Below are 125,341 nucleotides of genomic sequence, written 5' to 3'. Positions count from 1 at the left end.
ATCAGCCGGGCTGTGGCTCGTACGTTGGTTTGCGTGCAGCCAGCAGCAACAGCCTGGTTGATCAGGCTCTGATCCACCAGGAGGCCTGGTCACAGACAGGGCCGCGGGGGCGTTGACCCCCGGAACTCTCTCCAGGTAAACTCCAGGTATGTGTAGGTGTGAGGTATGGGTTGTGAACGTTACAGCAAGGAGGATGCTGGAGGCAGAGGAGATGTCGTGTTTAAGGGCAATGTGTGTAACGTAAATATTATGCAGAGAACTTGTAGTTTGGAAATTAGGAGGAGGTGCAGTTACTAAAATTATTATCCTGAGGGCTGAAGTGGGAGTTATTGAGGTGGTTTGGTCATTTAGAAAGGATGAAACAACATAAATCTGTAGGGAAGGGAAGGCAGGGTAGGGGCTGTTCTAGGATAGGATGGAGGGGGTAAAGGTGGTTTTGTGTGCAATGGGTTTGGATGTCCAACAGGAATGTGTGAGCATGTTAGATAGAAGTGAAGGCAAATGGTTTTTGGGATGAGCTGTTGGAGCGTGAGCAAGGTAACATATTGTGAAGTCATTCAGGAAAACCAGTTAGTTGAACATTAGTCCACTAATTTGGCCATTTTTACAAATATTTCAAATCATATGCATTATGGAAAATTTTTGAGGGGTTACCTGTATGTACCTCAACATTAAATTCATACACGTTATCTCATTGGGAGGAGACAACCATATATTGTTTACAGTAGTCACCCCGTGTAGACATGTGAGAAAACTTAGCCACCCCTGGTCTCTGCAGGTGGCTCCTTCGACCTCATAGTCTTACCCATATCTATCCGAGACCAGTATGAAGTAAATAGCACCCACAAGTAGGGCGCTATTAATTAATTGTGGACTGTATAGATTATATTGGTTTGATTGAATGAAAGGGGGGAGTAGGTTACACACATATGTATCCATCAGGGAAAAACACTTGTATATAATACCACCACTTACCAGATATTCTCTGGTGGTCACTTGATGTAGCTGGATCACCCACAACCCATCCAGTTACAACATACCTAACTGGCCAGTATCAGTTTGCTGTAACTAGGAGGGTTACTTAACTGTGGGTGATTGATGCTCCTTATTTCCTCCATTCACCATCTCATTTCGATGTCCTGCTACACCGATACGGTTCTTATTTCGCAGGACGAAGTATCTGTTGGTTTGCTCTGGTTTAGAAATCGTGACTCCATAAACTCCATTGTCCTCATCGCTCTCGGGCCGTGTGGACAGGCTGCGCAGTAGCTCCTGATACAACTGGTTTACTGTGCAGTTTTCCTGTTTTGTGCATACAACATGGCAGATCGCATTGGACGCCGGGTGAACACTGTTTGTGTGGAATTGGTGCTTGGCACGCTTACAGGAACAACAATGCAGGTGTTACTGCCTGCTATCATCAGTGAGGTATATGGAATACCAAAAGAAGAATTATATGGAGTAGCAGTAAATGGTGTGTCAAGGATTTTCATTAAGTTTAAAGACGCAGGATTCTACACAAGCATAGTCAACAAATATCAAGAGAAGAGGCTAGCAGTGAACACTATGGTGGAAGTCTGCTTACATGATGTGTCCAGCTATGTGACGTGGGTGAAAGTACGAAACGTGCTTTTTGAGGCGACAGAGCATGATGTGATGGCAGTGTTTAGCAGCTATGGAAAAATCCACTCAGCTGAGATGGGAGTGTGGCAAAATGGTCCTTATGAGGGGCTCCCTAAGGGATCATTTATGCTGAAAATGACGTTGAGGCAGCCAATTCCATCATACGTTCTTCTGGAGGTCTTCCGGACGCAGGTCTACGTGTACTACTCAGGGCAGCGGAAGACTTGCAGATTATGTGGATATTTTGAACATATGGCAGCCCAATGTTATAAAAAAGCTGGATGGAGGGAACAGGTACCAGTGATCTTACATCAGAGGAATGGTATGGGGGCGTTGGAGGAAGGAGTAAGGCCAAACAAGAATCCTTGCCGTTGGCTTGCTGGAGGCAGTACTAAGCTCCCTTTTGCATGACGTTGAGGAGGGACAGGAGGATGAAGGGTGTAACCTCATGCAGGCGACAGTGCAGCAAGATCTGGAGCATAGGAATACTGTGTGCACTAATGTTAATGTGCACAACGTTGTGGCAGAAGTCCATAGGGCGGAAAAGACAGGTGACGAGGTGTGTGGGGAGGGGAGTTCTCGTAAGAGAACTGCAGGAACGTCGGAGATGGACGATGTTCTTACTCCAGGACAAAGAACAGGAGTAAAATCTTGGCGAAAGGAAGTATGTCATAAGTGGAAAGAGGGGAGGGGTAATGAAGGGTTTAATGGTTCTAGAGATAACGGAGGGATAGGGGGGGGTGAATAAGCAAGCTGTCAAGAAAGACGCAATACAGCAGGACGGTATAGGAGGGTGTGTGCCAAGAAGAAAGGGTGAACCACAACTTTTAAAATAATTCACGATAGTAACTGTAAATGTAAATGGATTGAAGAATGAAGTGAAACGAGTATGGATGGAATGGTTTTTGAGGAGATATAATGTGGATGTTTGCTTTATACAAGAACATAATTATAAGATAGGCTGTGCTTTGGCATTAAAAGGTTATAAATTGTATGTAAGTGGGTCTGTTAGGTTAAAAGGGGGAGTGGCAGTGGCTGTGAAGGAAAATAGTCCCTTATGTATTATAAAGTGGGAAGAAGGGGGGGGAGGGTAGTGAGGGTGGATGGTGAGTGGGGAGCATCTCGAGTATGTTTCATTGGGGTTTATATGCCAGTGGAGAATATAATCAAAGTAAAAGAGGAATTTGTGAGAGACGTTTTGGAGTATTTTTAAGGGGTTTACCTCTAGTAACTGTAATTGGGGGGGACTGGAACTGTGTTATAAGGGGGGGGGACGTGGAGCCAAGGGGGGCGGGTTGTGTGATAGGGTCGTTACGCAATGTTTTACAGGATGCAGGAGTGAGGGACGTGGAGGGGAGTGGGGCTTGGAGAGTGGATTTCACTTTTGTTAGGAGAAATTATTCAGCGAGGTTAGATAGGATTTATATAACGGGAGCAGTTAGGGTAGGAGGGGTAAAAACAGTGGCTGTAGGGTTTTCGGATCATAGGGCAGTTTTGGTAGAGCTGGATTGGGAGGGAGTGGTAAAGGTATATTCAAGTTTCTGGAAGTTAAATGCGAGGTTGGTGAGGAGTGAGGTGGTGAACGCAGAGTTTAGAGACTGGTGGAGACAATTGTGGAGGGCAAGGGATGGGGTAGGGAGTATTTTGGATTGGTGGGAAAATAGGGCTAAACCTGGTATTGTGAGGTTTTATAAATATAAAGGAAGAGAGGAGGCGAGGTGAAGGTATGTTTTACAGAATTATTTGTAACAGCAGCTCAATGAGTGTTATGCGGGTGAGGAGGGGAAGTCTTTTGAAGAAATATCAGGGCTAAGAGAGAGATTAAGGGAAATACATAATGAAAGATTTGATGAAATAAGGGTAAGGGTGGGGATGGATGCTGTGCTATGGGGAGATAAGCCATCGGGTAGTGTGTTTAGAAGTTTTCGAATTAGACAACAGGAGTCCACTATAATACTTTTAGAGGTTAGTGACGATTTGGAAGGTTATACTAAGGGGCAAATGCTGGTGACAACTGAGGGGATAAGTAATTATGCAGATTATTGGTTTAAAAGGAAATGGGAAAAGGGTAACGTGGGGATAGTTAATAAAGAAAGAGGAGGGGTGAAGTCCTGGTGGAAAGGTGGGGAGGACAGAGGGGGATTGGATGATGTAATAAGTATGGAAGAAGTGAAAGGCGGTGTTTAATTTAAGTAAGGGGAAAGCACCAGGAATCTATGGGCTTTCCAATGATTTTTATAGAGTGCATTGGGAAACCATAAATGTTTGTTTGGATCAGTTATTGAATAGTATGCTGAAGGAAGGGAAATTGGGAATGTCACAAAGGACGGGTGTGGTCGTGCTTGTAAAGAAAAAGAGGGAGGGGAGAACACTGAGCACGTACAGGGCCATATCTTTAATGTGTACGGATTATAAGATTTTTGCGAAGATTCTAGGGAACAGGATGAAGAGGGTGATAGGCGGTATTTTGCACAAGGGTCAGTTGGGGATTCTGGGTCGTAGTATGAGGGATGGACATAGTCGAATTAGGGAATTTCTGAAGGGTTGTAAGGGGGGTGGAATTTTGGGCATTGATTGGGAGAATGCTTATGACGGTGTGAATAGGGAGTACATGGTTGACACTTTAAGGCTTATGGGTTTTGGGGAGGGAATAGTAAAATGGGTGAAGACCTTGTATGCAGAAGCCATGATTCAGGTACAAATTAATGGTAGGTTGGGTAGCGTGTTGAAAATGGAGAAAGGTTTGAGACAGGGGTGTCCTATGTCTCAAATTCTGTTTGCATGTATGCAACACCCATTTTATGGAATGGTTGAGGAAGCAACAACATTACAGGGAGAGGGGACGGGGTTTACAGAGGTAGTTGGTTATGTAGATGACACAACAATACTGATCAATGATGTCGAAGGTTTGCAAAAGGTGGAGAGAGTAATGAGATTTTTTGAGGAGGCGTCAGGCATGCGTGTCAACAGAGCTAAATCAAAATTATTAGAGATAGGAGATTGGGTGAGAGGTAGAATGGGGTTGGAGTTTGGATGGGATGTGACTGAACAGCTGAAAATTTGTGGGAATATCTATGTGGCAGATGAGCAAGAGGCTAGACGGAGGAATTCGGAATTGGTGGGAGAGAAAGTTGTACAACGGATTAGGAACCTAAGAGCGAAGGATGTTACTCTAATGCAAAGGGCAACAATAATAAATTCATTCATTTATAGTAAAGTGTGGAACATGGCAGTGGTGTATCCTTTACGGGAACAGGAGATACAGAAAAGGGTGCTTCATTATATATGGGGTTTTGGATGGGCATGGCTAAGTAAAGAGGTGGTTATGGGGAATGTGCACAGAGGGGGAATAGGGCTTTTGATGCAAGGGCCGAGGGTAAAGGCCATGTATGTTAAACAGAGGTACGTAAGGGAGGGGGGGTAAAAGCGGTGAGGGTTGGGAGGGTGATGGGGGATGTACGACGATGGTGGGGAGGAAAGGACTTAATGGAATGTGAAAATATGCTAAGGGTTATGTTAGTAATAGGTGAGGCACAAAAGCTCAAGGTGGGAAGGTCAGTAGAGATGAGTAGGAAACCAGAAGTCATGCAAGGAGTGGCGGTATACCCTTTGTATGATTGGGATACGATTTGGCATGATTTCCAGAAGCTTTAATTAATGCCGAGGGTAAGGGAGTTAGTTTATAGGTTTGTAATGGGAATTTTAGCGTCAAAGCAGGCTTTGTGTGTGATGAGTTTGGTAAGAGAAGCGAAATGCGAACATTGTGAGAAATCGGAAACAGCTTTTCATGCCGTATATTTTTGTAGGGAGTTGGGGCAGGTACGGGTGTGGCTGGCTAGAGTCTTCAAGTTAATGGGTGGGGGCAATGTAGAGCTCCTGCATGCCCTAACTTTAGAGGTAAGGGAGGTGTCTGAGGTTGTAAAGAGAGCCATTCTGTACATTGTGACAGATTTCTTGTTTTATTCCTGGGGCTTGAAGGAAAAAAGTGGGGGGGATTAGGGTAAGGGCAATTGCAGCAGGAATTTATCGTACAGTCTGTAGAAATAAAATCATTTATGGTAAAAGGTGGGCAACTGCGTTCCCGGAGGCATATAGAAATATAACAGTAAAGGGACTCAGTAACTTGGCTACTTAAGTACTAAGGGACCATTTTCCTTTTTATAGCACGAATATGACCATACTGAAAGATATGTAAATGTGGTAGGATTGTCATGAGAGTTGTTTGGGAGGGGATGGCATGTCAGATGTGGTGTAATTTGGGAGAGTTTTCTTGTGTGTGAAAGTTTTAGTTTAACCATGTGTTGAAAAACAACAGGTCATTGATGATCATGGATTTAATAAAGTAAATGATCTTTGTAAGTGAGACGACTACAAGAAGGAACAATCAAAGCATTGTTAACATTTTGGTATAAAGGATACAGAGTAATCATGTTTTTCTCAAAATTATTCAATTGCCTTGCTTTTTCCTAATAAAGGATTAAAATATAAGGTTGTAAAAGTCTTATCTATTGTTGTGTTAAAGTGTGTGTATGAGTCCGTGTGGGTATGTGTGATCGAGTATATACGCAAATGTGTATATATATGTAAGAGTATAGGTATGTATGTTACCAATTTTTTAAAAGGCTGCCTTCTGTGTAAGGCGACCTTTTTAGCATGTGCATATAATGTTATTGTGAGATATAAGGCACTCACTGGTTTTAGCTAGTAATATGTAAAATACACCGTGGATTTAGAACCCAACATAGGGGGGGGGGGGGTTAAAGGGGGAAATTGCATGTCAGGAAGTGAAAGATTTATGGGGGATAATTATAAAACATTCGTCTCTCAACCTTTGAGTAGTGAGGACGTGTGCTGCTGCTGCCCCTGGCGTTGATTAGTGGCAGTTATATTTTCACAGCATGGCGCAGGCCACCCGGAGATACATAAACACAGCCTGTGTTGAGCTTATCTGTGGGGCTGTGACAGAAACTTCTATGGACCTGCTACTACCTGCAATCATACGAGATACATATGGTATTCCTAACGAGGACATATGTGGAGTAGCGCTGAATGGCACGACGAGGATCTTTGTCAAGTTTAACTTGGCAAGTGTGTATGAGGCGGTGGTGGACAAGTATCAGGAGGTTACTTTGACAGTTAACTATGCTGTGACCGTGCGACTTCACGACGTTTCTCGCCATTACACATGGGTTAAGATTAGAAATGTGCCTTTCGAGGCGGATGATTCTGACATCCGTCTTGCGGTGGGTAAATATGGTACAGTATATATGGCCCCTGTTGGGAGGTGGGCTACTGGACCATACGCAGGGATACCCGAAGGAACGTATTCTGTGAAGATGACGTTACGTTACCCTATTCCGTCGTACGTAGTGCTGCCAGAATTTTGAACCCAGGTGTTTGTGACATACGCTGGGCAACGCCACACCTGTCGGTTGTGTGAGTCATATGATCACCTAGCGGCTCTGTGTGAAAGGAGGCATGGCAACATGGAACAACGGCAATGACAAAGCAGCAGAGAAGGGTGAGGAGCAAGATTTGCCTTATGTGACTCTGCCTACACAAGGTGGGTCCTGGAGTGAGGAGATCGAGAGAGCAGAGGAGATGGAGTCAGCAGGTGTGATGAGGAGGGACACCCCTTCATTGAATGTAGCTCAGGTGTTGGAAGAGAACACCCCGAATGTGAGTGATAGCGATGTGGAAGACTCATTAGCCATGGCTTTAAATGTGTTATTAGCTGACAAGAGTATTGGGAAGGTTGGGAGTCCAGACCTAGTTCTTGGGCCTGCTGTGGATCAGGGTGTGGAACAGGACATGCGGTCGACACAGTGTGATAAGAATGTCTTGATGCAAGAGGTGGAGGTGGAGGTTCGCTGGGACACTGTAACAGACGACATGATGCAAGCAGAGGGAGCATCACGGAAGCGCGCTGCTGCGCTATCTGACTCCGAGGACGTGCTCACGCCTGCTCAGCGCACTGGCAAAAAGTCCTGGGTGGAGGTTACGCAGAGAGGACACAGCGGCCCTAAGGGGCAGGAGTTGGTTAAGAGCATTTCTAAAGGGGGAGGGGGGAGAGGGATCGAGGTGTCATGAAACGATCTGGTGGCAAGACAGTACCAGGGTCAAGATGGAAAACCACTCTGTAAGCTTCAAGTGCATGACATTGAACATTAATGGATTGAGATCAGAGAGAAAGTGTGTATGGTTTAGTGAATATTTGGTGCATAATAGTGTTGATGTGGTGTTCGTGCAGGAACACAACTACAGACCAGGTTATGAGTTGAAGGTGAATGGGTATAATGTGTATGTGGAGCATGCGATAAGGTTGAAAGGAGGAGTTGCCATCCTGGTAAGGGAAACTAGCCCATTCGTAGTGAGGCATTGTGAGGGTGGGGAGGGGAGGGTGATTCATGTAGATGGGTGGTGGGGTAGGGTACAGATGAGTTTGGTGTGTGTGCATGGTCCGGCAGAGGGAGATGTGCGTATTAAGAATAAATTTGTGAAGGATGTCCTAGTATATTATTTGCGTGCTTTGCCGGGTGTAGCTGTAATTGGTGGTGATTGGAATTGTGTGATAAGGCAGAAGGACGTGGAACCTAGAGGGGCAGGGTATTGTTTGGGGATTTTGGGGGAATTATTAAATGGGGTGGGGTTAATGGACGTTGGGGGGTGGGGTTGTAGAACATACTTTTGTTAGATGTGGATATGCGGCTAGGCTGGATTGCTTGTACGTGCCCCGAACAGTAATAGTGAGCAGAGTGCGTGCGGTGGACGCAGTTTTTTCAGATCACAGAGGAGTACTGGTGGACCTAGAATGGGAGGGATTGCCTAGAAGGGGTCAAGGTTATTGGAAGTTAAATGTGAAGCTTTTGCAGGGTGAGGAATGTCGTCAGTCTTTTGTGCAATTGTGGGAACGGTTGGTGGATGAGGCGCCGGGGGATGATGAACTGGTAAATTGGTGGGATTCGGTGGCTAAAAATCGAATCAGAGAATATTATATTTGTCGTGGGAGGGAATATAATCCGTTAAAGTATGGGTTTCAAAGATATCTTGAAAGGCAGCTGCGTGACTGTATGCACGAGGAGGAGCAAGCTATCCAGTGCAGGACATTGAGGGTTTAAAGGAGAGTATTAGGGTATTGCAAAACGAGCGTTTTGATGGTGCACGAATTATGGGAGGATTAGAAGAAGTGCTATGGGGTGACCGGCCGTCGGCTTGCATGTTAAGGGGCCAGAGAAAGAGGAGAGTGACGATGGAGATGATGGGGTTAAACGTACATGTAGGGATGGAAGGGTATAGAGCGGGTCAAGCATTGGTAACGACAGAGGGTATGAGTGGATATGTAGACGCTTGGTTTAAGTCATATACGCAAAGTGTGGGCATCCGTGAAGTGGCATTGGGGAAAATGGGAGGGTATGTGCAGTGTGAGCTTGATGGTCAAGATCGGGTGGCATTAGGTGGGCCGATTATGGAGTGTGAGATTTGGCAGGTGTTGTCAGGAGTGAGTTTGGGAAAGGCGCCGGGTATAGATGGGCTGCCAAATGATTTCTATGTAAAGAATTGGGGGGTTCTGAGGGTTTTTTTAGTAAGGCTGTTTAATATACTTAAGGCGGCTGAGGTAATGGAAGAGCAGCAACGGACGGCCATTGTGGTGTTGGTACCGAAAGGGGAGCAGTCAACGGTAATGGATTATCGGGCACTTTCGCTTATGTGTGGAGATTATAAGTTGTTCGCGAGAATATTAGGGAACAGAATCAAGAGGGTGATAGGCAAGGTAATTGATAGCTAGCAATATGGGGTGCCAGGAAGGTCAATGTATAAAGGGCATGGCATGATTCGAGAATTTATAGAGAAACAGGGGGAGTTGGGTGATGGAGGTGTATTGGCATTAGATTGGAAGGCTGCTTATGATAGTGTGGAAAGGAAAGTGTTATGGAGGTTCATGCGTTGGCAAGGTTTTGGGGAAGAAATAATATCTTGGGCAAAATTATTGTATCAGGGGGCGTCGATGAGGGTGCAGATTAATGGGAGGCTAGGAGTTAAAATACAGATGCGACGGGGACTGCGCCAAGGTTGCCCGCTATCGCAAATATTGTTTGCGTGTATACAGGATCCATTTTATAGGGCCATTTGGAGGTGTGTTGCGGGAGATGGGGAGGGTAATGACCGGGGGGACGGGGGGCTGGTATCGTAGGTTATGTGGACGACATGACTGTTTTGGTGAGAGGTAATAGGGACTTGCTTAGGGTGGGTAAGGTGGTGGATGTGTTTGGGGAGGCTTCAGGGATGAAATTTAATGTTGAGAAGACTAAGTTTCTAGACCTAAGGGATAGTACACATGGGGATGAGATGGTAGGGGGTGGGTGGAAGGTGGTGGATCAACTATTGATATGTGGGATAATTTATGTGAGAAATACATGGGTGGCTCAAGAGGTGAATTCGGTGCGAATAGTGGATGGAGTATTGAAAAGACTTAGTGGTTTGAGGGTGGCACAACTAATGCTGCATCAAAGAGTAATAGTGACGAACGTGCTATTGTACAACAAGTTATAGCATGTCGTTGTCATGTACCCGCTGATGCAACGTGAGGTGAAACGTTTACAACATGGGGTTTTTAGGTTTATATGGGGATCGGGCTGCAAATGGTTAAGTAGAGTGGTGTTAACACTTCCGGTCAGTTGGGGAGGGCTGGGGCTTATACCTCTGGAAAAAGGATGATGAGCATGTACCTAAAACGAAGTTTTATAAGGGAAGTGGGCGGGAGGGGAGGTGGACTTGTGAGAGTACATAAGGATATGCAACGGTGGTGGGGGGGTAGGGATTTAATAGTTGGTGAGGCCATGTTGAGGATTTTAATGACAGTGAGGGACCCGTCGTGTGTTAAATTGCGGGTCCTCAAAGGAGTGGAAGGTAGGTCATGGTGGCTGCTGTTGAAGGGGCATACCCTATGTATGCGTGGAGCGAAATATGGACGCGTCTAAAACAATTACGTGTAAAACCGGGTGTTTGGGAGGTAATGTTTAGATTTTTACATGGGATTTTGCCGTCTGGGGTTGTCCTATACAACAGGAGGATAAGGGAGGGAGGGGAATGTAGAGCGTGTGGAAGCATGGAGACAATTTTTCATGCGGTATATTTTTGTGACTATAGAAGTTGTGCGAGCCTGGTTAGGAAAGGTGTTTAGGTTAGTGGGTTGGGGAGGGTTGCAGGTGTTGCAGGCCTTAAGTTTGGATATAAGTGGGGTGAGTAAGATGGTGGAGAATGCAGTGGCGTATTTGGTCACGGATTTTATATATACGTCATGGGCCATGAGGGAGGTGGGCGTGGATGAGAGGATAAAGGTGTTAGCTGCGACAATTTACAGAACTAAGTGTCGTAATAGGGAAATTTATGGAGGGAGTTGGGAGACTGCTTTTACTGAGGGCTATCGGAGTTTTAGGTTGAGGGATTTATGGGATTGACGTGTAATGTAAGGGGTCGCGGCGGGCTGGCTTCCTGATGAGGACAGTGTGAAAGGGTTTAGTGTGGAAGAGAATGAATATAATACTGAGACATAAGTGCCTTTGACTGTGTGATGAGCGGGTTGTGTGTTGTGAACGATACAAGTTCTTCAATTTAATTATTAATTATGTAATTGACAAAGGATGACAGATGTCGTAGTGTGAAGGAATATTATATATATGAAAAAAAAATTATTGGTTTGTGTGTAATGTAATGACAACATGTGTGTACTGTGTGAAAGCGAAATCTATATATAAACACGAAGTATTGAGTGTGGTAGGAAGGCATCAGTATTTATGGAAGTGTGAAGATCATGCACTGTTATGTATTATATAAAAGACTTACATCTTGGTAGCGGTTTTAATGATATAATGTAAGGTGTACATTCCGTGGCAGGATGTACAATGTAAGGTGTACATTCCGTGGCAGGATGTACAATGTAAGGTGTACATTCCGTGGCAGGATGTACAATGTAAGGTGTACATTCCGTGGCAGGATGTACAATGTAAGGTGTACATTCCGTGGCAGGATGTACAATGTAAGGTGTACATTCCGTGGCAGGATGTACAATGTAAGGTGTACATTCCGTGGCAGGATGTACAATGTAAGGTGTACATTCCGTGGCAGGATGTACAATGTAAGGTGTACATTCCGTGGCAGGATGTACAATGTAAGGTGTACATTCCGTGGCAGGATGTACAATGTAAGGTGTACATTCCGTGGCAGGATGTACAATGTAAGGTGTACATTCCGTGGCAGGATGTACAATGTAAGGTGTACATTCCGTGGCAGGATGTACAATGTAAGGTGTACATTCCGTGGCAGGATGTACAATGTAAGGTGTACATTCCGTGGCAGGATGTACAATGTAAGGTGTACATTCCGTGGCAGGATGTACAATGTAAGGTGTACATTCCGTGGCAGGATGTACAATGTAAGGTGTACATTCCGTGGCAGGATGTACAATGTAAGGTGTACATTCCGTGGCAGGATGTACAATGTAAGGTGTACATTCCGTGGCAGGATGTACAATGTAAGGTGTACATTCCGTGGCAGGATGTACAATGTAAGGTGTACATTCCGTGGCAGGATGTACAATGTAAGGTGTACATTCCGTGGCAGGATGTACAATGTAAGGTGTACATTCCGTGGCAGGATGTACAATGTAAGGTGTACATTCCGTGGCAGGATGTACAATGTAAGGTGTACATTCCGTGGCAGGATGTACAATGTAAGGTGTACATTCCGTGGCAGGATGTACAATGTAAGGTGTACATTCCGTGGCAGGATGTACAATGTAAGGTGTACATTCCGTGGCAGGATGTACAATGTAAGGTGTACATTCCGTGGCAGGATGTACAATGTAAGGTGTACATTCCGTGGCAGGATGTACAATGTAAGGTGTACATTCCGTGGCAGGATGTACAATGTAAGGTGTACATTCCGTGGCAGGATGTACAATGTAAGGTGTACATTCCGTGGCAGGATGTACAATGTAAGGTGTACATTCCGTGGCAGGATGTACAATGTAAGGTGTACATTCCGTGGCAGGATGTACAATGTAAGGTGTACATTCCGTGGCAGGATGTACAATGTAAGGTGTACATTCCGTGGCAGGATGTACAATGTAAGGTGTACATTCCGTGGCAGGATGTACAATGTAAGGTGTACATTCCGTGGCAGGATGTACAATGTAAGGTGTACATTCCGTGGCAGGATGTACAATGTAAGGTGTACATTCCGTGGCAGGATGTACAATGTAAGGTGTACATTCCGTGGCAGGATGTACAATGTAAGGTGTACATTCCGTGGCAGGATGTACAATGTAAGGTGTACATTCCGTGGCAGGATGTACAATGTAAGGTGTACATTCCGTGGCAGGATGTACAATGTAAGGTGTACATTCCGTGGCAGGATGTACAATGTAAGGTGTACATTCCGTGGCAGGATGTACAATGTAAGGTGTACATTCCGTGGCAGGATGTACAATGTAAGGTGTACATTCCGTGGCAGGATGTACAATGTAAGGTGTACATTCCGTGGCAGGATGTACAATGTAAGGTGTACATTCCGTGGCAGGATGTACAATGTAAGGTGTACATTCCGTGGCAGGATGTACAATGTAAGGTGTACATTCCGTGGCAGGATGTACAATGTAAGGTGTACATTCCGTGGCAGGATGTACAATGTAAGGTGTACATTCCGTGGCAGGATGTACAATGTAAGGTGTACATTCCGTGGCAGGATGTACAATGTAAGGTGTACATTCCGTGGCAGGATGTACAATGTAAGGTGTACATTCCGTGGCAGGATGTACAATGTAAGGTGTACATTCCGTGGCAGGATGTACAATGTAAGGTGTACATTCCGTGGCAGGATGTACAATGTAAGGTGTACATTCCGTGGCAGGATGTACAATGTAAGGTGTACATTCCGTGGCAGGATGTACAATGTAAGGTGTACATTCCGTGGCAGGATGTACAATGTAAGGTGTACATTCCGTGGCAGGATGTACAATGTAAGGTGTACATTCCGTGGCAGGATGTACAATGTAAGGTGTACATTCCGTGGCATGATGTACAATGTAAGGTGTACATTCCGTGGCAGGATGTACAATGTAAGGTGTACATTCCGTGGCAGGATGTACAATGTAAGGTGTACATTCCGTGGCAGGATGTACAATGTAAGGTGTACATTCTGTGGCAGGATGTACAATGTAAGGTGTACATTCCGTGGCAGGATGTACAATGTAAGGTGTACATTCCGTGGCAGGATGTACAATGTAAGGTGTACATTCCGTGGCAGGATGTACAATGTAAGGTGTACATTCCGTGGCAGGATGTACAATGTAAGGTGTACATTCCGTGGCAGGATGTACAATGTAAGGTGTACATTCCGTGGCAGGATGTACAATGTAAGGTGTACATTCCGTGGCAGGATGTACAATGTAAGGTGTACATTCCGTGGCAGGATGTACAATGTAAGGTGTACATTCCGTGGCAGGATGTACAATGTAAGGTGTACATTCCGTGGCAGGATGTACAATGTAAGGTGTACATTCTGTGGCAGGATGTACAATGTAAGGTGTACATTCTGTGGCAGGATGTACAATGTAAGGTGTACATTCCGTGGCAGGATGTACAATGTAAGGTGTACATTCCGTGGCAGGATGTACAATGTAAGGTGTACATTCCGTGGCAGGATGTACAATGTAAGGTGTACATTCCGTGGCAGGATGTACAATGTAAGGTGTACATTCCGTGGCAGGATGTACAATGTAAGGTGTACATTCCGTGGCAGGATGTACAATGTAAGGTGTACATTCCGTGGCAGGATGTACAATGTAAGGTGTACATTCCGTGGCAGGATGTACAATGTAAGGTGTACATTCCGTGGCAGGATGTACAATGTAAGGTGTACATTCCGTGGCAGGATGTACAATGTAAGGTGTACATTCCGTGGCAGGATGTACAATGTAAGGTGTACATTCTGTGGCAGGATGTACAATGTAAGGTGTACATTCTGTGGCAGGATGTACAATGTAAGGTGTACATTCTGTGGCAGGATGTACAATGTATGGTGTACATTCTGTGGCAGGATGTACAATGTATGGTGTACATTCCGTGGCAGGATGTACAATGTAAGGTGTACATTCTGTGGCAGGATGTACAATGTAAGGTGTACATTCCGTGGCAGGATGTACAATGTAAGGTGTACATTCCGTGGCAGGATGTACAATGTAAGGTGTACATTCCGTGGCAGGATGTACAATGTAAGGTGTACATTCCGTGGCAGGATGTACAATGTAAGGTGTACATTCCGTGGCAGGATGTACAATGTAAGGTGTACATTCCGTGGCAGGATGTACAATGTAAGGTGTACATTCCGTGGCAGGATGTACATTCCGTGGCATGTACAATGTAAGGTGTACATTCCGTGGCAGGATGTACAATGTAAGGTGTACATTCCGTGGCAGGATGTACAATGTAAGGTGTATGTGGCAGGATGTACAATGTAAGGTGTACATTCCGTGGCAGGATGTACAATGTAAGGTGTACATTCCGTGGCAGGATGTACAATGTAAGGTGTACATTCCGTGGCAGGATGTACAATGTAAGGTGTACATTCCGTGGCAGGATGTACAATGTAAGGTGTACATTCCGTGGCAGGATGTACAATGTAAGGTGTACATTCCGTGGCAGGATGTACAATGTAAGGTGTACATTCCGTGGCAGGATGTACAATGTAAGGTGTACATTCCGTGGCAGGATGTACAATGTAAGGTGTACATTCCGTGGCAGGATGTACAATGTAAGGTGTACATTCTGTGGCAGGATGTACAATGTAAGGTGTACATTCCGTGGCAGGATGTACAATGTAAGGTGTACATTCCGTGGCAGGATGTACAATGTAAGGTGTACATTCCGTGGCAGGATGTACAATGTAAGGTGTACATTCCGTGGCAGGATGTACAATGTAAGGTGTACATTCCGTGGCAGGATGTACAATGTAAGGTGTACATTCCGTGGCAGGATGTACAATGTAAGGTGTACATTCCGTGGCAGGATGTACAATGTAAGGTGTACATTCCGTGGCAGGATGTACAATGTAAGGTGTACATTCCGTGGCAGGATGTACAATGTAAGGTGTACATTCTGTGGCAGGATGTACAATGTAAGGTGTACATTCCGTGGCAGGATGTACAATGTAAGGTGTACATTCCGTGGCAGGATGTACAATGTAAGGTGTACATTCTGTGGCAGGATGTACAATGTAAGGTGTACATTCTGTGGCAGGATGTACAATGTAAGGTGTACATTCCGTGGCAGGATGTACAATGTAAGGTGTACATTCCGTGGCAGGATGTACAATGTAAGGTGTACATTCTGTGGCAGGATGTACAATATAAGGTGTACATTCCGTGGCAGGATGTACAATGTAAGGTGTACATTCCGTGGCAGGATGTACAATGTAAGGAGTACATTCCGTGGCAGGATGTACAATGTAAGGTGTACATTCCGTGGCAGGATGTACAATGTAAGGTGTACATTCCGTGGCAGGATGTACAATGTAAGGAGTACATTCCGTGGCAGGATGTACAATGTAAGGTGTACATTCTGTGGCAGGATGTACAATGTAAGGTGTACATTCCGTGGCAGGATGTACAATGTAAGGTGTACATTCCGTGGCAGGATGTACAATGTAAGGTGTACATTCTGTGGCAGGATGTACAATGTAAGGTGTACATTCCGTGGCAGGATGTACAATGTAAGGTGTACATTCCGTGGCAGGATGTACAATGTAAGGTGTACATTCCGTGGCAGGATGTACAATGTAAGGTGTACATTCCGTGGCAGGATGTACAATGTAAGGTGTACATTCCGTGGCAGGATGTACAATGTAAGGTGTACATTCCGTGGCAGGATGTACAATGTAAGGTGTACATTCCGTGGCAGGATGTACAATGTAAGGTGTACATTCCGTGGCAGGATGTACAATGTAAGGTGTACATTCCGTGGCAGGATGTACAATGTAAGGTGTACATTCCGTGGCAGGATGTACAATGTAAGGTGTACATTCTGTGGCAGGATGTACAATGTAAGGTGTACATTCCGTGGCAGGATGTACAATGTAAGGTGTACATTCCGTGGCAGGATGTACAATGTAAGGTGTACATTCCGTGGCAGGATGTACAATGTAAGGTGTACATTCCGTGGCAGGATGTACAATGTAAGGTGTACATTCCGTGGCAGGATGTACAATGTAAGGTGTACATTCCGTGGCAGGATGTACAATGTAAGGTGTACATTCCGTGGCAGGATGTACAATGTAAGGTGTACATTCCGTGGCAGGATGTACAATGTAAGGTGTACATTCCGTGGCAGGATGTACAATGTAAGGTGTACATTCCGTGGCAGGATGTACAATGTAAGGTGTACATTCCGTGGCAGGATGTACAATGTAAGGTGTACATTCCGTGGCAGGATGTACAATGTAAGGTGTACATTCCGTGGCAGGATGTACAATGTAAGGTGTACATTCCGTGGCAGGATGTACAATGTAAGGTGTACATTCCGTGGCAGGATGTACAATGTAAGGTGTACATTCCGTGGCAGGATGTACAATGTAAGGTGTACATTCCGTGGCAGGATGTACAATGTAAGGTGTACATTCCGTGGCAGGATGTACAATGTAAGGTGTACATTCTGTGGCAGGATGTACAATGTAAGGTGTACATTCCGTGGCAGGATGTACAATGTAAGGTGTACATTCCGTGGCAGGATGTACAATGTAAGGTGTACATTCCGTGGCAGGATGTACAATGTAAGGTGTACATTCCGTGGCAGGATGTACAATGTAAGGTGTACATTCTGTGGCAGGATGTACAATGTAAGGTGTACATTCCGTGGCAGGATGTACAATGTAAGGTGTACATTCCGTGGCAGGATGTACAATGTAAGGTGTACATTCCGTGGCAGGATGTACAATGTAAGGTGTACATTCCGTGGCAGGATGTACAATGTAAGGTGTACATTCCGTGGCAGGATGTACAATGTAAGGTGTACATTCCGTGGCAGGATGTACAATGTAAGGTGTACATTCCGTGGCAGGATGTACAATGTAAGGTGTACATTCCGTGGCAGGATGTACAATGTAAGGTGTACATTCCGTGGCAGGATGTACAATGTAAGGTGTACATTCCGTGGCAGGATGTACAATGTAAGGTGTACATTCCGTGGCAGGATGTACAATGTAAGGTGTACATTCCGTGGCAGGATGTACAATGTAAGGTGTACATTCCGTGGCAGGATGTACAATGTAAGGTGTACATTCCGTGGCAGGATGTACAATGTAAGGTGTACATTCCGTGGCAGGATGTACAATGTAAGGTGTACATTCCGTGGCAGGATGTACAATGTAAGGTGTACATTCCGTGGCAGGATGTACAATGTAAGGTGTACATTCCGTGGCAGGATGTACAATGTAAGGTGTACATTCCGTGGCAGGATGTACAATGTAAGGTGTACATTCCGTGGCAGGATGTACAATGTAAGGTGTACATTCCGTGGCAGGATGTACAATGTAAGGTGTACATTCCGTGGCAGGATGTACAATGTAAGGTGTACATTCCGTGGCAGGATGTACAATGTAAGGTGTACATTCCGTGGCAGGATGTACAATGTAAGGTGTACATTCCGTGGCAGGATGTACAATGTAAGGTGTACATTCCGTGGCAGGATGTACAATGTAAGGTGTACATTCCGTGGCAGGATGTACAATGTAAGGTGTACATTCCGTGGCAGGATGTACAATGTAAGGTGTACATTCCGTGGCAGGATGTACAATGTAAGGTGTACATTCCGTGGCAGGATGTACAATGTAAGGTGTACATTCCGTGGCAGGATGTACAATGTAAGGTGTACATTCCGTGGCAGGATGTACAATGTAAGGTGTACATTCCGTGGCAGGATGTACAATGTAAGGTGTACATTCCGTGGCAGGATGTACAATGTAAGGTGTACATTCCGTGGCAGGATGTACAATGTAAGGTGTACATTCCGTGGCAGGATGTACAATGTAAGGTGTACATTCCGTGGCAGGATGTACAATGTAAGGTGTACATTCCGTGGCAGGATGTACAATGTAAGGTGTACATTCCGTGGCAGGATGTACAATGTAAGGTGTACATTCCGTGGCAGGATGTACAATGTAAGGTGTACATTCCGTGGCAGGATGTACAATGTAAGGTGTACATTCCGTGGCAGGATGTACAATGTAAGGTGTACATTCCGTGGCAGGATGTACAATGTAAGGTGTACATTCCGTGGCAGGATGTACAATGTAAGGTGTACATTCCGTGGCAGGATGTACAATGTAAGGTGTACATTCCGTGGCAGGATGTACAATGTAAGGTGTACATTCCGTGGCAGGATGTACAATGTAAGGTGTACATTCCGTGGCAGGATGTACAATGTAAGGTGTACATTCCGTGGCAGGATGTACAATGTAAGGTGTACATTCCGTGGCAGGATGTACAATGTAAGGTGTACATTCCGTGGCAGGATGTACAATGTAAGGTGTACATTCCGTGGCAGGATGTACAATGTAAGGTGTACATTCCGTGGCAGGATGTACAATGTAAGGTGTACATTCCGTGGCAGGATGTACAATGTAAGGTGTACATTCCGTGGCAGGATGTACAATGTAAGGTGTACATTCCGTGGCAGGATGTACAATGTAAGGTGTACATTCTGTGGCAGGATGTACAATGTAAGGTGTACATTCCGTGGCAGGATGTACAATGTAAGGTGTACATTCCGTGGCAGGATGTACAATGTAAGGTGTACATTCCGTGGCAGGATGTACAATGTAAGGTGTACATTCCGTGGCAGGATGTACAATGTAAGGTGTACATTCCGTGGCAGGATGTACAATGTAAGGTGTACATTCCGTGGCAGGATGTACAATGTAAGGTGTACATTCCGTGGCAGGATGTACAATGTAAGGTGTACATTCCGTGGCAGGATGTACAATGTAAGGTGTACATTCCGTGGCAGGATGTACAATGTAAGGTGTACATTCCGTGGCAGGATGTACAATGTAAGGTGTACATTCCGTGGCAGGATGTACAATGTAAGGTGTACATTCCGTGGCAGGATGTACAATGTAAGGTGTACATTCCGTGGCAGGATGTACAATGTAAGGTGTACATTCCGTGGCAGGATGTACAATGTAAGGTGTACATTCCGTGGCAGGATGTACAATGTAAGGTGTACATTCCGTGGCAGGATGTACAATGTAAGGTGTACATTCCGTGGCAGGATGTACAATGTAAGGTGTACATTCCGTGGCAGGATGTACAATGTAAGGTGTACATTCCGTGGCAGGATGTACAATGTAAGGTGTACATTCTGTGGCAGGATGTACAATGTAAGGTGTACATTCCGTGGCAGGATGTACAATGTAAGGTGTACATTCCGTGGCAGGATGTACAATGTAAGGTGTACATTCCGTGGCAGGATGTACAATGTAAGGTGTACATTCCGTGGCAGGATGTACAATGTAAGGTGTACATTCCGTGGCAGGATGTACAATGTAAGGTGTACATTCCGTGGCAGGATGTACAATGTAAGGTGTACATTCCGTGGCAGGATGTACAATGTAAGGTGTACATTCCGTGGCAGGATGTACAATGTAAGGTGTACATTCCGTGGCAGGATGTACAATGTAAGGTGTACATTCTGTGGCAGGATGTACAATGTAAGGTGTACATTCCGTGGCAGGATGTACAATGTAAGGTGTACATTCCGTGGCAGGATGTACAATGTAAGGTGTACATTCCGTGGCAGGATGTACAATGTAAGGTGTACATTCCGTGGCAGGATGTACAATGTAAGGTGTACATTCTGTGGCAGGATGTACAATGTAAGGTGTACATTCCGTGGCAGGATGTACAATGTAAGGTGTACATTCCGTGGCAGGATGTACAATGTAAGGTGTACATTCCGTGGCAGGATGTACAATGTAAGGTGTACATTCCGTGGCAGGATGTACAATGTAAGGTGTACATTCCGTGGCAGGATGTACAATGTAAGGTGTACATTCCGTGGCAGGATGTACAATGTAAGGTGTACATTCCGTGGCAGGATGTACAATGTAAGGTGTACATTCCGTGGCAGGATGTACAATGTAAGGTGTACATTCCGTGGCAGGATGTACAATGTAAGGTGTACATTCCGTGGCAGGATGTACAATGTAAGGTGTACATTCCGTGGCAGGATGTACAATGTAAGGTGTACATTCCGTGGCAGGATGTACAATGTAAGGTGTACATTCCGTGGCAGGATGTACAATGTAAGGTGTACATTCCGTGGCAGGATGTACAATGTAAGGTGTACATTCCGTGGCAGGATGTACAATGTAAGGTGTACATTCCGTGGCAGGATGTACAATGTAAGGTGTACATTCTGTGGCAGGATGTACAATGTAAGGTGTACATTCTGTGGCAGGATGTACAATGTAAGGTGTACATTCCGTGGCAGGATGTACAATGTAAGGTGTACATTCCGTGGCAGGATGTACAATGTAAGGTGTACATTCCGTGGCAGGATGTACAATGTAAGGTGTACATTCCGTGGCAGGATGTACAATGTAAGGTGTACATTCCGTGGCAGGATGTACAATGTAAGGTGTACATTCCGTGGCAGGATGTACAATGTAAGGTGTACATTCCGTGGCAGGATGTACAATGTAAGGTGTACATTCCGTGGCAGGATGTACAATGTAAGGTGTACATTCCGTGGCAGGATGTACAATGTAAGGTGTACATTCCGTGGCAGGATGTACAATGTAAGGTGTACATTCCGTGGCAGGATGTACAATGTAAGGTGTACATTCCGTGGCAGGATGTACAATGTAAGGTGTACATTCCGTGGCAGGATGTACAATGTAAGGTGTACATTCCGTGGCAGGATGTACAATGTAAGGTGTACATTCCGTGGCAGGATGTACAATGTAAGGTGTACATTCCGTGGCAGGATGTACAATGTAAGGTGTACATTCCGTGGCAGGATGTACAATGTAAGGTGTACATTCCGTGGCAGGATGTACAATGTAAGGTGTACATTCCGTGGCAGGATGTACAATGTAAGGTGTACATTCCGTGGCAGGATGTACAATGTAAGGTGTACATTCCGTGGCAGGATGTACAATGTAAGGTGTACATTCCGTGGCAGGATGTACAATGTAAGGTGTACATTCCGTGGCAGGATGTACAATGTAAGGTGTACATTCCGTGGCAGGATGTACAATGTAAGGTGTACATTCCGTGGCAGGATGTACAATGTAAGGTGTACATTCCGTGGCAGGATGTACAATGTAAGGTGTACATTCCGTGGCAGGATGTACAATGTAAGGTGTACATTCCGTGGCAGGATGTACAATGTAAGGTGTACATTCCGTGGCAGGATGTACAATGTAAGGTGTACATTCTGTGGCAGGATGTACAATGTAAGGTGTACATTCTGTGGCAGGATGTACAATGTAAGGTGTACATTCCGTGGCAGGATGTACAATGTAAGGTGTACATTCCGTGGCAGGATGTACAATGTAAGGTGTACATTCCGTGGCAGGATGTACAATGTAAGGTGTACATTCTGTGGCAGGATGTACAATGTAAGGTGTACATTCTGTGGCAGGATGTACAATGTATGATGTACAATGTAAGGTGTACATTCTGTGGCAGGATGTACAATGTAAGGTGTACATTCCGTGGCAGGATGTACAATGTAAGGTGTACATTCCGTGGCAGGATGTACAATGTAAGGTGTACATTCCGTGGCAGGATGTACAATGTAAGGTGTACATTCCGTGGCAGGATGTACAATGTAAGGTGTACATTCCGTGGCAGGATGTACAATGTAAGGTGTACATTCCGTGGCAGGATGTACAATGTAAGGTGTACATTCCGTGGCAGGATGTACAATGTAAGGTGTACATTCCGTGGCAGGATGTACAATGTAAGGTGTACATTCCGTGGCAGGATGTACAATGTAAGGTGTACATTCTGTGGCAGGATGTACAATGTAAGGTGTACATTCCGTGGCAGGATGTACAATGTAAGGTGTACATTCCGTGGCAGGATGTACAATGTAAGGTGTACATTCCGTGGCAGGATGTACAATGTAAGGTGTACATTCCGTGGCAGGATGTACAATGTAAGGTGTACATTCCGTGGCAGGATGTACAATGTAAGGTGTACATTCCGTGGCAGGATGTACAATGTAAGGTGTACATTCCGTGGCAGGATGTACAATGTAAGGTGTACATTCCGTGGCAGGATGTACAATGTAAGGTGTACATTCCGTGGCAGGATGTACAATGTAAGGTGTACATTCCGTGGCAGGATGTACAATGTAAGGTGTACATTCTGTGGCAGGATGTACAATGTAAGGTGTACATTCCGTGGCAGGATGTACAATGTAAGGTGTACATTCCGTGGCAGGATGTACAATGTAAGGTGTACATTCCGTGGCAGGATGTACAATGTAAGGTGTACATTCTGTGGCAGGATGTACAATGTAAGGTGTACATTCCGTGGCAGGATGTACAATGTAAGGTGTACATTCCGTGGCAGGATGTACAATGTAAGGTGTACATTCCGTGGCAGGATGTACAATGTAAGGTGTACATTCCGTGGCAGGATGTACAATGTAAGGTGTACATTCCGTGGCAGGATGTACAATGTAAGGTGTACATTCCGTGGCAGGATGTACAATGTAAGGTGTACATTCCGTGGCAGGATGTACAATGTAAGGTGTACATTCCGTGGCAGGATGTACAATGTAAGGTGTACATTCCGTGGCAGGATGTACAATGTAAGGTGTACATTCCGTGGCAGGATGTACAATGTAAGGTGTACATTCCGTGGCAGGATGTACAATGTAAGGTGTACATTCCGTGGCAGGATGTACAATGTAAGGTGTACATTCCGTGGCAGGATGTACAATGTAAGGTGTACATTCCGTGGCAGGATGTACAATGTAAGGTGTACATTCCGTGGCAGGATGTACAATGTAAGGTGTACATTCCGTGGCAGGATGTACAATGTAAGGTGTACATTCCGTGGCAGGATGTACAATGTAAGGTGTACATTCCGTGGCAGGATGTACAATGTAAGGTGTACATTCCGTGGCAGGATGTACAATGTAAGGTGTACATTCCGTGGCAGGATGTACAATGTAAGGTGTACATTCCGTGGCAGGATGTACAATGTAAGGTGTACATTCCGTGGCAGGATGTACAATGTAAGGTGTACATTCCGTGGCAGGATGTACAATGTAAGGTGTACATTCTGTGGCAGGATGTACAATGTAAGGTGTACATTCCGTGGCAGGATGTACAATGTAAGGTGTACATTCCGTGGCAGGATGTACAATGTAAGGTGTACATTCTGTGGCAGGATGTACAATGTAAGGTGTACATTCTGTGGCAGGATGTACAATGTAAGGTGTACATTCTGTGGCAGGATGTACAATGTAAGGTGTACATTCCGTGGCAGGATGTACAATGTAAGGTGTACATTCCGTGGCAGGATGTACAATGTAAGGTGTACATTCCGTGGCAGGATGTACAATGTAAGGTGTACATTCCGTGGCAGGATGTACAATGTAAGGTGTACATTCCGTGGCAGGATGTACAATGTAAGGTGTACATTCCGTGGCAGGATGTACAATGTAAGGTGTACATTCCGTGGCAGGATGTACAATGTAAGGTGTACATTCCGTGGCAGGATGTACAATGTAAGGTGTACATTCCGTGGCAGGATGTACAATGTAAGGTGTACATTCCGTGGCAGGATGTACAATGTAAGGTGTACATTCCGTGGCAGGATGTACAATGTAAGGTGTACATTCCGTGGCAGGATGTACAATGTAAGGTGTACATTCCGTGGCAGGATGTACAATGTAAGGTGTACATTCCGTGGCAGGATGTACAATGTAAGGTGTACATTCCGTGGCAGGATGTACAATGTAAGGTGTACATTCCGTGGCAGGATGTACAATGTAAGGTGTACATTCCGTGGCAGTGATGTACAATGTAAGGTGTACATTCCGTGGCAGGATGTACAATGTAAGGTGTACATTCTGTGGCAGGATGTACAATGTAAGGTGTACATTCCGTGGCAGGATGTACAATGTAAGGTGTACATTCCGTGGCAGGATGTACAATGTAAGGTGTACATTCCGTGGCAGGATGTACAATGTAAGGTGTACATTCCGTGGCAGGATGTACAATGTAAGGTGTACATTCCGTGGCAGGATGTACAATGTAAGGTGTACATTCCGTGGCAGGATGTACAATGTAAGGTGTACATTCTGTGGCAGGATGTACAATGTAAGGTGTACATTCTGTGGCAGGATGTACAATGTAAGGTGTACATTCCGTGGCAGGATGTACAATGTAAGGTGTACATTCCGTGGCAGGATGTACAATGTAAGGTGTACATTCCGTGGCAGGATGTACAATGTAAGGTGTACATTCCGTGGCAGGATGTACAATGTAAGGTGTACATTCCGTGGCAGGATGTACAATGTAAGGTGTACATTCCGTGGCAGGATGTACAATGTAAGGTGTACATTCCGTGGCAGGATGTACAATGTAAGGTGTACATTCCGTGGCAGGATGTACAATGTAAGGTGTACATTCCGTGGCAGGATGTACAATAATTTGTTGTTTACTTTTATGTACTATGCATGTCTTTTAAATAAAATATAAAAAAAAATGGAGTTTTTAAAAGTTCATGTGGATAACCATGGTTGTCCATTTAATAAATTCTGTTAAAAATGTCAGAAGATATATAATATGGGAAGTGGTCATCTTCCCAGATGGTTTTTTCATGGTATAGTTGGAATATATATACGGGATGAAGCAACTGTTTAGAGAATATTTTTTATTGTTTGTATATTAAGAGAAATACGAAATGACACATGTATGAGAGGATCTAGGTCAATGATAACAATGACAACTGTCATCAAATAGTGAGTTTGAATTTTAATTTTAATTTGGAGGTAGAAAACTTTAGTTGATACATGAAATAATGTAATATTCTTAGGTCATACTGTATGTTGTAAGATGGAGGGAATATACCTTTAGGGTTTTTAGGCAATGTTTGAAGGTATAACCGTCCGCAGGAGGACATATGTGTAATGGTTATGGTGTGGAGTTCATTTTTGTATGATTCACAGTTTATATTCTAAATTTTGTATGTAGTTTCGTTTTTAATAAAAATATATAAAAAAAAATCTCATTGGGAGGCGACAACCATATATTGTTTACAGTAGTCACCCCGTGTGGACATGTGAGAAAACTTAGCCACCCCTGGTCTCTGCAGGTGGCTCCTTCGACCTCATAGTCTTACCCATATCTATCCGAGACCAGTATGAAGTAGATAGCACCCACAAGTAGGGTGCTATTAATTAATTGTGGACTGTATAAATTATATTGGTTTGACTGAATGAAAGGGGGGAGTAGGTTACACACATATGTATCCATCAAGGAAAAACACTTGTATATAATACCACCACTTACCAGATATTCTCTGGTGGTCACTTTATGTAGCTGGATCACCCACAACCCATCCAATTACAACATACCTAACTGGCCAGTATCAGTTTGCTATACCTAGAAGGGTTACTTAACTGTGGGTGATTGATGCTCCTTATTTCCTCCATTCACCATCTCATTTCGATGTCCTGCTACACCGATACGAAGGGCGAAGTATCTGTTGGTTTGTCCCGGTTTAGAAATCGTGACTCCATAAACTCCACTATCCTCGGGACAGGAGCCACGAGGTTAACAGATGTTCACTCAGAGAACGGCGACTCATTTCACTTCACACATTCTTGTAACTTAGTGTTATTATCACTGATTACTTCACAGCCCACATACAGTTTAACGTCTCATAACTATTATGCACATTAGAGGTCACTCCATTAAGATCTGAGACCGATGAGTGATGATTAAATCACGAGTGACTAGCTCCCTTAAGGTTTACTATACAAATAGTAGGAGTCTAAGAAACAAGATAGATGAGCTAAGATTACTTGCAAGTGCAGTTATGTTGCGACCCCTGAGTGGGTCACAATGTATATAATGTATATTACCTTCTCATATAATTTTATATTGCTTATATTTGCGATAATAGCTAAATCGTAAATATATTGCTTTATATTATTATTTGACTTAGTTACTTTTATTAGGTAGGATGTAACATATATATATCATTCAGTGCTCATAGTTCAAGTCTTGATTGTCTAACTACTGTAATTATTGCTCATTGCTAGTTTCCCTGCCGGCTTCTCGGTGTTGCAGGGCAGCAACTGTCCATGGAGCAATCAAGTGATCGAGGAGGGTGTTCACACCTCGCCTGGAGTAGTCAGTCTGGGCTAGACTCTCTTGGTGGTTAGACGTATTCCTGACAAGACGTGCCTAACTCTCCCTTATTGGCCCTTGTTGGAAGATCGTCTCTGTCGCTTTCTTGTTGTTGGTTCTATAGAACTCTGTTCACAGAACATTGTCTAGACTTAGTGATTTTCGACGTTGTACTGAGGTTGTGTGTTGCATAGACATTCTGAGCAACTCAGGTCCTGAGCTGTAGCTTCTGACCTAACTTGTACTGGTATCTGTGTACTGTCACAGTCAGGGATTTTCTTATGCTGAACTTAGATTCAGTAGTATGGGAGTTTTGTGACTTTTGTGGAGGATCTGCTGATGGTCCCTACTTAGTATCGTTATATTATCTCCTTGATCCTGATTCTGTGTCGCAGTTGCTTGTTATATTGCTATTGGGCTTAACAGTCGTTTTATTGTTCAAGCAAGCTGTTCTGATTGCCAGGTGGTCAAGAAGTTAGTCGATGTGAGGACTTTGTCAGTCACTGGTTTAAGTCTAGTCGAGTCGTGAGACATAGCAAACTACTTAGAGCACTTACATACACACAAATTTATTTGTGTATATATATATATGTATTATTAAATGTTAATGTACCAGACGGTACTTAAGACATAAATATGTGATATGTGCCTTAAGCGCAATAATACTGTACACGAGAGAAGTGGATATTATTATTTTGTTTACTGTGATTAATTTAATTTAATTTGATAATATACTCCTAGACATTTTTGTTATTAATAAACTTATTAAATTTTAATTTCTCTAGTTAGTAGCCTACCAGTTGTAATCCTGAAGCACTAATAATTCTTATTGAATTCTAATGGATAATTGGACCAGGATACTGACTACTTGTTACAAAACCCCAGTAACAGGCTGGATGCTAGAAGAGCAGTCCTTTCTAGTATTCACTGGAGATCTCTATGCTTATTGACAAATGAACAAGCACCACCTTCTCTTAGCTGGAGACTTCAATATCAACCTTGGCCTACCAGATGATCAGACTGTAACTGATTTCATCAACAATATGAACAACACACTTCTCTTACCAACAATAACTAAACCAACCAGGCTCACTGAGACAAGTGCAACCATAATAGACCACATATGGACCAATATACTAGCCCCCCCCTTAAATCAAGGATAATCACAGACAGCACTACTGACCACTACCCAACCTTCCTATTAACAAATATTAGTAAGCCACCACTCGAATACAACAAAGTTTCATTTAGACTCCATGACAAGGCCTCAATAAGGAATTTCACAGCAGACCTAGAGACTGTTGACTGGCCTACAGAATTCTCCAGTGCCAATGGTATTGACGATTCGACAGACATTTTTCTTAACAAAGTACTTAGACTATACCTGGAGTTTACCTGGAGAGAGTTTCGGGGGTCAACGCCCCCGCGGCCCGGTCTGTGACCAGGCCTCCTGGTGGATCAGCGCCTGATCAACCAGGCTGTTGCTGCTGGCTGCACGCAAACCAACGTACGAGCCACAGCCCGGCTGATCAGGAACTGACTTTAGGTGCTTGTCCAGTGCCAGCTTGAAGACTGCCAGGGGTCTGTTGGTAATCCCCCTTATGTGTGCTGGGAGGCAGTTGAACAGTCTCAGGCCCCTGACACTTATTGTATGGTCTCTTAACGTGCTAGTGACACCCCTGCTTTTCATTGGGGGGATGGTGCATCGTCTGCCAAGTCTTTTGCTTTCATAGTGAGTGATTTTCGTGTGCAAGTTCGGTACTAGTCCCTCTAGGATTTTCCAGGTGTATATAATCATGTATCTCTCCCTCCTGTGTTCCAGGGAATACAGGTTTAGAAACTTCAAGCGCTCCCAGTAATTGAGGTGTTTTATCTCCGTTATGCGCGCCGTGAAAGTTCTCTGTACATTTTCTAGGTCGGCAATTTCACCTGCCTTGAAAGGTGCTGTTAGAGTGCAGCAATATTCCAGCCTAGATAGAACAAGTGACCTGAAGAGTGTCATCATGGGCTTGGCCTCCCTAGTTTTGAAGGTTCTCATTATCCATCCTGTCATTTTTCTAGCAGATGCGATTGATACAATGTTATGGTCCTTGAAGGTGAGATCCTCCGACATAATCACTCCCAGGTCTTTGACGTTGGTGTTTCGCTCTATTTTGTGGCCAGAATTTGTTTTGTACTCTGATGAAGATTTAATTTCCTCATGTTTACCATATCTGAGTAATTGAAATTTCTCATCGTTGAACTTCATATTGTTTTCTGCAGCCCACTGAAAGATTTGGCTGATGTCCGCCTGGAGCCTTGCAGTGTCTGCAATGGAAGACACTGTCATGCAGATTCGGGTGTCATCTGCAAAGGAAGACACGGTGCTGTGGCTGACATCCTTGTCTATGTCGGATATGAGGATGAGGAACAAGATGGGAGCTAGTACTGTGCCTTGTGGAACAGAGCTTTTCACCGTAGCTGCCTCGGACTTTACTCTGTTGACGACTACTCTCTGTGTTCTGTTAGTGAGGAAATTATAGATCCATCGACCGACTTTTCCTGTTATTCCTGAAGCGCGCATTTTGTGCGCTATTACGCCATGGTCACACTTGTCGAAGGCTTTTGCAAAGTCTGTATATATTACATCTGCATTCTTTTTGTCTTCTAGTGCATTTAGGACCTTGTCGTAGTGATCCAGTAGTTGAGACAGACAGGAGCGACCTGTTCTAAACCCATTGTCCTATAAAAACGAAACAGATCACGAATAAACAGCTTGGTTGCCCATGGCTAACCAGCAGCATTCTGAAATCCATTGATAAGAAACACCAATATGAAAAGCAATATATACAGGGCTTAATACACAAAGATATTCTTAAACAATATTCAACAGTTCTCACCAAATTAATAAAGAAAGCCAAACAACTGTACTACTCCAGCAGATTCACTGACACAAGAGGAGATATAAAAAAGACCTGGAAAACACTTTCCCAGATTCTGGGGACCCACAAACTAAAAAAAAAAACAAGAATATTGTTCTAACTAAACCTCATGAAACACCACTGCATCCCACTGATACAGCTAACAGGATAAACGACTTCTTCTCAAACATAGGATCTAATCTCGCCAGTAAAATCCCATGTACCAATGCCTGTGCCGCGGACTACCTAGATGGGAATTTCCCAGATTCCTTCTATCTTGTACCAACTCAGCCCACACAAGTCACCGCGATCATAAAGTCACTTAAAAATAACTCGGGGAATCTGTCTCATGTTCCACCATTATTGTACAAGCGAGCGGCCCATGTCCTTTCGCATGCTATTACATTACTTTTTAACAAGTCACTAAAAACTAGCACTTTCCCGACACTACTCAAGACAGCAAGGGCTACACCAATACATAAAGGTGGTGACCCTACAGACGTCAACAACTATAGGCCAATATCGAACTTACCATTGCCATCCAAGATCTTCGAGAAACTCGTGCACAGGAGACTATATTCATTTATAACGTAACAAAACATACTCAACCCCTGCCAATTTGGATTCAGGAAAAATAAAAGCACTAATGATGCAATTATAAAAATGCTAGACCTGTTTTACACAGCATTGGAAAATAAGGAATATCCACTAGGAATTTTTATTGACCTGAGAAAAGCTTTTGACACAGTAGACCACGGCATCCTACTCCACAAACTTGACCACTATGGTATAAGAGGCCATGCGCTTGTATATTTTAAATCCTACCTTTCTAATAGGTATCAGTATGTCACCATTAAAGACACAGCCTCATCAATACGGCCACTTGATACTGGAGTTCCGCAGGGAAGTGTCCTTGGACCCTTGCTCTTCCTCATTTACATCAATGATCTTCCAAACACATCCCAACACCTGAAACCCATCCTCTTTGCTGACGACACGACTTATGTCATCTCCCACCTTAATCTTGCCACCCTCAACATCATTGTTAACGAGGAGCTGCTCAAAATATCTACTTAGATGACAGCCAATAAACTTACACTTAACACTGGCAAAACCTACTATATTATGTTTGGTAGCAGAGCAGGTGTTGCGCAACTTAACATTAAGATCGACAACACTCTAATTGCCAGACATAATGAGGGCAAATTCCTTGGCCTATACCTCGACAACAACCTAATTTCAGCACCCATATCCAACACATAACAAAAAAAGTATCCAAAACGGTGGGGATCCTCTCCAAGACATGATATTACGTACCGCAAACTGCCCTTCTCACACTATACCATTCACTTATATATCCATACCTCATCTATGCTATCTGTGCTTGGGGTTCAACTGCAGCAACACACCTAAAGCCAATAATAACCCAACAAAAAGCCGCAGTAAGAATAATCATTAAATCCCATCCCTGGCAACACACCCACCCACTCTTCATAGATCAAAACTTACTCCCTGTTCAGAACATCCACACTTACAACTGTGCAATCTATATCTACAGGACCTTAAATTCCAATATTAACCTTGACCTAAAATGCTTTCTTGATAGTTGTGACAGGATCCATAGGCATAACACCAGACACAAACATCTCTATGACATTCCCTGTGTTCGACTAAACCTTTACAAAAATTCAATGTATTTCAAAGGACCTAAAATCTGGAACACCCTACCTGAAAACTCTAGAACTGCAGACACATTCATCACTTTCAAAACTACAGTTAGAAAACATCTTATCTCCCTGATCCACCCCGACAACTAACTACATGATAACCACCTGGTGGTTCACAATTACATTCACTCACCCACTGACTATAAACCCAGAAAATACTAATCTTATTCTTAAAATAATAAATCCTAACTAGTCATAAGCTTGCCTATGATACTCCAATATAGACACTTTGTATTGTGCCAAAACAAAAGCATTCATATTGCTAAACTCACAAATTATGATGTAGTCACTTAGCCTTAATACTATAATCTGTAAGGATTTAATGTTAAGAATTAATCTAAGTCTGCTCGAAATGCCTAGCCATGCTAGGCGTTCTAGTGGCCCCCTATGTAATTAGTATTTTATAACATGTAAACCACACAATACCCAAAACCTGTAAACCCCACATTGTAACCCTTATAGAGAATAAACTTGAATTGAATTGAATTGAATTGAATTGAATTGAATTATTAGAAATCGCGTTTTTTGTAACAAGGTAATATAGATATTATTGGTATAACAGAGACCTGGTTCAACCTGAAAGATAGAGAAATGCCTTCTGAATGCAAAATACAGGGTTATAAACTATTCCACACTGATAGGGTCAAAAGGAAGGGTGGTGGAGTGGCGATGTATGTCAGAGAAAATTTAAATTGTTGTCTTACACATGGTATAACAGAGACCTGGTTCAACCTGAAAGATAGAGAAATGCCTTCTGAATGCAAAATACAGGGTTATAAACTATTCCACACTGATAGGGTCAACAGGAAGGGTGGTGGAGTGGCGATGTATGTCAGAGAAAATTTAAATTGTTGTCTTACACATGATATAAGATTAGAAACATCGAACACAGAATCTGTTTGGCTACAGTTTCTCGAGAGATGTGACAAATTAATTTTGGGTGTGATTTATAGGCCCCCAAACCTTGATAGGGAGTGCAGTAAGCTGTTATGGGACGAAATTCATAAGGCATCTAGATATGAAAATGTTGTGATAATGGAAGATTTTAACTTTAAACAAACTGATTGGAACAGTATGACAGGAAATCTTGAGTCTAGTGACTTTCTTGATACAGTTCAGGATTGCTTTTTACAACAGGTTGTGACAGAACCAACTAGAGGAAACAATCTGCTTGACTTGGTTCTTGCCAACAAAGATTCACTAATTAATAATCTTGAGGTTAATGATGAGCTTGGGGAAAGTGATCACAAATCACTTAGTTTCAATATATCATGGAATTACCCAGATAACTGCAATCAAATCTCTGTCCCAGATTTTCGCTTGGCCGACTTCATGGGACTGAAAAATTACCTGGGTGGGCTAAATTGGGATGTCCTGACTATGGGTCAGGTAGGTGATCTTAGTTGCCAATATGACGTTTTTCAGAGCATAGCTCTAGCTGCCAAGACAACTTTTGTTCCGAGCAGGGAAATTAGATCTAACAAAAATGATCCCAAATGGATGAACAATAGATTAAAACATCTCACTGGTCAAAAGAGAGGCATACATAGGCGTATCAAAAGAGGGAATGGGCAGTTAAGAAATCAATATATTCAATTAAAGAGAGAAATAAAGAAAGGAATAAGAAAAGCAAAAAGGGATTATGAGGCTAAGGTCACAAGGGATTCAAAGACTAACCCAAAAGGGTTCTTTCAGGTATATAGAAGTAAGATTAGGGACAATATTGGCCCACTTAAGAGTAACTCTGGTCAGATCACTGACAGTGATAAGGATATGTGTGAAATTCTCAATACCTACTTCCTCTCAGTTTTCACCCAAGAAAATACTAGCGATATTCCTGATATAACAGATTATGTAGAACAGGACGATAATAAACTATGTACAATTGCGGTAACAAGTGACATGGTCCTCAGACAAATAGAGAAACTAAAACCTAACAAATCCCCAGGTCCTGATGAACCGTTTGCAAGGGTGTTAAAGGGATGTAAAGAGAAACTTAGCATACCTTTGGCTAATCTTTTTAACATAACACTACAAACTGGCGTAGTGCCTGATAAGTGGAAAATGACAAATATAATACCTATTTACAAGGCAGGTGAAAGGTCCTTGGCTTCGAACTATAGACCAATAAGCCTTACCTCCATAGTGGGAAAATTTATGGAATCAATAATTGCCGAAGCAATTCGTAGCCATCTTGACAGGCACAGATTGATTAATGAATCTCAACACGGTTTTACAAAGGGGCGTTCCTGTCTTACGAATTTACTAACTTTTTTCACTAAGGTGTTTGAGGAGGTAGATCATGGTAATGAATATGATATTGTGTATATGGACTTCAGTAAGGCTTTCAATAGAGTTCCACACCAGAGGCTATTGAGGAAACTTAAGGCACACGGAATAGGAGGAGAAATTTTTCCTGGGTAGAGACATGGCTGACAAATAGACAGCAGAGAGTTTGCATAAATGGGGAGAAATCAGAATGGGGGCACGTCACAAGCGGTGTTCCTCAGGGGTCAGTGTTGGGCCCCTTGTTGTTCACAATTTACATAAACGACATAAATGAGGGAATAAATAGTGACATAAGCAAATTTGCTGATGACACCAAAATAGGCCGTCCAATTCATTCTAATGAGGACACTAGAGCACTCCAGGATGATTTGAATAGACTGATGCAATGGTCGGAGAAGTGGCAGATGCAGTTTAATATTGACAAATGCAAAGTTCTAAATGTTGGACAGTTAAATAACCATGCTACATATAAACTAAATAATGTAGATCTTAATACTACTGATTGCGAAAAGGATTTAGGAGTTCTGGTTAGCAGTAATCTAAAACCAAGACAACAGTGCAGTAGTGTTTGCAATAAAGCTAACAGAATTCTTGGCTTCATATCTAGAAGTATAAATAATAGAAGTCCTCAGGTTGTTCTTAAACTCTATATATCCTTGGTTAGGCCTCATTTAGAATATGCTGTTTAGTTCTGGTCACCGTATTACAGAATGTATATAAATGCTCTGGAAAACGTACAGAGGAGGATGACAAAGATGATCCCATGTATCAGAAATCTTCCCTATGAGGATAGACTGAGGCCCTGAATCTGCACTCTCTCGAAAGGCGTAGAATTAGGGGGGGATATGATTGAGGTGAATAAATGGAAAACAAGAATTAATAAAGGGGATGTAAATAGCGTGCTGAAAATTTCCAGCCATGACAGGACTCTCAGCAATGGTTTCAAGTTGGAAAAATTCAGATTCAGGAAGGATATAGGAAAGCACTGGTTTGGTAATAGAGTTGTGGATGAGTGGAACAAACTCCCGAGTATAGTTATTCAGGCTAAAACGTTGTGTAGCTTTAAAAATAGGTTAGATAAATACATGACTGGGTGTGGGTGGGTGTGAGTTGGACCTGACTAGCTTGTGCTTCTGGGTCTGGTGCCGTGCTCCATCCTTGAGTGGAAGTGACCAGACTGGGTGGGTTATTGGGCTAATCCAGGGGGGGTCATTGGGCTAATCCGGGGGGAGGGTCATTGGGCTAATCCGGGGGACACATGGACTTGCTCCGCATGGGTCAGTAGGCCTGTTGCAGTGTTCCTTCTTTCTTATATTCTTATGTTTCTTATTTTTCCCTGAACACACCCCATGGCGTCACACCAGTTCACCCGTGCCTACCTTTATTCACTAACCACTTTATTACGATGGTCCCGTAAATCATGTTCCCTCACTCTTTACCAGGAAGAGTTACAACACTTCCTATTACGAAATGAGGCCTATATTAATCCTTAGGCCGCCATAGACACCAATTTCCTGGTCCCATTTTTTTCCCAGCGTCTTAACTCCACTCAAAACACTCCCGCCTCCCCCGGCTCGTCTCTTCTCCCATCAGCGCAGGCGCAGAAATTCCCTCAGTTCTCTTCTTTAAAATACACTTTAGAGCAATAGTAATGCATTAATCATGTATATTTACTTTATAAAAAATATACAGTATAATTTTGGGAAATTAATTTCCACATGCATTATTTACTTAGTTTAATATTGGTATCACATTGTAAGGCTTCCTCTTGGTGCCCCTTAACGAGGTGTTTGATTGGTGGTGACGCCGCTTGATGCAAATTGGCTGTTACTGAAAAATGTTTGTTCGATGATGTCATAATGAGCCTTTGGTAGCTGGCTTATAGTTTGTTACTAAGACTCCCTCAGTAACACCAAACATGCCTGAGTTTCGTTCTGTACTTGTATAAAACAAGTACACAAAGCTCCTGCTCGCTATTGTTGCTATAAACGTGGTCCAGTTCTGTTGATAAATACCACCAAACAAGCTGTAGCTTCGTTTTGTACTCGTATAAAACACGTCCATAACAACCATTCCAGGTTGGGTCCATGTCTGTGTTGATCGTCTCTAGTTAGTTACGACGTAGACTTTGTTACTTTCTCTTTACCAGGTTGTTGTTTGTTGTGACACATTAGTATTTGTAGGACTATAATGTGTTTTTTGTTTCATTTTCTGAATTGAGATATTTTGATTTTTTCAAGCCTTTTAACGTGACTAAATACAAAAGTGATAATAAAGGTGGAAGAAAATATAAAAAACAAGACTGGGAAGTAAAATATTTCTGGCTGAAATCTTCTGATGGACAAAATGCATATTGCAAGTATTGCAACACTAACTTGTTGCCAAAACCCAGAAACAGGATGAAAATTAAACTGCTGGATACAATTGTAAGAATGTGTTTATTATGAAGTGATAACAATATATGCTGCCAAAACTTTAAATGTTCTCTCAAAATGCTACAAATGTACAACATCAAAATCCTTTATGACTCGACGGCAGAAAAAGAATCAGATATTCAATATCTTGAGGAAGTGTTGTCAGTTTAACAGCTGTGTTTCACTGTAAGTATTTTAAGTTTAATTAAAAGTATTTTGATAATATGTAATCGAATATATAGGCATAATTTATGCACACTTAGTTGTTGGTATGTTAATTCACACAATTCTATCATTTTATATCTTTGGCCATATTTTTGGCCTAATACTTTTCCAAAGTGGCCCATTTTTGGCCATATTTTCTTTAAATTTTGGCCATAGCTGTTGTGTTCATCTGGCAACCCTGGTGGGAAGTACAATGTCTGCACTCTAGAGGAGTGGAGAGATTTGCTGATTGGAGGGACATCTGAATTGTCATATCTACATACCTCTGGCAAGACAGTGATAGTGTGAATGATGGTAATTTTTTTTTCAGGTCACCCTGCTTCAGTGGGAGATGGCCAGCGTGTTAAAAATATATACATGTATATATTTATTGGATTCAAACATTTTGTTCATTTTAATTTATCTAGTTACTGCTTGCACACAAGAAACCCTTCTGCAAATAGAAAAAAAAAACAGAATGAATTTTATGACCTTGATACAATAAGGATAATAGTTATTATTATTATTATAATCAAAGAAAGTGCTAAACCGACAAGGGTCATACAGCACTGCAGGGTAAAAAATGGTGCTGAGGCTATAAACAGCTAAGTGGAGAGGGGATCAAAGGTGAGGGGAGAGAAGGGCTGGAAGGGACGCTAGGGGCTATGTTTCAAAGTTAGTACAGTAAAGCAGTTGCTGACAAAAGGTCAAAAAGTGATTGTCAGTCAAAGGCAGGACCATCTGCAAGATGGGAAGATAAGGTAAGAGTGGTAGGGTGGTGGTGGAGTTGGAGGTAAATCCTGCGAGCTCACTGGTAAACTGGGCAATTGACAAGAAAGTGAGAAACTGAAATAGAGACCCAACAAACCTCACAGAGAGGAACAGTGTTGTTCCATAAGGTGCCCATGGGTAAGGTGAGTATGGCCAATACGGAGCCAGGAAAGAGCAGTCTCCCAAGTACGGCAACAGTGGTAAGAAGATGGCCACAAGCCTAACAGCGGTTTATGGTGCATGTCCGACCACCATTGTTGCCAATGGCTGTGAAGACGGGCCGAGATTACTGGAAAAATAATCTCTGAATGGAATACCTCCACAGGAAACCGGAAGATTATGCACTGCTGACAATGCAGCAGCATCCACTTCTTCATTGCCCTGTACATCAACGTGTCCAGGGACCCAACAGAAAACGATATCTTTGTATTTGCTAGCCGCACAGCGCAACCATAGTTGAATATGAAGGACTAATGGATGAGGGTAATCAAATTATTTAATGGCTTGTAAAGCAATGAGGGAATCTGAAATGATCACAAACGTCGAAGGTGACATATATGTAATACGAAGAAGTGCTATTGAGGAAGGCATACAACTTGGCAGTAAAAATACTAGCCGAGTCTAACAAATGACCTCGGACAACATCGTCAGAGAATACTGCTATGAACCCAACACCAACAGAAGATTTAGAACCATCTGAATAAACAGCGATGGCATGAACATGTGACTGGAAGTGATTGAGAAAAAGAGAGCGAGAAGCAGTCATAGGCAGGTAAGCTTCGGCGCACGGAAGTAGGGGAAAACAGACACAAACTGTCGGAACTTCCCAAGAGGGAAAGGAAAAGGCAGATGCTAAATGAACATACAAGGAAGGCAACTGGAAAGAAGACCAGAGTGGGTGATGATGAAGAGAAAACGGTCAGAGTAGGCAGGGGCGCCAAACAATGGGCTTCTCCTAACGTCTGAGACCAACCTATACGTAGAAGAAACACAAAGGTCATGAACACGGGCAAAGTAATGAAGACAATGAGCATCACGATGATCAGCTAAGGAAGGAACATTCGCCTATGCATAGAGGCTTTCAACAGGGGATGAATGAAAAGCACCAAGGCATAAATGTAGACCTTGATGATGAAGGGGATCTAACTTGGAAAGAGTTGTAGAAGCCGCAGAATAGACTTGGTCGCCATAATCCAGCTTGGACAAGATTAGGGTGGAATGCAAACGGAGGAGAGTTTGGCAAACTACTCCCTATGAACGATGCCCAAGAATTTTAAGGAGATTCAGCTGACCATGGCAGGCTCCCTTCGAAGAGGAAACGTGAGGTTTCCATGTAAACCGGGGATTGAAGAGAAGGCCAAGAAACTTGACCGTAGCACATTCTGGAATACATGAGCCATGTAGATACGTACAGTGGAATATCTGGGATAAGAGGACATCTAGTGAAGGTAATGAAATGGGTTTTCGTACTAGAAAATTTAAAGCCATGAGAAGTGGTCCAATGGGAAACTGTCAATCGCATCCTGAAGGGAGGCTGCTACCAGGCGACAGTCAGCCCCTGAGTTAAGCTGTAGCGAAGCCATCCACATAAAGTGACGGCCAAATATGCGATGGAAGAACTGAAGGTGGGTCATTTATACTTAAGAGAAAAAGGGTAGTGCTAAGGACACAACCTTGTGGGACTCCCTCAGCTTGAACAAAGTCTGAGGAAAGTGAGGCGCCAACACAGACACAAAAATGTTTGCCAGATAAGAAAGCAGCAAGGAAAGTTGGTAGATTGCTGCAGAGGCCTAAGGAGTGGGCTTGGACTAAAATGTTATACAGTGGTCCTTCGTTTTTCGTAATTAATCCGTTCCAGAGAGTGTGACTATTATCGAAACTGACAATCTGAGAAACGATTTTCCCCATAAGAAATAATGTAAATACAATTAATCTGTTCCAGATACCCAAAAGTATTAAAACAAAATCATTTTTTTACATGAAATATAGATGTACATACACAGAAAACAATGAGATATGAAGACTGAATTATTATTATTATAATCAAGGGGGAAGCGCTAAACCCGGAGGATTATACAGCGCCTGGGGGGGATGTGGAAGGCATTCAGGCTTAATTCGGGGAACTGGAGCACAGATCCAATTTCCTAAATCAAGAGCCCCTCACCAACATCAAGGAACCTTCCTTGAGGGGATGAAGACTGAAAAATTAACAGTACAACACTTACCTTTATTGGTGATTCTTCTTAGTGTATGGAAGACTGGAGGATGGAAGAGGTTGGATTAATTACTGTTTGGAAGGGGAATCCCCTTCCATAAAGACTTCATGTACCAAGCCCTTTTCCGGGGTTACTTCCCTTCTTTGTTTTTTAATGCCACTAGGACCAGATTGAGAGTCACTGTACACCTGTGGCATTAAATACTTGTCCAGAGAGCTCTGTTTCTAGCTTCTCTCCAAAGATTTCCCTAAAATGGGACAAGACTTTGTCACTGTACATGTTTCCGACATGGTTTGCAACAGCTTTGTCAGGGTGATGTTTCTCCACAAATCTTTCCATCCTACTCCTTAATTTCTGAAGAAGGCACCTTTGTTCATCTCTTCCCCTCCTCCTCTGAAGCAACGTGCTGAGATGCAGTCTATTGCTGTTGCAGCTGAAGTTCTTGCAGCTCTTCAGCGGTTAGTTCTTTATTGTGGTCCTCCACCAACTCTTCCACATCCTCGCCACTCACATCCAACCCCATGGAACTCCCCAATGCCACAATAGATTCCACAGGGTCCTCAGGGTCAGCCTCAAACCTTTCAAAATCCCTCTTCTGGACACAATCTGGCCACAAATTTCTCCAAGCAGAGTTCAAAGTCCTGGAAGTCACTCCCTCCCAAGCCTTACCTATAAGGCTTATGCAATGGAGGATACTGAAGTGATCTTTCCAAAACTCTCTTAGGGTCAACTGAGTGTCTGAAGTCACATTAAACCACCTTTGAAACATTGCTTTGGTGCAGAGTTTTTTAAAGTTTGAAATGATCTGCTGGTCCATGGGCTGGGGAGGAGTGGTATTAGGGGGCAAGAACTTTACTGTGATGAACCCAAACTCCTCCACAATTAGGTCATCCAAGTTTGGAGGATGAGCAGACGCATTGTCCATTAGTAGGAGGTACTTGAGTTCCAATTTATTTTCCAGGAGGTATTTCTTCACACTGGGACCAAACACTTCATTGAACCACTCGAGGAAAATGTCCCTCATGACCCATGCCTTATTATTAGCTTTCCAAACACAATTTACTCTTCATGACATTCTTTTTCTTAAACACTCTGGGATTTTCAGAGTGATACACTAGTAAAGGCTTCACTTTGAAATCCCCACTAGCATTACTAAAAAACACGAGTTAGCCTGTCTTTCATAGGCTTGTGTCCTGGGAGTGCCTTTTCCTCCTGAGTGATGCAAGTCCTCTTTGGCATTTTCTTCCAAAAGAGGTCTGTTTCGTCACAACTGAACACTTGATGGGGGAGGAATTGTTCAGTCTTTATGTACTCCTTGAATTCTCTTACGAATTTTTCAGTTGCATTTTTGTCAGAACTGGCAGCCTCACCATGCTGTCACACTGTGTATGCCACTATGTTTTTTAAATCTCTCAAACCAGCCTCTGCTCGCCTTAAAATCGCAAATATCAGTATTCGTTGCAGACAATTTCTTTGCGAGATCGTCATGCAACTGCCTTATCACAAATAATCGACTGCTAATTGTTTCTCGGTGATCCACACCAACAATAACTTCTCAACATCTTCGAGTACTTGTGATCTCATTTTTGTGAGCATATTTATCCCCTTTGCAACAGCAGCTTCCTTGATTTCCTTTTTCTTGCCAGTGATGGTTATTATTATTATTATAATCAAAAAGAAGCGCTAAGCCACAAGGGCTATACAGACCAGCGATGGTTGTATGGGGTTTCTTATACATCCTGGCCAGTTGTGCCACATGTACGCCACTTTCATATTGTTCAATGTTGTTTTTCTTGAATTCTAACGTATTTCTCACCTTCTTTACCAAAGGCATGGCACTAGAAGCTTTTTTTGGAGCCATGGTGGCCTATTTAGCAGTTGCAAGCACTAACATGAATGGAATATTATGAAATGTATCATATGAACATGTGAGGTGATGGTCACCCACTGATAAACAATGGCCCGGTGGTCTGGTGGCTAAAGCTCCCGCTTCCCACACGGAGGGCCCGGGTTCAATTCCCGGCGGGTGGAAATTCCGACACGTTTCCTTACACCTATTGTCCTGTTCACCTAGCAGCAAGTAGGTACCTGGGTGTTAGTCGACTGGTGTGGGTCGCATCCTGGGGGACAAGATTAAGGACCCCAATGGAAATAAGTTAGACAGTCCTCGATGACGCACTGACTTTCTTGGGTTATCCTGGGTGGCTAACCCTCCAGGGTTAAAAATCCGAATGAAATCTTATCTTATCTTATCTCACACTGGCTGGGAATGGAGTGTGAGGCTGCTTGGGGCTGTGCGTACACGAATGACTAGTTGCGAGTAAAACGATGATTCGTGAGTCAATGTTTTGATGAATAAAAGTTTTGATTTTCAAAAATTATGACTTTCAGTGCTTACAAAAAACTGGTTACCACTGTACCTCCAAGTGGTGTCATATGCCTTCTCAAGATCAAAAAAGACTGCTAGGACAAAGTGTTTGTCAACAAAGGCCTTTCACACACACGTATCTAAGTGGAGCAAGGGGTCCAAAGTAGAGTGGCCATTGCGAAAGCCATATTGGCGAGTGGAAAGACTCTTGAGAGTTTCCAAAAACAATATCAGACGTCTATTCACCAATCATTCCATCACCTTGCAGACTACACTGGTCAGGGTAGTGGGACGATAGTGAGAGGTATCAAGCCCCAAGGTGCCTGGTTTGCAAAATGGTAGTACAATGGCAGATTTCCATCATTAAGGGGGAACCCCTTGCACCCAAATAAGATTGAAAAGATGCAAAAGGACTGTATGGGCTATAGAATGCAGATGTAGCATGCTGATAAGAATATCATCAGATCCGGTTGCCGATGACTGGAAAACGGTAAGCGTGGACTCTAACTCTAGGAGAGTGAAAGGTACATTATACAGCTCCATTCCATTAGAGGAGAAATCCAAGGGCAATTGCTCCTCGGTAGACTTAAACACAAGAAACGAGGGACAAAGGTGAAGCCCTTGGGAGACACAAACAACATAGGTTCTGATTTCCGTGGCAACTTCAAGAGGTTCCACACCAACAATCCACAAAACAGGAGCTGGGTCCGGAGTGTACTTGCCAAGCAACTTCTGTACCTTCTTCCAAACCGCACACATAGAAGACAAGGAATTGGTAGACACATAGTTTTGCCAACAAGTGCATTTAGTGTCGCGTATGATGCAGCGAGCAACTGCCCTTGGCCGCTTAAAATCCAAAAGACAATCTGAAGCTCAATTATATCGATAACGGCACCATGCAGCACATTTCAAACTCACTGCACGGGCACATGCAGGAGACCACCATGGCACACATGTCTGAGAATGCCTGCCTGAGGTTTGAGGAATAGAATGCGATGCTGCAGTCAAAACTAAGGTCGACAACTGGTGCACCAGTTCATCAACAGAGGATGAAAGAGGGTCCCCACAAAGGTGGTAAGATGAGAGTTGGTAGACAGCAACCACCCAGGGAAGTACTACCGTCCTGCCAGATGACTGTGAAACAGAAACCTGTAACTGTTTTGCATGATGGTAGGATTGCTGGTTTCTTTTTCTGTCTCATAAACACGCTAGATAACAATGATATCTTGCTACTCCTACTTACACTTTGGTCACACTTCACAGACACGCACATGCATATATATAAACATACATCTAGGTTTTTCTCCTTTTTCTAAATATCTCTTGTTCTTCTTTATTTCTTCTATTGTCCATGGGGAAGTGGAAAAGAAATCTTTCCTCCGTAAGCCATGCGTGTCGTATGAGGTGACTAAAATGCCGGGAAAAATGGGCTAGTAACCCCTTCTCCTGTAGACATTTACTAAAAATGAGAAGAAGAAAAACTTTATAAAACTGGGATGCTTAAATGTGCGTGGATGTAGTGCGGATGACAAGAAACAGATGATTGCTGATGTTATGAATGAAAAGAAGTTGGAAGTCCTGGCCCTAAGCGAAACAAAGCTGAAGGGGGTAGGGGAGTTTCGGTGAGGGGAAATAAATGGGATTAAATCTGGAGTATCTGAGAGAGTTAGAGCAAAGGAAGGGGTAGCAGTAATATTGAAGGATCAGTTATGGAAGGAGAAAAGAGAATATGAATGTGTAAATTCAAGAATTATGTGGATTAACGTAGAGGTTGGATGCGAGAAGTGGGTTATAATAAGCGTGTATACACCTGGAGAAGAGAGGAATGCAGAGGAGAGAGAGAGATTTTGGGAGATGTTAAGTGAATGTATAGGACCCTTTGAACCAAGTGAGAGAGTAATTGTGGTAGGGGACCTGAATGCTAAAGTAGGAGAAACTTTTAGAGAGGGTGTGGTAGGTAAGTTTGGGGTGCCAGGTGTAAATGATAATGGGAGCCCTTTGATTGAACTTTGTATAGAAAGGGGTTTATAGGTAATACATATTTTAAGAAAAAGAGGATAAATAAGTATACAAGATATGATGTAGGGTGAAATGATAGTAGTTTGTTGGATTATGTATTGGTAGATAAAAGACTGTTGAGTAGACTTCAGGATGTACATGTTTATAGAGGGGCCACAGACATATCAGATCACTTTCTAGTTGTAGCTACACTGAGAGTAAAAGGTAGATGGGATACAAGGAGAACAGAAGCATCAGGGAAGAGAGAGGTGAAGGTTTATAAATTAAAAGAGGAGGCAGTTAGGGTAAGATATAAACTGCTATTGGAGGATAGATGGGCTAATGAGAGCATAGGCAATGGGGTCGAAGAGGTATGGGGTAGGTTTAAAAATGTAGTGTTAGAGTGTTCAGCAGAAGTTTGTGGTTACAGGAAAGTGGGTGCGGGAGGGAAGAGGAGCGACTGGTGGAATGATGATGTGAAGAGAGTAGTAAGGGAGAAAAAGTTAGCATATGAGAAGTTTTTACAAAGTAGAAGTGATGCAAGGAGGGAAGAGTATATGGAGAAAAAGAGAGAGGTTAAGAGAGTGGTGAAGCAATGTAAAAAGAGAGCAAATGAGAGAGTGGGTGAGATGTTATCAACAAATTTTGTTGAAAATAAGAAAAAGTTTTGGAGTGAGATTAACAAGTTAAGGAAGCCTAGAGAACAAATGGATTTGTCAGTTAAAAATAGGAGAGGAGAGTTATTAAATGGAGAGTTAGAGGTATTGGGAAGATGGAGGGAATATTTTGAGGAATTGTTAAATGTTGATGAAGATAGCGAAGCTGTGATTTCGTGTATAGGGCAAGGAGGAATAACATCTTGTAGGAGTGAGGAAGAGCCAGTTGTGAGTGTGGGGAAAGTTCGTGAGACAGTAGGTAAAATGAAAGGGGGTAAGGCAGCCGGGATTGATGGGATAAAGATAGAAATGTTAAAAGCAGGTGGGGATATAGTTTTGGAGTGGTTGGTGCAATTATTTAATAAATGTATGGAAGAGGGTAAGGTACCTAGGGATTGGCAGAGAGCATGCATAGTTCCTTTGTATAAAGGCAAAGGGGACAAAAGAGAGTGCAAAAATTATAGGGGGATAAGTCTGTTGAGTATACCTGGTAAAGTGTATGGTAGAGTTATTATTGAAAGAATTAAGAGTAAGACGGAGAATAGGATAGCAGATGAACAAGGAGGCTTTAGGAAAGGTAGGGGGTGTGTGGACAAGGTGTTTACAGTGAAATATATAAGTGAACAGTATTTAGATAAGGCTAAAGAGGTCTTTGTGGCATTTATGGATTTGGAAAAGGCATATGACAGGGTGGATAGGGGGGCAATGTGGGAGATGTTGCAGGTGTATGGTGTGGGAGGTAGGTTACTGAAAGCAGTGAAGAATTTTTACGAGGATAGTGAGGCTCAAGTTAAAGTAAGTAGGAAAGAGGGAAATTATTTCCCAGTAAAAGTAGGCCTTAGACAAGGATGTGTGATGTCACCGTAGTTGTTTAATATATTTATAGATGGGGTTGTAAGAGAAGTAAATGCGAGGGTCTTGGCAAGAGGCGTGGAGTTAAAAGATAAAGAATCACACATAAAGTGGGAGTTGTCACAGTTGCTCTTTGCTGATGACACTGTGCTCTTGGGAGATTCTGAAGAGAAGCTGCAGAGATTGGTGGATGAATTTGGTAGGGTGTGTAAAATTAAAAGTGAATACAGGAAAGAGTAAGGTAATGAGGATAACAAAAAGATTAGGTGATGAAAGATTGGATATCAGATTGGAGGGAGAGAGTATGGAGGAGGTGAATGTATTCAGATATTTGGGAGTGGACGTGTCAGCGGATGGGTCTATGAAAGATGAGGTGAATCATAGAATTGATGAGGGGAAAAGGGTGAGTGGTGCACTTAGGAGTCTGTGGAGACAAAGAACTTTGTCCTTGGAGGCAAAGAGGGGAATGTATGAGAGTATAGTTTTACCAACGGTCTTATATGGGTGTGAAGCATGGGTGATGCATGTTGCAGCGAGGAGAAGGCTGGAGGCAGTGGAGATGTCATGTCTGAGGGCAATGTGTGGTGTGAATATAATGCACAGAATTCGTAGTTTGGAAGTTAGGAGGAGGTGCGGGATTACCAAAACTGTTGTCCAGAGGGCTGAGGAAGGGTTGTTGAGGTGGTTCGGACATGTAGAGCGAATGGAGCGAAACAGAGTGACTTCAAGAGTGTATCAGTCTGTAGTGGAAGGAAGGCGGGGTAGGGGTCAGCCTAGGAAAGGTTGGAGGGAGGGGGTAAAGGAGGTTTTGTGTGTGAGGGGCTTGGACTTCCAGCAGGCATGCGTGAGCGTGTTTAATAGGAGTGAATGGAGACAAATGGTTTTTAATACTTGACGTGCTGTTGGAGTGTGAGCAAAGTAACATTTATGAAGGGATTCAGGGAAACCGGCAGGCCGGACTCGAGTCCTGGAGATGGGAAGTACAGTGCCTGCACTCTGAAGGAGGGGTGTTAATGTTGAAGTTTAAAAACTGTAGTGTAAAGCACCCTTCTGGCAAGACAGTGATGGAGTGAATGATGGTGAAAGTTTTTCTTTTTCGGGCCACCCTGCCTTGGTGGGAATCGGCTAGTGTGATAATAATAAAAAAAAAAATGAGAGCTTAAGTCCCAAGTCGCTCGTGGAAATTGCCAACGAAGACTATGAGGCGGTTGGGAATATGTAGTAGAAGTAAGAATAGGAAAGTGATCACTGTTGTGTAAGTCAAGGAGAACAGACCAAGCGTAATCAAGTGCAATTGACGAGGAACAGATAGAAAGATCAATGCAAGAGAGAGATCAAGTGTGAGAAGCAGAATGGGTAGGAGCACCTATATTTAAAACATGAAGAGAATGAGAAGCGAGAAGAGTCTCCAACTGATCACCACGAGTCACAGTGGGACCCACCCCACAGATGATGGTGATGGTGGGGGGACTACATGAGGGGGGGGTGAACCTCCACCTTCATGTGAAAGTTAGAAAGGGGGTAAGAACTAGGCACCGAGGTAGAAGATAGATTCAACTTCACAGGTGATAGATGCGAAGGTGTAGGCTTGCGAGGTCTTGTAAACTGAGAAACTAGTGAGTAAGATGAAGAAGTAGAAGTAGGAAGAGGTAAGGAGGTAGTTATTTTGGAGGATAAAACCACAAAAGAATTAGAAAAATAGGGGTGACCCTGGAAGACATGATAGTAGAGAAGCTGGTAGGCGGGAGGACCATTAAGGTTAGAGATCTCTGAGCTACTCGAGACTAAGGAACATGAGGAAGATTTCCCTGCAGGCGTAGCTGAGACAGAGCCATAGTGTAAGGCCTTCACTCTCCTTAAGATGATGGATTTCTTGTTCTTTGTGATAGACTTGACAACAACATGAAAAAGAAGGATGAGATTCATTGCAATTGAGACGAGGGGGAAGACTGTAAGTTGTATCGGCATCATCTGAGGCACCGCAGACTGGGCACTCTGCAGCAGGTCTGCAGTATTTAGCGAGGTGTCCAAAGCACCAGCAATTATGACACTGTTGGGGAGTAGGAACTACTTTACAAACCTCTGGGCAATGGCCTGCAATATAAACGGAAAACGGAAGTTCATGGCAGTCGAAGATTCAGCGGGCAATGTTACTGGGAAAGCGCTTCTGCCCACAAGCGGGCAGGACGTATGTATCCACTCTGAGAATAGGAAGGCCCTGAGGGGCTAATTGCTCTAAAATATCATCACCGTAAGACAGAAAATCACTCTGTATAATGGTACCCAGTAAAACCACATACCACTGCAAGAATTGAGAGTAGTGTGCTAATGAAGTTATTGGAATGTTATCTATGGAAGTGACATGGGAAAGATAACAAGCTTGTTCTGAATTCTGAACTGTAATGACGTGTGTACCGCTTCGAAGAGCGTGAAAGGACATATTTTGGCCAACGTGTTGTAAAAGACCTTTACCAATACTCCGACCAGAAAGATAATCAGTTGGAGATGTCAGTTGTAAGGAAAACAATTTAGTTCACTGCGTACAGTGGTCCCTCGCTTTTCGTAGTTCTCGGCAATCGTAAATTTCGCCAATCATAGGAGTATTTTCGTATAAACATGGACTCGCTTTTCATAGGTTGACTCGCGAATAGTAGTTTGTCCGGGACGCGTACACACGGTGTGAGCCAAGGCGACCTCCCTACCCAGCCAGTCTGGCATTGTTTACCAGTGAGTGAAGGTCCCCTCAAGTGCTCCTACGAAATATTTCATAATATTCCACTCATTTTAGTGCTTGCAAGTACTAAATAAGCTACCATGGCTCCAAAGAAAGCTTCTAGTGCCAAGCCTGTGGTAAAGGTGAGAAATATGTACAGTGACAAAGTCTTGGGCCATTTTAGGGAAGTGTTAAAGAGACGCCAGAAACAGAGCTCTCTCCACAGTTACTTTGCGAGACAGGACTAGAGGGACTCTCAAGGTGGTCCTAGTGGCATTAAGAAACAGAGAAGAGAAGCAACCCCAGAGAAGCAATTGGTACCTGAGGTTGCTGGAAGGGGATTCCCCTTCCAAACTGTAATTTTGTTTGTTTTAATACTTCTGGGTGTCAGGAATGGATTAATTGTATTTACATTATTTCTTATGGGGAAAATTGATTCGCAAATCGTAAATTTCGTTTATAGTAGCTCCTCCAGGAACGGATATATTACGAAAAACGAGGGACCATTGTATTTGTAAACATGGTGCGCAAAGGAAATGGGTGTCGTGTAGGTCATTTTTGGGCAGACATCGAAGAACCGTCGTCAGTAGGTGGTCTGGAACACTTAGGAGCAGTACCACGGGCAGTCTGACCTGAGGGAGGTGGCCAATACAAAAACCATTGCACTGTATTCAGGGAAGCCGAACGCATTATTAAAGGTGTGGCAGAGGCCAATAACGAAGCTGGGTCAGAACAGGATGTGGGAACGGAAAGAGGCCTGGGAAGTGAAGGGTTATCACAGAACAAAGATTCCATGATAGTGGTACGTCTTTCTTATTATTTTAAAGAAAAAAAGAAAGAAGGAAAGAAAAAAAATGAGGGACAGCAGAGGGACAGTCACTAGAAGGCATGGAAGGGCTGTAAGTTCATCCCCTCATCTGAGAGGGCCTCACGTCCACAAGCAGTGCAGATGCAGCATGGAACCTGTGCCATACCCTACCCTTCACACCAGTAAACCAGTGCTCCAGGATAGCAACCTCACATCTACTGAACAGGCAGCCTCTGGAGATACACCCATCATCTGCAGGACACCCTGCCCACTTCTCAGAAATCCAGGAAGGCAGCAGGGCACCTCCAGACAATTCAAATTCCATGGCAAACTACACCACCCCCGAGGGACTCCTCGGAGTGGGATGAACCCCTGCACACTACCCCCTACCTAGAAACTGTAATGCCAGAGGGGAGGGCCCCAGAGACTACAAATGGGAGAGAAAGGGGAGGGTTGGGAGGGAGGAGGAAAGGAGAAAAAAGGGGGGGGAGGATGGGATAGGGAAGGGAGGATTGGGGGTACTTAGATTCAGTCTGAGGAAGGAGACCAAAGGGTTTAATTCCTTAGACCAAGAGCGTCTCTGTCACATCAAGAAGCCCGCCTTGAAGAGGACAATAGGGATAAGAAAAACTACATTCATTAGTTAAATTTATTTCAAAAAATTTCATAAATGGTATGACACATATTTACTACACTCTGCTTGTTATATATATGCCTACATATTAATGATTTTGGGAAAATCTTCTTTCCTTCTGGCATATATGAAAGTTATTCCTCTACAGAATGATCCTAAGACACTTATAAAATAAATTTAAAGTAATTTTTTAAAAGAAGTATATTAAAAAATAAATTCTTTCCTTGTAGGTTTATGTAATAAGAGGGAAACTGACTGCCAACAATTTGAGAGAAATGAACACATGCTTCACTGAGACACCTCTAATTGAAGCAGTTTCAGTCCTTGGACCTTGATCACTTTAAATATAAGAGGAGTATGAGAGTAGACATGCTATATATAGAGACAAGAGACTGTAGTATTAGTAGTGGTGGTTATATTACTGTTTGTATGGCTGGTAGCAGTAGAGTAAGTAATCAGTGAAGATTGCTGAAAGTGAAGAAAAGTTTATCTCACTGCTGTGATATGTTGCACTTAAGTGGAAGTATGATCTAACATATGGACTAATGTAACTGAAATATAACTGGCAGCCTTTTGAGCATTGGTGGTAAGAGGTGGCAATGAGTGAAGCTTCAAGGCACCTTCATTGTTTTAAATCTGGTTCCCAGTAGACCATATTAGCATCTTGTCAATGCAAAAGATGTTTTTCAATGTTTCTGCATGACACATTTATTAGCATCATCCCTGCTGTGGGCATTATGTTCATGCTGTATACTGTATTCCAATTTTCCTAGAGGGAACATTCACTGGAGATTTTCTCTTGGTGAGGTCACCAATTGAAATGGTGACAATAGTGGTGACTTGTATACTACTTTTGGTAATTTATACATGATGTGTATTCCTACATCAATGAAGGCTAATGCCAGAAATTTTCAGTTATCACTGGTAGTCAGTGGATTGTGTAGAATGGTTTGAGCTCTACTTCTACAGTGAGAAAAGTGAGAACAAGTAAATCTTCATCAAATGTAGATGAATTCTTTTTCCAACAACTCAGGGCTACAGATACATAGAGCCCTCAAGAAGAATCCTATGAGCACATCATTATTTGGTGCAAGAATCATGATGTGAAAAATGCACAAGGTCATCCTTATTGGCAGAATCCCTATAATCCTCAAAAGAAATTGCCTCTTTCTCAGGTGCTCTACAGGCTTGTTAAAGCAAGGAAGCTTACCATCAATTAAGATTTCAAGTGTAAAATCAATAGTTGGTTATACGTTCATTTTGTGTGGGAGTTCTTATGCACTTCCTCCTAGGTAGCCTAGATCCACCAGACTTAGCCTCGCGTAACACACAAACCAGGCATTACCATCAGATCTATTATCTCAAGTATAGGGTGTGCCCCCCCCCCATCCTCACGAACTTGCTGGTCACCTGGTTCTTGGTACTGTCAGTCTTGCACACCTTAAACATTCTGGGGATTTACTGAGATGCATCTCCAAGATCAACATGAGGAACACACAACATCCTTTGACATCGCTTCCCTCTTCACTATTGTTGCAATTAACTCTATACCATTAATATTCTCCATAGAAAGCTCACTGATGAACACATCCTTGCTTTGTCCCACCTTGACTTTATTGCACTCTTGGACTTGTGTGTTAACTTCAACTTGAGACGTTTTACCTGTCCATGGGTGAAGCATCTCAATAAAGTTCCTCTCTGTATATGTCTTTTTCATCACTTGTTGGCTTTGTCTCCATCCTTCTTCTCTGAAGACAAATTTTTCAAAACATAGGAACTGAAGCCTTTCATTTTCTAGGGCTCACAACTGTCACACAGCTCCAGTATGTAAACACAATCCTAGTTCTCTACTCTACAAAAGCCTCTATATAAAAATCAACAACATAGACTCAAAGATCACATTTACACTTGAATTCAAAGCCAATGGTAAGCTTCCCTTCCTCAACAGTGTAGAGCACCCAAGAAAGATAGTGTCCATCAAGGTTTATAGGAAGTCTACTAACAAGGACAACCTTGCATATTTCTCTCCACACCAAAGTTTTTATGCCAAACACCACATCATCATAGTGGGATTCTTCCCAAGTACTCAACATGTAGTGCTCATCATTAAAATATGTTGGGTAGAGGCACCTACCATATTTTTATGTCAAAATAATACCTGACCCTGTTAGGTGTTTCAGTGCAAAAAAAAAATTAATGCAGACCTGGCAACTCATAGCAGGATGTCCCAAGATTTCCTGAAGCAAAAAATGTCTGATAAAATCAGGATTAAAGATCACATCAGCAGGAAGACCACAGACACATATCCATCCACAACACAAGCCTAGAAGCCACTGGGCATGCAGTGAAAAGCATTAGGAAATCCTGTTATGTCCTGCTACACGCTGCCAAGCCAGAATTAATTTTTGTTGCACCAAAGCACCTAATAAGGTTGGGCATTATTTTAATCTTAAAGTATGCTTGAAAGAAGAACGTACCTACATTTGACATTTATTGTTTTCATTGCCCTCATTTCACTCAGGATTGCAGAAGCAGAGATCAAACCATTCCACACAAATTACCAGATACCAGAGATAAGCCAAAATTTCTGGAGTTAACTTGCACTGATACAGGTACACACCACACAAGCTTTAGCCATGAGTAACATACAAGCCACCACTTCAGTTAGTGATCTCACCAAAAAAGTGTTCATCTGATGTTCCTTCTTCAGAAAATGGGAGTACAGTATATACCATCCTCTTAGGACAATGCAACAAGGCTTAAGTGGGAAAAACTCAAGAGAATTGTTCATGAGAATTTGTGAACATAAAAATACTTGCAGCAGGAATGAAGCTAACATGTGTATCTCACATACAAACACTGAGAGACATCTCATGCATTAAGACTTTAATTTGCTCTACTGGGAACCTGATTTAAAACCACGAAGATGCCTTGAAGTGCCAGTCATTGCCACCTCCAACACCATCATTCAACAAGCTAGCAGTTATAATATTTCAGTTACATTAGCCAATAAGATAGAACATACTTCCATAAGACTGCCATGTGACACAACACTGACATAAACATTTCTCCACTTCCAGCAACCTTCACTGACTACTACCAGTTACTATAAATATCACCACTACCACTATTAACACCACACTTTCTTGCCCCTATATATGGAATTACTCAAGATCAAATTACCAAAACATCTTCAATAAGTTAAGTGAATATATTCAAGTCCATTTCTCTAAACTTGTAATTTTACTTTATTCTATTCAATAATGAAATGCAAGACACAACAAACTTGTACATAAACGTAGTATAACCAGAGATCTGCTTTCTTTGTAATATAATCTGACAATAGTAATGAACGATAAATTCAGCCATGATCTCTAGTGAAATAAAACTAATTTAAATTCTGCAATATTTAGGGCCACTCAAATTAATTTTGTACCCCAAGAAATTGAAATAAAAATGTACTATAAAAATGTACATTTTAACCAAATTTTAGCTTAATCCATTCAAAAAATTGTAAAACACTTGGAGTAACAAATTAACAAAATTCACAAATTCAATATGATTCATTTCACAAAATTTTATAATTTTTAAAATGTTATTTTTCCATTACATCATTATAACTCAAGAACACTTATTGAAAATTTTTTTTTTAACAGTGATAGAAATTTTAGGAATTAAAATTCTTTATGCTTGGCTAGATATTAAAACATTAACTATAGAAGAGAAAAAAAAGTAAAAAAAAAAAAAAGTAAAAAAAAAACAACAAAAAAAAATTCATTCAGTTATAGTGCAAGTATTTATAATAAGAAGATGTACAAAGTAATCAAACCTTTCAACAGGAAATGAAAATTAGAATGTTCCTATTAAAATAAAAATTTTGCTGAAATTATTTCTTTGATGTGCTTGTACGTTGACTGCCTTGCTTGTTAGATGAACGACCTCGTTGGCGAGTGCTTCGTACTCTCTGATCATCAGCGCTGCAGACAAAACGGGTCAGTATCAGTATGTGTGTATATAGCATTTATTTCTTAATGCACTAAACTCTATCCTTATAAAATATGTTGTAATATTCACCTGTAAGGAGGAAGGTCTTTATTTTGCAAACTTTTTAAGGCTAAAGGGAAATATTATGAATAATAACTGCAAAAGATATCAGAAATAAATACTGATTCAAGTTAGATGAATTATCCAGACATGAGTGTAGAACATGAGAAGTGCAGCGCCTCAACTCTGAAGGTAATATAGACAGGTTGCTGTTCATTTGAATGGTAGTGCACTTCTGGCAAGACAGTTGTTGAATGAATGATGGCAATGTCTCTTTTTTTTATGTCAGCCCAAACTGTTGTGGAGGGAGCAGTAGGTATGTTTGGGGTAAATGAAAATGGGGAACCTTTAATTGAAGTATGTTAAGAAAGAAGTCTGCTAATAAGTAATACATATTTGAAGAAAACGAGGATAAACAAATATACAGTACACAAGATATGACACAGCACGTAATGAAAATAGTTTGTTAGATTATTTATTGGTGGATAAAAGGCTGATAGGTAGACTTCAGGATGTGCATGTTTATATAGGGGCAACAGATACATCGGATCATTATTTAGTTGTAGCTACAGTTAGAGTAAGAGGTAGATGAAGCAAAAGGAAAATGGCAACAGCAAAAGATAGGTGAAAGTTTATAAACTAAGGGAGGAGGAAGTCTAGGTGAGATATAAGCAACTATTGGGAGAAAGGTGGGCTAGTGACAGTACAAGCAGTGTGAGGGTGGAAGAGGGGTGGGATAATTTTAAAAATGTAGTGCTAGAATGCGGGGCAGAAGGTTGTGGCTACAGGAGAGTGGATGCAGGAGGAGAGGAATGGTTGGTGAAATGATGATGTGATAAAAGAGAAAAAGATCACTTGTGAGAGGTTTTTACAAAGCAGAAGAGATATAAGGATTGAGTATATGGAGAGTAAAAGAGTGGTGAAGAGTGGTGAGGGAGTGCAAAAGGACAGCAAATGAGAGTGGGTGAGGCAGAGTCAACAAATTGTGCTGAGACTAAGAAAAATTTTCTCCATAGGGAAGTAGAACAGAATTCTTCCTCCATAAGCCATGCATTTAGTAAGAGGCGACTAACGTGCCGGGAGCAAGAGGCTAGTAACCCCTTCTGCATAAATTGCTGAAGTTAAAAAGAGAAACTTCTGTTTTTCTTTTTGGGCCACCCTGCCTCAGTGGAATACGGAACGTTAGTTGAAAGAAGAAGAGTTTACTGACTATACCAGGTATAGTGTATGGTAGGGTTATCAAAAGAATTAAAGGTAAGACAGAAAGTAGGGTTTAGAATGGGTAGGGAATGTGTAGATCAAATGTTTACATTGAAGCATATATGTGAACAGTATTTAGAAAAAGGTAGGGATGTTTTCATTTCATTTATGGATTTAGAAAAGGCATATGATAGGGTGGATAGGAAAGCAATGTGGCAGATATTACAAGTGTATGGAATAAATAGTAAGTTACTAAATGCTGTAAAGAATTTTTATGAGGAGAGTGAGGCTCAGGTTAGGGCACGTAGGAGAGAGGAGATTACTTTCCAATAAAGTAGGCCTTAGATAGGGGGGTGTATTGTCACCATGGTTAAAAAAACCAAACCACGGGCAGGGTTAGAACCCCACCCATGGAATGGTTTGCTTGCAATCATGTCATTAGAATTTCATGAGTCACCATGGTTGTTTAACATATTTAAAGATGGAGTTGTAAAAGAAGTAAATGCTAGGGTGTTTGGAAGACAGGTGGGATTAAATTATGGGAAATCAAATACAAAATGGGAGTTGTCACAATCACTTTTCACTGATGATACTGTGCTTTTGGGAGATTCTAAGGAGAAGTTGGAAACTTTAGTGGATGAGTTTGGGAGGGTGTGTAAAGAAAGAAAGTTGAAAGTGAACATAGATAAGAGTAAGGTGATGAGGGTATCAAACGAGTTAGGTAAAGAAAAATTAGATATGACACTGGAGGGAGGGAGTATGGAAGAAGTGAATGTGTTCAGATATTTAGAAGTAGATTTGTCAGCAGATGGGTTCATGAAGGATGAGGTTAATCACAAAACTGATGAAGAAAAAAAAGTGAATGGTGCACTGAGGTGTCTGTGGAGACAAAAAAACAAAAAAAAAAGTTATCCATGGAGGCAAAGAAGGGAATGTACAAGAGTATAGTGGTGCCAACACCCTTATATAGGTGTGAAGCATGGGTTGTGAATGCTGCAGTGAGGAGGTGGCTAGAGGCAGTGGAGATGTCGTGTCTAAAGGCAATGTGTGGTGTAAATAGTGTGGAAATTAGGAGGTGTGGTGTAAATAGTGTGGAAATTAGGATGTGTGGAATTACAAAAAATATTATTAAGAGGGCTGAAGAGGGATTATAAAGATGGTTTGGTCATTTAGAGAGGTTGGAGTAAAACAGGATGACTTGGAGGGTGCATAAATCTGTAGTGGAAGGGAGGAGCGGTAGGGGTCATCCTAGGAAAGAATGGAGGGAGGAGTAAAAGAGGTTTTGTGCACAATGGGCCTGGATATGCAGCAGGCATGTGTGAGCATGTTAGACAGGAATAAATACAGACGAATGATTTTTGTGACCTGACAAGCTGTTGGAGTGTGAGCAGGGTAATATTTTGTGAAGGGATTCAAGGAAACTGGCTAGCTGGACTTGAGTCTTGGAGGTGCGAAGTACAATGCCTGCACTTTAAAGGAGAGGTTTGGGATATTGGCTGTTTGGAGTGACATTTAAACTGTCATATTCGGACACCTCCTAGGTAGTAGGTTGGTAGACAGCAACCGCCCAGGGAGGTACTAGTGTCCTGTCAAGTGAGTGTAAAACGAAAGCCTATAATTGTTTTACATGATGGTAGGATTGCTGGCGTCCTTTTTTCTGTCTCATGAACATGCAAGATTTCAGGTACGTCTTGCTACTTCTACTTACACTTAGGTCACACTACACATACATGTACAAGCATATATATACACACCCCTCTGGGTTTTCTTCTATTTTCTTTCTAGCTCTAATTCTTGTTTATTTCCTCTTATCTCCATGGGGAAGTGGAACAGAATTCTTCCTCCGTAAGCCATGCGTGTTGTAAGAGGCGACTAAAATGCCGGGAGCAAGGGGCTAGTAACCCCTTCTCCTGTATAAATTACTAAATTAAAAAGAGAAACTTTTGTTTTTCTTTTTGGGCCACCCTGCCTCGGTGGGATACGGCCGGTTTGTTGAAAGAAGAAGATGATTTGGACACCTCTGCAAAGACAGTGATTATGTGTGAATGATGGTTGTTGCGACCTCCTATGAAACTGGTGGTTAAGTAGTTAACCTGCCGGCTGGCAGTACCATGGGGTACGTCATCAAACCCAATGTGGGGACTGCCAAGCTGGCCTAATTGACAGTATTCACCAGACTCTACACCTGCTGGTGACTGGCCTTGGACAGTATTCACCAGATTCTACACTTGCTGGTGACTGGCCTTTGACAGTGTTCCCCAGACTCTCACGGAATACACCTGCTGGTGACATCTAGGCCTTACTGAGAGTCTTTACCAAACTGCCTCACGGAGTGGACACCTGCTGATTTAGGCTTCTGTAGCACACCTTAGGGACCTGTGGGTCTCTGTAGAGGATGGACATGGAAAGCCAGGGTGTGTGTACCCAGTGAGCGTTGTGTGTTAGGTGACACAGATACAGTACTGAGGAAAGTCAGGGTGTGGTAACCTGGTAAGTGTCAGGTGACACGACACACAAGTTAGAAAGGGTCATGTAACTCGGTGATGAAGTGTCAAATGACGCAGTGAAAAGGCTTCCTTAGAGGTTAAGTGTCATGACACTGATGAAAAGGCAGTGCTGTGGATACCACGGAGATGATGTGTCTGACAACACGGTGACAAGAAAGTGTCAATTGACACAATGATGGAGTGTTATGACACTGGGATTGGTAGTGTCATAAGACACCCGAAGATGGCAGTGACATATGATACTGAGGCACTAGGGTTATTATGATCTTTCTTTCAATGTACCAGCCCCATCCCACTGAGGTGGGGTGGCTCAAAAGAAAAAACGAAAGTTTCTCCTTTTAAATTTAGTAATATTATATAGGAGAAAGGGTTACTAGCCCCTTGCTCCCAGCATTTTAGTCGCCTCTTACAACACGCATGGCTTACAGAGGAAGAATTCTGTTCCACTTCCCCATGGAGATAAGAGGAAATAAACAAGAACAAGAACTAGAAAGAAAATAGAAGAAAACCCAGAGGGGTGTGTATATATATGCTTGTACATGTATGTGTAGTGTGACCTAAGTGTAAGAAGTAGTAGCAAGACGTACCTGAAATCTTGCATGTTTGTGAGACAGAAAAAAGACACCAGCAATCCTACCATCATGTAAAACAATTACAGGCTTTCGTTTTACACTCGCTTGGCAGGACGGTAGTACCTCCCTGGGCGGTTGCTGTCTACCAACCTACTACCTAGGATTATGATGTTATTTTCTTGATATTTTTTATATGACTTTGTATGTAATATATGTAGTTATATCACAGAAAAAAGACTCCTTATGTTTTTATACAAAGTGTTTTTATAATAAAGATTATAAATTGTATTGTTTATTTGTAATCTCAAACTCTCCCATATTACAACACTAGTAACAGGCTAATGAAACAAAAATACACTCTACCTGTGAAGAGGTAATGGTGTTTATGTTAAACTAGTATTTTGTAATAATGATGAAAGCATTTCTTTCTTTTTTGGGTTACCTTGCTTCGGTGGAAGATGGCTGGCGTATTGAAAAAAAAAAGTGGAAAAACACACTGTGAATTTAGAAATGTTATTGAGGAGCTGGGGCTTAAAGAAAAGCCAAGTGACCTTTCATTCTACTGTATTGAAAGATGGCTATCAATACCAATCTTTTGAATAAGTTTGTTGCTCTTTTTGACCTAATCATTGCTTTCATGAATGAAAAAAGGAATACCCACAACCAGAAGATCATGAATGGGTACATGATCTGATGTTCTTTACAGATATAATGTAACACCTCCAATATTTAAATGTGGCACTTCAAGGAAGGAACAAAGTTGTTACAGAACTTGCCCAATCAGTTTTCAGTTTTCAGAATAAAATAAAGCTTTTTCAGAGAGATCTGACAACAAAGAAATGTGACCACTTTCCCAACCTTAAATTAAGAATAACTGCTTTTCCCTGATGTTGAAATTAAAGACAGTAAATTAAAACAATATGAAAGAAACTTAGAAACACTTTATAATGATTTTGAGAACAGGTTTGAGAAACTAAAAGGGTTAAAGCAATATTTTGAATTTGTGAATCCTTTAATAACTGATGTCATCAACGATGAATATCCTGTTGTTGCACCTTTTGCCTCAGATGTTACTTCAATAGAAACAGAGCTTATTGAACCACAGGAAGATGTGGGCTTGAAGATAGTATATACAAGCTCATCTCTGACTTTTGGAAACAAATCCCAGAAGCAAGGTATTCCGATCTTCAGAATACTGGCTTCCAACCACTCTCTGTTTTTGGGACAACTTACTGCTGTGAAGCTCTCTTCTCTGTAATGAGATTTATCAAGTGAAAACATGGTGCTATCCTCACTAACAGCCACCTCACTGAGCTTCTTACAACAGCTATGACATCTTACCAGCAAGATTTGTAAATTAATTGCAAAAATGACGACTCGAAGTCTGTAATGAACAGAGATTAAATATATTCTGCTTTGGTGAGTAGGACTATTACATGGTTGTATTTCTTCTTCTTCTTTCAAGAAATCAGCTGTATGGCACCGAAACAAGATAGCCCAAAAAGAAAAACGCAAAAAGAAAAACAAACGATAGTTGTATTTATTATTTATAAATACAAATTTCCTAGGTAGTAGCTTGGTAGACAGCAACCACCCAGGGAGGTACTACTGCCTTGCCAAGTGAGTGTAAAATGGAAGCCTGTAATTGTTTTACATGATGGTAGGATTGCTGGTATCTTTTTCTGTCTCATAAACATGCAAGATTTCAGGTACATTTTGCTACTTCTACTTACACTTAGGTAACACTACACATGCACGTACAAGCATATATATATACACACACCCCTCTGGGTTTTCTTCTATTTTCTTAATAGTTCTTCTTTTTCTTTATTTCCTCTTAAGTTCATGGGAAAGTGAAAAAGAATTCTTCCTCCATAAGCCATGCATGTCGTGAGAGGCAACTATAATGTCGAAAGCAAGGAGATAGTAACCCCTTCTCCTGTATAAATTACTTAAAATAAAAAGAAAAACTTTTGTTTTTCTTTTTGGGTTACCCTGCTTTGGTGGGATATGGTTGGTTTATTATAAAAAAAAAATACAATTTTAAAATATTTTTTGTGTCTCTTGAACATTCAAAAATGTATGAAAAGTATTACATGTGGCTCTTCTTATTGAAGAACTTGCCAACCCGTACTATAGTGCTTAGCAAATGTGAAATAACCTTAGAAATCAGGAAGGACATTCTACAGGAGCTGAAGCCAAAGCAGCTAAAAAATAAGCAAGCTAAATGAAATTTTATGTCGAGAGGAATGGGATTCTGAGGCATGCCTTAATTCACACTAGGGTTAGCCAATTTAAATGAGAATATTTTACATAAATGGTGGACTTTACAGGCCGTCAGTCAAACAAACAATTTTCTGCTTATCTGGCAACATGATTGGAGAGCCAAGTCACAAGCTCTTATGACTTGTTTGTTACCTTCTATCTCAACCCTTAGCATTTGTAAAGATTTTATAAAAGCTTAAAATGTACATTAGGAATCATCCAACAGACCAAAGGTTAATCAGTGTTTTATCTTTCATATTTAAGAACTAAGGGAGGAGGAAGTTAGGGGGAGATATAAGCAACTATTGGCAGAAAGATGGGCTACTGCAAGTATGGGTAGTGGGTGAGTGGGTGGGTGGGTGGGGGTTGTTGAGGGATGGGATATTTTAAAAAATGCAGTATTAAAATGTGGGGCACATGTCTGTGGATATAGGAGGATGGGTTCAGGAGGAAAGAGGAGTGATTGGTGGCATGAGGTAAAGAGTGCAACAAGAGAAAAAGGTAGCTTATGAGAGTTTTTTACAAAGCAGAAGTGATACAGTGGACCCCCGGTTATCGGCCAACTCGGTTATTGGCCAGTTTTTCGGCACCCAGTTATCGACCTTTAATTTGGTGATTGGCTGTTAATTCGGTAATTGGCCATTTGGGATGCGTCCATCCACCAGCTGGGGCCGCTTGTGCGTCAGTTTGGCTTTGTCTCTTAGTGGCTGAGGAAGCTTCTGTTCATACATCCAAACATTTCGCTTGTTTTCCATTGTTTTTAGTGGTTTTTCTGGAAGTGCAACTGTGAAATAAGTAACCATGGCTCCAAAGAAAGTTCCTAGTAAAGTTGCTGTGGTAAAGAAAGTGAGAAATACCATGGAATTTAAGTGTGAAGTGATAGAAAAATTTGAGAGTGTTATGGTGGTGGAACTTGCCAGGATGTACAGCAAGAATAAATCAACAATTACATCCATCCTGGCAAAGAAAGAACAAATCAAAGATGCTAATGTTGCAAAAGGAGTAACTTGTCTAACTAAAGAAAGGCCACCAATAATGGAAGAGATGGAAAAGTTATTATTATTGTGGATAAAGGAAAAAGAATTACAGTGGACCCCCGGTATTCGATGGCATCGGTATTTGATAAATCCGGTATTCGATGCATTATATCGCAAAAAATTTTCCTCGGTATTCGATTGAAAACCCGGTATTCAATACGATTCATACGAGACCTGTCCACATGTGGCCTGAACTGTCCCTTGTGTGCCAGTGTTTACAAGCCAGCCAGTGTGCACGCATCTAAGGATACATTCAGTACATTCCATATTATCACTGCGTTTGGCATTTGTTTCTGCAAAATAAGTCACCATGGGCCCCAAGAAAGCTTCTAGTGCCAACCCTGTGGTAAAAAGGGTGAGAATTAGTATGGAAATTAAGAAAGATTTTGAAGGGTTTGGGGCTAACCCTGAGAAGCCTATACCAGTTGTGGAATACATTGTGCCTACTTCAAAAATTAAGGAAATGTGTGCACAGTAGGTTGAAGTGTAAACCTTTATGGATGAAAATCACCCTAACACAGCTATTACAATGACAATGTTGTGGCCCATTTTAGACAAATCGTAAAGGAACAGGAGGTACAGAGCTCTATGGACAGATTTGTTGTGCGACAGAGGTCCAGTGACTCTCAAGCTGGTCCTAGTGGCATTAAAAGAAAAAAGGAAGTAACCCTGGAAAAGGACTTGCTACCTCAAGTCCTAATGGAAGGGGATTCCCCTTCTAAACACTAACACCTCTCCCCTCCTTCCATCCCAACAATCATCACCAGATCTTCATTAAAGGTAAGTGTCAATTATTTTATTGTTATTGTAATTATTCTACTGCATTATACTTAATATTTCATGTAGTAAAATTTTGTTTTTCATACTTTTGGGTGTCTTGCACAGATTAATTTGATTTTCATTATTTCTTATGAGGAAAATTGATTCGGTTTTCGATATTATCGGTATTCGATGAGCTCTCAGGAATGGATTAATATCGAATACCGGGGGTCCACTGTAGTTGGAGACAGTAGTGTGGAGTCTATTATCTGTGAGATGGCAAGGCAGTTGCATGAGGATCTTGCAAAGAAAATGCCTGGAACAAGTGCTGCAGTTTGTGAATTTAGGGCCAGCAAAGGATGATTTGATAGATTTAAGAAGCGTAGTGGCATACACAGTGTTGCAAGGCATGGTGAGGCAGCAAGTTCTGACAAATGTGCGGCTGAAAAATTCGTGCAGGAATTCCAGGGGTACATAGAGGCTGAAGGATTGAAACCCCAACAAGTGTTCAATTGTGACAAAACAGGCCTGTTTTGGAAGAAAATGCCAAACAGGCATTTTCTTCCAAAAATGCCTGTTTGGCACTGCCAGGACACAAGCCTATGAAAGGCAGGCTTACTCTTTTGTTGTGTGGTAATGCTAGTGGGGATTTCAAAGTGAAGCCTATACTCGTGTATCACTAAGAAAATCCCAGCGTGTTCAAGAAAAACAATGTCATGAAGAATAGTGTGTGTGTGATATGGAAAACTAATCATAAGGCATGGGTCACAAGGCAAATTTTCAAAGAGTGGGTTAAGGATGTGTTTGGCCCAAGTGTGAAAAAATACCTCCTGGAAAAGAAATTGCCACTTAAGTGCCTCCTATTACTGGACAATGCTCCTGCACATCCTCCAGACTTGCAAGATCAAGTGTTTAAGGACATCAGTTTCATTACAGTGAAGCTCTTGCCTCCTAACACCACTCCTCTCCTCCAGCCCATGGACCAGCAGGTCATTTCTAACTTCAAAAAACTCTACACAAAAGCAGTGTTTCAAAAGTGCTTTGAAGTGATGTCGGACACTCAGTTGACCCTAAGAGAGTTCTGGAGGAATCACTTCACTATCCTCCATTGCATAAGCCTTATAGGTAAGGCTTGGAAGGGAGTGACTTCCAGGACTTTGAACTCTGCTTGGAGAAAACTGTGGCCAGATTATGTCCAGGAAAGGGATTTTGAAGGGTTTGAGGCTGACCCTGACCCTGCGGACTCTATTGTGGCACTGGGGAAGTCCCCGGGGTTGGAGGTGAGTGGCGAGGATGTGGAAGAGCTGGTGGAGGACCACAGGGAAGAGCTAACCACTGAAGAGCTGCAAGAGCTTCAACTTGAACAGCAACAGACTGCAGCTGAGGAACTTGCTTGAGAGGAGGAGGAAGAGGGAGTGAAGGAGGTCCCTTCTTAAGAGATTAAAGAGGTGTGTGCAATGTGGACCAGGGTGCAAGAGTTTGTAGAGAAACATCACCCTGACAAAGCTGAAACAAGCCATATCTGCAACATGTTTAGTTACAAAACCCTGTCCCACTTCAGGGAAATCTTAAAGAGATGCCAGAATCAAAGTACTCTGGACAGTTACTTTGTGAGACAGGGGTCTAGTGACTCTCAAGCTGGTCCTAGTGGCATTAAAAGACAAAGAAGGGAAGTAACCCCAGAGAAGGCCTTGCTACCTAAAGTCTTTATGGAGGGGGATTCCCCTTCCAAACACAAACTCCTCCTCCTTTCTTCCTCCCTATCTTCCAGAAGCCAGCATTAGCCTTCAATAAAGGTATGTAATACTTACATAATTGTTAAAAAAATAATTTTTTCATAAAGATTTTTGTCTGGAACAGATTAATTGTATTTCCATTAATTCTCATGGGAAATATTAATTCGGTTTTTGACCATTTCGGTTATCGGCCGACCTTCTGGAACGGATTATAGCCGATAACCAGGGTCCACTGTATAAGAAGGGCAGAGTATATGGAGAGCAAAAGAAAGGTGAAGAGAGTGGTAAGAGAGTGCAAAAGAAGAGAAAATGATAGAGTGGGAGAGTCAGTGTCAAGAAATTTTGCTGAGAATAAGACAAATTTTGGAGATACACAAATTAAGAAAGCCTAGGCAATGAATAGATTTGTCACTTAAAAACAGAGTAGGGGAGTCAGCAAATTGGGGGCTGGAGGTATTGGGTAGATGGCAGGAATATTTTGAGGAACTTTTAAATGTTGATGAAGAAAGGGAGGCAGTAATTTCATGCAATGGCCAGGGAGGTATAACATCTTCTAGGAGTGAAGAAGAAGAGCAGGATGTGAGTGTGGGGGAGGTGTGTGAGGCAGTACGTGAATGAAAGGGGGTAAAGCAGCTGGAACTGACAGGATCATAACAGAAATGTTAAAAAAAGGAGAGGATATAGTGTTGGAGTGGTTGGTATTTTTGTTTAATAAATGTATGAAAGACAGGAAGGTACCTAAGGATTGGCAGAAAGCAAGTATAATTTCTTTATATAAAGGGAAGGGGGACAAAAGAGACTGTAAAAATTATAGGGGTATAAGTTTACCGAGTCAACTGCCCAGGGAGTTACTACCATCCTGCCAAGTGAGTGTAAAATGAAAGCCTGTAATTGTTTTACATGATGGTAGGACTACTGGTGGCTTTTTCTGTCTCATAAACATGCAAGATTTCAGGTACATCTTGCTACCTACACTTAGGTCACACTACACATGCATGTACAACCATATATATATACACACCCCTCTGGATTTTCTTCTATTTTCTTACTAGTTTTTGTACTTGTTTATTTCCTCTTATCTCCATAGGGATGTAGAACAGAATTCTTCCTCCATAAGCAATGTGTGTCCTGAGAGGCGACTAAAATGCCGGGAGCAAATGGATAGTAACCCTTTCCCCTGTATATATTCCTAAATGTAAAAGAAGATACTTTCATTTTTTCTCTTGGGCCACCCCGCCTCTATGGGATACGGCCAGTATGTTCAAAGAAAGAAGTTTACTGAGTATACCACATAAAGTGCATGGTAGGGTTATTATTGAAAGAATTAGAGGTAAGACTGACAGCAGGATTGCAGATGAGCAAGGAAGTTTTTAGAATGGGTAGGGGATGTGTAGATCAGATGTTTACATTGAAGCATATATGTGAACAGTATTTAGATAAAGTTAGGGAAGTTTTCATTGCATTTATAGATTTAGAAAAGGCATATGATAGAGTGGATAGGGGAGCAATGTGGCAGATGTTGCAAGTGTATGGAATAGGTGGTAAGTTACTAAATGTTGTAAAGAGATTTTATGAGGATAGTGAGGTTCAGGTTAGGATATGTAGGAGAGAGGGAGATTACTTCCCAGTAAAAGTATGTCTTAGACAGGGATGTGTAATGTCATTAATGCTGTTTAACATATTTATAGATGGAGTTGAAAAAGAAGTAAATGCAATGGTGTTGGGGAGAGAGCTGGGATTAAATTATGGGGAATCAAATACAAAATGAGAGTTGACACAGTTACTTTCTTCTGATAATACTATACTTTTGGGGGATTCTGAAGAAAAGTGGCAAGGCTAGTGGACAAGTTTGGGAGGGTGTGTAAAGGTAGAAAATTGAAAGTGAACATAGATAAGAGTAAGGTGATGAGGGTATCAAACAATTTAGATACAGAAAAATTGGATATGACACTGGAGGGAGAGAGTGGAAGTTTCATAGGTCTACCACCCATCAGACAGACCCACAACTTCATATCCTAGTGACAACAAATAAGGGTACATCTCTGACATCACCTTCCAGAACAGTGACACCCTATCCTCATCTGGAGTGGAGACATCCACAGTCTTAGTCACCAACAGATTAATGCCAGGCATGTTGGATCCTTCACTTTCTCAGCCCAATGATGCTCCTGCCACAATGAGCACTGCTGAAGGTGGACCAGGAACTCTTAATCCCCAGGTAACACTAGGCCAGGACTTACTGATGAAAGTCTGATAGGTACTGAGAATGATACACAAGTGCTGACCCTGGTATCATTGGACAATGGAATAACAGAAACTGTAGTGGCATCATCGGTGGCTTATTCATCCTCGCAGAAAACTTCTACCGAGGATCTTAATACCACTCCTTCAGCGTTCGTGACATTAGTGACAGAAAAACAGCCAGACACACGTGTTGTCTGCCACATCGGGCGAAGCGTCCACACCAACACAACTGTCTTCCATAGAAATTGAGAATGTTTGCAGGTTTTTGGGAGTTGACTTGTCAGCAGATGGGTTTATGAAGGATAAGGTTAACCATAGAATGAAGGAAAAAAGTTGAGTGGTGCACTGAGCTATTTGTGGAGACAAAGAATGTTATCCATGGAGGCAAAGAAGAGATTATACGAGAGTATAGTAGTACCAACACTCTTATATGGGTGTGAAGCATGGGTTGTAAATGCTGCAGCAAGGAGGCAGCTGGAGGCAGTGGAGATTTCATGCTGAAGTGTAATGTGTGGTGTATACATTATGCAGAGAATTCGTAGTATGGAAATTAGGAGGAGATGTGGAGTTGCTAAAATTTTGTATTAGTCAGAGGGCTGAAGAGGGGGTGTTGAGGTGGTTTGGTCATTTAGAGAGAATGGAACAAAGTAGAATGACTTGGAGAGCGTATAAATCTGTAGGGGAAGGAAGGTGGGGTAGGGGTTGTCCCCGAAAAGGTTAGGGAATGGGGGTAAAGGAGGTTTTCTGGGCAAGGGGCTTGGACTTCCAGTAAGGATGCATGAGTGTGTTAGATAGGAGTGAATGGAGATGAATGGTTTTTGGGACCTGACGAGCTGTTGGAGTGTGAGCAGGGTAATATTTTATGAAGAGATTCAGGGAAACTGGTTAGCTGGACTTGAGTCCTGGAAATGGGAAGTACAATGCCTGCACATTAAAGGAGGTGTTTGGGATACTGGCAGTTTGGAGGGAAGTCTAAGCTGTCATATCTGAGTGCCTCTGCAAAGACAGTGATTATGTATGATTGATGGTGAGTGTTGAATGATGATGAAAGTTTTTTTCTTTATTGGTTTTTCTTTCTTTTTGGGTCACCCTGCCTCAGTGGGAAACAGCAGTGTTAAAAAAAAAAATTAAGAACTGACCTTGAGGTCGGAGAATACTTCTTAGCTCTGCTTCTTCGCAGACCAGTGTCGGTACTAGCTGATCGACCAGTATTTGGGGTCTTGTCTGAGTCACTGCCGAAGATGAAAGATAAATCTTAGTTTCAATTAGCTGCTCTCCTCACTGTGTATGTGCACACTTAAGACACAAACACGCACAGACACATCGCATGCATGCACACATGCGTGTGCACATGCTATACATCCACCTACTGGTGCATGTACAGAACGTGCATGGTTGCTAAACTGTGAACGGTCATTAAAGTGAGTTTGACTGTAACAGTAATAGTGTTACACTTTCTGGTGTAATGCCCCTCCCTCTTCCCATATTTTTTAACATACTTGCCCTCTCCCACTGAGGTAAGGTGACCCGAAAAAGAGGAGACACTTTCATCATCATTCATTCCATCACCATCTTACTAAAGGCACACAGACATTACAGCTCATATGCCCCTCCAAACTGCAATATGTCCAATCCCTCCTTCAGAGCACAGGCACTGTACTTTCCACCTCCAGGACTCAAGTCTGGCTAACTGGTTGCCCTGAATTCCTTCCTATATGTCACCTTGCTCACACTCCAACAGCATGTCAAGTCATAAAAAATATTTGCTTCTATTCACTCATCTCTAACACATTCACACACGCTTGCTGGATGTCCAAGCCCCTCACACACACAAAAAAACTCCTTCCTCCAACCTTTCCTAGGATGACCCCTACCCTACTTTCCTTCTACTACAGATTTATACGAACACCAAATCATCCTATTTTGTTTCATGTTCTCTAAATGTCCAAACCACCTCTGGATTATGCTTTTAGTAATCCCGCACCTTCTTCTAATCTTCAAGCTACGAATTTTCTGCATAATATTCACACCACACACTGCCATCATGCATAACATCTCCACTGCTTCAGCCTTCTCCATGCTGTAACATGTAGTGTTTCCCAGCATGTCCCCAAATACAGGCATTTCAATAAAACTCTAATCTGCAATATTTCAAAGTTGAATTTTTGTCACTCTCATAAAGTGTCAAATACTACCATTGCCTTAAAAAATTCCCTGTGTGGAAAAAGACACTTATGTACAGCTCAGGACATTTATTAGAAGAAATGTTCTGACACGAGTGGCTTCTTCAGTCCTTAATATACAGGTAGAGGATGGTGTCATAAACAGCTGCAGCTTCCCACCAGAGCCTTAAATACACAGCTATCACTGCAATATTTACCCTTGAAGCAGATGGTGTCTCAGGTTATGTCAAGCCCATTCTGGTCTAACTCAAAGACATGTTGCATTTTTTCAGGTCTTGTACAGCACAATAATCACAAAAAGTAGAGAATATAAGTTTTTATTATTATTATCACACTGGCCGATTCCCACCAAGGCAGGGTGGCCCGAAAAAGAAAAACTTTCACCATCATTCACTCCATCACTGTCTTGCCAGAAGGGTGCTTTACACTACAGTTTTTAAACTGCAACATTAACACCCCTCCTTCAGAGTGCAGGCACTGTACTTCCCATCTCCAGGACTCAAGTCCGGCCTGCCGGTTTCCCTGAACCCCTTCATAAATGTTACTTTGCTCACACTCCAACAGCACGTCAAGTATTAAAAACCATTTGTCTCCATTCACTCCTATCAAACACGCTCACGCATGCCTGCTGGAAGTCCAAGCCCCTCGCACACAAAACCTCCTTTACCCCCTCTCTCCAACCTTTCCTTGGCCGACCCCTACCCCGCCTTCCTTCCACTACAGACTGATACACTCTTGAAGTCATTCTGTTTCGCTCCATTCTCTCTACATGTCCGAACCACCTCAACAACCCTTCCTCAGCCCTCTGGACAACAGTTTTGGTAATCCCGCACCTCCTCCTAACTTCCAAACTACGAATTCTCTGCATTATATTCACACCACACATTGCCCTCAGACATGACATCTCCACTGCCTCCAGCCTTCTCCTCGCTGCAACATTCATCACCCATGCTTCACACCCATATAAGAGCGTTGGTAAAACTATACTCTCATACATTCCCCTCTTTGCCTCCAAGGACAAAGTTCTTTGTCTCCACAGACTCCTAAGTGCACCACTCACTCTTTTCCCCTCATCAATTCTATGATTCACCTCATCTTTCATAGACCCATCCGCTGACACGTCCACTCCCAAATATCTGAATACATTCACCTCCTCCATACTCTCTCCCTCCAATCTGATATTCAATCTTTCATCACCTAATCTTTTTGTTATCCTCATAACCTTACTCTTTCCTATATTCACCTTTAATTTTCTTCTTTTGCACACCCTTCCAAATTCATCCACCAATCACTGCAACTTCTCTTCAGAATCTCCCAAGAGCACAGTGTCATCAGCAAAGAGCAGCTGTGACAACTCCCACTTTGTGTGTGATTCTTTATCTTTTAACTCCACGCCTCTTGCCAAGACCCTCGCATTTACTTCTCTTACAACCCCATCTATAAATATATTAAACAACCACGGTGACATCACACATCCTTGTCTAAGGCCTACTTTTACTGGGAAATAATTTCCCTCTTTCCTACATACTCTAACTTGAGCCTCACTATCCTCGTAAAAACTCTTCACTGCTTTCAGTAACCTACCTCCTACACAATACACTTGCAACATCTGCCACATTGCCCCCCTATCCACCCTGTCATACGCCTTTTCCAAATCCATAAATGCCACAAAGACCTCTTTAGCCTTATCTAAATACTGTTCACTTATATGTTTCACTGTAAACACCTGGTCCACACACCCCCTACCTTTCCTAAAGCCTCCTTGTTCATCTGCTATCCTATTCTCCGTCTTACTCTTAATTCTTTCAATAATAACTCTACCATACACTTTACCAGGTATACTCAGCAGACTTATCCCCCTATAATTTTTGCACTCTCTTTTATCCCCTTTACCTTTATACAAAGGAACTATGCATGCTCTCTGCCAATCCCTAGGTACCTTACCCTCTTCCATACATTTATTAAATAATTGCACCAACCACTCCAAAACTATATCCCCACCTGCTTTTAACATTTCTATCTTTATCCCATCAATCCCGGCTGCCTTACCCCCTTTCATTTTACCTACTGCCTCACGAACTTCCCCCACACTCACAACTGGCTCTTCCTCACTCCTACAAGATGTTATTCCTCCTTGTCCTATACACGAAATCACAGCTTCCCTATCTTCATCAACATTTAACAATTCCTCAAAATATTCCCTCCATCTTCCCAATACCTCTAACTCTCCATTTAATAACTCTCCTCTCCTATTTTTAACTGACAAATCCATTTGTTCTCTAGGCTTCCTTAACTTGTTAATCTCACTCCAAAACTTTTTCTTATTTTCAACAAAATTTGTTGATAACATCTCACCCACTCTCTCATTTGCTCTCTTTTTACATTGCTTCACCACTCTCTTAACTTCTCTCTTTTTCTCCATATACTCTTCCCTCCTTGCATCACTTCTACTTTGTAAAAACTTCTCATATGCTAACTTTTTCTCCCTTACTACTCTCTTTACATCATCATTCCACCAATCGCTCCTCTTCCCTCCCGCACCCACTTTCCTGTAACCACAAACTTCTGCTGAACACTTTAACACTACATTTTTAAACCTACCCCATACCTCTTCGATCCCATTGCCTATGCTCTCATTAGCCCATCTATCCTCCAATAGCTGTTTATATCTTACCCTAACTGCCTCCTCTTTTAGTTTATAAACCTTCACCTCTCTCTTCCCTGATGCTTCTATTCTCCTTGTATCCCATCTACCTTTTACTCTCAGTGTAGCTACAACTAGAAAGTGATCTGATATATCTGTGGCCCCTCTATAAACATGTACATCCTGAAGTCTACTCAACAGTCTTTTATCTACCAATACATAATCCAACAAACTACTGTCATTTCGCCCTACATCATATCTTGTATACTTATTTATCCTCTTTTTCTTAAAATATGTATTACCTATAACTAAACCCCTTTCTATACAAAGTTCAATCAAAGGGCTCCCATTATCATTTACACCTGGCACCCCAAACTTACCTACCACACCGTCTCTAAAAGTTTCTCCTACTTTAGCATTCAGGTCCCCTACCACAATTACTCTCTCACTTGGTTCAAAGGCTCCTATACATTCACTTAACATCTCCCAAAATCTCTCTCTCTCCTCTACATTCCTCTCTTCTCCAGGTGCATACACGCTTATTATGACCCACTTTTCGCATCCAACCTTTACTTTAATCCACATAATTCTTGAATTTACACATTCATATTCTCTTTTCTCCTTCCATAACTGATCATTTAACATTACTGCTACCCCTTCCTTTGCTCTAACTCTCTCAGATACTCCAGATTTAATCCCATTTATTTCCCCCCACTGAAACTCCCCTACCCCCTTCAGCTTTGTTTCGCTTAGGGCCAGGACATCCAACTTCTTTTCATTCATAACATCAGCAATCATCTGTTTCTTGTCATCCGCACTACATCCACGCACATTTAAGCATCCCAGTTTTATAAAGTTTTTCTTCTTCTCTTTTTCTTCTTCTCTTTTTTCTTCTTTCAGTCTTAAAATTTTCAATTTAAAACAATTAAATGTTATTAATTAATGGACAGCATTTTAACAAAGCAATCATTTTGAACAAGAATGGGAATACATTAAGAAAACATACCAGTACTTCTTGGAAAATTCTGCTATATAGGAAAGACAAGAATACTTAACAAATAAAGAATATACAGCAGTATAAATTACAGTAGACCATCGATTAACACGGGTTCCTTTACAGTGTTTTCTCCATTACACTATTGCAAAACTGTGATATATTTTCAACTAACACTTTGTAAAATTCAACTAACATGGTTTCCCTTCTAGACAGGGAAAAAATTTGAGCACCACTCCAGGTGGTGAGGTATTTTTCCTCTCTGTGTAGTGGGCTCTCAGGCAGCCAGTCAGTGGATCAGTCCATTGTTATTGTGGGGAGAGCTTAGCTTCCTTCCCTGCTACCCCAGTCAAAGTGTTCAGTACCTACACGACCCTTACGATAACCATATCTGTTTGTGAACTGACTGACTTGAATAACCTGACTCACCTACTGACTTGACTGACTGAATTGACTACCCTCCACCTCAGCCCAGTAGGGCCCCAGCATGCCTTGTTACTCCCTTCACAAAATCATGAACACACACCAGCAACCACAATTTAAGATAAGAAATATTATTTCTGTTGAATTTGTAGCCTTGAGCAATAGAAAAACATAATACATAATAACAATGAGCAACAATTACATTACAATTTTTATTTTTGCAAGATTTGGAGACCTAAAAAAAAATTTGTTTGGCTTTTTGGAAGTTCCCAGAAACATAACACTATTTTCCCATAAGTTCTTCAATTCGTTTAACATGCATTTATCTAACACTGTATTTTCAGGAACATAACTACCGTTGTAATTGATGGTCTACTGTACTAAAAAGGAGAGACTGAAAATAGCAAAGATGAGATAGAGTAAAATGAGTTATATGCTTACAGGTCCTCCATCACAAATCCGGCATCATTGGGACCTGTAGTGTTCTGGATTACTGAGTTTGCCGGATTACAGAGTGGTTAGGTTAGAATACACTTAATAAAATTAACCAACTTGATTTACACAAAGTTCATTGAACATCGGCAAACATCGAACATTTCCGCTACTTTGAGCTCAATTTCAAGGTACAGTGGTCCCCCGGTATATGATATTAATCCGTTCCTGAGAGCTCATCGTATGCCAAAATTATCGAAAGGCGAATTAATTTTCCCCATAAGAAATAATGGAAATCAAATTAATCCATGCAAGACACCGAAGAGTATGAAAAAAAAATTTTTTACCACATGAAATATTAAGTTTAATGCACACAAACTGAAGAAGACATGCACAGTTTGTAGTACTCTACTAACAATAGAATACATGACACTTACCTTTAATGAAGATCTGGTCATGACTGATGGGATGGGAGGAGGGGAGAGTGTCGAACTTACTGTTTAGAAGGGGAATCCCCTTCCATTATCACTTGAGGTAGCAAGTCCTTTTCCAGGGTTACTTCCCTTCTTCTTTTATTGCCACTAGGACCAGCTTGAGAGCCACTGGACCTCTGTCGCACAACGAATCTGTCCATAGAGCTCTGTACCTCCCGTTCCTTTACGATTTGTTTAAAATGGGCCACAACATCGTCATTGTAATAGTCACCAGCAAGGCTTGCAATAGCTGTGTTAGGGTGATTTTCATCCATAAAGGTTTGCAGTTCAACCCACTTTACACACATTTCCTTAATTTTTGAAGTAGGCACAATGGATTCCACAACTGGCATAGGCTTCTCAGGGTTAGCCCCAAACCCTTCAAAATCATTCTTAATTTCCATGCTAATTCTCACCCTTTTTACCACAGGGTTGGCACTAGAAGCTTTCTTGGGGCCCATGGTGACTTATTTTGCAGAAACAAGCACCAAAAACACTGTGATAATATGGAATGTACCGAATGTATGCTTAGATGCGAGCACACTGGCTGGCTTGTAAACACTGGCACGCACGGAGCAGTTCAGGCCACACGTGGACACGTCTCGGACGAATTGCGCGTGGCGGGGTTTTAACGAGTGGCGAGGCAAAATTTTTGCGTTAAAATGTATCGAATACCGGATTTGTCGGATACCGATGCCACGGAATACCGGGGGTCCACTGTACTTTTTGTCAAGAAAGCAATCAAAATCATGTCTATTTCTGTAATATATCTTCCATTCTATCAAATGAGACCAAAAAAACGAGAATACAACCATAAAAACCATGTGAAAATACAGTGGACCCCCGGTTAACGATTTTAATCCGTGCAAGAGGGCTCATCGTTATGCGAAATAATCGTTATGCGAATGAATTTTCCCCATAAGAAATAATGGAAATAAAATTAATCCGTGCAAGACGCCCAAAAGTATGAAAAAAATTTTTTTTTACCACATGAAATGTTAATTTTAATACACACAAACTGAAAAAGGCATGCACAATTAAATGACACTTACTTTTATTGAAGATCTGGTGATGATTGATGGGATGGGAGGAGGGGAGAGCATTATCTTCTTACTGTTTAGAAGGGGAATCCCCTTCCATTAGGACTTGAGGTAGCAAGTCCTTTTCTGGGGTTACTTCCCTTCTTCTTTTAGTGCCACTAGGACCAGCTTGAGAGTCACTGGACCTCTGTCGCACAACAAATCTGTCCATAGAGCTCTGTACCTCCCGTTCCTTCAAGACTTTCCTAAAATGGGCCATAACATTGTCATTGAAATAGTCACCAGCACGGCTTGCAACAGCTGTGTCAGGGTGATTTTCATCTATAAAGGTTTGCAGTTCAACCCACTGTGCACACATTTCCTTAATCTTTGAAGTAGGCACAATGGATTCCACAACTGGCATAGGCTTCTCAGGGTTAGCCCCAAACCCTTCAAAATCTTTCTTAATTTCCATACTAATTCTCACCCTTTTTACCACAGGGTTGGCACTAGAAGCTTTCTTGGGGCCCATGGTCACTTATTTTCCAGAAACAGCACCGAAAACACTGTAATAATACGAAATATTCCGAGTGTATGCTTGGATGTTACCGCGGAGGCTGGCTGGTAAACAATGGGACAGCCGGCACATGTGAGGGCACATTGGACGCTTCTCGGACGAAAATCGGTAAGCGGGTTTTTAATCGGTATGCGCGGCAAAAATTTTGCAATAAAAGTAATCGGTATGCGGAAAAATCGCTATGTGATGCCATCGTTATGCGGGGGTCCACTGTATACTGCAAAGAGGCGGCTAATGGCTGAGAAGTGTACTCCCTTATTTATCGTCCGTCTTTTTTATTTTTGTTGTACGTTAAGAAGCATCTTTCCATCATACATTGCCCAAGTTTCAATAAGACAGCCCAACAAACAACTGAGAAAAAAATATTTACCAAAAATCATATATAACAAGCCCAAGCTTGTTATCCTACACTGCTATGTATGATAAACTGTATTCGTGTATACCTGAATAAACTTACTTATTTACTTACTTCTAGTCTATCGACTGAGTACAAGAAACCGCCCATTCACTTATTTCAACTACCCAATATAGTGGTCAGAGATTGGCAATTTGGCCAATTTGACACAAATATCAACAGATGCCAATTTCAAAATAGGGTCCAGAATAAACAATGCAGACATTCCTGGCACTAAAATAACCATTTTCTCTGTTCATTAGCCATGGCTCCAGGCCCCTCTTATATTACTCTTGCTTTCCATTTGGAATTTTTTATTCGCAAAAAAATAGAAGATTTACTGTTATGCAGACTTCTGCATTATTGTAATAATTGTATAAATAATGTCAACCCATTCTTGACTCCATATTGGAATTTTGACTGGCAGGCAGACAGCTATTGGAAGGTGGCGTCATTTGTTTACTCTTGAGATTCACTAAAGAATAAAACATTTTCGCTAATGTGAGCGCAATTTCAAGGTACTTTTCATCATGAAAGCAATCAAAATCATATCTATTTCCATAATATATCTTTCATTCTATCAAATGAGACCAAAAAAACGAGAATATAACCATAAAAACCATACAAAAATATACCGCTAATGACTGAGAAGTGAACTCCTGATTTCTTTCATTTTTGGTGTACGTTAAGAAGTATTTTCCATCATACATTGCCCAAATTTCAATAAGATAATCCAACAAACAATTGAGAAAATAACAATAATAACAACAACAACAAAACAACAACAATAATAATAATAATAATAATAATAATAATACACAAATAACCCGCACATAAAAGACAGAAGCTTACGACGACGTTTCGGTCCGACTTGGACCATTGACTTTGTCAATGGTCCAAGTCGGACCGAAACGTCGTCGTAAGCTTCTGGCTTTTATGTGCGGGTTATTTGTGTATTATTATTATTATTATTATTATTGTTGTTGTTTTGTTGTTGTTGTTATTATTGTTATTTTCTCAATTGTGACTTTGTCAATGGTCCAAGTCGGACCGAAACGTCGTCGTAAGCTTCTGTCTTTTATGTGCGGGTTATTTGTGTATCGTTCCAGTCACGGTATTGTGCCTTTTTGTTATTTATTAATAATAATAATAATAATAATAATAATAATAATAATAATAATGCTGATGATACTGTGCTTATGGGAGATTCTAAAGAAAAATTGTAAAGGTTAGTGGATGAATTTGGGAGTGTATGTAAAGGTAGAAAGTTGAAAGTGAACATAGAAAAGAGTAAGGTGATGAGGGTATCAAATGATTTAGATAAAGAAAAATTGGATATCAAATTGGGGAGGAGGAGTATGGAAGAAGTGAATGTTTTCAGATATTTGGGAGTTGACGTGTCAGCAGATGGATTTATGAAGGATGAGGTTAATCATAGAATTGATGAAGGAAAAAAAGGTGAGTGGTGCATTGAGGTATATATGGAGGCAAAAAAATGTTATCTATGGAGGCAAAAAATGTTATCTATGGAGGCAAAGAAGGGAATGTATGAAAGTATAGTAGTACCAACGCTCTTATATGGGTGTGAAGCTTGGGTTGTAAATGCTGCAGCGAGGAGGCGGTTGGAGGCAGTGGAGACGTCCTGTCTAAGGGCAATGTGTGGTGTAAATATTATGCAGAAAATTCGGAGTGTGGAAATTAGGAGAAGGTGTGGAGTTAATAAAAGTATTAGTCAGAGGGCTGAAGAGGGTTTGTTGAGGTAGTTTGGTCATTTAGAGAGAATGGATCAAAGTAGAATGACACGGAGAGCGTATAAATCTGTAGGGGAAGGAAGGCGGGGCAGGGGTCATCCTCGAAAAGGTTGGAGGGAGGGAATAAAGGTGGTGTTGTGGGCATGAGGTTTGGACTTCCAGCAAGCGTGCGTGAGCGTGTTAGATAGGAGTGAATGGAGATGAATGGTATTTGGGACCTGACGAGCTGTTGGAGTGTGAGCAGGGTAATATTTAGTGAAGGGATTCAGGGAAACCAGTTATTTTATATAACCGGACTCGAGTCCTGGAAATGGGAAGTACAATGTCTGCACTCTAAACTGTTGTATTCTGGGCACCTCTGCAAAAGCAGTGATTATGTGTGAGTGAGGTGAAAGTGTTGAATGATGATGAAAGTATTTTCTTTCTTTTTGGGTCACCTTGCCTCGGTAGGAGATGGCCGACTTGTTGAAAAAAAAAAATAATAATATCTTTATTTACTGCACGTACATGTACAATGTATACAGGCCTAGCTGACATCAGTGACATACTACTATATAGAAAGCTGCTTGTTATGCAGAGCATTTCAAGCAAATTAGGTCAGTGCCCCAGGATAACACCCATACCAGTCGGCTAACACCCAGGTTCCCATTTGCTGATGGGTGAACATAGACAACAGGTGTAAAGAAACATGCCCAATGTTTCTACTCTGGCTGGGAATCAAATATTTACCAAAAATCATATATGGCTAACCCAAGCCAGGTACTAGAAATAAGCCACACTGTCTGACTTTTTTATGGTTATCCTAGGTTCTCTACACATATGCTATGTGTGATAATCTATATAGAGAAAATAACTTTTTTGTTTCAGGGTTATGGTGCAGTACGAATGTTTATCACAGTTAGCCCTGTGCTATACTCCGTTTTCTCTAATATAAGCCCACAAGACAGGGATAGGAGAATGGTATTAGTATACCACATCCTCTTCATACCTCTGTCGAACTGCTTGGTATTATGCCAAATATTATTCATTCTGGAGTATTTGACACATTTTATGTTATTTATATTGTTTATTATGTCATATTAGATCAATTGTGATAGGCAATAAGCTGTAGTGTTGATATTAGCGTAATAATAAAGCATATTCTCCTGCATAAATTGTAATATTTAGTGAAGGGATTCAGGGAAACCGGTTATTTTCATATAGTCGGACTTGAGTCCTGGAAATGGGAAGTACAATGCCTGCACTTTAAAGGAGGGGTTTGGGATATTGGCAGTTTGGAGGGATATGTTGTGTATCTTTATATGTGTATGCTTCTAAACTGTTGTATTCTGAGCACCTCTGCAAAAACAGTGATAATGTGCGAGTGTGGTGAAAGTGTTGAATGATGATGAAAGTATTTTCTTTTTGGGGATTTTCTTTCTTTTTTTTTGGGTCACCCTGCCTCGGTGGGAGACGGCCGACTTGTTGAAAAAAAAAAAAAAAAAATTCTCCTGCATCACGAGACTGAGCTCATGGCAACCGACAGTGGCTTCAAAGCCACCTTATCTTCAATGGATAATGTACTGTGTAGGTGCTTTACACAACAAGAAGCATTTCTTTTATTCATTGGAACCATGGCTAGGGTTAAAAGTAAGCAGGTTATAACAAATGGAGAAAAAGAAATTAGAATGACTTATGCAGCAAGTAGCGCCACCAAATAGTACCAGCAGGTTGGTGTGGCGACCCTGGAAATTTGAAATTATGCTAGCCAAAATTAGTGCCGAATAACTGAAGGAACCGAATAACTGATTGCCGGATTTGTGATGGTGGACCTGTATTGCATAATAGTATTAGGAATGACTCATGAAATCATAATGACACGATTGCAAACAAACCACGGTACGGGTGGGAGTTTGTCACGGCCATACTGGAGGGAGATTCATCTGTAAAGCTTGCATCTGTGGTCATAGTGGTGGTCTATGCTAATCTCCTATGGTGTATAAATATAAATAGTTGGATGAACCTTACTGTAACCAGCTGGCCCAGTGGCTTACATGCTGACCTGGAGTTTTAAGACTCATTTGCTGTGAGTTCAATCCCCACCAGTACCATGGTTTGATATCAGGAATTTTTAAATACAAAACAGGATTTTACCTTGCTGTAGAAGATTCAATTCTTGCAGACCTGCGAACAGGTGTAGCATCATCACTTGGGGTTGAAACTCGAGATCTTGATCGTGTTTTCTTTGGAGACAGTGATGACTGAGATGACAGTTCTGTATTCTTGGCATTTACTCGTGCTTTTTTACCAGCTATCTGATGCAGAATTTCCCCACTTGAAGATGACTCTGAAGTATCTTCTACTGAAACTCTATCTTCAGAAGTATTTGAAGATGTCTTGGCATTTTTCCTACTTCTCAAAGAATGCAACTTTTTATCAGAAGCAGAAGCCATTTGAACAGGGGTTGTGAATGAATTACTGTTCGTTTCTTTTGATGGTGGAGTAAGGTATACAGATTCGCTGGATCTCTCCAGATATTGTTGGCTAGTTTCCGCTGAAGGAGATGGTTGAATGTTGTCAGATGACTGTGATGATGAACGAGTCTCTCGCTTTGGACACCCTCGTGACACACTGCTAAAGTAAGATATTTAAGCATAAGTGAGTGATGACAAAAATACCAGATAATGAGGAGACAGTATCATAAAAAATAAACACTCAGGCTACTGAGGAACTGGAGGAGATTCACACTCAGTTTTAAATGTTGATGTACTAAATTGTATGAGAGTAATGTGTGGCGTGAATATTATGCAAAGAATTCGGAAAGGTTACTAAGTTGGTCTGGGCATATAGAGGATGGAGAGGGCTAGCATGATGAAGAGAGTGTATAAATCAGGGATGCAAGGTGGGAGAGATAGGGGTCATCCCAGGAACAACTGGAGGGAAGGGATAAAATAAGACTTAGAGTTTTAGGTCCTGGAGCATCAGCAGGCCCATGTGAGCATGTTTGACAAAGGTGAACAGACACAAGTGACTTTTAATGGATTTACTGTTGGAATGTGAGCAAGATAACTTTAATGAAGGAACTGAGAAAAAACAGCTAACTACACTTCAATCCTGGAGGTAAGAGAGCTAGAGATGTTACAATAATGGTTAATGTTTTCTTCTTTGGGGTCACCCTGCCTTGGCAGGAGACAATTGCCAGACTAATGTTTATGTTTGGAGGGTTATCTGAATCATGATGTCCTCGCACATTCTCTCAAGACAGCAGTAAAATATATTATCCAAAAACAACTAAAATTAAATAAAAATCCACACTGCTCTATAATAATGTATGAAACAAAAACCCACCACACATACACCAAGTGATTATATATGAAAGAGAAATGTATCTGATTAAACAACAATAAAAAATATAAATAAATCTGAAGATCTTTCAAAAAAGAAACAAGAATCTTCACTTGACAAAATTATACCACACCAGCTCCAAACTACCATACACCTAATTTCAATGAATTTGGTTAAGTACATCTACAAAAAAGTATTAATTCAGAAAATCAATTTGAATGATGTGTGTCTGTCATAGTGATGCATGGGGGAGGTGTTAGATAGGGTAAGAAAGGACCTTAGAGATGACTATAAACCACTTTAATTATTGAACTTATTTAAAGAAGTGCAGTTAACCATAATATTTCCATTATTTTGGTACTGTTTTCAACATTATTCTGTGATGGGTCAGCTATAAGAGTTGCCCACTCTTTTATCTGGGCATTTTTCAATTGCCTGTTAGACTATGACTTATGGATAACTATCACATGGATAACTGAGCACCCACTGCATATATGCAATGCAGTCTTTAATAAATAGTAGAATAAGATAGCACATGAACAAGGAGGCTTTAGGAAGGGTAGAGGGTGTGTAGACCAAGTGTTTACAGTGAAATATATAGGTGAACAGAATTTAGGTAAGGGTAAAGAGGATTTTGTGGCATTTATGGATTTGGAAAAGGCATATGACAGGGTGGATAAGGGGGCAATGTGGCAGATGTTGCAAATGTATGAAAAAAGAGGTAGGTTCTTGAAAGCAGTGAAAAATTTCTATGAGGATAGTGAGGCTTAGCTTAGAGTTTCCAGGAGAGAGGGAGATTATTTCCCAGTAAAAATAAGCCTTAGACAAGGATGTGTGAGGTCACCATGGTTATTCAATATATTTATAGATGCGGTTGTATGAGAAGTGAATGCTCGGGTGTTGGCAAGAGGTGTGGGGTTAAAAGGCAAAGAATCTAACACAAAGTGGGAGTTGTCACAGTTGCTCTTTGCTGATGACACTGTGCTTTTGGGAGATTCTGAAGATAAATAACAAAAAAGGCACAATACCATGACTGGAACGATACACATAAAAGAGAGAAGCTTACGACGACGTTTCGGTCCGACTTGGACCATTGACAAAGTCACACTAACCAGAGGTGGAGCAGGACGGCTATATATAGGCAGGAAGAGGTGGTGGTGGTAGTAGTAGTAGTAGTAATACAAGAGTTGTATATAATACCAACAAGATGAAATTAAGACACATGCACAACACCCGGGCATCCCTATCATAGACGTTTCGCCATCCAGCCAGCCACTGGATGGCGAAACGTCCACAACAAAGACAACCAGACGCCGCACATGTGTCTTAATTTCATCAGTAGTTGTAGTAGTAGTAGAAGAAGAAGAGGTAGTAGTAGTGGTAGTGGTAGAAGTGGGAAATAAAAAGGACGAGCCAGTCAAATACAAAGGAAGGGGAGCACTGCAAGAGAGCTAGATGCCCACAGAGGGAGAGCAAGCGCACAGAGGTGCGTGAAAGGGAAGTGGTGAAATAAATGAAGAAGGAACAGAAACACGAGACAGGAGAGAGAAAGACAACCCAGAGGAGAAAAGGAAAGAGGAAAGGGGAAGAGGAAGAAGAAAAAGAAAAAGAAAAAATGAGGATTCAGGTTAAGTCACGGGTGTTCTGAAGTTTGGAGCATTTTACAATGTAGTGGGAGAGGAAGGCATCTACAGAGACGAAGCCAGGGCTAAGGTTCATACAAGGAAAGTTGTGTATTAGAGAGGATTCAACTAGACGGCAACTGTTCGAGTTGGAACAGTTCTCTCCTTCCTGCTCTTGTTAGTCTGTTTTCTAAGAATCACCACCTTCCATGCCGTTACCAACTTGCCCTTTCTTCTCTTAAATCCAACACTAACATTGTCATACTATCTTCTGACAAAGGTAATTCGGTAGTTATCCTTGATCGCGAGGATTACCTCCGTAAAGCTGATGTCTTGCTCTCTGACTCACGCACCTACACTTCTCTCGTTTCCAACCCTCTTGATCGCATCAAGAGAACTTTCAAAAAAAAAAAAAAAAAAAAAAAAAAAACTAAGGACTCTCTCCGACCTCTGTCCTCCTGACTTTGACCTTGTTCAACGGTTTCGTGTCATCTGTCCCTCTCTTCCCTATTTCTATGGCCTTCCCAAAACTCATAAACCTGATATTCCTCTTTGTCCTATCATATCCTCTAGAGGTTCTGTCTCTTATTCTCTTGCTTCTTGGCTGGCCAAAACCCTCACTCCCTTTCTTGGTACTTTTTCTCCTGCCCACCTCCGTCACTCCCAAGACTTCATTGAACGGGTTCGCTCTCTCCCAACCTGTAAGATGCTTAGTCTTGACATTGAGTCCCTCTTCACCAATGTCCCTCTTGATGATGTCCTTAATTTCCTTAGAGAGAAGGCCCATGAAGGGTTTCTTCATCTCCCTATCCCCACTGATGTCTTTCTTGATCTGATCCGCCTCTGTGTGGACTCTAACTCCTTTTCCTTCCAAGGGAAATATTATTCTTAAACCTTCGGTGTCGCTATGGGCTCTCCTCTCTCTCCCGTCCTTGCTAATCTTTACATGGAATACTTCGAGACTGTTCTTCTTCCTACCCTCGATGTGCAACCTTCACTCTGGCTCCGCTATGTGGATGACATCTTTGCTCTGTGGCCTCATGACTCCAGTCTCTTCCAACCTTTTCTTGAAGCTCTTAATAATCTTGCCCCTTCCATTAAGTTTAAAGCTGAATGGTAATTTAATTCCTTGCTTCCTTTCCTTGATGTCCATGTCCACCGCTCAGATACAGGTTTTTCCTTTTCCGTTTACCGTAAACCTATGCACAGTGGCATGTACATTCATTACTTTTCCTATCATGCTTCCCCTGTCAAGAAAAGTGTTCTTATCTCCCTCTTTCTCCGTGCCCTCCGCATCTGTGATCCTCAGTTCCTTCCAGCAGAAATTTCCACTCTTCATAATTCGTTCTCCCGTCTTGGCTACCCTTCCCATTTCATAGACTCTGCCCTCTCACGTGCTAAACGCAATTTCTTCTCTCCCAAACTCTCTACTCATGAGAACTCTTCTATCCTCTGCCTTCCCCACATTTCCGGTCTTTCTATTCTCAACAATTCTCTCCGTCCCTTAGACATCAAGCTTACCTTCCGCCAGACTAACACTCTTCGCACTAATCTCGTTCATACCTCTCCTCCCTCTACAGATGTTCCTGGTGTCTACTCTATTTCTTGCTCCTCCTGTCCTCTTCAATACTTCGGAGAAACTGGTCGATCTCTTTCTGACAGACTTAGAGAGCACAAAAATAGTGTTAGGCTTGCCGACACTAACAATGCTCTTTTCTGTCACGTCAGAGATCATAGCCATCCTATTGACTGGTCTTCTGCTAAAACTGTCTTCCCTACTTGCAACTCGAACAGTCGCCGTCTAGTTGAATCCTCTCTAATACACAACTTTCCTTGTATGAACCTTAGCCCTGGCTTCGTCTCTGTAGATGCCTTCCTCTCCCACTACACTGTAAAATGCTCCAAACTTCAGAACACCCGTGACTTAACCTGAATCCTCATTTTTCTTTTTCTTTTTCTTCTTCTTCCTCTTCCCCTTTACTCTTTCCTTTTCTCCTCTGGGTTGTCTTTCTCTCTCCTGTCTCGTGTTTCTGTTCCTTCTTCATTTATTTCACCACTTCCCTTTCACGCACCTCTGTCCGCTTGCTCTCCCTCTGTGGGCATCTAGCTCTCTTACAGTGCTCCCCTTCCTTTGTATTTGACTGGCTCGTCCTTTTTATTTCCCACTTCTACCACTACCACTACTACTACCTCTTCTTCTTCTACTACTACTACAACTACTGATGAAATTAAGACACATGTGCGGCGTCTGGTTGTCTTTGTTGTGGACGTTTCGCCATCCAGTGGCTGGCTGGATGGCGAAACGTCTATGATAGGGATGCCCGGGTGTTGTGAATGTGTCTTAATTTCATCTTGTCGGTATTATATACAACTCTTGTACTACTACTACTACTACCACCACCTCTTCCTGCCTATATATAGCCGTCCTGCTCCACCTCTGGTTAGTGTGACTTTGTCAATGGTCCAAGTCGGACCGAAATGTCGTCGTAAGCTTCTTTCTTTTATGTGCGGGTTATTTGTGTATCCTGAAGATAAGTTGCAGAGATTGGTGGATGAGTTTGGCAGGGTATGTAAAAGAAGAAAATTAAAAGTGAATATAGGAAAGAGTAAGGTGATGAGGATAACAAAAAAATTAGGTAATCAAAGATTGCATGTCAGATTGGAGGGAGAGAGTATGGAGGAGGTGAATGTATTCACATATTTAGGCATGGACATGTCAGCAGATGGGTCTATGAAAGATGAGGTGAATCACAGAACTGACAAGGGAGAAAAAGGTGAGTGGGGCACTGAGGAGTCTGTGGAGGCAAAGAACTTTGTCCATGGAAGCAAAGAGGGGAAATGTATGAGAGTATACTTATACCAACACTCTTATAAGGAAGCGAAGCATGGGTGGTGAATGTTACAACAAGGCGAAGGCTGGAGGCAGTGGAGATGTCGTATCTGAAGGCAATGTGTAGTGTGAATATAATGCAGAGAATTTGTAGTTTAGAAATTAGGAGGAGGTTACCTGGAGGTCATTCCGGGGATCAACGCCCCCGCGGCCCGGTCCAGGACCAGGCCTCCCGATGGATCAGGACCTGATCAACTAGGCTGTTACTGCTGGCCGCATGCAGTCCAACGTATGAGCCACAGCCCGGCTGATCCGGCACTGACTTTAGGTATCTGTCCAGCTCTCCCTTGAAGGCAGCCAGGGGTTTATTGGCAATTCCCCTAATGCTTGATGGGAGGCTATTGAAGAGTCTTGGGCCCCGGACACTTATGGTGTTTTCCCTTAGTGTACCAAAGGTGCCCCTACTTTTAATTGGGGGCATTTTGCATCGCCTGCCCAGTCTTTTACTTTCGTAGGGAGTGCTTTCTGCATGCAGATTTGGGACCATTCCTTCCAGGAATTTCCAAGTGCAGATTATGATATATCTCTCCCTCCTGCGTTCCAACGAGTACAAGTCAAGTGCTTCCAAGCGCTCCCAGTAGTTAAGGTGCTTGACAGAACTTATACGTGCAGTAAAGGATCTCTGTACACTCTCTAGATCTGCGATTTCACCTTCTTTGAATGGAGATGTTAATGTACAGCAGTATTCCAGCCTAGAGAGAACAAGTGATTTGAAAAGAATCATCATGGGCTTGGCATCTCTCGTTTTGAACGTTCTCATTATCCCCCTATCATTTTTTTTTGCACGTGCGATCGTGGCACTGTTGTGATCCTTGAAAGTGAGATCCTCAGACATTACTACTCCCAGGTCCCTTACATTATTTTTTTGCTCTATTGTATGACCAGAGTCTGTAGTATACTCTGTTCTAGTTATTATCTCCTCCAGTTTTCCATAACGTAGTTGGAATTTGTCCTCATTGAACATCATATTGTTTACCGTTGCCCACTGGAAAACTTTGTTTATATCTTCTTGGAGGTTAACCGCGTCCTCAGCAGATGACAGCCTCATGCAGATCCTAGTATCATCCGCAAAGGTGTGGGATTACCAAAACTATTATCCAGAAGGCTAAGGAGGGGTTGTTGAGGTGGTTTGGACATGTAGAGAGGATGGAATAAAATAGAATGACTTCGAGTGTATAAATCTGTACTGGAGGGAAGGCGGGATAGGGGTCGGCCTAGGAAAGGTTGGAGGGAGGGGGTAAAGGAGGTTTTGTGTGCAAGGGGCTTGGACTTCCAGCAAGCATGCATGAGCGTGTTAGATAGGAGTGAATGGAGACAAATGGTTTGGTGTGCTGTTAGAGTGGGATTCAGGGAAACCGGCAGGCTGGACTTGAGTCCTGGAAATGGGAAGTACAGTGCCTGCACTCTGAAGAAGGGGTGTTAATGTTGCAGTTTTATAACTGTAGTGAAAGCATATCTCTGGCAAGACAGTGATGGAGTGAATGATGGTGAAAGTTTTTCTTTTTTGGGCCACCCTATATTGGTGGAAAACAGCCAGTGTGTTAATAAAAAAAAAATGAAATGGGTGTCGAGGAATCTTACTCGTAAAAGACAAACAAGTGGCACACACTCTCAAAAGCAAAACAGATACCGCATCATACATCTGTGTAATGCAATGGTAGTAATGTCTATGCAAATCTACATTAAGCTACACTTGCTTAGCCCTTTCAGGGTCCAGACCCCCAATCTGAAACTTGTCCACAGGGTCCAACAATTTTCAAACAAAACTTTTTTGTTATTTTTTCATATGAAATGGTAGAGAATCTTTTTCTGAAGGTAATAAAACAAAAAGTACGAAATTTGATGGAAAATTGGCAAAATTATGCTCTCGCAAATTTTGCTGCATCAGCGATATTTACGCATCGGCAATTATGCCCAATTTGACTCCTATTTTAGGCCAATTACACTATTTCAGTCAACAAATTCTTAGTTATTTTTTTAGTATTACTTCTATTTTATCAACTGAGCACAAGAAATCACCCAGTCAACTGTTTCAACTACCCAATAAAGTGATCGGAAATTGGTAATTTGGCCAATTTCACACAAAGTTCAAAATATTCCAATTTCAAAATAGGATCCAGAATAAACAATGCAGGCATTCCTGGGACTAAAATAACATTTCCTCTATTTATTAGTTACATTTCCAGGCTTCACAAATGAATTCCATTTTGATTTTTTATTCACATAATGAATTTTTATTCAAACCAAAAAACAGAAGATTTACTATTATGTAATAAAGTAATAATTGTATGAATAATGTCAGCGCATTCGTGACAGCACATTTGACCCACCGGCTGACGTGTACTGGATGCATAACGTCATTTGTTTACTCCTGAACATCGGCAAAAATCGAACATTTTCACTACTTTGAGCAAAGTTTCAAGCCATTTGTAATATATCTTCCATTCTATCAAACGAGACCTAGAAACCGACAATACAACTGCAAAAAGCATATGAAAAACACCGTTGTTTTAATCCAAAAATACGGTTACAGTTTTTTCTCATTATGCACTTCGTGCTGCAGGATTTGTTTTACGTGGTGCACACTTACCACATAGATGTATTCTCTCATATTTAGGCCAAAATTTACCACTCATAGCTTATCTGAGTGAGATGAACTCATGGTGTAGAACTACGGCTTGGACCCAAGCTTCAAAGCCATAGACCTATGGGCCCGACCCTCAAAGGGTTAACAGGAGACTGTCAATAAGACATGGCATTAGTGAATCCTTGAGGTTCGCCATGATGGTTGCTCTAGCTGGTGCTCAATTGAACTGGTGCTCCCACAAGATACTAAGTGGCCCAAGATTTTTTTAACAGTGTGCACATTGAGTGTTAAGACCCACTCAGCTGCCCAGGCCTATCAGACCTCTGGTGCCAGTTTTGAAAACATAAAAAATAAAACATGGATCTACATTTGGACGGCTAACAGTAACAACGTTGATGAACATTTGGACAATTAAAAGGTTAAGGGTAACATGTAATGGAAACAGACTGAACCATACCGGGATGTGCGAGAAACTTTGGGAGGCAGAACTGTCTCTTCCTCACTTGTGTCCCCTGCTGATGACTCTTTCTTATTCCTCCTTCGCCTTCCGATGGACACTGGGGTACTACCCTCACTCTCAGTTTCCTTGGAAGACCTGTAGTTCCAGAGACCAATTAATTTTTACAAGAAATTTTACTAGAAGGATACTGAAAATTAATGGGGCACTGACAAATGCTGTACCAAGAAAGGCTACTTTAGCAAGCCAAAAATTTATAATATTAACTTCCAGTAAATAGTATTTAGAGATAGCTTTGACAGTTGCTGCAAGGCCAAGTTACTTGTCTTCTTTATATATTGTAACACCAATTTACCACCAACGAAGAGCAACCCAAAGAAGGAAATTCATTTGCCATCAGTCACTGTCTATCCATAAGTACACAGGATACAAAGAGCTACAACAACCCTACCTATCCTACAACAGATCATAACAACAAAGCACTAAACTAAATCATTCATCGTTCAACTCTGAACATTCCCTCTCTTCTCCTAAAAGCATCTCACAATTTCTGCACACCTTCACTTCCTCCTGTTCAATTATGACAGCTTTACTCTTCATTTGGCAAGAGCAAATTTTACAACACGTTCTTTTCTTTGAATTATGGTTTAAATGATTCAATACAAAGTGAAAGTGGAACAGAATTCTTCCTCCGTAAGCTATGCGTATCATAAAAGGCAACTCAACTGCTGGGAGCAAGAGACTATAACCCCTTCTCTTGACTAAATTTAACAAGAAAAACTTTAATTTTTCTTTTAAGGTCACCCTGCCTTGGTGGGATACCTGGAGTTTACCTGGAGAGAGTTCCGGGGATATGGCTGGTTCATTGAAAAAAAAAAACAATTAGTAGTATTAGGCCCTAAGAAAGTGTAAGGTTTAGATGGCAAATTTTTGTGTGAACACAACCTGTTTTGTTATAATCTATCATCTAAAATTTCTTTCATCTTGAAAAGGTACTTTAGTTTTAAAAACATTATGATTTTTCATCACGCTAATGTCCTCAATTCCATATCAAATGTGAAATTTTGTTCTTAATGAAGTTTCTTAGAACTCCGAATCCTAATGTTCTCTCAGAGCACCAATGCAAGTTTCATACAGCTTGTTCTACTGGTGAACTTTTCAAAAGTAACCTAGCAACTGGAAATGATAACTGGAGGATGTTTTGATGCATTGTGAACTATTAGTAGTAGGTTGGTAGACAGCAACCACCCAGGGAAGTACTACCGTCCTGCCAGATGACTGTGAAACAAAAACCTGAAACTGTTTTGCATGATGGTAGGATTGCTGGTTTCTTTTTCTGTCTCATAAACACGCTAGATAACAGGGATATCTTGCTACTCCTACTTACACTTTGGTCACACTTCACAGACATGCACATGCATATATATATATACATACATCTAGGTTTTTCTCCTTTTTCTAAATAGCTCTTGTTCTTTTTTATTTCTTCTATTGTCCATGGGGAAGTGGAAAAGAATCTTTCCTCCGTAAGCCATGCGTGTCGTATGAGGCGACTAAAATGCCGGGAGCAATGGGCTAGTAACCCCTTCTCCTGTATACATTTACTAAAAAAGAGAAGAAGAAAAACTTAATAAAACTGGGATGATTAAATGTGCGTGGATGTAGTGCGGATGACAAGAAACAGATGATTGCTGATGTTATGAATGAAAAGAAGTTGGATGTCCTGGCTCTAAGCGAAACAAAGCTGAAGGGGGTAGGAGAGTTTCAGTGGGGGGAAATAAATGGGATTAAATCTGGAGTATCTGAGAGAGTTAGAGCAAAGGAAGGGGTAGCAGTAATGTTAAATGATCAGTTATGGAAGGAGAAAAGAGAATATGAATGTGTAAATTCAAGAATTATGTGGATTAAAGTTAAGGTTGGATGCGAGAAGTGGGTCATAATAAGCGTGTATGCACCTGGAGAAGAGAGGAATGCAGAGGAGAGAGAGAGATTTTGGGAGATGTTAAGTGAATGTATAGGAGCCTTTGAACCAAGTGAGAGAGTAATTGTGGTAGGGGACCTGAATGCTAAAGTAGGAGAAACTTTTAGAGAGGGTGTGGTAGGTAAGTTTGGGGTGCCAGGTGTAAATGATAATGGGAGCCCTTTGATTGAACTTTGTATAGAAAGGGGTTTAGTTATAGGTAATTCATATTTTAAGAAAAAGAGGATAAATAAGTATACACGATATGATGTAGGGCGAAATGACAGTAGTTTGTTGGATTATGTATTGGTAGATAAAAGACTGTTGAGTAGACTTCAGGATGTACATGTTTATAGAGGGGCCACAGATATATCAGATCACTTTCTAGTTGTAGCTACACTGAGAGTAAAAGGTAGATGGGATACAAGGAGAATAGAAGCATCAGGGAAGAGAGAGGTGAAGGTTTATAAACTAAAAGAGGAGGCAGTTAGGGTAAGATATAAACAGCTATTGGAGGATAGATGGGCTAATGAGAGCATAGGCAATGGGGTCGAAGAGGTATGGGGTAGGTTTAAAAATGTAGTGTTAGAGTGTTCAGCAGAAGTTTGTGGTTACAGGAAAGTGGGTGCAGGAGGGAAGAGGAGCGATTGGTGGAATGATGATGTAAAGAGAGTAGTAAGGGAGAAAAAGTTAGCATATGAGAAGTTTTTACAAAGTAGAAGTGATGCAAGGAGGGAAGAGTATATGGAGAAAAAGAGAGAGGTTAAGAGAGTGGTGAAGCAATGTAAAAAGAGAGCAAATGAGAGAGTGGGTGAGATGTTATCAACAAATTTTGTTGAAAATAAGAAAAAGTTTTGGAGTGAGATTAACAAGTTAAGAAAGCCTAGAGAACAAATGGATTTGTCAGTTAAAAATAGGAGAGGAGAGTTATTAAATGGAGAGTTAGAGGTATTGGGAAGATGGAGGGAATATTTTGAGGAATTGTTAAATGTTGATGAAGATAGGGAAGCTGTGATTTCGTGTATAGGGCAAGGAGGAATAACATCTTGTAGGAGTGAGGAAGAGCCAGTTGTGAGTGTGGGGGAAGTTCGTGAGGCAGTAGGTAAAATGAAAGGGGGTAAGGCAGCCGGGATTGATGGGATAAAGATAGAAATGTTAAAAGCAGGTGGGGATATAGTAGAAATGTTAAAAGCAGGTGGGGATATAGTTATGGAGTGGTTGGTGCAATTATTTAATAAATGTATGGAAGAGGGTAAGGTACCTAGGGATTGGCAGAGAGCATGCATAGTTCCTTTGTATAAAGGCAAAGGGGATAAAAGAGAGTGGAAAAATTATAGGGGGATAAGTCTGTTGAGTGTACCTGGTAAAGTGTATGGTAGAGTTATAATTGAAAGAATTAAGAGTAAGACGGAGAATAGGATAGCAGATGAACAAGGAGGCTTTAGGAAAGGTAGGGGGTGTGTGGACCAGGTGTTTACAGTGAAACATATAAGTGAACAGTATTTAGATAAGGCTAAAGAGGTCTTTGTGGCATTTATGGATTTGGAAAAGGCGTATGACAGGGTGGATAGGGGGGCAATGTGGCAGATGTTGCAAGTGTATGGTGTAGGAGGTAGGTTACTGAAAGCAGTGAAGAGTTTTTACAAGGATAGTGAGGCTCAAGTTAGAGTATGTAGGAAAGAGGGAAATTTTTTCCCCGTAAAAATAGGCCTTAGACAAGGATGTGTGATGTCACCGTGGTTGTTTAATATATTTATAGATGGGGTTGTAAGAGAAGTAAATGCGAGGGTCTTGGCAAGAGGCGTGGAGTTAAAAGATAAAGAATCACACACAAAGTGGGAGTTGTCACAGCTGCTCTTTGCTGATGACACTGTGCTCTTGGGAGATTCTGAAGAGAAGCTGCAGAGATTAGTGGATGAATTTGGTAGGGTGTGCAAAAGAAGAAAATTAAAGGTGAATACAGGAAAGAGTAAGGTTATGAGGATAACAAAAAGATTAGGTGATGAAAGATTGAACATCAGATTGGAGGGAGAGAGTATGGAGGAGGTGAATGTATTCAGATATTTGGGAGTGGACGTGTCAGCGGATGGGTCTATGAAAGATGAGGTGAATCATAGAATTGATGAGGGAAAAAGAGTGAGTGGTGCACTTAGGAGTCTGTGGAGACAAAGAACTTTGTCCTTGGAGGCAAAGAGGGGAATGTATGAGAGTATAGTTTTACCAACGCTCTTATATGGGTGTGAAGCGTGGGTGATGAATGTTGCAGCGAGGAGAAGGCTGGAGGCAGTGGAGATGTCATGTCTGAGGGCAATGTGTGGTGTGAATATAATGCAGAGAATTCGTAGTTTGGAAGTTAGGAGGAGGTGCGGGATTACCAAAACTGTTGTCCAGAGGGCTGAGGAAGGGTTGTTGAGGTGGTTCGGACATGTAGAGAGAATGGAGCGAAACAGAATGACTTCAAGAGTGTATCAGTCTGTAGTGGAAGGAAGGCGGGGTAGGGGTCGGCCTAGGAAGGGTTGGAGGGAGGGGGTAAAGGAGGTTTTGTGTGCGAGGGGTTTGGACTTCCAGCAGGCATGCGTGAGCGTGTTTGACAGGAGTGAATGGAGACAAATGGTTTTTAATACTTGACGTGCTGTTGGAGTGTGAGCAAAGTAACATTTATGAAGGGATTCAGGGAAACCGGCAGGCCGGACTTGAGTTCTGGAGATGGGAAGTACAGTGCCTGCACTCTGAAGGAGGGGTGTTAATGTTGCAGTTTAAAAACTGTAGTGTAAAGCACCCTTCTGGCAAGACAGTGATGGAGTGAATGATGGTGAAAGTTTTTCTTTTTTGGGCCACCCTGCCTTGGTGGGAATCGGCCAGTGTGATAATAATAAAAAAAAATATTAAGTCAAGGTTTAATAATGGTCCATGTCAGATATACCTGGATAGAAGAGATGTGTTTGCTGAATTTCTACTGTGTTCCGAATTGCTAGATATTTGAGGAGAACTGCTAAGCAAGTCAAACAGATCTGCACTTCTAGGACCATCATCTTGTGCAATATTTGAGGTTCTGAAAGAAATGATTAAATTATTAAATATATACTTCATATATTTTGATTGCTGTGATTGCCTATTTGTAAATACAGAAGCACAGCTATGCTGAGCATCCCATCTTCAATGTTCACCTTGTCATATAGAAATGTCAAGTTTGCAGTGACTAGCACATACCATCTCTTCTCTGATACCATTCTGGTAGTCTAACAATATATATTAGAAGGAAAATTTCTAGGATACCTTCAACAAAATATTTTTCAAATATGACAACTGTTGCTTCTTGTCCTTATTGATTGTGCTAAGTAATATGTATTTGTTTTTTAGTAGCCTTTTATAATCATGCACACTAAAACATTATCATTTCTCCTATTTTTCTAATAACCAATGAGGGAATTTTCAGCATATTAAACCTTTCTTCAAAGCTCACTTCTTAGCTCTGAAAGAAAATCCTAATTCTATTTTACAGATTTTTCCATTTTTTTTTTTTTTGGCAAGGACACCACACTGGTGTATATTCTTGTTTTGATCTATATGTTGCGAGCAGATTATTTTTAACACTTTGGCCATCTCCCACTGAGCTACGGTGATCACTGTCTTGCCAGAATAGCACTGATTTTACGGTTCAGATGCCCCTCCAAACCACAATATCCCCACCCCTCCTTCAGAATGCAGGCACTGTACTTCCCATCTCCAGGACTTTAGTCCAGTTAACCGGTTTCCCTGAATCCCTTCGTTAATGTTATCTTGCTCACAGTCCAATCATATCAAATCATAAAAAAACAACTTGCCTCCACTCACTTCTATCTAACACACACACACACACACACACACACACACACACACACACACACACACACGTCTGTAGGATGTCCAAGCCCCTAGAACTTAAAATCTCCTTTACCCCATCCCTCCAGCCTTTCCTAGGACAACTCCTACCCTCCACCAAAGATTTATACACCCTCTTAGTCATCGTATTTTTTCTCCATCTTCTCTAAATGTCCAAACCACCAAACAACCCCTCCTCAGCCCTCTGAATAATACTTTTGGTATCTCCACACTACCTGCTAATCTCGAGACTCTGTATTCTCTGCATAATATTCACACCACATATTACCCTGAAACACAACTTATCTACTGCCTCCAGCCTCCTCCTCACTGAAACATGCAAAATCCATATTTCACACCAACATATGAGTGCTGGTACTACTATCCTATGGAATATTTACCATTTTGCCTCTGATAAAGCTTGTCTCCAGTGATGCCTCAAAGCACCACCCACAAATTACTGTACAAATTAAAAGGCAATGTGGGGGTGACCAAGGGTATAATTCAGAGCTAAAGGGGCTACGGAGGTGGTTTGGACAGGGATACAGTGACTGTTATGAAGGTCTGTTGTGCTAAATATAGTTCTGTCAGCATTTTGTGGACGCTTCGTACAGTGACATCATGCATCCCTATGGGGAAAGCGTAGGAAGATGGCAGCCATGTGAGAGATACGTAGCCATATGTGTGGTATTTTGTGGTGATATCCAAGCTGCAGGTAATGTATGATGTTTATTTTATGCTAACTGAGACCCTTAGAGGTGCCTGGTTCTGTTGTTTAGGTGGAATGTATGTGAGGTAGGAGAGAGCAGAAAGAATAGTGTTCACCAGCAGGCTTGTATAATGCCAGCCAGCTATGAACACTGGTCATGTGTAATTTTCCTACAGTTATACTTAGCCACCTGCTACAGGTTTACAGGTGTGTAAACTATAGGTTTTGAGATGTGTATTGAGGGTGGTGTGTAAACTATGGATGGGTTTTGTGATGCATACTGAGAGCAGAATAAGGCAGTTTTGTGATGTATATATGCACTGGTTTTCAAAATATGTTTATTCCACAAGGATCAAACATTGGTGGCAAATTACTGCACTGGCCACCAGTTTAGAATTTTTTTTTTTTTTTTATGCAAGGTAGTCTGACCCTAGGGTGGTTTTGTTTCAATAATTTTATTTGATTAAGGCCAATGTGTTTAATCATAGAGAGTTGTCTACCCCTAGAAGTCACAAAACTTCATAACACTGATGAAGAGGGGTGTATAAATGTTGGGGAAGGGGTTGTCCCAGGAATGACTGAAGGAAAGGGGTACAAGAGGTTTGGAATTTTAGTGGCCTGAGCAGGTTAGATAGGAGTGAATGAAAACAAGTAGCTTTTAAAAGGTGTGCTGTTGGAGTGAGCAGAGAAACTTGAGGCGAATAAAATGGCAGGAGCAAGGGGCTAATAGTCCTTTCTCCTGTATACATTACTAAAGTTAAAGAGAGAAACTTTTTGTTTTTCTTTTTGGGCCACCCTGCTTTGGTGGGATACAGCCAGTTTGTTGAAACAGGATCTGTATGAAAGAGGGTAAGGTACCTAGGGATTGGCAGAGAGTGTGTATAGTTCTTTTATATAAAGGGAAGGGGGACAAAAGAGACTGTAAAAATTTAAGAGGAACAAGTTTACTGAGTATATCAGGTAAAGTGTATGGTAGGATTATTACTGAAAGAATTAGAGGATTGAAGATGAACAAGGAGGCTTTAGACTGGGTAGGGGATGTGTAGATAAAGTGTTTAGAAAAAGGTAGAGAAGCTTTCATTGCATTTATGGATTTAGAAAAGGCATATGATAGAGTGGATTGGGGAGCAATGTGGCAGATGTTGCAAGTGTATGGAACAAGTAGTAAGTTACTAAATGAGGCTCAGGCTAGGGTGTGTAGGAGAGAGTGAGATTACTTCCCAGTAAAAGTAGGTCTTAGACAGGGATGTGTAGTGTCACCATGGTTGTTGAACACATTTATAGATGGGGTTGTAAAAGAAGTAATGCTAGAGCATTGGGGAGAGGGGTGGGATTAAATTATGGGGAATCAAATATAAAATGAGAGTTGACATAGTTACTTTTTGCTGATGATACTGTGCTTTTGAGAGATTCTAAAGAAAAGTGCAAAGGTTAGTGGACAAGTTTGGGAGGGTGTGTAAAGGTAGAAAGTTGAAAGTGAACATGATAAGAGCAAGGTGATAAGGGTATCAAATAATTTAAATAAAGAAAATTTGGATATCACATTGGAGGGAATGAGTATGAAAGAAGTGAATGTTTTCAATATTTGGGAACTGACTTGTCAGCAGACAGGTTTATGAAGGATGAGGTTAACCATAGAATTGATGAAGGAAAAAAAAGTGAGTGGTACATTGAGCTATCTGTGGAGACAAAAAATGTTATCCATGAAGGCAAAGAAGGGAATGTACAAAAATACAGTGGTTCCAACACTCTTCCATGCGTGTGGAGCATGGGTTGTAAATGCTGCAGCAAGGAGACTGGAGGCAGTGGTGATGTCATGTCTAAGGGCAACGTGTGGCACAAATATTAATGCAGAGAATTCGTGGTGTGGAAATTAGGAGGTGTGGAGTTACTAAAAGTATTAGTCAGAGGGCTGAAGAGGGGTTGTTGAGGTGGTTTGGTCATTTAGAGAGATTGGAACAAAGTAGAATGACTTGTAGGGAAAGGAAGGCAGGGTAGGGGATCATCCTAGGAAAGGTTGGAGGGAGGGGGGTAAAGGAGGTTTTGTGGGTGAGGGTCTTGGACTTCCAGCATGCGTGCATAAGCGTGTTAGGAGTGAATGGAGACAAATAGGTTTTGGGACCTGAGAAGCTGTTGGAGTGTGAGCACGGTAATAATTTGTGAAGGGATTCAGGGAACTGGTTAACCAGACTTGAGTTCTGGAAGTGGGCAGTACAATGCCTGCACCTTAGATGAGGGGGTTGTGATACTGACTGTTTGGAATGAATCTAAACTGTCGTATCTGAGCGCCTCTGCAAAGACAGTGATTATGTATGAATGATGGTGAAAGTGATGAATGATGATGAAAGATTTTTTTTTGTCTTTCTTTTTGAGAGAACCCGCATAAATGGATTCAAATTGGACAAGTTTAGATTTCGAAAGGATATAGGAAAGTATTGGTTTGGAAATTGGGTAGTTGATGAGTGGAACAGTCTACCTAGTTGGGTTACTGAGGCTAAAACCTTGGGTAGTTTCAAATTTAGGTTGGATAAATACATGAGCGAGAGGGGTTGGATTTGAGCGGGACTGGCATATGAGAGTGGATAGAGTTATCAGACCTTATTTCTTGGGTAGCATTGAAAATTGGGTTGGGCAAATGTTTTGTTAGCGGGATGGATTGTAAAGGACCTGCCTAGTATGGGCCAACAGGCCTGCTGCAGAGTTCCTCCTTTATGTTCTTTTGGATCACTCTGCCTTGGTGGGAAACGGTCGTGCTAAAAAAAATCTGATTTGTATTTTTTGTGGATACAGAAGGACCCCGCATATTCATCAACTCTCTTTTTGATGTTCTATGTTTTCACTGGGTTTCAATTGAGCTATAGTTTATTATGTTCGGAGCTTTTACTGCTTTTCCATCGTTTCCACACAAGAGCTGCATAAGGTAAGGGCAACCACCACCATATTTTAAGGCAAGCATTGCATGCCCTGTGTATTTATTTCACTTTTTCATTTGTTTTTTATGCCTAGCTGTAATGAGCACTTAATATATGATAGAGTAAACATGTTATCAGACATTTTAGATGCATTCGATAATGTAAAACCCACTCCTTTCCACCCACTGGTAATTTTTACTTACCGCACAGGGTCAGGAACCTAAGAGCCATACAAACATGGTCCTCCTGTACTTTATAAGGATACAATCAAGTATTTAGCCTGATACCTAACTGACCACTTCCCACAAGTTCATGTAGTTCCATACATGGTAAAATATTTTGATTGTAGTCAGGGCATACTTCCAATGCCTTCCTTGCTAAAATAACTAAATAATGTCCAACCTAAAAGCCTATGTAGTGTAGTGTATGTTTTGCTCCATTATTGTTCAAATTTCATAGTACAATCTCTTAGCAATTAAATAATCAACTACCTCATTATATGATTTTACTAGTAAGCATAAGTCACCTTACGTAATTTTCTTATTTACTATTGTTTGCTTAAACATTAGCTGAATTGATACTTTCTCTGTCCATATTACTACCTCATATTTTTTTAAATATTATTAATTGATATTACTTACTAAAATTAATAATTAATTACCATTATTACTATCAGTACAATTTACTCTTAACATTTTTGACAGCATTTAATTACCATTACTTGTCTAATTACCATAACCTGTTTTAATACCACATTTACTATCTTAGAGTACTCTTAAATACCTTGTACTGTCAAATAACCTCAAGTATAACTACCAGTGCAATACTGAATCCAAATAACTGCTCTTAAAATTTAATACTTGAAATAAACATTACTTTTTCACTTTATTTTTGCTAATTAATCTTTTTTTGTAATCATTATTACTTACTAAAATTTTATTAAACACCATACTTAATACCAGTCAATTTTACTTTTGTACATTAATCATTATTTTATACTTTTCATAACATTTTGTTGCCAAATTTTCAAGTTTGTATATTCAACTCCAACCTTTATATTATCCTTTGTACCTGTGTACCTGCATACCTGTCTACCATCTTACTATCATATTATAACCAAGTCATTGCCATTGTTATTTTTTACTTATTATTCTTTTGGTACTTTAATTTGTGAATTTTATTTTGTCAGTTTAAATCTAGTTATACTCTTGATCTTGTTAACAACCTATATCAGACCCTAGTGCAATTGCAAGTACCATTTTAATTTGTATTTTTATATTATAAGTTTATACCTAGTTGTACTTTAGCTCATTCTAGCTCAATACATAGACAACACTAAATTCATTATATTAGACCTTAGTGCAATTACAAGAGTGAGTCTGGTGCCACTTGTAATTTGTTTTTTTTTATAGTATTAGTTTATACCTAGTTGTACTTTAGCTCATTCTAGCACAACACATAGACAATATCAATTTCATTATGTTTATTAGTGACTATACTCTATATGACCCAAGTGCTTAAGCGGTATACTTATCCAAACCTCCCACCACTACAGAAATCAGTATTAGAATTCACCACATAATACAGGATATAAACAACCACTATTTAAAACCTAAAAGATGAATGATCACGTTGACCCTGATCTAAACCTCCATAATCTAACACACAATCAAAACTTATTGGAAAGTAACTGCCTTTATTACACAGCATCACAAGCCAGCACTATCCTGAACACTGCTCAAAGTCTATCAGTTCTTAACTACAACATCAGGTCCTTAAGCAAACACTATAATGACCTCCTGGCACTCCTTGAGTCACTAAAGACACCCTTCTCCTACATTATTCTTACTGAGACCTGGCTTAAGCAGGACACAATAAATATCTACCCACTACCAGGATACACAGCAATCAACAACTGCAGACCATAACAAGTTGGGGGTGGTACTGCAATCTATTACTCTAACCAACTATCTTGTATTAGCACTAATTGCTTTAGGGATGAATATGGGAAATACATTTTTGCTAATTTTACTGTACAAAACCTCAAGACGCCTATAACAATCGGTGACATATACCGGATACCCCACACAAACATCCCAAACTTCAGTGAGAATCTAAAGTCACTAATAACAAACAGACAAATCAACAAACACCACCTTCTCTTAGCTGGAGACTTAAATATCAATCTTAGCCTACCAGATGATCAGACTGTAACTGATTTCATCAACAATATGAACAACACACTTCTCTTACCAACAATAACTAAACCAACCAGGCTCACTGAGACAAGTGCAACCATAATAGACCACATATGGACCAATATACTAGCTCCCCTTAATTATTTTTTTTTTTTTTATTATCACACTGGCCGATTCCCACCAAGGCAGGGTGGCCCGAAAAAGAAAAACTTTCACCATCATTCACTCCATCACTGTCTTGCCAGAAGGGTGCTTTACACTACAGTTTTTAAACTGCAACATTAACACCCCTCCTTCAGAGTGCAGGCACTGTACTTCCCATCTCCAGGACTCAAGACCGGCCTGCCGGTTTCCCTGAATCCCTTCATAAATGTTACTTTGCTCACACTCCAACAGAACGTCAAGTATTAAAAACCATTTGTCTCCATTCACTCCTATCAAACACGCTCACGCATGCCTGCTGGAAGTCCAAGCCCCTCACACACAAAACCTCCTTTACCCCCTCCCTCCAACCCTTCCTAGGCCGACCCCTACCCCGCCTTCCTTCCACTACAGACTGATACACTCTTGAAGTCATTCTGTTTCGCTCCATTCTCTCTACATGTCCAAACCACCTCAACAACCCTTCCTCAGCCCTCTGGACAACAGTTTTGGTAATCCCGCACCTCCTCCTAACTTCCAAACTACGAATTCTCTGCATTATATTCACACCACACATTGCCCTCAGACATGACATCTCCACTGCCTCCATCCTTCTCCTCGCTGCAACATTCATCACCCATGCTTCACACCCATATAAGAGCGTTGGTAAAACTATACTCTCATACATTCCCCTCTTTGCCTCCAAGGACAAAGTTCTTTTGTCTCCACAGACTCCTAAGTGCACCACTCACTCTTTTTCCCTCATCAATTCTATGATTCACCTCATCTTTCATAGACCCATCCGCTGACACGTCCACTCCCAAATATCTGAATACATTCACCTCCTCCATACTCTCTCCCTCCAATCTGATATTCAATCTTTCATCACCTAATCTTTTGGTTATCCTCATAACCTTACTCTTTCCTGTATTCACCTTTAATTTTCTTCTTTTGCACACCCTACCAAATTCATCCACCAATCTCTGCAGCTTCTCTTCAGAATCTCCCAAGAGCACAGTGTCATCAGCAAAGAGCAGCTGTGACAACTCCCACTTTGTGTGTGATTCTTTATCTTTTAACTCCACGCCTCTTGCCAAGACCCTCGCATTTACTTCTCTTACAACCCCATCTATAAATATATTAAACAACCACGGTGACATCACACATCCTTGTCTAAGGCCTACTTTTACTGGGAAAAAATTTCCCTCTTTCCTACATACTCTAACTTGAGCCTCACTATCCTCGTAAAAACTCTTCACTGCTTTCAGTAACCTACCTCCTACACCATACACTTGCAACATCTGCCACATTGCCCCCCTATCCACCCTGTCATACGCCTTTTCCAAATCCATAAATGCCACAAAGACCTCTTTAGCCTTATCTAAATACTGTTCACTTATATGTTTCACTGTAAACACCTGGTCCACACACCCCCTACCTTTCCTAAAGCCTCCTTGTTCATCTGCTATCCTATTCTCCGTCTTACTCTTAATTCTTTCAATTATAACTCTACCATACACTTTACCAGGTACACTCAACAGACTTATCCCCCTATAATTTTTGCACTCTCTTTTATCCCCTTTGCCTTTATACAAAGGAACTATGCATGCTCTCTGCCAATCCCTAGGTACCTTACCCTCTTCCATACATTTATTAAATAATTGCACCAACCACTCCAAAACTATATCCCCACCTGCTTTTAACATTTCTATCTTTATCCCATCAATCCCGGCTGCCTTACCCCCTTTCATTTTACCTACTGCCTCACGAACTTCCCCCACACTCACAACTGGCTCTTCCTCACTCCTACAAGATGTTATTCCTCCTTGCCCTATACACGAAATCACAGCTTCCCTATCTTCATCAACATTTAACAATTCCTCAAAATATTCCCTCCATCTTCCCAATACCTCTAACTCTCCATTTAATAACTCTCCTCTCCTATTTTTAACTGACAAATCCATTTGTTCTCTAGGCTTCCTTAACTTGTTAATCTCACTCCAAAACTTTTTCTTATTTTCAACAAAATTTGTTGATAACATCTCACCCACTCTCTCATTTGCTCTCTTTTTATATTGCTTCACCACTCTCTTAACCTCTCTCTTTTTCTCCATATACTCTTCCCTCCTTGCATCACTTCTACTTTGTAAAAACTTCTCATATGCTAACTTTTTCTCCCTTACTACTCTCTTTACATCATCATTCCACCAATCGCTCCTCTTCCCTCCTGCACCCACTTTCCTGTAACCACAAACTTCTGCTGAACACTCTAACACTACATTTTTAAACCTACCCCATTTCTCTTCGACCCCATTGCCTATGCTCTCATTAGCCCATCTATCCTCAAATAGCTGTTTATATCTTACCCTAACTGCCTCCTCTTTTAGTTTATAAACCTTCACCTCTCTCTTCCCTGATGCTTCTATTCTCCTTGTATCCCATCTACCTTTTACTCTCAGTGTAGCTACAACTAGAAAGTGATCTGATATATCTGTGGCCCCTCTATAAACATGTACATCCTGAAGTCTACTCAACAGTCTTTTATCTACCAATACATAATCCAACAAACTACTGTCATTTCGCCCTACATCATATCGTGTATACTTATTTATCCTCTTTTTCTTAAAATATGAATTACCTATAACTAAACCCCTTTCTATACAAAGTTCAATCAAAGGGCTCCCATTATCATTTACACCTGGCACCCCAAACTTACCTACCACACCCTCTCTAAAAGTTTCTCCTACTTTAGCATTCAGGTCCCCTACCACAATTACTCTCTCACTTGGTTCGAAGGCTCCTATACATTCACTTAACATCTCCCAAAATCTCTCTCTCTCCTCTGCATTCCTCTTCTCCAGGAGCATACACGCTTATTATGACCCACTTCTCGCATCCAACCTTTACTTTAATCCACATAATTCTCGAATTTACACATTCATATTCTCTTTTCTCCTTCCATAACTGATCATTTAACATTACTGCTACCCCTTCCTTTGCTCTAACTCTCTCAGATACTCCAGATTTAATCCCATTTATTTCCCCCCACTGAAACTCTCCTACCCCCTTCAGCTTTGTTTCGCTTAGAGCCAGGACATCCAACTTCTTTTCATTCATAACATCAGCAATCATCTGTTTCTTGTCATCCGCACTACATCCACGCACATTTAAACAACCCAGTTTTATAAAGTTTTTCTTCTTCTCTTTTTTAGTAAATGTATACAGGAGAAGGGGTTACTAGCCCATTGCTCCCGGCATTTTAGTCGCCTCATACGACACGCATGGCTTACGGAGGAAAGATTCTTTTCCACTTCCCCATGGACAATAGAAGAAATAAAAAGAACAAGAGCTATTTAGAAAAAGGAGAAAAACCTAGATGTATGTATATATATATATGCATGTGCGTGTCTGTGAAGTGTGACCAAAGTGTAAGTAGGAGTAGCAAGATATCCCTGTTATCTAGCGTGTTTATGAGACAGAAAAAGAAAACCAGCAATCCTACCATCATGCAAAACAGTTACAGGTTTTTGTTTCACAGTCATCTGGCAGGACGGTAGTACTTCCCTGGGTGGTTGCTGTCTACCAACCTACTACCTGTAAATCAGGGATAATCACAGACAGCACTACTGACCACTACCCAACCTTCCTCTTAACAAACATTAGTAAGCCACCACTCGAATACAACAGTTTCATTTAGACTCCATGATAAGGCCTCAATAAGGAATTTCACAGCAGACCTAGAGACTGTTGACTGGCCTACAGAATTCTTCAATGCCAATGGTACTGACAATTGGACAGACATTTTTCTTAACAAAATACTTAGACTATACAACAAACATTGTCCTATAAAAACGAAACAGATCACGAATAAACGGCTTGGTTGCCCATGGCTAACCAGCAGCATTCTGAAATCCATTGATAAGAAACACCAATATGAAAAGCAATATAGACAGGGCTTAATACACAAAGATATTCTTAAACAATATTCAACAGTTCTCACCAAATTAATAAAGAAAGCCAAACAACTGTACTACTCCAGCAGATTCACTGACACAAGAGGAGATATAAAAAAGACCTGGAAAACACTTTCCCAGATTCTGGGGACCCACAAACTAAAAAAAAAAACAAGAATATTGTTCTAACTAAACCTCATGAAACACCACTGCATCCCACTGATACAGCTAACAGGAAAAACGACTTCTTCTCAAACATAGGATCTAATCTCGCCAGTAAAATCCCATGTACCAATGCCCGTGCCGGGGACTACCTAGATGGGAATTTCCCAAATTCCTTCTATCTTGTACCAACTCAGCCCACACAAGTCACCGCGATCATAAAGTCACTTAAAAATAACTCGGGGAATCTGTCTCACGTCCCACCATTATTGCATAAGCGAGCGGCCCATGTCCTTTCGCATGCTATTACATTACTTTTTAACAAGTCACTAGAAACTAGCACTTTCCCGACACTACTCAAGACAGCAAGGGTTACACCAATACATAAAGGTGGTGACCCTACAGACGTAAACAACTATAGGCCAATATCAAACTTACCATTGCTATCCAAAATCTTCGAGAAACTTGTGCACAGGAGACTATATTCATTTATAATGTCACAAAACATACTCAACCCCTGCCAATTTGGATTCAGGAAAAATAAAAGCACTAATGATGCAATTATAAAAATGCTAGACCTGCTTTACACAGCATTGGAAAATAAGGAATATCGGCTAGGAACTTTTATTGACCTAAGAAAAGCGTTTGACACAGAAGACCACGGCATCCTACTCCACAAACTTGACCACTATGGTATAAGAGGCCATGCGCTTGGATATTTTAAATCCTACCTTTCTAATAGGTATCAGTATGTCACCATTAAAGACACAGCCTCATCAATACGGCCACTTGATACTGGAGTTCCGCAGGGAAGTGTCCTTGGACCCTTGCTCTTCCTCATTTACATCAATGATCTTCCAAACATATCACAACACCTGAAACCCATTCATTCTCTTTGCTGACGACACGACTTATGTCATCTCCCACCTTAATCTTGCCACCCTCAACACCATTGTTAATGAGGAGCTGCTCAAATTATCGACTTGGATGACAGCCAATAAACTTACACTTAACACTGGCAAAACTTACTATACAGTGGACCCCCGCATAACGATCACCTCCGAATGCGACCAATTATGTAAGTGCATTTATGTAAGTGTGTTTGTATGTGTATGTTTGGGGGTCTGAAATGGACTAATCTACTTCACAATATTCCTTATGGGAACAAATTTGGTCAGTACTGGCACCTGAACATACTTCTGGATTGAAAAAATATCGTTAACCGGGGGTCCACTGTATTATGTTTAGTAGCAGAGCAGGTATTGCGCAACTTAACATTAAGATCGACAACACTCTAATTGCCAGACATAATGAGGGCAAATTCCTTGGACTATACCTCGACAACAACCTAAATTTCAGCACCCATATCCAATGCATAACAAAAAAAGTATCCAAAACAATGGGGATCCTCTCCAAGATACGATACTATGTGCCGCAAACTGCCCTTCTCACATTATACCATTCACTTATACTATATCCATACCTCACCTATGCTATCTCTGCTTGGGGTTCAACTGCAGCAACACACCTAAAGCCAATAATAACCCAACAAAAAGCCGCAGTAAGAATAATCACTAAATCCCATCCCTGGCAACACCCCCCCCCCACTCTTCATAGATCTAAACTTACTCCCTGTTCATAACATCCACACTTACTACTGTGCAATCTATATCTACAGGACCTTAAATTCCAATATTAACCTTGACCTAAAACACTTTCTTGATAGTTGTGACAGGATCCACAGGCATAACACCAGACACAAACATCTCTATGACATTCCCCGTGTTCGACTAAACCTTTACAAAAATTCAATGTATTTCAAAGGACCTAAAATCTGGAACACCGTACCTGAAAACTCTAGAACTGAAGACACATTCATCACTTTCAAAACTACAGTTAGAAAACATCTTATCTCCCTGATACACCCCGACAACTAACTACATGATAACCACCTGGTGGTTCACAATTACACTCACTCACCCACTGACTCTAAACCCAGAAATACTAATCTTAATCTTAAAATAATAAATCCTAACTAGTCATAGGTATGCCTATGTTACTCCAATATAGACACCTTGTATTGTGCCAAAATAAAAGCATTCACATTGCTAAACTCACAAATTATGATGTAGTCACTTAGCCTTAATACCATAATCTGTAAGGATTTAATGTTAAGAATTAATCTAAGTCTGCCCAAAATGCCTAGCCATGCTAGGTGTCATAGTGGCCCCCTCTCTAATTAGTATTTTATAACATGTAAACCACACAATGCCCAAAACCTGTAAACCCCACATTGTAACCCTTATAGAGAATAAACTTGAACTGAATTGTTATGAGGATAACAAAAAGATTAGGTGATGAAAGATTGGATATCAGATTGGAGGGAGAGAGTATGGAGGAGGTGAATGTTTTCAGATATTTGGGAGTGGACGTGTCAGCGGATGGGTCTATGAAAGATGAGGTGAATCATAGAACTGATGAGGGGAAAAGGGTGAGCGGTGCACTTAGGAGTCTGTGGAGACAAAGAACTTTGTCCTTTGAGGCAAAGAGGGGAATGTATGAGAGTATAGTTTTACCAACGCTCTTATATGGTTGTGAAGCATGGGTGATGAATGTTGCAGCGAGGAGAAGGCTGGAGGCAGTGGAGATGTCATGTCTAAGGGCAATGTGTGGTGTGAATATAATGCACAGAATTCGTAGTTCGGAAGTTAGGAGGAGGTGCAGGATTGCCAAAACTGTTGTCCAGAGGGCTGAGGAAGGGTTGTTGAGGTGGTTCGGACATGTAGAGAGAATGGAGCGAAACAGAATGACTTCAAGAGTGTATCAGTCTGTAGTGGAAGGAAGGCGGGGTAGGGGTCGGCCTAGGAAAGGTTGGAGGGAGGGGGTAAAGGAGGTTTTGTGTGCGAGGGGCTTGGACTTCCAGCAGGCATGCGTGAGCGTGTTTGATAGGAGTGAATGGAGACAAATGGTTTTTAGTACTTGACGTGCTGTTGGAGTGTGAGCAAAGTAACATTTATGAAAGGATTCAGGGAAACCGGCAGGTCGGACTTGAGTCCTGGAGATGGGAAGTACAGTGCCTGCACTCTGAAGGAGGGGTGTTAATGTTGCAATTTAAAAACTGTAGTGTAAAGCACCCTTCTGGCAAGACAGTGATGGAGTGAGTGATGGTGAAAGTTTTTCTTTTTCGGGCCACCCTGCCTTGGTGGGAATCAGCCAGTGTGCTAATAAAATAATAATGAATTGAATTGAATGTAATAAATTTCTCAATGCTGAAGCAAAAGTTAATCTTTCACTGGTAGTGCTGCAATATCTTATACAGGCATACCTCGCTAATGTGGCAGTTAGATTCCAGAGAAAACAATCATATATTAAGTGCAAAACAGCACTAGACCTAAAAAAAACGATGCTTGATTCAGCTCAGAGTGAGCTGATATGCACATCACTGCTGAAAACCATGTTATAAACAAGACAAGCACTGATAATAATAAACATATTATGGTTAGGTTAGGTAAGGTTCTTCAGGAAACAGGATGAGTGTTTTCTGACACGGGTCTTAGTTGGATGATGACCCGCTGTTGGAGCTTTTGGTCAACTGACCGAGGCTTTCTGCTGGCTTATTGGTCCACCACCTTAAAAATTATGGCATAGATATGACCAATTTTATTCTAACATAATATTATATAAGTGAAAACTGCTGTATTAGCAACTCTACAGTAAAACACCTTAAAGTGAGTATGCCTATACCTATCCTACCTTCTTCAACACCTGGACAATTGTATATATGATGCATGTGTAAGCATTTCAGTACATAATGAAGAAAGCATTACTACTACACAATATAAACTTACACTTCCACCTCGGCATCAGAGGGAGGATTGACCAAAGTGACTGTTGTTGCATCTTCCACTTGGTCTGCTGCCACCTGCTCCTTCTGAAGAGCAAAACCAAATTCATTAATAGTATAAATTCCTTGTTAATTCATTATAATGAAATATGAACAAGAATAGTAAAAAATTAAGAATATACCAGTATGAAATTTTGATAAAAACTGGATAAAGCACAAACTTTAGTTTTATGTTGAGAGAGGCACATTTAATACAAATTAAATAAATGCATAATTATCAAAGGTTCCATGCTGTTGCCTATTATTTAATGCAGTGTCAAAATGGCCTAAACAACAAACTCAAAATACTGAAAAAATTCTCAGTTAAATTTCGAGAGGAAAAAAAGTGGGACAAAGGGAAATTAGAAAACAATGGTTGAGTTGTGCACTAATGAACACTTAATTTACTAATACATACATAAACAGTTAGCCGGACTCGAGTCCTGTAGGTGGGAAGTACAGTGCCTTAATTCTAAAGGAGGGGCTTAGGATATTTGAAGTTTAGAGGGACATCTGTCATTTCTGCCCACTTCTGGCAAGACAGTGATAGTGTAAATGAGGATGAAAGAGTTTCTTTTTTGAGTCACTCTGTCTTGGTGGGAGATAGCCAGTGTGTTAAAAAAAAATGTAAAGTTGTATTAACTTATATCACAAGAAGTGTGTCCATTGCTTGTGTGACAGTGAACTATGTTTAACCCTTTCAGGGTCGAGAGACCCTCTCTTAAACTTGTTCTCAGGGTCAAAAAAAAAAAAAAAAAAAAAAAAAAAAAAATTAGGAAATGATAGAGAATCTTTTTCCCGATCATATTGACACCAAAAGTATGAAATTCGATGGAAAACTTACGGAATTATGCTCTCACGAAGTTAGCAGTCTCAATGATGTTTAAACATCGGCAATTTTGCCCACTTTACCCTATTTTCGGCCAATTCCAGTGTACTAGTCAACAAAAATCATAACTGTTTCGCTAGAACCCCATTTTTTCTATCAAATGAGTACAAGAAACCACCCATTTACTAATTTAAATTATCCAATAAAGTGGTCAGAAATTGGCAATTTTGCCAATTTTACACAAATTTCAAAAGATGCCAATTTCCAAATAGGGTCCAGAATAAACAAGAGAGACATTCCTGGCACTAAAATAACATTTTCTCTGTTCATTAGTCATGTCCCCAGGCCCCTCTTACATCTCTTTTGCTTTCCACTTTGAATGTATATTCTCACAAAAAATAGATTTACTGTTATGCAGACTACTGCATTAGTGTAGAAATGGTATAAATAATATCAGCGCACTTGTGAAATAATATTAGACTCATCAGTTGACGTGTACTGGACGCTTGGCATGATTTGTTTACTTTTGAACTTTGGCAAAAATCGAACGTTTCTGCTAATTTGAGCTCAATTTCAAGGTACTTTTCACTGTGAAACCAATCAAAATCATCTCAATTTCTGTAATATGTCTTCCATTCTATAAAATGAGACCAAGAAAACTAGAATACATGTACAACCATAAATAGCATACAAAAATACACTGCAATGTCGCTGTTTTAAACCAAAAACATGGTCGGAGTTTTTTTTTTTCTCATTATGCATTGTGCGCTGCAGGATTTTTTTTGTACTGTGCACACTGACCACATAGACCCATTCTCTAATATGTAGGCCTACCAGCTTTCTCTCGTTAGATCTGAAGGCACTAGAATTTACGCGTACTAGCACGTCAATAACCCTGGCGTGTAAGCCATACTAGTATGTTGGAAACCCTGAAAGGGTTAAATCAGCCAGTTAAAACCCAAGTGATATTTACTGATAATTGCAATATTTAGTTTACAAATCCATGACAACAGATTAACTACATTATGTGATCACAAAACACAACCAAGCCAGTGCCTGCAGTCACTTATAACACTGGCAAGACTGTACAGTGCAACCTCGGAATCCGACCTTAATTCATTCCAGAGGGCTGTTCGAGTGTCGCTCTATTTGAGTATCGAACAAGTTCTTCCCAACCAATTTTCTGTTTGGTTGGCTGTTATCACTAATTGTCATAGGCCCCCATGGTGACTTATTTATACAAATAATACAAAAAACACCAAAAAATACAAAGAAATACGAAATAGTTTACAGGGAAGTTCTGGCAAGTTGTATTTGTTTGGTCGAGTGCTGAGCTTTGTTCGAGTAGTGAGCTGGTCATACACCAAGGTTCTACTGCATTTCTTGACACACCCACCTATAGTTGAAACCTTGCATATTATATGTTATGGGACTATGGGACCCAACACATATTGATGTATAAAAGTAACAGTTACTCTGGAATACCTAATTATATTGAATTGATGGGGACACAACACTAAATGTCATAAGAGCAGATCACCCTTATGGCTGTAAGGCAGCTGAGTCAAGCCTGTTTTTCTCAATATAATAGATTGTACTATAGATACATACATACATACATACATACATACATACATACATACATACATACACACACACACACACACACACACACACACACACACACACACACACACACACACACACACACAAAATTTAAATAAGTAGTTTATAAAGTTGTATTTCTTTTTGTAAAAGTAAAACAAGAGTGGCAGAGTTGTGGTAACTAGAGAATTGTGCTTGGCAACAGTCTTTTGTTATTTTGGTGGGTGTGAGAGGACCTTAGGCCCCTCCCTCTCTCTCACTCTCCTTGTTGGCTTCAAGCTGGTAGGACCTCTGGGTCCTTTTTATTTTTTGGGCATTACATGTGCCCCAGAGGTGAGTTTTATACCTTAAGTTGTAGCCACCATACCCAGGGTGACTAAGGTGTGTCAAAACACTGCTTAATCCAGAGATTAGTCAAGAAGAAAGAAGGGGAAATTGTTCAGATGCACCATGTGGGCTGTTCCTAGAAAAGCAGCTAAGGAGTGTGAAAACTTATGTTTTGTATATTGTATATTCTGTCTATATCTACCTGAATATAAGTATCTATTTTTTGGTAATAGTAGTTTAAATAACCTGTGAAGAGGGCTGGTGAAAGGATTCCAAAGACACTGAGGATGATCAATCATGAATATAAGTATTACCCTAGACTGATAAGGCTTTTATGTAAAAGCTACCGCACACTAGAACATGTAGTGAGAACCACATTATCAAATTATAAGGGTCAACAACATAACATTATATCACCAGGAAAGGCATCCAGATTTACATGTAAATTAGACACAATATGTAGTGATGGCATACTGTTATGGAATTACTGTGCGTTATTTACACACTGTCAGTAATTACATTGTTGCATCACCATTCACACATAACTGCTTTAACCCTTTCAGGGTCCGTCCCGTAGATCTACGGCTATACGTTCAGGGTCCAAACCGTAGATCTATGCCATGAGCTCAGCTCACTCTGATAAACTGTGAGTGGTACATTTGGGCCTAGATATGAGAGAATACATCTATATGGTATGTGTGCACCACATAAAACAGATCCTGCAGCACACTGTGTATAATGAGAGGAAAAAAAATGAAATCATGGTTTTTCGATTAAAACAGCAACTTTGCAGTGTTTTTTCGTATGTTTTTTATAGTTGTATTTGCGATTTCTTGGTCTCATTTGATAGAATGGAAGACATATTACAGAAATAGAGATGATTTTGATTGGTTTTAGCATTGGAAATGGCTTGAAACTGAGCTCAAAGTAGCGGAAATGTTAAATTTTTGCCGATATTCAAGAGTAAACAAACGACCTCACACGTCTAATACACGTCACCTGGTGGGTCTAATATACATTCACAAATATGGTGATGATATTTATACAATTATTACAATATTGCATAACAGTAAATCTTCTATTTTTTGGTGTGAATAAAAATTCATTATGTGAATAAAAAATAAAAATGGAATTTATTTGTAAAGCCTCAAAACATAACTAATGAACAGAGGAAATGTTAGTTTAGTGCCAGGAATGCCTACATTGTTCATTCTAGACCCTATTTTGAAATTGGAATATTTTGAACTTTGTGTTAAATTGGCCAAATTAACAATTTCCGTTCACTTTATTTTGTAGTTGAAACAGTTGACTTGGCGATTTCTTGTGCTCAATCGATAGAATAGAAGTAATACTAGTGAAATAGCTAAGAATTAGGTTGATTGGAATAATGTAATTGGCCTAAAATGGGAGTCAAAGTCGGCAAAATCGCCGATTCGTAAATATCGCTGACACATCAAAATTCGCGAGAGCATAATTTCGTCAATTTTCCACCAAATTTCGTACTTTTTGTTTTATTACCTTCACAAAAAGATTCTCTACGATTTCATAAGAAAAAATAACAAATTTTTTTTTTGAAAATTCTTGGACACTGGAGCGTGACTCCAGATTTGGGCCTTGGACCCTGAAAGGGTTAACCCTTTCAGGGTCCGTCCCGTAGATCTACGGCTGGTCGGTGAGTGTCCAAACCGTAGATCTACGCCAAAATTCTAGCGCCGTCAAATTTAGCGCGAAAGCGCTCATAGGCCTACATATGAGAGAATGGGTCTGCGCGGTGGGTGTGCGCCGTAAACAAAAAATCTAGGCGCCTGCATAGCATTGTGGGAATGCCAGCTCAGTCACCCTTGTTCACCATGTCTCGTCGCAAGTCAGCTCTGACTCCCCAGAAAATTGGGACTCTCCTCTTCCTGTCTGATAGTTCTGACACTGATGGAAGTGGAAATGAAGACGAATTCTACGGCTTTGATGAGTTAGTGACCGAAAATAATGACCAGGATATCGATAATAGTGCAGAAAACCCCGACGATCCTCGACCTTCTACCTCTGGTGTGGGCACTCGTGACTCACGGTCGGTTGTTCCTAAACGTAAGAGAAAACTAATATTTTCCCGTGGCCTGGCCTCTGACTTCAGTAATGACGATGATTCTGACGTGGATTGTGATTTTATTGCGCTCGACGATCATTCGAGTAGTGATAGTGAGGAAACATATTCACCAGTGAAGCGTCGGTATGTGCGCCGCCGCATGCGCTCGGGTAGTGTACCCTATGCTATGCCCAGGGGACGGAGTACATCCCGTAGTACATCCCGTGGCCCTACACCCGTTTTAGGTAGTGATAGTGAGGATGATGTGGCTACACTTGGCATGGATGGGCCACAGACATCAGTGGATGGTGTTAGTGGGGCTGGTGGTGGTAGTGGCACCGCCATGCGTGACTCGCTGTGCCACGCGGGAACCCACGCTGCTGACTCGTCAGGTCAAGGACAAAGCGGAGCGTCACCCACCAGCCCGCCACAACCACCCGTACAACCAGCCTATGATGTCCAGTATCCACCAGCAAACCGTATCTGGGATTGGCAGCAAAATCCCAATTTTGTTCCCAGCCCTCACCACTTTGATGACTCGCAAAGTGGAATTCTACCTACCTGTCCCCTTGGAACCACGGCCAATGAACTGGAATTCTTTGAATCATTCTTTGACCAGCCATTGATGGAAACTATTGTCAGGGAAAGTAATAAGTATTTTCAGTACACCATGGCAAATACGATCTTATCACCACAGTCAAGACTACACAGGTGGAAAGAGACGACTGTTGCAGAAATGTATTTGCTTTTTGCAACAATAATGCTTATGCCTCACGTCTATAAGCATAATATAAAAGCATACTGGTCCACAGATCGGCTAATTTGTACCCCATCCTTCAGTGAAATAATACCAGTGAACAGGTTTATCTTACTCTTACGTATGTTGCACTTCTCTGACAAAACCAGGCCTGACAGAAGTGACAGGTTATACAAGATTAGAAATGTTTTCATGTATCTCAAACAAAAGTTCAGGATATACTTTTATCCATTCAAGAATCTTGTAATTGACGAGTCTTTGATTTTGTTCAAAGGTAGACTGTCATTCAAGCAGTATATACCGAGCAAGAGGAACCGCTTTGGTATAAAATTGTTTGTACTCTGTGATTGTGACAGTGGCCTGGTGTTGGATATTGTTGTATACACGGGTAGTAAAACATTGAAAGATACCAAGATGTTATTGGGTATATCAGGTGACGTAGTGAGAAACATGATGGCACCTTATCTTGGTAAGGGCCATACATTATATACCGATAACTGGTACACAAGCCCATTACTCAGTGATTTCATGCGAGTGAACAAGACAGATGTGTGTGGCACAGTGCGTTCTAATCGTAAACATATGCCCAGGCTCAACGCAGGTGTTCGTGGTGATGACGTGCAGGTGTTTACTGCCAATGACATCATGGCATTACGGTGGCATGACAAACGAGATGTCACATTGTTGACAACCATTCACCGTAATGAAATGCAAGACAGTGGCAAAGTTGATCGAGTGACTAATGAACGTATTCGAAAACCAGTGACAGTGATTGATTATACACAAAACATGCGCTTGGTTGACAAGTGTGACATGCAGATTGGTTTTGTTGACTGTGTTCGTAAGAGTTACAAGTGGTACATGAAACTTTTCTTCCATCTCATGGACATTTCAATGCTGAATGCATATAATATGTACCAAATAAAGACTGGTAACAGACCACCGTATGGTGAATTTTGTTTGTCTGTTGTCAGACAACTCATAATGAAGTACCAGGTAACAACACCTGCAATACAACATGGTCCTCGAATTCATCACAATATACCCAAGCGTTTGAGAAGAGAAGGTGATCATTTCATAATACAGCTTCCTTCAACTCAAAAGAAATTTGCTCAGAAGAGATGCATTGTCTGTGCACAAACAAAACGACGGCAACAAAGACGCAAAGACACTCGGTTTATGTGTGAGGAATGTAAGGTGCCTCTGTGCATGGTGCCTTGTTTCAAGGAGTTCCACAAGCTCCAGCAGTTCTAAAACCATGTCCAGTGATTGTAAATATGTAAATATATGATAGAACATTAGTATTATACAATATTTGTGCATGTTTATTGTAATAAACAACAGTGGTAAACAATAATATGATAATAACTTTAGTGCGGTTATTGTGTTCAATACAGTGAGTTTATATATATAAATTATATACAGTATTGGTCTCTCAGGCCCCAAATGTTAGTAGGAATAGAAAAAAATTGGAAAAGAAAAGAAAAAACAACTAAAACAACAAAATAATATAATACGCGTATGTGGAATTTGTCGATGTTGCCGCCACCACATCATTTTCTACAAACTTCTTGGCACTGTATCTCGGTAAGTACTGATCAGATTCTAATTTTTTTTGTTTTATTACCTTCACAAAAATATGCTCTTTAATTCTGTAAGAAAAAATAATTTTTTTTTTTTCAAAATTTCTTGGACACTGGTGCGTGACTTCAGATTTTGGCCTTGGACCCTGAAAGGGTTAAGTACCATGGGATTTTTTTTTAACTCATCAGCCATTTCCCACTGAGGCAGGATGACCCAAAAAAGAAGAAACATTTTCATCATCACTCCCTCCATCATCGTCTTGCCAGAGGCGTGCAGACACTACAGTTCAAAAACTGCAACATATCTTCACCCCTCCTTCAAAATGCAGACACCATTTTCCACCTCCAGGGCTTGAATTCGGCTAACCATTTTCCCTGAATTCCTTCATAAATGTTACTTTGCTCACACTCCAACAGCACATCAAGTTGTTAGGTAAGACACATATGCAACAGTTAGGTATCTTTATTTTGAAACGTTTCGCCTACACAGTAGGCTTCTTCAGTCGAGTACAGAAAAGTTGATAGAAGCAGAAGATACTTGAAGACGATGTAATCAGTCCATCACCCTTAAAGTTTTGAGGTGGTCAGTCCCTCAGTCTGGAGAGCATTGTTCCATAGAATGAAACAATATGGACCATATTGTTTCATTCTATGGAACAATGCTCTCCAGACTGAGGGACTGACCACCTCAAAACTTTAAGGGTGATGGACTGATTACATCGTCTTCAAGTATCTTCTGCTTCTATCAACTTTTCTGTACTCGACTGAAGAAGCCTACTGTGTAGGCGAAACGTTTCAAAATAAAGATACCTAACTGTTGCATATGTGTCTTACCTAACAACCTGTCGGTATTTTATACCATTTTAATGTTCAGCACATCAAGTCATAAAAACCATTTGCTACCTACTGAAATATGCATGGAAGATGACTACCAAGGATCTAAACCATTTTCTCAGAAACATGAGCTCATTTGCACAAAGTATGATCCAGACATATATCCTTACGGCAAAGGAGACAATGGACATCAGAGATACAGAAAGGCGCTCTCTCTCTCTCTGTACCCACTCGCTTCTATCTAATACACACGTGCTTGCTGGAAGTCTAAGGCCCTTGCACACAAAACTTCGTTTACCCCCTCCCTCCAACCTTCCCTAGGATGACCCCTAATCTGCCTTCCTTACACTACAGATTTTTATGCCCTGGCTTGTGGTACAGTGGACCCCCGCATACCGGACGCCTTGCATAACGGACAATCCGCATACCGGACGCTTTGATCTCTAAAATTTTGCCCCGCATACCGCCCAAAAACCCGCTCAGCGCCCTTCGTCCGAGACGCGTCCAATGTGCGGCCTGAGCCAGCCTCATATGTTCCGCCGGTGGCATTGTTTACCAGCCAGCCTCCGCAGTAACATTCAAGCATACAATCGGAATATTTCGTATTATTACAGTGTTTTCGGTGCTGTTTCTGGAAAATAAGTGACCATGGGCCCCAAGAAAGCTTCTAGTTCCAACCCTACAGCAACAAGGGTTAGAATTCCTATAGAAATGAAGAAAGAGATCATTGATAAGTATGAAAGTGGAGTGCGTATCACCAACCTGGTCAGGTTGTACAAGAAACCCAAATCAACCATCTCTACTATTGTGGGCAACAGAAAGGCAATCAAGGAAGCTGTTCTTGCCAAAGGTTTAACTGTGTTTTTGAAACAAAGATCGCAAGTGATGGAAGATGTTGAGAGACTCTTATTGGTGTGGATAAATGAAAAACAGCTAGCAGGAGATAGCGTCTCTCAAGCGATCATAAGCGAAAAGGCTAGGAAGTTGCATGAGGATTTAATTAAAAAAAGGCCTGCAACTAGTGATGATGTGAGTGAATTTAAGGCCAGCAAAGGTTGGTTTGAGAGATTTAAGAAGCGTAGTGGCATACATAGTGTGATACGGCATGGTGAGGCTGCCAGTTCGGACCACAAAGCGGCTGAAAAATATGTGCAGGAATTCAAGGAGTACATAGAAACTGAAGGACTGAAACCTGAACAAGTGTTTAATTGTGATGAAACAGGCCTGTTCTGGAAGAAAATGCCAAGCAGGACCTACATTACTCAGGAGGAAAAGGCACTCCCAGGACATAAGCCTATGAAAGACAGGCTTACTTTGTTGATGTGTGCCAATGCTACTGGTGATTGCAAAGTTAAGCCTTTATTAGTGTATCACTCTGAAACTCCCAGAGCGTTCAGGCAAAAGAATGTCCTCAAGGATAATTTGTGTGTGCTGTGGAGATCAAACAGTAAGGCATGGGTCACTAGGGACTTTTTCTATAACTGGTTACACCATGCATTTGCCCCCAATGTCAAAGATTACCTAACTGAAAAGAAATTAGAACTTAAGTGCCTCCTGGTGTTAGACAATGCCCCTGGTCATCCTACAGACGTGGCAGAGCGACTTTATGGGGACATGAGCTTCATTAAGGTGAAGTTTTTGCCTCCTAATACCACTCCTCTCCTGCAGCCCATGGACCAGCAGGTTATTGCAAACTTCAAAAAACTGTACACAAAAGCTCTGTTTGAAAGGTGCTTTGTAGTGACCTCAGAAACTCAACTGACTCTAAGAGAGTTTTGGAGAGATCACTTTAATATCCTCAATTGTATAAACCTTATAGGTAAGGCTTGGGAGGGAGTGACTAAGAAGACCTTGAACTCTGCTTGGAAGAAACTGTGGCCAGAATGTGTAGACAAAAGGGATTTTGAAGGGTTTGAGGCTAACCCTGAGAGGAGTATACCAATTGAGGAATCAATTGTGGCATTGGGGAAGTCCTTGGGGTTGGAGGTTAGTGGGGAGGATGTGGAAGAGTTGGTGGAGGAGGACAATGAAGAATTAACCACTGATGAGCTGATAGATCAACTTCAAGAGCAAGAGGCCAGACCTGGGGAAACTGGTTCAAAGGAGGGGAGAGAGAAATTGAAGGAATTGCCTACTTCAAAGATTAAGGAAATGTGTGCAAAATGGCTTGAAGTGCAAACCTTTTTTGATGAAAATCACCCTCACACAGCTATTGCAAGCCGTGCTGGTGACTGTTACAATGACAATGTTGTGAACCACTTTAGACAAATCATAAAGGAACGAGAGGTACAGGCCACTATGGACAGATATGTTGTGCGAAAGAAGTCCAGTGACTCTGAAGCTGGTCCTAGTGGCATTAAAAGAAGAAGGGAAGTAACCCCAGAAAAGGACTCGACACCTCAAGTCTTAATGGAAGGGGATTCCCCTTCTAAACACTAACACTCTCTCTCCCCTCCTCCCATCCCATCAATCATCACCAGATCTTCAATAAAAGTAAGTGTCATGTAATTGTGCATGCCTTTTTCAGTTTGTGTGTACTAAAATTAACATTTCATGTGGTAAAAATTTTTTTTTTTCATACTTTTGGGTGTCTTGCACGGATTAATTTTATTTCCATTATTTCTTATGGGGAAAATTCATTCACATACCAAACATTTCGCATAACAGCCAGCCCTCTTGCACGGATTAAGGTCGCTATGCGGGGGTCCACTGTATTTTATTTTACTGCAAGGGCTTGGTCATTTACTAGGATACCAACATGACCAATTCAATACAGAGCTTAATAACTGAAGACAGTAGAAGATGAGGTAATCAAGGTAATCAGTTCCTCAGCCCTGAGGAAGACAATGTCTGTTTTTTGCTTTGTTTTTGTTTGCTACAAATCACATACTTTTTACTGATCATTATTATTTTACTGACCAATCTGATGCATGCTTAAATGCTTTTAAAATAAGACAGCAGAAAGTTCTGCAATGACTGCCAGTCAACCTAATTACATGAAAAACACACCAGAATAGGTTAAGGAGCTACAGTAAACCCTCCATATAACAAGACTGATTAAAACAGTGGCCAATAATGACAATTATGGTAGACAGAGCAGTGGTTTTTTCAGTGTATTTTCAAAGTCCATTATATGGAGGGTTTACTTTCAAATTAAGCCACTAAATTTGTCACTGAAAAAGATAACATTTTTATTGGTAATCTTAAAACTTGACCTGCCACTTAAATAACCTAGTACCAAAAAACTATGAATAAATAACAAACTAACAAAGCTACTTTTAACCCTTAAACTCTCCAAATGTAAATGTACATTCACATGCATAGGGCTCCGAATGTAGATCTACATTTTTGTTTACATGCTTTCAAATAAAGGTCAGAGCGCTACGCACAAGAACATAGATCTACGTTTGGACAATTTAAGGGTTAAAACTTACATTGTGCTCAATACAAGAAGTTAATGGAGAACTTCTGTTTACTGAATCCTTGGCCACTGATGTGCTTGACGGACTGCGAGCCAGGCGTTTGGTAGGACTTCTATCACCATCAGAATCCTACATAAAATATTGCACAACTTATTGTGAGGTAACATTATGTAAACAAGTATAAAATAAACCTTAAAATTTAATTTCACTAGAGAATTTAGAAGAGAGAATGAATGTATGTATGTGTGTAAATATATATATAATATATATACATACACCTACCATCCGACTTACAACCGAGTTCGGTTCCGAGAAACCGGTCGTAAGTCGAAATGGTCGTAAGTCGAACTTTACTACTGAATATCAACAAAACATTTTTGTAATGACTTTATTTTATTGTTTTATTTTGGTATTTCATGTTTTACTTTACTTTTTATGCTGTTAGTACTGTATTTTATACTGTAAGGTTTAGGATAAACACTGTGTACAACACAAATACATGTAGATGTTTATTTCCCAGAAATTTGGCACAAAAAACACGGTCGTAAGTCGAGTGGTCGTAAGTCGAGTGGTCGTAAGTCGAGTGGTCGTAAGTCGAGCAGGTCGTAAATCAGATGGTAGGTGCATATATATGTATGTATGTATGTATATATGTATATATATATATATATATATATATATATATATATATATATATATATATATATATATATATATATATATATATATATATATATATATATATATATTTTTTCATATAGTCGGACTTGAGTCCTGGAAATGGGAAGTACAATGCCTGCACTTTAAAGGAGGGGTTTGGGATATTGGCAGTTTGGAGGGATATGTTGTGTATCTTTATGTGTGTATGCTTCTAGACTGTTGTATTCTGAGCACCTCTGCAAAAACAGTGATAATGTGCGAGTGTGGTGAAAGTGTTGAATGATGATGAAAGTATTTTCTTTATGGGGATTTTCTTTCTTTTTTTTTTTGGGTCACCCTGCCTCGGTGGGAGACGGCCGACTTGTTGAAAAAAAAAAATATATATATATATATATATATATATATATATATATATATATATATATATATATATATATACAGTGGACCCCCGCATAGCGACTTTAATCCGTGCAAGAGGGCTCATTGTTATGCGAAATGATCGGTATGCGAATGAATTTTCCCCATAAGAAATAATGGAAATCAAATTAATCCGTGCAAGACACCCAAAAGTAGGAAAAAAAAATTTTTACCACATGAAATATACATTTTCCTACACACAAAGAGAAGGATACATGCACAATAGTAGAGTAGTACATGCACAATATATATTGTGCATGTACTACTCTACTAAATGAAGAATAAATGACACTTACCTTTATTGAAGATGCAGCAATGACTGATGAGACACTGTGTACTGGGAGTGCCTTTTCCTCCTGAGTACTGTAGGTCCTGTTTGGCATTTTCTTCCAGAACAGGCCTTATCACACTGTGTATGCCACTACGATTCTTAAATCTGTCAAACCAACCTTTGCTGGCTTTAAATTCACCAATATGAGCACTAGTTCCAGGCATTTTTCCCTGTTCACCTGGGTGTTAGTCGACTGGTGTGGGTTGCATCCTGGGAGACAAGATTAAGGACCCCAATGGAAATAAGTTAGACAGTCTTCGATGACACTGACTTTTTTGGGTTATCCTGGGTGGCAAATCCTCTGGGGTTAATTGTTTCTTGGTATTCTCAATAAGCCACACCAACAACGGTGGTACAGCAGCAGCAGCAGCTGACGGTGGTACAGCAGCAACAGACGATGCTACAGCAGCAACAGACGATGCTACAGCAGCAGCAGACGATGCTACAGCAGCAACTGATGATGTTACAGCAGCAGCAGATGCTGCTACAGCAGCAGCAGCAGCAGACGATGCTACAGCAGCAGCAGCAGCTGACGGTGGTACAGCAGCAACAGACGATGCTACAGCAGCAACAGACGATGCTACAGCAGCAGCAGACGATGCTACAGCAGCAACTGACGATGTTACAGCAGCAGTAGACGATGCTACAGCAGCAACAGCAGCAGACGATGCTACAGCAGCAGCAGCAGCTGACGGTGGTACAGCAGCAACAGACGATGCTACAGCAGCAGCAGACGATGCTACAGCAGCAACTGACGATGTTACAGCAGCAGCAGACGATGCTACAGCAGCAGCAGCAGCTGACGGTGGTACAGCAGCAACAGACGATGCTACAGCAGCAACAGACGATGCTACAGCAGCAGCAGACGATGCTACAGCAGCAACTGACGATGTTACAGCAGCAGTAGACGATGCTACAGCAGCAACAGCAGCAGACGATGCTACAGCAGCAGCAGCAGCTGACGGTGGTACAGCAGCAACAGACGATGCTACAGCAGCAGCAGACGATGCTACAGCAGCAACTGACGATGTTACAGCAGCAGCAGACGATGCTACAGCAGCAGCAGCAGCTGACGGTGGTACAGCAGCAACAGACGATGCTACAGCAGCAACAGACGATGCTACAGCAGCAGCAGACGATGCTACAGCAGCAGCAGACGATACTACAGCAGCAGCAGACGATGCTACAGCAGCAGAAGACGATGCTACAGCAGCAGCAGACGATGCTACAGCAGCAACTGACGATGTTACAGCAGCAGCAGATGCTGCTACAGCAGCAGCAGCAGCAGACGATGCTACAGCAGCAGCAGCAGCTGACGGTGGTACAGCAGCAACAGACGATGCTACAGCAGCAACAGACGATGCTACAGCAGCAGCAGACGATGCTACAGCAGCAACTGACGATGTTACAGCAGCAGTAGACGATGCTACAGCAGCAACAGCAGCAGACGATGCTACAGCAGCAGCAGCAGCTGACGGTGGTACAGCAGCAACAGACGATGCTACAGCAGCAGCAGACGATGCTACAGCAGCAACTGACGATGTTACAGCAGCAGCAGACGATGCTACAGCAGCAGCAGCAGCTGACGGTGGTACAGCAGCAACAGACGATGCTACAGCAGCAACAGACGATGCTACAGCAGCAGCAGACGATGCTACAGCAGCAGCAGACGATACTACAGCAGCAGCAGACGATGCTACAGCAGCAGCAGACGATGCTACAGCAGCAGCAGACGATGCTACAGCAGCAGCAGATGGTACTACAGCAGCAGCAGCAGCTGACGGTGGTACAGCAGCAGCAGCTGACAGTGCAGCAGCAGCTGACGGTGGTACAGCAGCAGCTGTACCACCAATAGTAGCGATGGTTGATTGGGGTTTATTATACAACCTGGCCAGCTCGGAGACACGCACTCCACTTTCATACTTATCAATGATCTTTTTCTTCATCTCCATAGTAATTCTCACGCTTATTGCTGTAGGGTTGGCACTAGAAGCTTTCTTGGGGCCCATGGTCACTTATTTTCCAGAAAAAATCACCAAAAACACTGTAATAATACGAAATGTTCCGATTGTATGCTTGGATGTTACCGCGGAGGCTGGCTGGTAAACAATGCCACCGGCGGAACATGTGAGCGTGGCTCAGGCCGCACATTGGACGCGTCTCGGACGAAGGGTGGTGAGCGGGTTTTTGGGCGGTATGCGAGGCAAAATTTTTGCGATCAAAGCGTCCGGTATGCGGATTGTACGGTATGCGATGCGTCCGGTAAGCGGGGGTCCACTGTATATATATATATATATATATATAGATATATATATATATATATATATATATATATATAGATATAAAGAGAGATCGTCCTTTTGATGATTTCATGATATATATATACAGTGGTCCCTCAATAATCGTCTGGCCTGAAAGTCGTCCATTTCGGAAATAGTCCTGTTTTTTCGTCAAAATATTGGCTCGGAAATGGTCCGGTAACTCGCTAATAGTCCTTCGTCCCAGACGCGTATGCACGGTCTGAGCGGCCTCGGGCCGCTCAGCCTTTCCTTCCCAGCCAGTGTGCCATTGTTTACAAGTGAGCGACGGTCCCCTCACATGCTCCAGTGAAATATTTCATAATATTTCAGTATTTTAGTGCTTGCAAGTTATTTAAGTGCTAAATAAGCTACCATGGCTGCAAAGAAAGCTCCTAGTGCCAAGCCTTTGGTAAAGAAGGTGAGAAATACGACTGAATTTAAGAAAACCATCATTGAACAATATGATAGTGGCGTACGTGTGGGCGAACTGGCCAGGATGTATAACAAATCCCGTACAACCATATCTTCCATCATAGCCAAGAAAAAGGAAATCAAGGACGCTGTTGTTGCAAAGGGGGTAAATATGCTGACAAAAATGAGATCACCAGTACTCGAAGATGTTGAGAAGTTATTATTGGTGTGGATAAATGAGAAACAATTAGCAGGAGACAGTCTTATGACGTCGCTTATTTGTGAAAAGGCTAGGCAGTTGCATGACGATTTGGTAAAGAAATTGCCTGCAACTAGTGATGATGTGAGTGAATTTAAGGCTAGCAAAGGCTGGTTTGAGAGATTTAAGAAGCGTACTGGCATACACAGTGTGGTAAGGCATGGTGAGGCTGCCAGTTCGGACCACAAGGCAGCTGAAAAATATGTGCATGAATTCCAGGAGTACATAAACAGTGAAGGACTGAAACCTGAACAAGTGTTCAATTGTGACGAAACAGGCCTCTTTTGGAAGAAAATGCCAAAGAGGACCTTCATTACACAAGAGGAAAAGGCAATGCCAGGACACAAGCCTATGAAAGACAGGCTGACGCTAATGTTCTGTGCTAATGCTAGTGGGGATTTCAAAGTGAAGCCATTACTAGTGTACCATTCTGAAAATCCCAGAGTGTTCAGGAAAAACAATGTTATGAAGAGTAAATTGGGTGTGTTTTGGAAATCTAATAGTAAGGCATGGGTTACGAGGGAAATTTTTGTAGAGTGGTTCAACGAAGTGTTTGGCCCTAGTGTGAAGAATTACCTCCTGGAAAAGAAATTGGATCTCAAGTGCCTCCTAGTAATGGACAATGCACCTGCTCATCCTCCAAACTTGGATGACCTAATTCTGAAGGAGTTTGGGTTCATCACAGTAAAGTTCTTGACCCCGAATACCACTCCTCTCCTCCAACCCATGGACCAGCAGGTCACTGCAAACTTTAAAAAACTCTACACCAAAGCATCGTTTGAAAGGTGCTTGAATGTGACCTCAGACACTCACTTGACCCTACGAGATTTTTGGAAAGAACATTTCAGTATTCTCCATTGTGTAAGCCTTATAGGTAAGGCTTGGGAGGGAGTGACTACCAGGACTTTGAACTCTGCTTGGAGAAAATTGTGGCCAGATTGTGTCCACAAGAGGAATTTTGAAGGGTTTGGGGCTGACCCTGATGAGCCTATGTCAGTTGTTAAATCCATTGTGGCACTGGGGGCTTCTATGGGCTTGGATGTGAGTTTGGAGGATGTGGAAGAGTTGGTGGAGGACCACAACAAAGAGCTAACCACTGAGGAGCTGCAAGAGCTTCAGCAGAAACAGCAACAGATGGCAGCTCTGAATCTTGCTGCAGAGGAGGAGGAAGAGAGATGGAGGAAGGTGCCTTCTTCAGAAATTAAGGAGATTTTTGAAATGTGGGGTAGGATGGAAAGATTTATGGAGAAACATCACCCAGAGAAGGATGTTGCAAGCCATATCGGCAACTTGTACAGTGACAGAGTCTTGGCCCATTTTAGGGAAGTTTTAAAGAGACGCCAGAAACAGAGCTCTCTGGACAGTTTTTTTGCGAGACAGGACTCCAGTGACTCTCAAGGTGGTCCTTGTGGCATTAAGAAACAGAGAAGAGAAGTAACCCCAGAAAAGCAATTGGTACCCAAGGTGTTGATGGAAGGGGATTCCCCTTCCAAACAGTAATTCATCCAATCAGTCTCCTTCTCCAGTCTTCCATACACAAAGAAGAATCGCCAATAAAGGTAAGTGTTATTCTGTTAATGTTTAATTCATCATGTGCCACTGTATTGTTTATGTACTACATCTATATTTCATGTAAAATTTTTTTTTGTTTAAATACTTCTGGGTGTCAGGAACGGATTAATTGAATTTACATTATTTCTTATGGGGAAAATTGATTCGTAAATCGTCCATTTCGATAATAGTCCCACTTCCAGGAACGGATTACGAACGATTATTGAGGGACCACTGTATATATATATATATAGTGGCCCCCGGTTAACGATATTTTTTCACTCCAGAAGTATGTTCAGGTGCCAGTACTGACCGAATTTGTTCCCATAAGAAATATTGTGAAGTAGATTAGTCTATTTCAGACCCCCAAACATACACATACAAACGCACTTACATAAATACACTTACATAATTGGTGTGATTGGAGTAATCATTATCTGAGGGGTCCACTGTATATA

At 41.4% G+C, this 125,341-nt stretch overlaps 1 protein-coding gene across 1 annotated transcript; it reads right to left on the bottom strand.

Annotated features, from left to right (window-relative positions):
- Positions 1-49,605: 49,605 nt before the first annotated feature.
- Positions 49,606-119,083, bottom strand: LOC128699824 (condensin complex subunit 3; the record flags this gene model as incomplete). The annotated part of the gene is given in 7 exon segments (XM_070086862.1): positions 49,606-53,581; positions 67,108-67,200; positions 78,992-79,471; positions 87,739-87,876; positions 92,622-92,750; positions 107,483-107,565; positions 118,967-119,083. Coding segments are annotated over 7 exon segments (1,131 nt in total), but the record flags the coding sequence as incomplete, so codon positions are not given.
- Between the last annotated feature and the right edge of the window lie 6,258 nt (positions 119,084-125,341).

The sequence above is a fragment of the Cherax quadricarinatus genome, chromosome 20, assembly GCF_038502225.1.
Source record: "Cherax quadricarinatus isolate ZL_2023a chromosome 20, ASM3850222v1, whole genome shotgun sequence".
Classification (NCBI taxonomy): Eukaryota; Metazoa; Arthropoda; class Malacostraca; order Decapoda; family Parastacidae; genus Cherax; species Cherax quadricarinatus.
Note: the sequence above shows the minus strand (reverse complement) of the source record. Positions and strands in the feature narration are given on the sequence as shown.